The 144179-nt window shown below is 32.9% G+C and overlaps 13 protein-coding genes, 2 long non-coding RNA genes and 3 pseudogenes across 16 annotated transcripts in view; 9 read left to right on the top strand and 9 right to left on the bottom strand.

The window, feature by feature from the left end:
• Positions 1-20851: 20851 nt before the first annotated feature.
• Positions 20852-24289, bottom strand: LOC122588036. The gene is made up of 4 exons (XM_043760183.1): positions 24284-24289; positions 23102-23505; positions 21392-22676; positions 20852-21307 (listed from the first exon to the last, which is right to left on the bottom strand). Exons 1-4 carry the CDS (start codon positions 24287-24289, stop codon positions 20852-20854), a joined length of 2151 nt encoding a protein of 716 aa, XP_043616118.1.
• Positions 24290-33142: 8853 nt separating this feature from the next.
• On the top strand, positions 33143-34722 carry LOC122588038 (annotated as a pseudogene).
• Positions 34723-34823: 101 nt separating this feature from the next.
• On the top strand, positions 34824-36277 carry LOC122589655 (annotated as a pseudogene).
• Positions 36278-37706: 1429 nt separating this feature from the next.
• LOC122590312 lies at positions 37707-39325 on the bottom strand. The gene is made up of 3 exons (XR_006322461.1): positions 39038-39325; positions 38326-38411; positions 37707-38201 (listed from the first exon to the last, which is right to left on the bottom strand). It is a non-coding gene; the product is annotated as an uncharacterized LOC122590312 (long non-coding RNA).
• A 3981-nt stretch (positions 39326-43306) lies between these two features.
• LOC122588557 (ammonium transporter 1 member 1-like) lies at positions 43307-45334 on the top strand. The gene has a single exon (XM_043760693.1). It carries the CDS (start codon positions 43744-43746, stop codon positions 45253-45255), a length of 1512 nt encoding a protein of 503 aa, XP_043616628.1. The 5' UTR covers positions 43307-43743; the 3' UTR covers positions 45256-45334.
• A 460-nt stretch (positions 45335-45794) lies between these two features.
• On the top strand, positions 45795-49758 carry LOC122588039 (annotated as a pseudogene).
• A 9641-nt stretch (positions 49759-59399) lies between these two features.
• On the bottom strand, positions 59400-60848 carry LOC122590135. The gene is made up of 3 exons (XM_043762472.1): positions 60574-60848; positions 59828-59907; positions 59400-59696 (listed from the first exon to the last, which is right to left on the bottom strand). Exons 1-3 carry the CDS (start codon positions 60791-60793, stop codon positions 59631-59633), a joined length of 366 nt encoding a protein of 121 aa, XP_043618407.1. The 5' UTR covers positions 60794-60848; the 3' UTR covers positions 59400-59630.
• Positions 60849-62900: 2052 nt separating this feature from the next.
• LOC122589060 lies at positions 62901-64471 on the top strand. Its single transcript, XM_043761302.1, has one exon. The coding sequence runs from the start codon at positions 62937-62939 to the stop codon at positions 64311-64313; it is 1377 nt and encodes a 458-aa protein (XP_043617237.1). The 5' UTR covers positions 62901-62936; the 3' UTR covers positions 64314-64471.
• A 109-nt stretch (positions 64472-64580) lies between these two features.
• LOC122588040 (leucine-rich repeat receptor protein kinase EMS1-like) lies at positions 64581-68698 on the bottom strand. The gene has a single exon (XM_043760184.1). The coding sequence runs from the start codon at positions 68696-68698 to the stop codon at positions 64772-64774; it is 3927 nt and encodes a 1308-aa protein (XP_043616119.1). The 3' UTR covers positions 64581-64771.
• A 13100-nt stretch (positions 68699-81798) lies between these two features.
• LOC122589367 (protein ROOT PRIMORDIUM DEFECTIVE 1) lies at positions 81799-85473 on the top strand. Its single transcript, XM_043761655.1, has 2 exons — positions 81799-81965; positions 83268-85473. The coding sequence occupies exon 2, from the start codon at positions 83392-83394 to the stop codon at positions 84778-84780; it is 1389 nt and encodes a 462-aa protein (XP_043617590.1). The 5' UTR covers positions 81799-81965; positions 83268-83391; the 3' UTR covers positions 84781-85473.
• Positions 85474-87908: 2435 nt separating this feature from the next.
• Positions 87909-89871, top strand: LOC122588428 (60S ribosomal protein L24-like). Its single transcript, XM_043760538.1, has 5 exons — positions 87909-88018; positions 88257-88332; positions 88663-88764; positions 88858-89006; positions 89566-89871. The coding sequence occupies exons 1-5, from the start codon at positions 88008-88010 to the stop codon at positions 89711-89713; spliced, it is 486 nt and encodes a 161-aa protein (XP_043616473.1). The 5' UTR covers positions 87909-88007; the 3' UTR covers positions 89714-89871.
• Positions 89872-91275: 1404 nt separating this feature from the next.
• On the top strand, positions 91276-93862 carry LOC122588429 (RHOMBOID-like protein 2). The gene is made up of 5 exons (XM_043760539.1): positions 91276-91750; positions 92326-92489; positions 92590-92753; positions 93219-93469; positions 93560-93862. The coding sequence occupies exons 1-5, from the start codon at positions 91452-91454 to the stop codon at positions 93672-93674; spliced, it is 993 nt and encodes a 330-aa protein (XP_043616474.1). The 5' UTR covers positions 91276-91451; the 3' UTR covers positions 93675-93862.
• Positions 93863-95414: 1552 nt separating this feature from the next.
• LOC122589588 (probable (S)-N-methylcoclaurine 3'-hydroxylase isozyme 2) lies at positions 95415-97384 on the bottom strand. The gene is made up of 2 exons (XM_043761896.1): positions 96463-97384; positions 95415-96203 (listed from the first exon to the last, which is right to left on the bottom strand). Exons 1-2 carry the CDS (start codon positions 97363-97365, stop codon positions 95595-95597), a joined length of 1512 nt encoding a protein of 503 aa, XP_043617831.1. The 5' UTR covers positions 97366-97384; the 3' UTR covers positions 95415-95594.
• A 3651-nt stretch (positions 97385-101035) lies between these two features.
• Positions 101036-102975, bottom strand: LOC122589985 (probable (S)-N-methylcoclaurine 3'-hydroxylase isozyme 2). The gene is made up of 2 exons (XM_043762316.1): positions 102015-102975; positions 101036-101734 (listed from the first exon to the last, which is right to left on the bottom strand). The coding sequence occupies exons 1-2, from the start codon at positions 102972-102974 to the stop codon at positions 101126-101128; spliced, it is 1569 nt and encodes a 522-aa protein (XP_043618251.1). The 5' UTR covers position 102975; the 3' UTR covers positions 101036-101125.
• A 4010-nt stretch (positions 102976-106985) lies between these two features.
• LOC122589986 (probable (S)-N-methylcoclaurine 3'-hydroxylase isozyme 2) lies at positions 106986-108948 on the bottom strand. Its single transcript, XM_043762317.1, has 2 exons — positions 108020-108948; positions 106986-107751 (listed from the first exon to the last, which is right to left on the bottom strand). Exons 1-2 carry the CDS (start codon positions 108920-108922, stop codon positions 107143-107145), a joined length of 1512 nt encoding a protein of 503 aa, XP_043618252.1. The 5' UTR covers positions 108923-108948; the 3' UTR covers positions 106986-107142.
• A 7408-nt stretch (positions 108949-116356) lies between these two features.
• On the bottom strand, positions 116357-118436 carry LOC122589987 (probable (S)-N-methylcoclaurine 3'-hydroxylase isozyme 2). Its single transcript, XM_043762318.1, has 2 exons — positions 117519-118436; positions 116357-117180 (listed from the first exon to the last, which is right to left on the bottom strand). The coding sequence occupies exons 1-2, from the start codon at positions 118413-118415 to the stop codon at positions 116572-116574; spliced, it is 1506 nt and encodes a 501-aa protein (XP_043618253.1). The 5' UTR covers positions 118416-118436; the 3' UTR covers positions 116357-116571.
• Positions 118437-121989: 3553 nt separating this feature from the next.
• On the top strand, positions 121990-122850 carry LOC122588041. The gene is made up of 3 exons (XM_043760186.1): positions 121990-122220; positions 122312-122653; positions 122725-122850. Exons 1-3 carry the CDS (start codon positions 122191-122193, stop codon positions 122848-122850), a joined length of 498 nt encoding a protein of 165 aa, XP_043616121.1. The 5' UTR covers positions 121990-122190.
• Positions 122851-138191: 15341 nt separating this feature from the next.
• The window catches only part of LOC122589113, a 7687-nt gene continuing 1699 nt past the window's right edge, over positions 138192-144179 (bottom strand). For both annotated transcript variants that reach the window (XR_006322226.1, XR_006322227.1), the window contains exon 3: positions 138192-138601. This is a non-coding gene — a long non-coding RNA (uncharacterized LOC122589113). The remainder of the gene's footprint in view (positions 138602-144179) is intronic.

The raw sequence follows: 144179 nt of genomic DNA on the forward strand, positions 1-144179 counted from the left end.
TAAAGGCGTCGTCACGCGCAAGTCCTGTATAACCAATAAGTTACCTAAAAATCGAATAGAACGTTTATTAGTTATTATAGCAGAATATGAGTCATTGTATAAACACAAATATCATATAAAGGCCTCTAGTTTCCTCACCATGAGTAAATGTATCCATCTGCTCTTCTATCAAACCATCAGGACGTTTAAATCAACACCCAATCTACGATGCCAACATAAAAATTGTGATGAATAGTTTAACTAAATCAAAATTTCATGCATATCGTCAAATATGACATACTTCCACTTACTTTAATACCAGTGAGCTTTAAGTAGTGATCAACGATCGTAACTTCTCCTGATTCTTCAAATGCTAAAATCTCTTTTTCAGACGTTGCCTTCACTGCCTCTGCAACTAATCTCATTGATTTTCTCAGTCATTTACAACCAATGTGATAAAGAGCAGACTGACTATATGTGTTGCATCCCAAAATGTATCTGTTTTGTATACATAACATACGACTTCAGGAACCCATTAATTATAAACCAACACTGACCTCTTTCAGTTTCCCAGCAATATCATCAAGAAACTCAACATCTCAATGTACAACTTCGACTCCTCGGGTAAGGTTTTCAGAGGTTTATTATGGTGCTACCGTGTATTACATGCAAGATCATTAATTGTCATCATTCTATTAACACTTTGTTCCATCCAGTTCCCATCTGAAACCACAAATTTAATCATTAAAGAAACTTACAAAACATGAAGAATAAGAAAGATTTTTGTCAGAGTAACTATCAGTAACTTTCCTTTAACTATGGGGAAACTGCAAAAAAAAGAACACTTTCCTCTGAACCTTTGGATATATTCTACAAAATTTCAATCGTTTCCTGTAGAATCTTACGTAGATATTAATTCAAATGTCTATGAACTTCAAGAGATATGTAAATGCTAAACTTTTGAATCTTACGTATATATTAGTTAAACTGTTGAATCTTAATTGCATAAGGGTACTATGCATGTAAATGTAATCACACATGTAGATATGTTATGCATAAGACCATATTCATAGAAACGTTAACGCATTTACTAACTTACCCTATAGAGTTTCAAAGCATCCATTTCCTGTCGAACAAAATGAACCAGACTCTGAGTGGCTGGGTTAATCCACTAATCAAGCGAACGAATGTCGCAAGACCTTCCAGCTCAAGCCGTTTTACATTTTGAACAAGAAATCTATACGCGCTGTACCATGTCAAAAATATACCTTTGACCTACATAGTTAATCGAATATCAAATGACCAAAACATGAAAGGCTGAAATATTACAAGAGATATTTTAGTAAATGATTTCGTAACTTCTTATAAGCTAATAAAGATTGCTCACTACACTATATACTCCATCTTTTTCGAAACGTAAAGGTTACAGAAGTAAACATAATTAAGACGATTTCACGTTGAAGAATAAAATCAAAAGTCCTAAATTATACTGATATCAAAACCTAACTTATGCTAGATCTAATGCATACACTCTACATCATATAAATACAAACAGTTACACACGCATATACAGATTGAAAACGAAATCAAAACCTAACTTATGCTAAATTTAGGGAATACACTCTCTAGTCTCTATTGTGTGTGTGTGTGTGTGTATATATACAGAAAACGAAATCAAAACCTAATAATGTATCAATCGAAGAGCATATGAACAGATATTATAAAAAAAAATTATATTCTCAAACAACTATGCGGAACTGGAATCAGAAACAAAAACCTAATTAAATTAATTCAATGTTAATCTAAAATTAAAACAAAATTATTGTATTACCGAAGGAGGAATCAGCGGAGACGGAGGGATCAAAAATCTGACCGGCGACAGCAACGGCGAGAGGTTTCAGTATGTCCGGTGAGGCGACTGAGCAGCCGTGTGTGTGTGTGAGAGAGAGAAAAGGGGGCGGGGTGGGTAATGGTGTGTGAGAGAAAAGATGGCAGAGCGTTTTTGGTTTTTCTATTTTTGATATAATAAGCCTGTGTTCTTGAGTTTTTTTTATGAAGGAAGAGGGAAGAAGAGAAGAGAGATGAATGGAAGAGAAAGAGTAGATTTTCTTTCCTTTCAAATCATCCCAAAATTGGGAAGAAAATATCCTTAACAAAATCTATTGAATTCTCCTTCCATATCTTTTCCTTTCTTTTCTCTTCTTCTTTTAAATAAAACTAAAGAACACAAAAAATTTTAATATTCTTCATAATCCTTTCCTTTCCCTTTTAGAAAAAACTCAAGAACATACCCTAGAGTTGTTTTGGGGGAAATATAAGACATGTAATGTAATTCCTGACTTTTAATGACTGAAGTTAATAACAGTCACATAAACCTTCAGTCACAAAATGTCATTTAGTTTGTATACATTATCTATATCTATATCTATATTAAAAGAGTAAGAATCCTAGCATTTTAAAGTCCTCTTCAAAATTAAACCTATTTTAAAACATTGCCACCTAGGATTACATCATACGTGTCATCTCCATAATTTTTTATAATATTTATCTTATTTATATATGTCATAAAAGAATTTAAATATTAAAATAAAGACTAATATACAAATACAAAATTAAAAATATAATAGTTTAACTTTGGATATACGTAGGATTTCCTACAAGTACATTAAACTAAATAAAAACTTTATATACACATAATTATAAGAAAAAATTACAAAATCAAATCCCATATCAAAATTAAAGCACATACATTAAAAAAAATAACATAATCAAATCCCATACCAAAACTAAAACAGGTATAAACTTAACATATATTTTTAAATTTGGAAAGTATGTATTTATCAAAAACATATAACTTTTTATGAAAACCTATAATTTGTGTTTTTATCCTTTTTGTTATTCCAAGTAATTTTCTTATTCGATGGGTGAGAAACCATTTTCTTTTTATATTTTATACGGGTTTTTAATATTAAAAATATTTACAATCTTTACTTTTTTTTTCAACTTTTTTACCACGCGCATATCGTACGGGTAAAAGACCTAGTTAAACGAATATATGAGGAATACTTGAAGCAGAATTAGAAAAGTAATTAATTTGATTTTCAATTCGTATTTAAATTTGATTACACATACTGGATCTTAGTTCATGGAGTACTTTATTTGAGTATATTTGAGTATATTTTGATTAGATGATATTTTATGAAATCAAATTTAGAAAATCGTTTCACATAAACATAAATGCATAATCATATATGGTTAACTTTATGCTATAGTGGATTTTTTTATACATATCTAGATTTCTATTTTCAATACGTATATCTCATATGCGTTTGGTAACATGTTTTATACGGTATTTATTTTGCTTATAATGTGAATATATACTTGTTAGGATTTGCTAGAAGGTTATACTCGTATGTTTTATGGTAATTATCCTTTTGAATAAAAGAGATTTTGTGTATCTTAATCAATTATGTTTGGCTTGCTAGATAAAATATTCGATAATGATTATGGTTTTATGGTCTGATTTAGTTGATCATTCAAATATTAGAAATCAAAATACAAGTGCCTATATGAAATCGTCGATCACTTTTCTTGATAATTTGGCTTAGATGTTTATGGGCTTGAATGAAGTATAGTCTTAGAAATATTTATTTCAATTTCATAAAAGATGTATGTAAATATATGTGTTATATGTTTTTATCAAATTAAGGATCGGTGTGGCTTATTTATTTCAATAATGTACAGTAACTTGCTCTACAATGACATTATTTATTTAATTATGTCTTTGGTATAAATTAAAGATATTGATATGATCTTAAAATCAATTACTGATTCATCATCAAGATTATTATGGAGAATGTCAAGTTTAATTAGTATATGGGATCAAGTCTTTAAATATATGCTCGTACTATAGTTCTTGTGCTACATGACATTTCAAATTAATATTAAAACTGATATGATCTATGTGAAAGTTAAATTTGCATTTTGATATAACTTAAAAGAAAGGTATGGAGTACAAAATTTGATAATGTCTAAAGCTTATGATAGATAAATATGCGAAGTATCTATATTCTGAATTGGTTAATTTGTTTATATAATTACTTATAAGATGATAAGATGATATTTTGGAAAGTGAATTAACATAATACAGGAGTAGTGACAAAGAATGAAATCATAGAAAGTGCCTCATACATGTACTTATCATGGTTATGATAATTATTGGTGTTATACTTGCAAAATATGATTTATTGATTTTCGTACATTGAAATATTTGATAGATTGTAGAGTACGCTTTATATGTATTTCATTTAGTTAACAAAGATTACATGTGGAGTAGTTTTTATTTGTTTTATGATGTGAAATCTTTGATATATTAAACTATCAGTACGAGAGATGATTGCCATTTGAAATGTAGAATCAATGAATTTTTTTTATGTACACTTTTAAGAATATAAGTTTGTTGCATGTGAGATATTTTCTCACTGAATTGAATATTATATGTAATGAGAAACAAACATAAGAAAGTATTGAGTGCCCTTAGTACATGTGATGATTGTAAACTAGAGGTTTATGTATCAACGTTATCTAGATTAATTTGGCATAACCCGATAGACCATCACGGGTCAATGATGATGTGAAAATATTGAAGAGTGAAAAGATTCTTCAAAGTGATTATTTAAATTGAGGTCATTTGCTCCATAAGAAAGTATAAGGACGGAAGATAAGGATTGAATCCTTTTAATTTAATGGAACCTATGAAAAGGAGATGTAAGTAGGCCTATACATCGTCCATATTAACCATTTAGTGTTTAAAATTGATGCATCGTCTAAATGGGTCACCAAAGTCGCAACATGATGTTTGCGTAATTAATTGCTCATCTTGTAAGATTGGGAGCATGTTTCATATTGTATTGGCAATAATGATTATTGAGAGCAAATGAATGACTATAGATTGGGGCCATGTTATTTAACATGCAATAATATGAACTCGCATCATGCCAATAGTGTTCCTCCCCATTGAAATTGGTTTATGGTCAGAAACCACATATGTCTCACAAGAGTTTTGAATGTGCAATATATGATTAAGTTGCTCCACCACAATGCACAAAAATGAGACTTTGAAAAATGTTGGAAATAATGTTGGGAAAATAGACGTGCCTTGGAAGTGTGTAAGCTTATGCTTTGATTCAGTTCGAAACTGTATGATTACACTAGACATTAGTATGCCTGTTTTGGGTATGAGTTAAAACATGAAAGAGGTGTACGTATTCGATAAAGCCATCATTGGAAGATTTGTATATGGCTTAAGTTTATCATTGATATGATTTAATTTTCCCAACATTAGGGGGAGATGTTTCCAATATTAGGGAAAGTGGAAAGCAGCTAAAGAAGTAAGAATGAATTATCAAAGATCCTCACACCAATGAATATAAGCTTAAAGTTTGTGGGATAATTCATTCTGAATATTTAGTAATTGCCAACAATGCTAACTGACCAAAAAACTGCTTATGCTCCGACGTTAATGAGTGATAGAAAAGTCGATTCCAAATAAAAAGCCTCGAATGAAAAGGAGCATAAAATTAAGATGGTCAAAGTTGAGGTAGAAAGACCCCAAAAGAGATTGATGATGAGAAACTAGACATGGAGGTTTTTTGGGAAACCCGGGTACCTGGAAATAATGAGATCTTAATGAGTTGTGACATGTCTAGAGAATTATGGAATCGAAAATAAAAATGACGTCGAGATTGATTAAATATGATAGCGCTAAGAGTTTGAATAATGTGAGGATCTTGAAAGTGTGAATGCACATAAAGCGATATGATATGAATGATTGGCCAAGATGAAAAACGCTAGTAGTTTGGGACTTGGAGTCCAAGCACTTGAAAGTGCAGGAAGTATATGATGGAAGCAACTAAATTAAAAGTCTGGCAAAAATGAGAAAGTATTGATTCGCGCCTAGAGTATAAAAATAGAGCTCATTTGATATTGAGATTTCATGAGAGATATAAAATGAATGAAGCATGTCTCATGATTTAGAATGCTTGAAACACGTGTGAAAGGTTCTCGAGAATAGAAAATATTATGTTTGAAACTTATAAAGAAATGCGGATATGAATATGATATAAGTTTCATGTATTTTGATGATTTAAATATTAATGGACTCTGAGAGAGTGTCCAATGATAATTGAATAATTAAATGTGAAATAAAAGACAAGGTTTGTCTTGTTTATGAATCTTAGTGATAAATGACGTTTATGCTTATGAGGTCAAATGATACCGTAATGCCCCTTTTTGAATTTGAAGATAATGATCACAATGTTGAGTTGAAAGTGTCACTGAAGCACTGAAATTGAAGCAAAGAAATTTATTATATTCAGACACTTAATATGACAAACATCGAATATGTTTGGGAATGATAAGTATTTTAAGTGATGTGATCATGAGGGGGGGAAGATACGCGTTGCACTCTTTTTCCCTTGAGCAAGGCTTTGTCCCACTGGGTTTTCCTGTCAAGGTTTTTAATGAGGCAACATCCCCAAGCGTATCGAAAGAATTATGTACTCTTTTCTCTTCACTAAATTTTTGTCCCATTAGGTTTTCTCTAGTAAGGTTTTGACGAGGCATAATATCTTTAGTCGATGGACATCCAAGGGGGAGTATTATGAATAAATATTAGATGGATGTCCATATATGGTAACTAGATATTTGTATTATCTTGTGAGATTTGTTTTTTGAAGAAGACTCTTATTTGTATCTATATGAACATTGTATTGGTGATGTTAATGATAGAATTTCCCCATTTTTTTCCATCTCTTGTCTTCTTTATTGTTCTTTATTTTACAGTTTTACAAAAAAAAAAGGTATTGGTGAAAAACCGGAGCTATTCTATCTACTGTTTAACAACACGCTTTGGTACTCTATGAAGGACAATATGGATACTTCTATTATAACTTGTAAGTTTTAAAAAACAAAAAGACTAGATCAAATTGTGTACTTGCACGACTGGATGCATACACACCCATATCATTCGGCTATAAAAGTGACTTAATTTATTCACCATAATCACCAGACTCCAATGTTTCCATCATATTTTGATTGAGAAAATCACAGTCTTTTCATTTTATTTTATTTTTGCAGGTGAGGTTTAGTTTTAGCTGCTTAAAAGATTGGGATGTTATGAAAATTGGGGGCCTGCTGTTTTTGGGGCCCAAAGCACCCGTTTGACCTCACATAGTAGTTGGGCCAACCTTGTGCACATAATATAAGTGCATGATACATGTATTATGTATTGTTGTAGATGGTAAAAATGTGTTTTAGGAATATCATTTCTCAAAACTAATACACCAAATAACTCTACAACTACTCCAACAATGTCAATGATTGAACCTTGGTCTCTACCCCAAGAGGCAAGAGTCTCTACTAAGTGAGTTAACCTCATATTGGCGATCATTTTTTTTCTTTTTTTAGTGCTACACACATCTCATCCAATAATAAACTTAAATTTATAAGAATAAGATTATATTTTAACAATATTAAACTTAAACACGATTATTTGTTATATATCTAACACATTTATCATAAAAACATGTAAGTAAGTTTCAACTTTCGATTTCAGCAATGTACACATGATAATGCATGATGTACTATACATCAATGCCCAATCAACTTTCAACTCTCTCCTCAAATCTCAAACACTCATTTTTTCTCTCTCCTCCATAAATCATTTTATTCCTCTAATTCATTCAAAATCTTTGATCTCATAAACCGCAGATCGATAAGTTATAAATATTTATGTGTCTCTATACTTAAATAATGTGATAAGTAAAGAACATACGTACTAGGAGTGACGTACGTGATAACTTAAGTATTAATTTCCACACATTTATGTCAAATTTTAAATAAAACTATATCATCAAAAGCGTAGATGAACTGTTTATATCTTCTTACTTGTAAGTGTGCATTTTTAAGTCTATAACTATGATAAGTTCTTTTAGGATTTGTTAATAACAACTCTTAATAAAAATTAATATTTTTATTATTAAAGAAGAAACTTTCGAATAGACGAGGACTTAATTGCCCGTGCTACGCACGTCGTATTTGAAATACATTGTTTGCATGTATAATGTTGCCGATTATTTACATGTTGTATAATCATGTTACAGTATCCGCTTAGTTACATAGATAAATACATAGATTGATGCATAGATACTAAAAATCCGATAATAAATAGAGTTAATTACTGAAATGGTACCTCACGTTTGGGTCATATTACTGGTTCATACCTTTCCTTTCGAAATTACGCTGATCATACCCAACGTATGCAAATCTTCACTCGGACCATATTGGAGGCCAACGCCGTCCAATGGCCATTAAAACCTCCCCCACGTGACTTGCACGTGAGGGGTAAAGATGTAATATCACGTTTTAATGTTTCATAATTACTGAAATGGCACCTAACGTTTTCACGATATAGCTAGTTTCATACCTAATGTTTCTTAATTATTTAAATGGTACCTAATGTTTAGTTATTAATTTTTTGTATTTTTTAATTTGTTTTATTTTTCTTTTATAAAAATTAAAAATGCATTTATAATCCACTAAAAAAAAATACCAAATAGATACTTCATAACAAAATATAAGTTTTAAAGTTCACGAATAACCAAAAATAGCAACAAAGTATCATAAAAATAATTTTAAAAAAATTTAAAATTCTCTTTTTTTTTAAAATATCGGAAATACTGCAACGGTAATACCATAATTATCTAAGAATACCAGAAATATCGGCTGGTATTTACAGGATTTAAAATATTGCTTTAAGCTTCTCGTTGCAGATACTGACTTGTATTTCTGGTGGTATATTCCATTGTATTGCCATTGCAGTATTTTCGGTATTTTCAAAAAAAAAATTCCTCGCAAATTTTTTTAAAATTGTTTTTATAATACTTTATTGCTATTTTTGGTTATTCGTGAACTTTAAAACTTATATTTTGTTATGAAATACCTATTTGGAACTTTTTTTTTAGTGGATTATAAGTGCATTTTGACTATTTTCATTAAATTGTAATAAGTTTTGGATAATTTTTATAAAACAAAAATAAAACAAATTAAAAAAATATATATAAAAAAAATAATAACTAAACATTAGGTACCATTTAAGTAATTAAGAAACATTAGGTATGAAACCAGCAATATCGTGCAAACGTTAGGTATCATTTCAGTAATTATGAAACATTAAAACGCGATATTACATCTTTAACCCTCACGTGAAAGTCACATGGGGAAGGTTTTAACGGTCATCTGACGGCGTTGGCCTCCAGTATGATCCGAGTGGAGATTTGTGTACGTTGGGTATGATCAGCGTAATTTTGAAAGGAAAGGTATGAAGCCAGTAATATTGCGCAAACATTAGATATCATTTCAGTAATTAACTCTAATAAATATTATAAGTGCATAGTTACTTTCACTATATAATACTTCTCCACATTAATCTGACAACCTTTAATGCAATTAAGCAACTTACAAATTTAAAAAACAAACACATCAAATTCAATAATATAAATATATCATGAGAAAATGGAGTATGTTGTTATACATCCAAGCTTGGATGTAGAACCCTTCACATACTAATTTTTTAATATATATGTAAATGTTTGACCCCCCATGAAATTTATGGATTAAAAAAAAATGTGAAGAGTTTTACACCCAAACTTGGGTGTATAACAGCCACATATATATACATATTGTAACTCCCAACTCAATAAATGGTATTAACTGAAGACACCTCTATGTCAATGGTGAGTTAACTTTGCAATACATACACTGAATCTGGACGTAACCAGTTGCAGTGTATAGTATACCAAGTTCTGATATATCTATATCTATATCTATATATAATATAAAATATATATCTATATATATAATATAAAAGTTAAGTTTTTGCATCAATGCTAAACCAACATTCATCTTTCTTCTTAATGACTTTTATGTGTGATTTATTAAATTTGAGTATTTGATTGCTAACAATTAACAATTCATCTTGAAGTTTGTGGTGGAACGTATTCATTAATTGAAGCTCACTAGATGGTTCACTAAGGGGGGAGGGGGGGAGTGGTCACCCATCTTCTCCCAACACTAACCAATCAAATTCTTACACCTCAATTTTTCCTAATCTTCCCCAAATCACTGGCGTCACTTTCCCCCATCTCCACCTTATCATTTCTTTTTCATTTATTTTTAATACTATATATTTTTAATAATTATATAGACTAAAACTTATATATATACAATCAAAATTATATAAATTTAAAGTATATATAAATTTAAAGTATAAGGGCGATCTGTAAATAATAATAGTATACAGGGACCGAATTGCAATCAATATAAATAAACTAGTCTACAGGGACTGAAATGTAATTAACAATAAAAATAAAAAAATAAAACAGATCTATATCTGTCCCCTTCAACCTATGTATACATATATTCATACAGTATTCAGGGTAAGGTTCTAATGGTTCTTCCAATTCAAATGGTTCTCATTTGAACCTTTTCCTATTCATACATATATATATATATATATACTCCATTGATGATGATCAAGTTAATAAAAGAAAAAAAAACGTAGCCCAGATTTTTAGCCAATCACCTTCTCCTTCTCTCTTTCATCTTTTCTCTCTCTTCTCTTACCCCCTTCGGGGTTCTTCTCCCCTTTTCTTCTTCTCTCTCCTGCGGTGAACCGCCGGCGGCGGTGTGCCCGCGCAGCCCTACTTCCCCACGACCACTCCCTCCCCCTAATTGAAGTTTGTGGTGGAATGTATTCATTAATTGAAGCTCACTAGATGGTTCACTAATCACAAGTAGTTATGATCGATATCAAAAAAAGGAATGGTCTTGAAATGCTTGATATGCTTCGCTAAAGAGGAATCCGTAATTACATGGTTCATTAATATCAAGTTATAAAAAAAAAACTAATGGTTTTGAAATGCTTAAAATTCTTCATTAATGAAGATACTTATAAGGCATGTTATTTTGCTATCCTTTTGTTGCTTATATATCAGTCGCCTCTTATGCTTTTCGTATTGTATATTTCTCCTTTTCCATGTTTAACATAGATACCGGGGTGAGTTATTTTGAGAACTTATAAATAAAAAAGAACACGTGAACAATTTTGGACCACTCATTTTCTTACATTTTCTCTCTCTTCAATAAAATATGTAAATTCATCCCAATCATTCAAAATGTTTTATCTCACAAACCGTAAATCGTTAGATGAAAAAAAAAAGTATGGGTAGTCTTAAAATTTCGTCCTCTTTCATTAGAGATGCAATTTGATATACTTTTGACGACTTTTTAATTTTCGTTTTCTTTTTTATACCTACAACACATGTGTGAGTTGAACGAAAATTGTGATTCGGAACGGGCTTCGCCCTTAAGTAAATTCATAAACTAACGCTGGTGAGGGTGATAGGTCATTGAGGGTGATAGATCATAGCTAGTGTGATAGGTCATAGAGGGTGTAGATCATAGCTAGTGTGATAGGTCATATGGGTGATTGGTGGTGGGTGATCTATCTAACGGGCTCCGCCCTTAGCCGTTATGGCTCCGCCATGGACTGACGGGCTCCACCCTTGGCCACCATGGCTTCGCAATGGATTGACGGGTTCTGCCCTTAAACTTTATTGATGTGTATATATCATTATTTATTAATTTACATGTGAAAACAAATATTCTACACATGTGTAGGTACACAAGTATAAGGGGGAAAAAACGAAAATTAAGAAGTCATCGAAAGTATATCGAATTGCATCTCTAATGAAAGAGGACGAAATTTTAAGATTACCTATATTTTTTTTTCATCTAACGATTTACGGTTTGTGAGATAAAACATTTTGAATGATTTAGATAAATTTTCTTACTTTATTAAAGAGTGAGAAAGGTAAATAAAATATGTGGTACAAAATTGTTCTTGCGTTCTTTTTTATTTGTGAGTTCCTAAATAACCCTTACTTTATCCCCATAATAGTGAAGAACTTCGACCGGTAAATCCAAGAAAGTTGTGGTTTCCTATTTGGATGAACTTGAAGAAGGTCTCATGGCCCCACAATTGTAATGATAAATGAGATATATAACTGCATCCGAAGGAAGTTTATCAGCATAGTTTCTGATGAAAGGGTAAGCCTACGAGTCTTATTGTTGTTATAGATTTTGTAAGCTCAGATAAATATGCGAAATTTACCGATATGGCAGGTTAATGTGATAGAATTGTGTTACACGTCGGAGCAACATCGCATACTTTTTTATCGAAAAAGGGATGTGTCTATCGAATTTTTCTGTTAGGTAGCTAATGATCACATATTTATCAAAATTCACTCTTGAGAATTGAAGTGATGTCTATAGAAACTTTCGGGACAACATATTGTTTTTAAGAAAATAAAACGAAATTCAGAAACCTATAAGTTCGAAAGCCAAATATATATTATAAAAATATAAAAGTTAAGTTTCGAAATCAATTCTAAAACTACATCATTTGTCTTGATAAATTGTAATTTTAAAAGCTTCTTATGTTAAATGAATTTGAAAAGCCTATTATGTACAAGAAAGTTAATTAGTTCTTGCAATCCAAAAGGGAAATTATATATATATATATATATATTGTTGGTAGATTATAGAGAAAAAATCATTTTAAAAGTAAATCTTGACTATCGAAAATAGCTAACTAATCAATCCTAGCCATTCAAGTTATAAGTCTATAAACAAGATAACTTTTAAATTAGATTAAATACAACAGTTCAACTAACGAAAGGGACACGGCAAAACATTTATAAAGTTTAAAAGTCAAATTACAAATAACGTAAGTCTTAAATTATATTAACAATGCAACTATATAAAGACACGACATTTCTTATTAACCTTTGTCAAAATTCCTAATTAATACTTTCTATCTTAATAAATAAGTGGAAGATTTGTTCCATAACATTATAAATACCAAAAACTTTTTCTTCTCATTTCAAATCATTATATTAATTTTCTAGCAACAACATGAAGATCGAATGTTTATGTATTTTTAAATTCACATTCATCATAAGATATTATTGTATTATATATTTATAAATATGTTGTTATTCATGTATTTTTATAGGACTTTAAAAACATCAAACATTTCAATACTGACAAGAAAAATGAAGTTTCATTTCACTTGAATGACGACATCGACTTGGAGGAGGACCTCACCTTTTCAAGTAATGAGGATTCGAAAAAAGAAAGTGATGATTCATTGACAAGGAAGCGAAAGTGTGAGGCAAACTTGGAAGCAATGAAATCGCACGAGGTTATCAATATTTTAAGATGTTAATTTTATATATATTCCACGTTTCATTTATTTTATACATTTGTTGTTTTGTTTGTAGCCTCATTTAATTACAAGGCCACATTTACAATCGAACCCATGACTTTTGTCTTTAGAGACAAAGGCTCGAGCCACTGATCCAATCAGTTGGTTCATAAGAAAAAAAAAATGATTGATTTTTCTAAACATACAAATTCATACAAGTTGCCTAGAAATACTTCATAGTGGACTTTTCGTTTATTAGTTTGGAGCAGAGCCGGCCCAATAGGCTTGGTGGGCTAGGCAGGGGTTTAAGGACCCCAATTATTAGAGGCCCCAAAAATTTGAAAACAATGTATATTTTTTTCCACATATTGGGCCTTGGCCTTATAAGTTATAACCATAAGAATTACTCTTGTTAAATAAACTAGGGTACAGGTGTGCCTATGACAAATAAAGCCGCTCAACTCCCTTTTAAAACCTGAGAGTAACGAATAACAAATATTTCTACTGGTCTCTTATTACCGATTCCCTCCTCAAGAACCCTTCTATCATATTATATATATATATATATATTATAATGGGTATTAGTATATTTAAAGGTTTTTACTTGTCTTTCAATTATTATTATGTATATACTACTTATTTTTTGCTTTAATGATTTTGTGAATATATACGTTGTGGATAATAAAAGTCTTTTGAGACTATTTAACTCTGTATATTTTGTATGTTTTGATTGTTAAGTATTTCTTATTTCTATTAATTTCTCATGTGGGCTTTGTTTTTATATTCATACACGATTTATATGCATATGTATATATTTGTGTGGTGGGTAGTTCTGTTTTATACTTTATTGATTTGTGATTGGGTTTAGTTTACAATTGCATAAGACACATGAAAGCATCGATAACAAATTGGCTTATTTAGAAACCTGTATACCCTCATGTGCTATGCTAACTCAATTAGTGGTTTTGTTAGTGGCGTGGATCAATATTTTTAATGTAAATTTCAAAATTGGTCTCATAGAGAACCACCAAAATGGTTGTTTGAGACATCAAAGGGAGGCCCCCAAAATAAGTCTCGCTTAGAGCCTCCAAAAACCTTGAGCCGGTACTGGTTTGGAGTATTACGAGAAGACAAACTAATTATCATGTATAAATATTTAAAAAATCACACTTTATTAATCACAATTTGACCACCTGTAATAATCACACGGATTGTTATTACAGATAGTTTATGCTAACTAAAAAAATTTCCATGCTGAAGTTTATAGCTAAATGAGAAAAACAATAAATGTTTAAAAAGAAAATGAGGATAAAAAATGGGTATTCCGGTGAAAGAAAAGAAATAAATAATCAAATGTTCATGCTAATTGGTACTAATAGTCACCTCAATTTATTTGGTGTTAGTGCCTTGCCGTGATACATCTATTATCTCAATAAAAAAAAAATTAACCATAGATCCATGTTAAATTCAATTAAAAAAAAAAATTTCTTTCTGAAAAACTAATACTACATCATTTTATTTTATCCCAAGAATTTCCTCAAATGTCTATATCAATCTTTCAAAATCTTTTATGTTATTTTAAAGATCTTGATTGATATCAAACTTGCATTCAATATTCATATAACATAAATTTTGGATTTTGATAATATAAGTAGGTACAAAATAAAAGATATTAAAATCGGCAATTAACGATAGATTAAATCAATTCCATTTATTAATTGATACTATACTATATAGTAACTGATAATAAAGTCAATAGGTTCGGGTCAGTGGTTTTGGGTTGGCGGATAAAAAATTTCAAAACCTAACCCAACACACTAGAAGTTACTTATGAAAACGGATGAACGTGATAACAGTTCACTTCACCAAATGTCGACTTAAAATTTATAATGCACTGGTAAATAACTTTACATAGAACAACTACTTGAATAAATATATAAATATAACTATAATATCTACGAGCTCGAAATCAAGTTGGCAAGTTAAATAAGTTGGTGGGTTGATTTCAAGTCACATGGGTCGGTGGATTGACAGGTTGGCGGGTTAAATAGTTTGGTGGGTTGATTTAGATAATATGAGTTGGTGGATTAACGGGTTGATTTCACTAAAAATGGGTTGTAGGTTGTGAGATCAAATGAGTTGGTAAGTCAACCTATTAAAACTGGGTTAGGGGTTGATAAATGTCAACTCGACCCAACCCAAAAAACTCAAGTTGACGGGTTAACAGATCGGAATTCAAAACCCTAACCAAATTTTTGGGTCGAATTTCGGATAAGGTCGAGTATTGACAATTTTAATACTTATCAAACCGACTGTATATATTTTACATCAAAAAGTATACAAGATTTAAGATTTTATTTTAACATACACTCGATTTAATACAATTTTGTATTTTGGGGTAAAAGTTTCTAAGGTTTATTTGATAACCCGGTCACCGACCGGGTATAAATCTAGTTATGTGGGTAGGGAATGTTAATGACTTGAAAAAGCTGTTTTGAAAAACCAAGAGTATTAATCATTATTCCTAAATCTTAAAAGTTAATTATGTGTGGAGTGAAGTTAATTACCTATGTGCATGAAAGTTAATTACCTGCGATGCTAAGGGAAATTATGCATGTAAAAAAGTTAATGACTTACAAAAGTTGTTTTAATAATCAAGAGTGTTATTTTTACTTTTTATTTTTAGAACAACATTAATATTTATTATTAGATCCTTCTTTCTAATTACACATATACACCATTAATTTATTAAACAAATTTCGAGAATTAATTGGGGTGTATTAAGAAACAATACATACCAAAACATAAATTAAATCAAATTTATTCAAAGTTATATCATATTAGCATGATATATATATATATGTATAATAGTGTTGTAAATAAAAGTTTTAAATGCCGTTATAAAGACGTTATAATGCTTAAAGGTGGGTTGCCGTTACTTTATGTGTCTTGTATGGTAGATTTAAAAGTTGCAGTCAATAAGGGTCAAAATAACGAACTTAACGAGGTTGGGGCCATGAATAATAGATGGATAGATATATTTAACCTAATGATTTTGTGTTTATTAGGTCAACTTTGGTTTTGAAACCAATACAAATTTCTTAAGAAACAGAAAGATGACCTAGTTTAAATAAAACTATCAACATTATGGGTAGGTACATTATTGTTCTAAATTTTAAATAAATAAAAAAATCATATAAAAATTGAGTATAGGTATTTTATGTTATACTTTTTAGTTTTTTATGGTTATTGACTTATTTTGTATAGATATTGTTAATATATATCTTTAAAAAAAGAAATTCCTTTATAATTTATAGTTTCCGTTATAACACCGATATATCTCCGCGAAATAAGATTTATCCTTAAAGATGGTCGGCCGCCGAGTGACCGCCGACCGTTATTTACAACCTTCGTATATATATATAGTGGCAATCAAATGAGAGCCAAATTAAAATGAGAACACTTAAAACTATATTTTGATGCATTAAAAGTCCATAAAACTGACATAGTGCATAACTAATTATCATTATTTAAGTGTTTAACAATACATTCATCCGTCAAAATTGAAAAAATCACGTTTTTTGTGGTAGAATTCTTTTTTGGAATTCGATAGGTCTTTTTATTTTATACATTATTATTAGATATATCATAATATGTGTGTGCATATTATATTTTAGTTAGTTGAAAATCATTAATAGAGATAGTGTTTGGGTTGCTTAACCATTGGAAGGAATGTGAGTGGGTTGTTGATTATAAAAAATAACTTATAAATGGGAATTGATGATCATGACAGTTTTTGAAATACTTTCATCTATATATCCTAATGTTTGTGTGTTTGATAGAGTCTATAAATAGACCAACGCATCAGAACTTTCCTCACTACGACCTTGCAATTTCTATAGCATTTCAGTCTTAAAAAAGTTAACCTCATCAATGGAAATTGTAGCAAAGTTGCAGGAAAGCATAGTGAACCTTTGTTTTTATAAAAGCTCCTGTTTAGTAGATAAACTAACCATCTACTCGGTATAATTTAACTCTTCATCAAAACCAACCAATTTAATCATGAAAACAACTTCCTTTATCCCCGTCGTCCAACGGACGGGTTTTAAGCCCTCGTTACTTATAAAGGTGACAATGAATTATAAGTAAAAGACAATGCAATAAAATAAATACTGTAAAGTAAATTGGTGAGACAATATGTATTTTTCAAGTGTATTTTTATAAGAATGTAAATATCTTAACAACCTATGAAATACAATTGATCTAATACTTGGAAATTCTCTAAACATACTTTTCTTACTAGTAGTTCAATAACATAAATTGAGCTTATCCTTTTTTTTTCTTTCTTTCTTTACTTCAATTAGTATACGTATTAATGAAGTAGGTCCCCAAATTTGATATTATCTAAGACCACAAAAACTTTAAACCAACCCCGCAGGCAGGAGAACTTCTTAGTTTGACTTTGGTTCCCATGTCGTTAATTTGGTGATATGCTGCATTCAAGTATATATTGAAAATTTATGTGTTTACTAACACTATGGGCATGTTTGGCAAGGAGCTTTTTGAAGCTTTTAGGAGCCTTAAGCTTCAAGCTTTTAAGCAAAAGCTCTTGTCTAATAAAAAGCTTTGTTTGGTTAAAAGCGCTTCAAGCTTTTAGGTAAATGAAAAAGCTTCTAATTCCTAACGCTTGTATCAGTAGCGTTTATGAAAAGCTCCTGACTTTAAGATTTATAGTTACTAAAGTAACCCTCATAATTTAATTAGCAAAGTTCGTTGAACGTATAAGCCTGTAAGGTCACTGCATATGGTCTTACAAGAAACTTTCAGGCTTTTGAATTTATCATCATTATCAACTTTGAAATTATTATCATTATCAACGTACATGCATATAAAAAAATATTTCTCACAAATCACTATGACATGTATTAAAAAATATATACTCTCTCCGTTCCACTAATTGTGTCCTATTTTGAATATTTAAAGTCTTCTTTTATAAACTTTGACCTTTAATATTTTGATTTGTATTATATAATATTTGATGAAAGTTATATGAAAGTATAATATACCATTTCTAAAGTAATTTGAAATATGAAGAACAATATATTACTGACTACTATGATAAAACTTAAATGAAATATACAAGCATATAGGTTTTATTTATGAATAAACAAATATTAATATAAATTAAATAAATACATATATTATTTTAATATTAAGCAACTTATTTTTAATTGTCTATTTTTGTCATTTTATAGATTTTATTCAAAGCTACAGTTACTTTGCCAAACACTTAAATATATCTAAAAAGCTTTCAGCTACAGCTACTGTTAACAGCTATCAGATTCCAGCTACAGCTACCAGCTACCAGCTTCTAGTTATTTTTACCAAACATACCCTATGTACCCTTATTAAATTCCAATATATAATTCATTTTATACTAATTAATAATCATGGTGATTCATTCAAACCATTTCAAACAATTTTTTTGTTGGGATATATATTTTAGTTGATCACGTTGAACGAACAAATATAATACGTAGAACTATCTGGGATCAATTTTTGTTGCTTTGTAAATTATAAAATAAGCTGTTTATATCTGGCTAAAAGAAGGAATTTACTTGACCTCTTTTGAAAACATGAGTAACTAATTTATGGGATAATAATCTACAATTATTAAATTGAAACAAAAATTAAAAAGACAGGGCCGTTAGCATCAATACCTAAATTTTTTTATCTTTTGGAAAAGTAATGAAATCAGATTAACACTCAAGTCGCGAAAATGATGGTTTAATGATAAAATCAAAAGGGAACTTAATTTGAATAGTATATTTGAAATCAAAAGGGAACTTTTGACTAAATTTTTAAATGCATAGTATATTTGAACATAAATTTGGACGTTTATGAATCCGAAAAATGTGATGGAATGTATTATTTTGTTTAATTTAATGAAAGGAAATGATTCTATTAACAAATTATTCTAAAAATCCTTTAAACTATTAGATGATAACATATAGAAAAATAAGGGACAAGATTAGAAAAAAAAAATTAGTAGATACCACATGTCACTTTCTTAAAGTATTAAAAGGATTTTTACACTATTTTGTTAGAAGTATTATTCATTTTCCTTTGTAAAACAATTATAAAACTTCTAGCTCGTGACTAAATACATTGTATCGATTGTTGTTCTTCCCTATAACTAACATTAGTTTATTTAAACACTTTTCACTAGGTTAGAACACGTGATATATAATTCAACAAATTTTTCTTATCTCATAGTCGATAAAAACAACAACAGGACCCAATCCTTGCGCGGGGTATGGGAAGGTAAGCTGTAGACAAAGGTAGAGAGACTGCTTCCATAGGGACCTCCGGCCACAAAGGAGTGCAAGACAAAAAATGAGAAATGTTTAGAAAATCATACCTGTCTGCCGAGAATCTGAAAAGAAGAAATACCTGTCTGCTGGGTCCGGCTACTATGCAGGTCGAACGTTTATCAATCATGCGTCCTACCGATATCTTAGAAACATGTTTGACAATACAAATACAAATACGAAAACAACCATATTGGGCATATTAAACAACATAAAAGTAGCAAACTAATACGTAACTCGAACAAGTAGTGGGAAACAACCAAGACAAACATACATATAAATAAGAAATGACAAAACCTGAAAAGATCCCGATTGAGCCAAGGTAGTAACTACTTCTAAACAACCTATGGAAAAAAAAGGACCTAAGGCCGCCTAGCCATCCTAATCCTAATCCTCTCACCTGCTCTTCCAAACCACTAAACTAGTCCTAAACCCCTAGTCCTCTAGATAAACTCTCATTGGTCATGTCCTCCGACAGCCATTTTGGGGGAAACAAACACAAGAGTAACCTCCGCCCTCGGTTTAAGCCTCTCGAGACTCAAGGCCAAAAACCCCTACGAAAGGTCACAGAGAACCAAAGTCTAAATAAAAAGTCTACTTAATCTAAAACCCATATGCCTTACCCTCGCATTCCACTACCTCTACCTGGAAGCTCCTCTAACGAATTCGGAATTCCGTACTTCCACCTCCATCTACCTACCACTCTTCCTGTCACGTCAAAGTCCTTTGTAGCGTAGCTAAGCCACTTCTCTAGGCCAAACCCTCACAAACCTCTTTTGGCAAGGCAATATGGTAAAAGAAGACTATCCAGGTCGGCTAAAAGTCCTACCCTAACCTAATATTCTACTCTAATCCTAGTTCTCCATGTCGTCCTATCTGACACCATGTCCTCCGACAGGCCAAGTTCTATTAGATCCTTCGCTAATAGATCCTCCCACCTCATCTTTGGTCGCCCCCTTCTTCGTATGCCGTCCACGTGAATAGACTCCGCTCTCCTTAGTGGTGCAGTTTTATCCTTTCTCCTAACATGGCCAAACCATCTCAAGCGCTCTTCCTTTAGCTTGTTAATGATGGTCCCTACTTCAAGTTCTGCTCTAAAAACTCCCGTCGGGATCTTGTCTGCTAAGGTCTTCCCGCAAGTCCACCTTAACATCCTCATCTCAGCCACTTCTACTCAAGCCATTTGGGCTTTCGTCATCGCCCAACATTCTGACCCGTATAGCATAACCGGTCTAATAGCCACTCTATAAAACTTCCCTTTCAGCTTTAGCGGGATCCTCTTGTCGCACATGACTCTAGTAGCTGCTCTCCACTTCATCCATCCGGCTTGAATTCGATGTGTCACGTATTCGTCTATCCCCCCCGATTTGTGTATCACTGATCCCAGGTATCTAAAAGACTCCTTCGGACGCAATATGCGGCCCCCAATGCTAATAACCTCATCCCCATTTTGTCTTATCTCCTGGTTATCGAAGTCACATCTAAGGTATTCTGTCTTCTCTCGGCTCATGCACAAACCATGGTCTTCAAGGGCTTCTCTCCATTTCTCTAGCCTCTGGTTTAGTTCCTCCGTCGATCTCGCTATCAGCGCAATGTCATCGGCAAAAATCATACACCACGGTAGTTCAACCTGTAGGCCCCTGGACAGTTCGTCTAAGATCAACGTAAAAAGGTATGGGTTAAACGCCAAACCCTAGTGTAGGCCCATATCTACCGAGAAAAGTTCTGTGTTCCCCACAGGGGTTCGAACACCGGTCCTCGCCCTATCGTACATATCCATAATAACCCTAATGTATTTCCCAGTAACCCCTTTCGCTTGTAGCGTCCTCCAAATCAGCTGTCGTGGTACACTATCGTATGCCTTTTCCAAATCTAGGAAGGCACAGTGTATCGCTTTTTGTCTTTCCCTATACTTTTCCATAAGGCTTTTGGTGATGTGAATAGCCTCCATTGTCGACCTACCTGGCATAAAACCGAATTGGTTCTCTGCCACCTTTGTAACCCTTCTAAGCCTCATCTGTATCACTCTCTCCCATAACTTCATGGTATGACTTAGGAGTTTAATGCCCCTATAGTTGCTACAACTCTGCACGTCCCCCTTGTTCTTATAGATAGGTATGACCTCGCTAAGTCTCCATTCTTCTGGCATTTTTTCACTTGTCCAAATCTTGTTGAAAAGGCTTGTCAGCAAGCTTATCCCCACATCTCCCAAGCATCTCCATGCCTCGATAGGAATTTGGTCTGGACCTGTTGCTTTGCTTCTCCCCATCTTCTTTAGGGCAAGCCTTACTTCCTCTTGGCTGATCCTCGGAGTATCGTCGTTGTCGCAGCATATGTCTGAGTGAGTACTGTGATCGATTCCTCCTTCACTTCGCCCCGACTCTCTCCTATTAAACAGGTTGGCGAAGTACTCTTCCCATCTTTTCCTAATGTCTTCCACCTTCACAATGCTCCGTCCGCTTTCATCCCTAATATAGATGACGTCTCCTAAATCCCTACGTTTTCTCTCCCTTGCTTTAGCAATTCTGAATATATCGTTTTTGCCTTCCTTGGAGTCTACTTTCTTATACAGTTCTTCGTACGCTCTTTCTTTTGCTATAGCTACAATCTTCTTTGCCTCTTTCTTGGCTTCGTAGTATCTCTGCCTAGCCAAGGACCAGTCCTCATTTGTCCCGTTTTGCTTGCTCTTGATAAGTTCTTTAAAGCAACTAAGTTTTGTCGCAACCTTGGTCTGGACTTCTTCACTGATCCACCAAGATTCCCTACCCTCTTTCCGCTGACTACCTGTCCCTCTTGTTTCCCCTAGTACCGCCTTTTCCATCTCCCTCATACCCTTTGCCAAGTGTGTCCACAACTGATCAGCATCCATATGCTCGCCGTTTTGAATCTCTAATGAGAACCTCGCGCTGGTCGTCGATCTAAACGTCTCTGCTGCTTCACCCATAAGGTTTTTCCAAAGGATTCTTGGCCTTACAGCCTTCTCTGTCTTGGTTGCTCGTCTAATCAAGAATAAATCCAAAACTAGCAGTTTATGTTGGGAGTATCAACCCTCTTTAGGGAGGACCTTGCAATCTTTACAAGCCCTGAAGTCTCCTTTACGCACCAGGAAGTAGTCGATCTGCGTTTCATTGCCGCCGCTCTGGAAGGTAATCAACTGAGATTTCCTCTTTCGGAAGAACGAGTTTGCTATTACCAGGTCATGCGCAGTAGCGAATTCCAATATCATGCGCCCCTCTTCATTCCTCCGACCAAATCCTAAACCCCCGTGTATACCCGGGTAGCCGTCTGACTGTACTCCTATATGCCCATTTAAGTCTCCTCCTAAAACTAGTCATTGGTCATCCGGGCAACTCCTCACGAGCTCATCCAGTGAGTCCCAAAAACTCTTCTTCTCTCCCTCACTCCGGCCCGACTGGGGGCATACGTGCTGATCACGTTTATAGTCTCCTCTTGTATCACTAATCTCACCAACATCAACCTATCCCCGTGTCTTTCCACATGTACTACAAAGTCTTTAAGTCGATCTGTCATGATGATCCCTACTCCATTTATCGACTTAGGCGCTCCAGAATACCAAAGCTTGAATCCATTCCCATCTCTAGTGCTTTTACCTGTCCACTTAGTTTTCTGAAAACACGCAATGTCTGTTTTACACCTAGCCAAAGCGTCTTCTAGCTCTAAAAGCTTTCCCTTAAGTGTACCTACATTCCAGCTCCCTAATCTAAGCCTAAAGGTTCTCTTTACTCTAGCATTAACCCCCCTATGCCTGCCCGTCCCCGAAACAGAAGGACATGACCTCACGTAACCATTTGCAAGAGACAGCTTAAACTAAAAACTCTACAAGTAATTATACTAATCAAGAAAAGAACAACAACAACAAATTAATAATATATCAAGAGAACCTTAAATTAAATTTCCCCTTGAAATCAGGGATCTCTAAGATCTAACAAAAGCTTAAAAAATAATAATATATCAAAAAATTATCCTAAATAATAACAATAATAATCTATCTATATAATAATCTATCTATCTATATAATAACAATAATAATCTATCTATATAACTTGATAGCTATATAATTATCTCAACTAATTGAATATTATCACTACACAGATCAAATGCATCAAAAAAATGTTTTTTAAAAAAAAAAGATACCTTAAGAGATGAAATAGGTGAGAACGATGTGGATCTAAAACTACATACAATTTATATGTAGTTAAGAGTAAATCATTAATTAACTAGGTTAGTCCCGTGCATTACACGTTTAAATCTTATTCATCATTGATTTTCATAAGTTATATATAATTAAAATAATCGTGGAAGTTGAAATGAATGATTATATATAAAATATGTGTTCACGTGGATTCAAGTAAAAATATAATAAATCGAAGGTATTAAACATTATTACGAAGAATTAGTTGTAAAGATCAAAAGAAACCGTCCTATTCTTTTACAGTAAAACTAATTGGAAGATTATATACTTTAGGCGTTTACATACACTTTTATGAATTTTTATAGCTCATCAATCTTTTTTCATATGACACGCAACTTGAATTAAATGGTAGCAAACACGACAAAAAAAAAAAAAAGTAAAATCAACTATCACCTTCATTATCTACATACAATAACATATTTTGTTAAAAATGTAGGAATGAAAGAGACGGGTTATAATCGATGTGTTAAACTTATTTATCTCCTAAGATAAGTTTCAAATCATAAGATCTTTACCAATTGCATCTTTCTTCCAAGTATATTCGAAACTCAAACTCTTACATTTATATTCCGTGTCCTAAATGTTACTGCTTGAATGCATGAATAATAAAAATAAAAAAGTTATAATATACATAAATAGATATACATTAGTTAAAATGCAAAATCTAAACTCCACACCTTATTTTCTTTTGGTCGGAAGAATTAAGAAACAAAAGTTTTGTTTGTGGCTAAAAACTAAGTCATTTTTTAAGAAAAAGTTTTTTCCTACTACTCCCCAACCAAGTAGTAATACTTTGTTTGCTCTCTTTTTGCTCCGACGGCTGGGAATCAAAGGAAACGATGAAATATATTTTAAAATAATCGATAAAAACTTAAATACATAAACTCGAAATAAAAATTATAAAATAACGTAAATAAAAATACATTAATTAAAAGTGCAATAAAAAATCAGTTGTTTTTTCTTTTGTTCGAAACAAATAAAGAATCAAGGTTTTTTTTTTGCTAAAGAAAAACTTTTGTTTTTTTTCTCTTGCTAACCAAGTTGTTCGCAAATACAAAATAATTTTTTTTTTACTACTTTGTTTGCTTTATTTTTATTACAACAGCTAGCAAGCAAAATAAACTATGAATTTAAACGTTATAATCTTTTTTTACGACTGATATTGTAAGAAAGCTATAGAATTTATAAAATGAACTGAAATAACTAAAGGCTTAGAAGACCTCTGTTCTATCCATTAGACAATTAGTACTTTTCATAAAGAAGAGATAATTCGGGAGAGATGGTTGAGTGGTTTAATTAAAATATCTCTTAATTTAACATGTTCGTTAATGTACTCTTTATTTATCTTGGCTCATATTAGAAGATTTTATTGTAATAATCCTTTCTTCATAAGAATGCGTTTACATTCTTTAACTAAATGTAAGTACTAAAAATATGAATTTTAGAATACCAAAATTTTAGTGTTTTGATAAATTTCTACCTATTTTAAGTTCAATATAATTTTTATACATATAAATTTGTTACTTGTTTGCACTAGCTAAAAATGCGAATAATATTGCAAAGTTGTTTTTCGTAGCTATCTGTTAATATTAAAATATATATTATATTATTTTTGGTATTAAGACATATTAATATAGGATGCTTTTATTATATTTTTAATTATATTTATTTATATTTTATTAAAGGATGTTTGAGGTTTTAGGATAGTGAATATTAATATAGCAAAGTAGATTAATGGTCATGCATATCTGGGATCTATACTTTGAGATTTCGATACAAGAGTTTATAGTGGCCGACATTTTTTTCATATGATTTAGCCTTTGGTTTTAAAAAACAAATAACAATTAACTTCTAGATTAAGTGGCAAGTATGACTTGAATGCATATAAATGGTCGACGGTTCGAGTCCCTAATTATATATAGAGATAGATTTAATATAAATGCAATTGCATATGTGGCAGCTTACGTGTCTAACATCTGAGCTACCAACAACATATGAACGCCATATAGGAAAAAGATGACATGGCGTAAATAGAAGCATGCCACATAAGCTCTTGGAGATAGAGAATTCTATATATATAGAGATGAATGAATTGGACTGCTAACAAACAGAACAGATGAGATTAGCAGTAGGGGCGAAATAAACAAATCTCTCAGCGGATTTTGCGTTAGATGACTGGGATCTTACACCTTTTATATAATTATTATTATTATTACAAATAGTAAGTACATATCATCAGTGTAGTATATGTATATAACGAAAAAGGAATTGCAGTCATAAAATATATACTCGTATTAAACTTTAGATATACATATTATACTAGGTTTTTTCTCGTGCGTTGCACGACCTAAGTTAAATTTCTAACAAATAAAAGCTTAACATAAAAGAAAACCTCAAGAGAAGAACGGACATAAATTTTTGTGAAGTTTTCATATCCTTAAACGTATACAACAACAACAACAATAACAACAAGACCCAATCCTTGCGCGGAGTATGGGGGAGGTAAGCTGTAGACAGTCTTACCTCTACACAAAGGTAGAGAGACTGCTTCCATAGGGACCTCCGGCCACAAAGGAGTGCAAGACGGAAAATGAGAAATGTTTAGAAAATCATACCTGTCTGCCGAGAATCTGAAAAGAAGAAATACTTGTCTGCTGGGTCCGGCTACTATGCGGGTCGAACGTTTATCACTCATGCGTCCTACCGATATCTTAGAAACATGTTTGACAATACAAATACAAATACAAATACAAATACGAAAGCAACCATATTGGGCATATTAAACAACATCCTTAAACGTATAAACCACGGCAATCCCGGATACTGTTATTACATCTATTATTAAAAACAGTTATATCTGCAAACCATGTGGTTACAATAGTATTTTCATTCTCAAGTACGACACACCTTATCATGCATATATATAAGAAGATGTATCATGTATTTATCAATCATTAATGTTAAAAAATATGAATCGTAAGGAAAATGTATCATTGGATGATATCTTCCTTAATGTTAATGAAAGTTAAAATATTTAAAGAAAAATAAAAATATATATTTTTAGAATAGAATCTCAGCTAAAAGTAAATATTATTGTTATGGACTTATAAGAAGAACATATCTTATCATCATATGTATATAAGAAGATATCTTTTAATATACTAAAAAAGCTCAGTTGTTCTAATAATTTATTAACCAATCACAGCTCTCGATTTCCTCCGGTTGATAAGTTTAACCATCTCACTCTTTATATAGTAAAGTTGTTTTGAAGGTCACACATTCTATGCATTTACATACTCTCTAATAACTTTTTTTAGATAAACAATCTTTTTTTATATAAAATGTAATAATTTGAATAAAACGGTAATAAAGACAACCACTATAGAAAGAAAAATAAAAAGAGCATCAATAACTATAACCTTTATTATCAACACATAATAACATGTTTTGCTAAAAAATGTTGAAATGGAAGAGGCGATATGTAATCAGGGATTCCAGGCGCGCTCTCTATATGTGGACCTGGTTAAGAAAACATATTCATCGAATTTGCTCACTCATTATTAAGAATTTTATGATACTTATTAAATTAATGAAGTTTTTATAAACAACTCATGTTGATACACGTGGATTAAATATAGTTATAAGAAGAGAATATAATCACTTATTCATTATAAACTTAGTAATAAAAGTATAGTATGTGAACCTATTAAGGAAATCATTTAAAATTTTTAATCATTTAATTAATTTAAAAAAACCTAATAATTATTATTTAGATATATTTTTATATTAGTATTTGTAGAAAAAATCTCATTAGTTATACACTTTTTTGTATTAAAAGCACGATTTACAACAAATGGTTACTTGAATACTAAATCCAAATCAATATGAACTCCATTTAAGATTCATTCTATCTTTCAATACAAAAAATACAAAAATTTTTCTCCCTTTTTATATATTAGCTTTGCGTATGAATGTTTAAAGTTACAATTGTCACTCAAATTAACAGTCTTAATTGCTATCAATAAATATGAAAACAATCCTAATTGTTATCTAATTAGTAATTATTATATGACAGGTGATTGAAAATAAACTTATTTGTGTTGTGGGTCTGCATCATGATCAAATACATATACTTGAATGTTAAGTATGATCACAAGTATATATATACTTTAATTTTTAATTATCTTTTAAATTAATATCAAATTATGAGTACAATTAGTTTTAAAAATTTTATAATAGAGGAATTATTGTAGTATGTGTCTTGTGAAATGACCACGACAAACAATTCCATCAGTATGACTCAGCAAATAATGACAGTGACGAACTTTTGATTATTGTACTACAACTTGCAAAGTATAACACTTGGAGTCGTATATTTTTAAAATTATAAGCTTTTATTACTTACATGTATGAAGATATAATAATGATAATATCGTAAATCTCGTGTCTAGTGTTGAACACGGGTCTAAAATCTAGTATGATTACATGGTATTACCACCAATTTAATTCAAAATAACAATTCAATTACTTACATGCTCTACATCGAATGAATAGGTATAACCTAGCTGATAGATATTAATATATGTAATATAATGAGATTGTATGGAAAATTAGAAGTTACATAAAATAATACTTATTAGTTAAATATAGTAATAAAATTAAATAAGTAAACTTGAAAGTTGAGAGAATAAAAAAATACTTATATAAAAACAAGTATATCTATTGTAAAAGCAAAACTTTAACATAAAACACTTTGATAGTCTAATGGTTTGGCCATTTAATATTCCTTTTCGCGTCGTCGGTTCGAGACCATTTTGGTTGTTCGCTCTTGAACTTTTAGTATTTTTAATTCATAAGCTATATATGTATACGTGGCCAATGTGGTGTCCGCTTACGTGTCGACATCTAGAGACAATTAACGTGGAAACGTCACGTAGGAAAAAGATGATGTGACGATACCAGAGGTATGCCACATCATCACTTTGAGATAGAGAATTATATATATACAAGGTTTTTTACCCGCACGATGTGCGGATATTAAATTTATTTTTTAAAAGTTTTAATATTGACATTGAAATCAATAATATATATAATGTTCAACATTTAAATATCAAAAAAAAAATTAAACTTAGTTGAACATATTTAGAAACTTAATGGTGTTGTGCTACTTGCATGCTGAAAATTATTTTAAATGAGATTGACAATATCTTGTGGCTGCATACTTGCATAGTGAAAATTGTTTTTTACCAACCCATGTTTTTATTAAAACAATTGCTACCCATGAAAGAAATGAACCCGCATAACCCGTAAGTTCAATGAATCAAATTTTGATATCATTATCTAGTTAAAAATATTTAAATTCCTATAATGAAACGATTTTGATAATATACGATTTGATTAAATGAATCTAAGATCAAAAAAGTTAGATAAAGAATATTGCCTTTACAGGGAAAAAAAAAGATATATAGAAAATTTAAACTCATATTTAAGTTTATACGGTTTTAGTTTTCTTTTTTTGCATATGGGATTTGTTTTTTAAATATAAGGGATTTGGTTTCTTAAGTTTGTGTATAAATATCTTTTTTATTTAATATTTAATGGATAAATATTGTCAAAAAAATGTGATAATGACACATAGGATAAAAACCTATGTGGCAAATTTTAAAAATAGCTTTATATTGAGGAGGGCTTTAAAAGGTTAAGATTCCTATTGTTTTAATAAATATATAGATATGTCTTTTACCCGCATGATGTGCGGCTATTTAAAATAACCTACGTAAAAAGAATAAAAATGAACATGAACTAATATATAATAATACATTAAAGCATATAAATTTTTTGAGAAATATAATGATGTATAAAGCACATAAAAATTAACAACCCAATTACTTTTCATATTAAAAGTCGAAAAGTTTTTGAAGATGAAATCAAAAACCAACTCTAAAAAAAAATATATGACAATAGTGTGATGTGTCGACACAATTATGTAATCTATATATGAAACTAATGTTGGTTTTTAGGAAACAAAATCAATTTTATTAATTTCATAATTTTATTTTTTACATACCAATATATATTTAATATTTTTTATTGCATAAATAAATAAATAAATATTGTGGAAAATTATAGAGATGACACATAAAATAAAATCCTATATGGCAAATTTTAAAAATAGTTTTAAATTAAAAAGGATTTTAAAAAGCTAGGATTCCAACTGTTTTAATATTTATATAGATATATATAAATTGAATAATACTAATAAAACTTACAGATTGAAGTCTGAGATTATGATGATAGGGGAAAAATCAAGAAACAAAAATCAGAAATTGTGAAAGAAAATGAGATTTATTAATTGAATTAAGAAATAAGGAAAGATCGGAGATTTAATTTTTCTAATTATATTTAAGTAAAATATTGTTGTTTTGATATTGAGAAGGACCTAGAGAAAAGGAGGAAAACTATCTATTTAAGTAAGATAGTCGATAAAGTATGTTACTCCGGGAAACTTAACGTTAAAATAAACAGATCGGAAGATTGAAAAACTGAATCCACGTATTAATGAATTTTACTTTAGTTCGAGTTCAAGTTATCATATCTGTGGGTTCGGAAGTCCGAGTTTCATTCCAAGGTCATCAAACATAAAAGTAGAAATGACCAAATAAAAAATAGAAAAAACATACAATCATACGACATAGCATACAACAACATGTGTTGGTCTTTTAAGCACGCACGCTATTTATATATAAAGTATTTTTTTACCCAAGTTTTGTCCTGATAAACATAACGTTGCATAATACATAAATAATTATAAATATACATTAAAGAACGTATCATAAAAAAATCATATATAATAATTCATGACACGTATGAGCAAACAAATTTGACATGAATTATACAATAATATTAGAAAAAGTTTGATATAAATGATTTTTATTTTTATTTTTTTGAAATACATAAATGATTATAGCATTTACAATGGTTGACATGTATTAGCATTTACAGATTATAACATATATAGGACTTCTTCATTATGATAAAATGAGCATATAATACAGTAACTAATTAGGTCGTAAATATTGAATGACAAATATATGGGTTAAAAGGGGATGAAAAAAAAAGGTAGTCCAAAGAGGGGCACATGGTGAATATTAAGTCACAGTAATATATATAATTCTAAATGTCATGCGCATTACATTAATGTTTGTCATTTGTTGTCATCAAAGATAATAGTAGAAATCACCGGTTCGATAACAAAAACATTTGGTCTATTTGCTTTTCGTTGCTCCACCAGTTGCGAAATTACTACGTGTATTAACAAAGTTCCGAATTTTTGGCAACTAAACGAAAGTAGTTATGAAGTTTTGGCAATTTTTATTAGAGTTTATTATTGAAATGACACCTAACATATACGTCATATTATATTACTTGTTTCATATATTTTCTTTAGAAATATCCACTCGGACCATACTGGAGGCTAACGCCGTCACGTGACCGTTAACCACGCCCCCCCCCCCCCAACACCCCACACGTGACTTGCACGTGAGGGGTAAAGATGTAATATCGCGTTTCTTAATTACTTAAATGACACCTAACGTTTTGCACGATATTGCTTGTTTCATACCTAATGTTTCTTAATTACTTAAATGGTACCTAATGTTTAATTATTAATTTTTTTAATTTTTTTATTTTCAAAGGTAAATTACGCTTTAAGCCAATGTGTTAAAAACTGGTATTTTAGTCATACTAGTGTGAAAAAATTTCTGGTATTATAGGTATTACCGGAAATACCGGCTGGTCCGACTATTTTTAATCTGTTTTATTTTTCTTTCATAAAAGTTTTCCAAAACTTTTTACAATTTAACGAAAATAGTCAAAATGTACTTATAATCCACTCAAAAATAATATTAAATAAGTTATCATAGCAAAATATAAGTTTAAAGTTCACAAATAACCAAAAATAGCAACAAAGTATCATAAAAACAATTTTAAAAAATTTCAAATTTTCTTTTTCAAAAATACCGGAAATACCGCAATGGTAATACCGGAATATTCCAGGAATACCAAAAGTACCGGTCAGTATTTACTGCGAAACGAGTTTAAAGCAATGTTTTAAATACTGGTAAATACCGGCCGATATTTCTGGTATTCCTGGATATTTCTGGTATTATCATTGCGGTATTCCCAATATTTCAAAAAGAAAACTTGAGTTTTTTATAAAATTATTTTTATGATACTTTATTGCTATTTTTGGTTATTTGTAAACTTTAAACTTATTTTTTTGTTATGAAAAACCTATTTGGTATTATTGCACGATATAAAGTATTTTTTGACCCAAGCTTTGTCCTGGGAAACCAGACCGTCCGTACAGGCTGTTTTTGGGAGGTGTTTGTAAACTGCTTGCGGCACATGTGATACAGATTCTGGTCATATTCGGGATCGTGAGTGCCACAATGGGTCCCTTGTTTCTGATCCTACGCAAGCTGAAGCCGCTGAGGATATCCACAGAAGATGAGACAGCGGATATGGATATGGCAAGACACGGTGGGTTCGCATACGTGTATCACGACGAAGGATCGGACGATCCCAAATTAGTTGGAGGTGGCCTCCCTATGAGGAAGATTGAACCAGCTTCCTCTGCAACATTACCATAATAATCGACTTCAATTCATGCTTGTCTTAGTTCTTTATAAGTTTTTGTTTCTATTAAAGGTACTTTTGTTATTTGCTTCAGGATGATTTCCATAACGGATAGAACACCTACTGGTCGGAAATCAAGAAATTTAACTACTTTTACCGATAAAATCCAATTTATTACTGTTCCTATTCCGATCTGACCGGACGGTTCACGCGGTTCAGATACAGGAATTAGACGGGGGCTATTGGATCGGAAATCTTGATAATACCGGTCCGGCCACGGTCTGATCAGTTGGGTCGCCCGGTTTAAAAACCTTTCGGAAGTGACGTAGTGGAGCGGGTGAAGAACGAAAATGAGAAAGACGTGAAGAAAATAAGTCTGATGTAGAAAGAGTCAAATACGTTGCGGTTTCCTTGATTTTCTCCGAGCTTTTATACTTTCACATTTTCCTTTTTTTTTTTTGGGGGGGGGGGGGGGGGGGGGAGGAGTCAGTATATATAGAAAGATATAGATACATCTGTTCATGTATTGCTGTTGTGATCTGTCACATTGTTATTAAGAGAACCCACCTAGCTCCTAAAATTAGCGTGGGGAGGAATTAATTAATAATAGGGGGAATGTCGATGGCGGTGACATGTTCCGTCGATGCACTGGCAACCATGTTTGGAGCCAACACAACAAACGCGATGAGGGCAGCGTCATTGATATGCGATCAGCTGAACAGCGTGTCAATGAGGTTTACTGACACCACCTACGTCGTGGAATCCACATACCTCCTGTTTTTAGCATACCATGTGTTTTCTATGCAGCTTGGGTCTGCCATGCTTTGTGCAGGCTCTGTTCGTGCCAAGAACACCATGAACATCATGCCTACCAATGTCCTCGACGCCGCTGCCGGCGGCTTGTTCTATTACCTCTTTGGCTTCTCTTTCGGCACCCCCTCCAACGGCTTCATTGGCAAACACAACTTCGCCTAGAAAGACATACCTTCCTCTGATTTCTATTACAGCTACCACCTCTACCAGTGGGCCTTTGCCATCGCTGCTGCCGGCATCACCTCGGGATCCATCGCCGAGAAGACCCAGTTCGTCGCCTACTTGATTTATTCCGCTTTGTTGACCGGCTTTGTGTACCTGGTCGTTCCCCACTGGTTTTGGTCTGTTGACGGGTCGGCCAGCGCCCCAAACTTGGATGACTTGTTCCTAGGATTTGGTGTGATCGATTTTGCCGGATCGATTTGGTATGGTTCATATGGTTTGTGGTATTGCTGGCTTGTATGTGCTCGGAATGAGGGCCCGAGGATCGGTCGCTTTGACCACACGGGTCTCTCTATGGCCTTACGAGGCCATAGCGCCTCTCTGGTGGTGCTTGGTACCTTTTTGCTATGGTTTGGATGGTACGGCTTCAACTCGGGTTCTTTTACCAAAATCTTGAGCCCTTACGAGTCTGGCAACTATTATGGGCAATGGAACACAGTAGGCAGGACCACGGTGACCACCACTTTGGTCGGGTGCACTGTTGCCCTGACTACCTTGTTTGGTAAACAGATGATATCAGAACATTGGAATGTAACAAATGCATGCAACGGGCTGTTGAGAGGATTTGCTGCGATCACCGCAGGGTGTTCCGTGGTGGATCCATAGACGGCGATCATCTTTGGGTTCGTGGCTGCCTGTATGTTAACTAGATGTAACATGCTGGCTGAAAAGTTTAAATATGACGATCCTTTAGAAGCTACCCAGTTACATGGTGGGTGCGGGGCATGGGGGATTATATTCACGCCTTTGTTTGCTAGAAAGAAGTACGTAAAGGAGGTCTATCCTGGGAAACCAGACGGTCCATACGGGTTATTTATGGTAGGTGGGGGTAAATTGATGGCGGCACATCCGATACGGATTCTAGTCATATTCGGGTTTGTGAGTGCCACAATGGTCCCCTGTTTCTGATCCTACGCAAGCTGAAGCTGCTGAGGATATCGGGGGAGGATGAGACAGAGGGTATGGATATGACAAGACACGGTGGTTCAAATCCCGGTCCGATTCACCCGGTTCAGTTTTACTTTCAGATCGGGTTCAATCATTTCACAAAATATCCGGTAAAATGTGAACGTTTGAATAGAAAGAGTCAAATACGTAGCATGTTCCTTGATCTCCTCCGAGCTTTTATACTTGGATTGGGTCAATATATATATATATAGAGAGAGAGAGATCTGTCACATTGTTATTAAGAAAGAAAACCCACCTATAGGTAGCTCCTAAAATTAATTAATAATATAATAGGGGGAATGGCGGCGGCGGTGACACAACAAACGCGATGGGGGCGGCACCTTTGATATGCGATCAGCTGAACAGCGTGGCAATGAGGTTTAGCGACACCACCTACGCCGTGGATTCCACATACCTGCTGTTTTCAGCGTACCTTGTGTTTTTTATGCAGCTTGGGTTCGCCATGCTTTGTGCAGGCTCTGTTTGGGCCAAGAACACCATGAACATCATGCTTACCAACGTCCTCGACGCCGCTGCCGGCGGCTTGTTCTATTACCTCTTTGGCTTCGCTTTCGCCTTCGGCACCCCCTCAAACGGCTTCATTGGCAAACACAACTTCGCCTTGAAAGACATCCCTTCCTCTGATTTCGATTACAGCTACTTCCTCTACTAGTGGGCCTTTGCCATCGCCGCTGCCGGCATCACCTCCGGATTCATCGCCGAAAGGACCCAGTTCGTCGCATACTTGATTTATCCCGCTTTCTTGACCGGCTTTGTGTACCCGGTCATTTCCCACTGGTTTTGGTCTGTTGACGGCTGGGCCAGCGCCTCAAACTTGGATGACCTGTTCCTGGGATCTGGTGTGATCGATTTTGCAGGATCTGGTGTGGTTCATATGGTTGGTGGTATTGCTGGCTTGTACGGTGCTCTGATTGAGGGCCCCAGGATTGGTCGCTTTGACCACACGGGTCGCTCCGTGGCCTTACGAGTCCATAACGCCTCTCTGGTGGTGCTTGGTACCTTTTTGCTATGGTTTGGATGGTACGGCTTCAACCCCGTTTCTTTTACCAAAATCTTGATCCCTTATGAATTTGGCAACTACTACGGGCAATGGAGCGCGGTAGGCAGGACCGCGGTGACCACCACTTTGGCCGAGTGCACTGCTGCCCTGACTACCTTGTTTGGTAAACGGATGATATCAGTACATTGGAATGTAACAGATGTATGCAACGGCCTGCTGGGGGGATTTGCTGCCATCACCGCGGGGTGTTCCGTGGTAGATCCGTAGGCGGCAATCATCTGTGGGTTTGTGGTCGCCTGTGTGTTGACAGGATGTAACATGCTGGCTGAAAAGTTCAAATATGACGATCCTTTAGAAGCTGCCCAGTTACATGGTGGGTGCGGGGCATGGGGGATTATATTCACGGCCTTGTTTGCTAGAAAGAAGAACGTAAACGAGGTCTATCTTGGGAAACCAGACGGTCCGTACGAGTTGTTTATGGTAGGTGGGGGTAAACTGATGGCGGCACATGTGATGCAGATTCTGGTCATATTCGGGTTTGTGAGTGCCACAATGGTCCCTTGTTTCTGATCCTACGCAAGCTGAAGCTGCTGAGGATATCGGGGGAAGATGAGACTGCGGGTATGGATATGACAAGACACGGTGGATTCGCATACGTGTATCACGACGAAGGATCGGATGATCCCAAATTAGTTTGAGGCGACCTCCCTATGAGGAAGATTAAACCAGCTTCATCTGCAACATAACCATGATAATCGACTTCAATTCATGTTTGTCTTAGTTCTTTATAATTTTTAAGGGGTTGTTTGGTTGATTGGAATTCAAAGGAAGTCAATGGAATTGGAATTCAAATTCCATACCTTACCTTGTTTGGGTTGCTTATGGAAGGAAAGTGAATTTAAAACAATCCTCTAAATTCCATGAGATGTAGAATTTAGAATTCCTTCACATATGTGATGTAAAGTTTTAAATTCCTTCGGAATTCACAGTGTAGACCAAAACACCCTTTCTTTCATCACCATCAGTCACCACTAGCCCTTGCTTCCTCATCTTTATCGTCACACTTCCATCACCACCACACCCTCTGGCGACCTCACACCATCGTTACCATTACTTTACATTTAACCGAGACACTACTCCCAACAACTCTCATGGAACAACATAAGCAAATCGCATCAGATCTATAAAACGATGGTTACCTAAAAGAGAGAAATTTGTTGACCAACTACCTCCTGCGACCCTTGCTTGGGATTTCCGGCTACCGCCGTCGCCGTCACTGCTTAATATTTCTGGCAGCCTATACAAACTCCATGAGGGTTTTTTTGTGTTATACAAATAAACAATATTATGCTTGTTTGGATTAGAAAATGAGATCTGTGTATAGATCCATTAAATAATGAGAATTTGAAAGGGAAAATAAATTCAAGAAAGGAGTTTGGAGAATGGAGATATGCGAGGAAGTAATGACAGTATCTAGAATTTGGATTGACTTTTTCCTATTAATTGTACTGTGCATACACATATATTAATCGGTGCAAGTAGAATGTTGTATTACTAGCTAATCAACCCGGGTGATTACCCGGACATGAGTATCAAAATATAAAGGGATTAGTACCCCATAATGTAAACAACTTTACACAAATTGTTATAGTGTGTATCAAACTTTAATTTTGTGTATTGTATGTAATGAACTTTCAAATCCTGTGCATTGTATGTATTCAACCAATCAAAACTTGACAAGTGGCAGCTTATATGGTTGCCACATATACTCGGATACACACAATGCACAAGATTTGAAAGTTTATTACATACAATACATGTGATTGAAGTTCGATACACATTATAACTATTCGTGTAAAGTTGTTTACATTCTAAAATGCTAATCCCAAATATAAAAAACTTTTTTTTATTATTTGAATAGTCTTAAGCCAATTACAACTTCTATGTTCCACATCTTCATACTCAAGCTAATCTAACTTGATAATAAATAGTCGCCCCCATTAATGTTATTATCGCATAATGTAAATAACCCACAAGTGCTTTTGTTCGACCAACCATAGCATTTATTCAATTCAATAATCATGAAGAAACAATAGGACACATCTTGAAGATCCATAAATACTCTGAAAAGTAATACATGCAGTAGCCAAACAATCTAACGAAACAATATAAAAGTTAAAACAGATCTCGATCATCATATTTAACCACTTTTGATGAACCTGAAGGCAGTGTTTTCATTGCTTAAATCACTACTTGTAAATGTAGTTATATAAAAAAAATTGTGTTAATATGTGCTTTGAACAGCCTGCCCACCACCACAATCTACCCCAAAACTTCTTAGATGGAATAAAATTGCACCAACTAAACTTAACATTATCACCTTGAGATGTGTTGTTAACTCCATACCAACCACCATTATCTAACCCTTGGAAACATTGATACACCTTTATCATATGGTCCAGTTTGTAACATTGCTGAAGAAACAGAAAACCACCTCTTCTCGGTCATTATTCTGTGGTTGCTGCCATCTAGAATCTAATTAAAAAATGGTGGACAGTCTCTGACCAACCTGAAGGGAATGCTCTTGATTATTACGTAGGCTGACTTTGCAGACCATCACCTTCAAAATCTTATGCATCTGATGTACTAACCCAAACATCAATTTGGATGCTACAAAAATACCATAATGAAATCTGTTAGCTACCAAGTTAGAGACTCTGCTTGGCAATATCATCCCACTTTCATATAATTGGGTCTATATATGAAAAACTTTTAAAAAATTAAAAACAAAAACCTTAAGACCAGATTGTATAAAAGACTAAAATTTAACGCCGCCAACCCATTCTTTACATATCCAACGATGGTTCAGCCTCCCTAAATCTGTAAAGTAGGAAAAAAAAAAGATCCTCAAACAAGTTTATTAAGTAAAAAACATGGATGCCATCTATTATCATAATCATTGTTAATGAAGTTTGTGCAATAAGTTGTAAATGGGAAAGATGTCGTATTAGCATTATCACTTTTTTTTTTAATTTTTTTTCTTGTTAATGAAATTTTGTTTTGGAAAGACTCATTGTTAATGAAGTGAATTAACTTCTTTTTGTTAGTCAAAGAATGAAAGACAATAACATTGCCAAATCCATAGGCTTCATTAGTCATATTGAGGCGAGTGTAATCGATAATGAGATTTATATCCAACATACATAATAGAATACGACGTACCTATGCAACTCTATGTTGTATTTGCTTACTTTTAGTCGTTAGTAATTATAAAGTATATTTAGTACAATTATGCAAATAAAGATGCTACTCAACGGAAAAGCAAAATTGTCAAGTAAGCATATTGTAGAGTTCAATGTATTCTTCCTTCAATATTTTTGAAAAAAAAGTTGACAACAGAAACCATATAGATCCTGTATTCATGCCTTATCTACCATTATATTATATTAAAGGTATAAATGAATATTACATATACCCCTACTTAGCAAACTCATAAAGAAGCATACCATTATCAGTCCCAACATCAATTACGCTCCAAGCTGCTTAATGTTTTTCCTCTAGTCTGACATGCTCAGATGCATCATAATCATTGTGACTATGAAAATGTCTTTGATCAATGTCTGTGCATAATCCTTTTGTCTAGGAAGCAACCATTTCTATGACATATGCACCAAACTTGCAAATAAATATAACTTTTTTTGCAATAGACTAAACAAATACAACATCATCCGTACGTCTGCAAGACAAAATTCCCTTTAAGAAGCTCGAACTACAGTCAACAAATAAAACATAGAAGATTAAATATGAAGGCAATAGGAAGGACTAATTAAGGAGCCTATATATCATTATGTCCTTATGATCATATTTCTCATACATTGTAAGTAACATGTAAACCTAAGTAGACTATAGTAAGCAAACAGATCATCTATAATCAATTAATATATAAAAATAAGTGACTTTTTGAACCATACATGATGTTCAATTTCATAACATTTTATCAAACACCTTGTGTGTGTCCAACAAAACTCATACAACTTAATAGCAATAAATCTATAGTTGCTTTATTTTCTCATTTTGATTGTGAAAATTTTAGACAAATGCTTAAAGTGGTGATAAGATGTCTTAAAAAAGTTAATATATTTAAGAAACACAATACAATATTAAATATAAACATACCTCGGAATAAACTCGGGTTGAAATTGTATATCTTAGATTCCATCGATTTTTTCTATAGAAAAACTTCATCAAATTTTGAAATAAAAGAAAAACAAAATTGAGAGAGAAAACGCATTTGGATTACAATTTAATTTAAACTTTTGATTTTTTTGTTGTTTTAATGCAGCCTCATTATCGAGTTCTGACTATACCTAGATTGAAATAAAAGTATTTCAATACAGATTATATACATGATACCTTTGAATATATGTGGAAGTAATACAATGGATTAAAACTTGTATTATGTATTTAGGTATAAAGGTAGATTAATGAAGGAAAAAAAAAAAGAAAAAGAAAGAAGAACCGTAGATGAGAACTTTTTGGTGGGTAATTTTGAAAACACATAGTTCAGCTGTCACGTGGCACTTTGTGAAGGTATCTGTTATTGGGATTATCTTTTATTAGAAAAGAAGATTTTATTTTTTTTACTATAATTAATTGTATACATAAAAAGTTGTAAATATTTAATAAAAGGGTAATCTTGTCATTTGCTATATTTACAATCAACTGAATTCCATTGAATTCTGTCAACCAAATATACAACATATTTTAAAACTTTCAGATTTCAATTTCCTCAACTTCAAATTCCTTTCACAAATTCCAATTCCTTTAAAAACATTATGTAAACCAAACGCCTCCTAAGTGTTTGTTTGTTGGTATTTGCTGCCCCTTTTAATTAATTATTGGATTGTATTCATGTTTAGTCTTTTTTTACAAAGTTTTTTTTGTTTCTATTAAACGTACTTTTGTTATTTGCTTCAGGATGATTTCCATAAGTTAGGTTGCTATTTGTTGCTAGTTTTAATTATTAGATTCATGTTTAGGCTTGTTCGTACAGAGTTCTACTGGCCGGGTTTTCAAGTCATTATATATATATATATATATTGTCACCGATGAGTTGAGTTTCTATTTGATATTGGTCATTGGATTGAAATTTGTTTTGATCCTAACCGTATAAATTGTTCCATTTAAAAAGGAGTGTTTGTTATATGGATAATTTAAACGTGGGTTAATGTATTTACGGCCATCACCATACATTAAATAACTAAATTCCTTTTCTTCAGCAAAAGTTTTATTTTGAAATGGATAGATATGATAATGAATAGAAGTGATTCAAGCATGTGCACTGGTGACCAAGTCTTCTGCTTCCACTAAAATACGACTTAGCAGCTAAGTTATGTTGATAGAGTCTTAGTTTGTTGGGGTTATTTACGTTCTTTCGGCCTTAATTCCGGTCTGTATTTTTATTGTATTTCAAAATGTGTGTGTATATAACAATAGATATATATAAACTTGAAAGTGTGTTCATTTCACTTTGCATTATTCATAACAAAATTAACAAATGACATCTTAATCCAACACGAGTTTGTGGAACAAAAATATGAAGACGACGAGTATAATTCGTGGCCAAAACGGCCATCACCATCATGTCGTAATTTCTCTTCTTCTTCTTTTTCCAACAATAAACACTTCGTTGCAGGTGATTGAGCATACTGTCGTGTATATGTTATTGTTTTACATGTTGATCATTTATTGGATGTGGGTTTTGACGGTTTATCGTTGGAGTGGATGAAAAATCATTAACTGAAGTACAGATGCATTATCTTCATTTGCCAAGGTATCCGAAGGTAAATGCATTAAAATGGTGAAATCTTGAAGTATATTTTGTTCGTTTTGGTTCGCCATGTGTGAGATGAAAATTTTCGGTGACAAACCACACATAGAAACAACAGGATTTAGAGTAAATAATTATAGGCTAGGGGTGATTTGGGCTAATGGGTAACCGTAGCTAGTAGGTTAGGTTCAATACCATTTACATTGGGTGTTACGTACATTACGGTACATATTGTATGCTCTTTAATAAGATAGACATTTTGTTGATTTATGTATTTTAACTAACGTGTTTCAACTTGCAAAATTATGATCTTTTTCTTTCAATTGGATTGATTATCTGCTTATTTGATTTTACTCTTTTGTTTATTTTGTACATTTCTTATGATCAGGGGTCTTGTCGTATTGATTTTGGGATGTTTTGATATTTACAGGCACATGTTTTTAAAACAACATCGGTTTCAATCATACAATAGATCTTCGTATGCTCGCCTACCGTATTTGTAGCATGTACTATATTTGTAGCATGTGTTCTTGAAAGTAGAAACAACTAAAAGACGTCATTACGTCCATGCATACGTACGTTTGGCGAACCAAACAGATATCCCAACTGATTTCATGTTATATGCTTGCAATACTCAATTCCGGAGACTGATTACACGACTAGCTATCATTTTTGTTTCTTTAACGTTCATTTTTTATTCTCCATGATTCGACCAGCAGTGCAAGGAGTACATGCTGATTGCTGATCACTAATCATTTTTGTGCATTCTTATCGATTTTGCAATAATGACCATATTACTATTGTACTCGTAATATTTAATCATATGTAAGTAGTAAATGTTTTAGTTACGAAACATATTGCATGCACTTCATGAATGTAGTACGAAGGAAATGATCAAATAGATGAAAATATTAAGAATGCATTTGTGACTAATTTTGTATATTTGAATTATTCATGGAGGCAAATTAAGTAGACTGGACTGGGTCAATTTAATAAGTTATAATTAGTTTGAAAAAATTAATAGTATGATCATGTAATATTGTTTTTAATTGCATTGCTGAAAGCTTTTAGTAGATACAAAGTATTTTACTAGGATTTGATAAGAACGTACGGACCGGGAAATTTTTCTCGTATTAATTTAATGGTATAGTCATAGGTTTTTTTTTTTTAAATATGAATTATTCGCAGTGAATGGTGTTGATAAATATAAAGGATTACATTCCAACGGTATGAACCTCTTCAAAGTGACACAGTTACACAACTACTTCTTTTCATACGTAATACCTCAAGCTATTGCATTAAACATTAATGATTTCATACACAATTTTATATATTAGCCGTTTATTTTAATCATTAGAATTTTTTATTTTATTTTTTGGATAATCTACATATTTATATATATATTTTTTAACTATGTTTAGATCAATATTAACTTTTCACTTTTGTTCCTTGACTATTATGATTTATTTCATGTTTTTTCTGTTTGGTTTTTTTTAATTTGTTGTTTAATGAGATATATAGATTTATTTTAATAATCGTTACCTGAGTTAAGCACTGATATTTTACCGGTTGTTATTTGCTTCACAAGTCTGTTTTGCAAAAAACTAAATTTTTTATGATTTCCGTTACTTTTCGATCATCAATATGTCTGACCACATATATTATTTGCTTTTTAACTTTATCCATGAGCTCAAAGTTTCACATAATTATTTTGGGAATTGATGCTAACTATCTCCATTCTCCAAGAGTTTTTTTAATTTATTTAAATAATTGTAGATTCTTATCCCATAAATTAGTTACTCAAGTTTTCAAAACGAGGTCAAATGAATTTATTTTTTTTAACCAAATATAAACAACTCATTTTATAATTTACAAAGCAACGCCCATTTTATATTTACAATACAATAGCCAATTTGCCATCTTGATGAAGCTTGTTTACACTAAAAACCAACAACTCTCAATTTCAAGGTAAAGGCACCGTCCATTTCACAGTGTTGTTGATGCAATTGTTCGCAATAACAAGCACTCATCAGATAAAAAGCAGCCTCCTCCAGCGATACAGCCACCTCCGGTGGCATATCCTACTCCGGCCACCCTTCAGATCAACTTTTCATCGGTTCAAATCCGGGTCCGATTCACCCGGTTCAGTTTTACTTTCAGACCGGGTTCAATCATTTCACAAAATATCCGTTAAAATGTGAACGTTTGAATTGAAAGAGTCAAATACTTATCGGTTTCCTTGATTTCCTCCGAGCTTTTATACTTAGACTTTTTTTTTTTTGGGTCAATATATATAGAGATAGAGAGAGATCTGTCACATTGTTTTGTTATTAAGAAAGAAAACCCACCTACCTAAAATTAATTAATAATATAATAGGGGGAATGGCGGCGGCGACGTGTTCTGCCGATGCACTGGCAACCATGTTTGGAGGCAACACAACAAACGCGATGGGGGCGGCATCTTTGATATGTGATCAGCTGAACAGCGTGGCAACGAGGTTCACCGACACCACCTATGCCGTGGATTCCACATACCTGCTGTTTTCAGCGTACCTTGTGTTTTCTATGCAGCTTGGGTTCGCCATGCTTTGTGCAGGCTCTGTTCGGGCCAAGAACACCATGAACATCATGCTTACCAACGTCCTCGACGCCGCTGCCGGCGGCTTGTTCTATTACCTCTTTGGCTTCGCTTTCGCCTTCGGCACCCCCTCCAACGGCTTCATTGGCAAACACAACTTCGCCTTGAAAGACATCCCTTCCTCTGATTTCGATTACAGCTACTTCCTCTACCAGTGGGCCTTTGCCATCGCCGCTGCCGGCATCACCTCCGGATCCATCGCCGAAAGGACCCAGTTCGTCGCCTACTTGATTTATTCCGCTTTCTTGACCGGCTTTGTGTACCCGGTCGTTTCCCACTGGTTCTGGTCTGTTGACGGCTGGGCCAGCGCCTCAAACTTGGATGACCTGTTCCTGGGATCTGGTGTGATCGATTTTGCGGGATCTGGTGTGGTTCATATGGTTGGTGGCATTGCTGGCTTGTACGGTGCTCTGATTGAGGGCCCCAGGATTGGTCGGTTTGACCACACGGGTCGCTCCGTGGCCTTACGAGGCCATAGCGCCTCTCTGGTGGTGCTTGGTACCTTTTTGCTATGGTTTGGATGGTACGGCTTCAACCCCGGTTCTTTTACCAAAATCTTGAGCCCTTACGAGTCTGGCAACTACTACGGGCAATGGAGCGCCGTAGGTAGGACCGCGGTGACCACCACTTTGGCCGGGTGCACTGCTGCCCTGACTACCTTGTTTGGTAAACGGATGATATCAGGACATTGGAATGTAACAGATGTATGCAACGGCCTGCTGGGGGGATTTGCTGCCATCACCGCTGGGTGTTCCGTGGTGGATCCGTGGGCGGCGATCATCTGTGGGTTTGTGGCCGCCTGTGTGTTGACAGGATGTAACATGTTGGCTGAAAAGTTCAAATATGACGATCCTTTAGAAGCTGCCCAGTTACATGGTGGGTGCGGGGCATGGGGGATTATATTCACGGCCTTGTTTGCTAGAAAGAAGTACGTAAACGAGGTCTATCCTGGGAAACCAGACCGTCCGTACGGGCTGTTTATGGGAGGTGGGGGTAAACTGCTGGCGGCACATGTGATACAGATTCTGGTCATATTTGGGTTCGTGAGTGCCACAATGGGTCCCCTGTTTCTGATCCTACGCAAGCTGAAGCTGCTGAGGATATCGGCGGAAGATGAGACAGCGGGTATGGATATGACAAGACACGGTGGATTCGCATACGTGTATCACGACGAAGGATCGGACGATCCCAAATTAGTTGGAGGTGGCCTCCCTATGAGGAAGATTGAACCAGCTTCATCTGCAACATTACCATAATAATCGGCTTCAATTCATGCTTGTTATAGTTCTTTATAAGTTTTTGTTTCTATTAAACGTACTTTTGTTATTTGCTTCAGGATGATTTCCATAAGTTAGGTTGCTATTTGTTGCTAGTTTTAATTATTGGATTCATGTTTAGGCTTGTTCGTACAAAGTTCTACTGGCCGGGTTTTCAAGTCATTGTTATTTGCTTCACAAGTCTGTATTGCAAAAACTAAAATTATTATGATTTCCATAACTATTCGATCATCAACATGTCTGACCACATATAATACATATATTATATTTGCTACTTCGATGCTGAGTTACATATATTTACTTCTTTTGTAAATGTGAATTCTTGTGTTTTTTAACTTTATCCATGAGCTCAAAGTTTCACATAATTTTTTTGGGAATTGATGCTAACTATATTTACTGAGTTACATGTATTTACTTCTTTTGTAAATGTATTTACTTCTTTTGTATATTTACTTCTTTTGTATATGTGAATTCTCGGCTACTTGCAACTCTTAGGTTTCAGGTGAACTAGAGTAGACATGGGGTATTATTCCGACCACCAATGCTTTAAAGTGAATGTCCTTAAAGTTTTGTTATCATCTTTTCTTGTATTGAAGTTTTTGTAGTCTTTGTTTTCGCTTGAAGATTTTTTTTGATGATCATTTGATTCATATCATCTGAATATCTGATATACATACGATACATGCTACAATGCCATCAAATTGGTAGGTTTATTCGATATGACATCAGAAATGAATAACTATCTGGACGCGGATCCTTTCTTGTTGCAAGGCCAACCTATTTATAATTGCCCTTAACCCTTTATACACAATCTTAGTTGGGCTCATTTTCAGGCTAGGCAACTAATTATAGACTTTTATAATATCGAATCCCCGTGGTTTGCCTATGTTTGTATGTCTATAATGTATATACATAGTTGTGCAACTTAATTTTGTCACCTTAGTCAATCTGTTTAATATTCTTGATAGTTGACCTTTGTGAATGTATAAATTATATAGTTATTTCTATTGATATGATTTGGATCTTTGTGTGATCAATTCTTTGAAGCAGTGGGAAGGTGTGAAATGGGACGAGGCAAATTTGGGGAAAATTGAAGCAAATAAACCTGTAAGGCAGAAAAAAGACTCCATATCATCCAATGGTTGATGTTGATGGTAAGTTAATATTTACTTTCTGCAGTTGAAATTTATGCTCATTACATGTATTTTTTTTTGGGCTTTTCTGTAGGCCAGAGGTTGGTTGTGCCTTTTATTTTATTGAAAATTTTTCTTTCTAATGTTGATCAGTAGACAGCCTAATGGTTAAAGATATGCTTAACTGTTTAAGAGTTATCTCCTAAGTTCATTATTTCTAAATATTTGATATGGCAACTTGGGTGGTGAGTCGGGTTGGTAACGGGTTAAAGTCGGTCATTTAACTGGAGTTTGGTTGGCCCGCTAATTGTGAATAATCATGACCATATGCTTATAACTAATTAGAATTTGGGTCGGATTTGGTGGTCGGGTTTGGTGAAGGGTCGAAACTTATTTGACACTAGCTGGATTGGTCTACTAATTGTGAGTAATCACAACCATGTCCTTGTAACTAGTTAGCATTCGCAAATATTTATAGATGAAATAAACATACAATTAGGTGCCACGATAAATATGAAATATCTATCCATGACAACAATTTCAGAAACCCATAATGCAATTTCTATAGCAGCATATACATAATTTATCAGTCACTAACCCTTTTAATACGAAGAACACCATGTCATATCAATTTTAGCAGATCTTGATCACGCCCGTAAATCTGATTTCCCAATTTGTCGGAAAAATAGTGAGAATTTAAGCATTTGTTACCTCTGAAATAAGTAATAACCCGACCTCAAATTGAGGGAATAATAACGAATCGATTATTAGATTACTAGCAGCAAATTGTCATGATACCTGATTACCAGATGAGCCGATTTTAGCACGGATGATCTGATTAAAGGAGAGATGAGAGTGCAGAAGGAAATGCTGAAACGGTGTATGACGAGAGCATTTGAGTAATGGAAGAAGAATATGATATTACACAATGAAAACAATAGGAATTTCTATATTAGGGGGTTGGGCGAAACAAGTTTGAAATTGACCCGTATCACCCGTTCTCACGTATGAATATCTTCCGTGGCCCATTTCAACGTGTTGACAAACATACACGAGGCCCAAATAGCCTCATAAAGTATTTAGGGAGTAAATTGTCCCAATTTTGATAAATTGGGTACATATTATCGGGTCTGCTCAACTGCATAAGATGTGCAAGTTTTCACTATTATGTTGGAGCGGCTGGAGTAAGGACAGTTATCTATTGTAGTGTAGAATGTTGATACGATCTTCTTTCCGTTCGTTTGTCCTAAACGTCTGTCCTAAACGTTCACATAGACGTTATAATTTTACTATATATATAATTGTAAATGTGTAACAGCCGGCTTTATGTATCCTTTTATCAATTTCCATACCATCTATACTCTAAAAAAGAAAAACTATGGAGAAATCTAGATCAAAAAATCTCTATGCTTCTGCAATATATGGGGAATCCAATCTTCATTTAATGTTGACAAAGTAATAGACCTTGGTTCTACCTACCTTAATGTGATCTTATATCTAAGATTAAAAGAATGAATAAACTGTTGTGATTATCTTCACGCACGTTTTTCACGTTCCCTGTAAAGCTAACTCTATGACGTGATTTCCATGCTACAATTTAATAGAAACCTCACATACAACCAACTTGACCATCACCTGACCAATATTTGCAGGATCTCTCGATTTTGTTGACTGTTTAACCCTCTTTTTGCAGGATCTCTGTCTCTAATACAGGATTCTAGATTGCAGGAAGTGGATGACGCTATTGTGCATGCTGAAGCAATGCGCTCTGCACTGAATGCTATGGGATCTTCTGGTAGTAGTAATCACTTGCGACGTTCTGGTTGGACATCATCAGAAGATGAAGCAGATTATATGGATCAAGAAGATGATGAAGGTTTGTTCGTTATCTTCTACCACGTTTCTTTTAGTGGAAATTTCGACCCATTTACTTATGAATCAGTCGTGTTATGTTATTATCTAATTATCTCTAATGAGTCAAAGTGGTAAGATAAAAAGAAGAAAGGTTAGACAGTAAACACGTCGAAAGTCACCCAAAGTGTATTCTTATATAAAATCTTGTAGATCTTTTCTAGAGCAAATTGCATAGAATGGCAATGCATTTACGCAAATCCATATTTTAGGTATTAAATTTTGCTTTCACCCATATAGTCAAAATGATTGGAAAATGTAATGTTGTAGCCGGATTTGACAAACTGGGCATTTATGTCAAGAATTTTTAAAGTATGTTACTGAGAAATACACGGGCTATAACTTCTTTAAACCCGTTACTCTTAGAACTTCTTTAACGGATATATATCTCTTCTTTTATATCAAGGACGATTGTGTAGCAGATCTCTTAATCTTTTTTATTAGAAAATTCTGAAATATATTCTAGAAATCTAGGCACCATGTAGATCGTTTTTTGTATTCGTTCTAATCACAATCTGATTGATAATTTTCAGATTTGTGTTTTGTATAAAAACCATTTTTTATATGATTGATTAACATTTAATTTTCTTGTTCTTGATTCTCACTAGTAATTCTTCACAGTCTGTTCTTGATTAGCAAAGTCTATTTATATTGGTTTTCTCTTCAGTTACTTGCTTAGTTTTTGCATCGCTCTTTCAAAAACAAAAAAGAGTATTATTGAAGAAGAAAATGTTGTTTACATATTTGACATACTTGGTTTTTTTATTAAAAAAAAAAAGTTAAATTAGTGGAACAAGACGTGTTTCTAGTCAACTCTACTGGGCCTGTATTGACCCGTAGAGAAAAGTTAATCGTTAATCTAGCTCACAAACTAGTCGAATGAATATTGTCTACAGCCTATCGTAACATGTGTGAAATACTCAGCAGGCTCTAAAACAGGAGGAACATATGTTTTAGAGAGCACAGACGAGCACATTATGATGAGTTCCGTAAAGTAGAAGAACTGCAAAATAGGCGGAAAGGATTCTTGGATGAAGAATCGTCTGACGAAGATGGAGAAAACGGAAAGAAAACGAATGGGAAATGTGTCTTGACTTCATCTTCATCATCATCATTTGCAAGTGGATTGAAAGACAGACACATGATAGATGCTGTAGATGTACCACCTCCTGCATAAGTGCTCTTAATTATAGACATTCACAAATGACCATCATTCAGGGCTGGATTCACCAGTAAACTCTTTTTTGGGTATGTTTGGCGAAAATATATAGCTGGTAGCGTTTGGTTGGAAGCTGATAGTTGTACTGCTAGATACCCTTATATTTTGGAGGCATATGTGAATGACACTGATATATCATTTTTAGATACAAATTCTCTTGTTAATACGAAAAATTTAATGTACAGAAGTTGATTATATTTATGAGAATGACGAAGGAAAGGATGCTGCGCGATCGTTTTCATTGTGCTCGTCAAATATGTGTTTTGAGCAGGCAACTAGAAGAATACCAAAGAATATGTTTAGCATTGCATCGAATATCAATTAGCATCAGGTCTGAAGTCATGCTACTAAGCGATTAAGAAAATTACGAGTATATCAACTTAAGGTCTTAACAAAAATATGCTGCTGAATTGTTTGCTAATGCCTACTGCAAGGTTGATATATCTTGGTTCATTTGAAAACTAGTTTAGAGATGTAATGAAGATCCGTGAAATACAGAGTTTATATTATTGTCTTCAATGTCTTCCGAATCTCATCTCTTTTGCTTAGTTCCTCTTGTCAACAAAAAAATGTCACTAATAGTTACAACTACAACAAAAATGATAGACTCTAATCGATACATTATTTCTCTTACAAACATAGTGTTCTAGATCTAATGAGACTTTTTACAACCATTGCTAAAAACGATATATCAGTGTTTTAATTCCAAACGAGCACTCAAATGAGTTGTGTTTACATATTTGACCATGCGAAAACTTAAATCCACAATCCGTCTAATCGATTACTAGATCATCTTATATACTGTTGGATCGGTAAAAAAAATTTCGATGGTAATCAGTCTTGTGTTAACTTAATTCAAATTGTCATAAATTAAAGTAAGTAGAGGCTTCTTTTTATTTTTTAGAAAAAGGTGTAGCATACATTGTCTGGATAGGCTTCTTACTCTTGTTTAAAACATTAGGTTACCAGAAAGAATGTGACAAAGTTTAATACGCCAAACCAAACAAATTAATTGAGGTTGTTGTAGTAAAATATCTAAGAATTCAGTGATTTCCGTTGAATTAATGCTACTACTAAATTAAATATCCTTAACCTTAAACCATGCCTTATCCAAACATCAAAAGTCATCCCATCAAAAGTCATCGCTCTTTTCTCATAAGAATAAAGCATAAGTAATAAATGGCTATTGGTCCAGTTGGCAAGGAGGTTTTCCGTAAGGGTTTCCCGGTTGTGGCGTTTAGTGTAGACCCGAGTTCGAGTCATAGAAGCATGACTGGGTGAATTTGATTGAGTAATCGGGTTTGACAAACATGGGCGGGGTTAGGGTTAATTGGTTAAAAAAACCTTAAGTTTTTAATTTGATGATTGATAATGATATATAGGTTTTAGATTGATGGGATAAAACATGTCTAATGTATTTTTAGGCTATATTTTAATCAAGATTATAGACTATAACTAGATCTCATTTTTAGGCATTTAAGTATGTAACATATGGTTTTGACATATGTATCATTTTTCCACTAATATACATTTACAAATAGTATGTTTAACAATTATATAAAGCTTAGACAAGAGTACAAGACAAAGAACACAACCATACCATGCCCTCGAATAGAAAGAAAGGACCTGGGCCAGAGCAACTTGGCTATGGGTATTGGAATATGACCGTTGAAGTGATGCTTTACGAAGGAATGGCTAATGGTTGTTGCTAAGCCTTTTGATTTTATTGTCGTGGTGATGCGCCTATAACATGTTATGGTAATACGAGAGAAAGGTACTCGCACGTTGCGTCGGCGATGGAGGTGGCGGCAGTGGTGGTTTAGTTTTTTTTATGTAGTGATTTATGTGATAATGTGAAGGTGGCAACAAGTGTTTTTTTTAATTGAATTCTTATGTTTTTAATTGAAGGTGGCAGAATATATTAGGTGTATATTAGGAATGAGAAAACAAGATGAACAACTTAAAAAAACTTAGAGATAAATACAGTTTATATAGTAAAAAAAGTGGCGGCAGATTAGATAAATAGGAGGCAAAGATTAGAGGAAAAAATTAGGAGAGAATAATTAAAGGGTAATTTTAGTAGAAAGTAAAAGACTAAATGAGTTATTGTAGAGTGATAGTTCCAATAAGATACATGTGCTTGGGTTTGTATATATTAGAAAAGCCCTTAGTTTTCTAGTAATCTCTTGACATTATCAGGTTTGTATAGCTTGGGTTATTGTTCATTTAGCAATTTAGTACGAGAAATGTAAAAATGTGTTAATTATTGATGATACCGGCTAATCTTTTGTAAGATTATCTTAACAATGAAGCCTCTATAAATTTTTATATAAACCAAGAGAGCCATTGTAGCTTTATCGATATTAACCTCAGCTATACTAACATCCATTTACAAATACTCCGGTGATGATTCATACACTTTTCCAACAAAGCTATCTAGTCAACTTATTAAGGGGATGTTTGGTTTATAAGTATGGAAATGAAAGAATGAGTTTGATTACTAGTTAAAAATATTTGGTTCATATACTAATATACAAAACCCGTCTCCATAAGGACCATAATGGGTTTAGAAAATTCATTCCCATTACAACAAATACTAAAACTCATAGTGATTTTTACTTTTAAACCAAACATCCCCTTAAATACATTATAAGCTTTGGCACATGTGATAGTGTGATAATCCATAAATGTATAATGCGTGGCTCCATATTCCATCGTCGACATCTTACAAAATATTTTTCGATTTGTTTAATAAATTTTTTAATTAAAAAATAAAAAGTCAACTTGTTAAAATATTGCGGATCCCGTATTTTATAAGACTATCTCCAATGGGGATATTTTTGGGCTCCCTTAGGTGCCCTTGAATATCCTTTGCGGTTGAAGTTTGTCCAAACCTAAAGATTTTTTGATGCATGCCCTTATCCAAGGGCATGCCCTTAGGTGCCATAACTTATATATATTTTTTTTAGTAGAGTTAAAGGATATGTAAGGATGTTTGTATGGTTGGAGATAAAATTATAGGATTTTAAGGATTTATAAAGATGTGTAAGGATTTGTAAGGATATGATGTGGCATCTCAAGGACGTCTTTAGCATTGGCGATAGCCTAAGAGAACCTTTGGGCACTTTATTATTGGTTTTTTTTTTCCACGTTAGACAATGCCATTGCCACCTATTAAAAAAAAGCCACGCGCTTGTATTAAAGAGGTGTATGTTATATACAAATTTACATATATATGTATATGTATTTACTTATATACCCCTAAACCCTAATATATATTTTTTTGAAAGGTAAAACTTTTTATTGACCCTCACCCTTGCAAATCATCGGCGGTGTATATATACAAACCAACAATACTTACAGCAACTTGAAATTACACCAATCATGCCACGTAAGGCTACTATGACTAGATCTATATTTGAACTATAAGTAACCAACCGACTTAATACTTTGTATAATCCCTGTAACATTTACAGTAGCATTATTGAATTTGATATCATTTCTCGCCTTCCAAATGCTCCAACAGCTTGTAATAATAATACTTTTAATTGCCTCTTTCTCCCATCTACACCTGACCGACTGCTCAGACATTTTCAGAAGATCTTTAATAGAGAAGACATAGAACAGTGTCGTATTACACCAGTCTCGAATCACCTGCCAAACTCTAGCTGCCACCCCACACTCACAAAAAAGGTGATCAACTGAATATGTACTTTCACCACACAGCACGCAAGTTGGATCGCCAAAGAAACAGTTTTGAGCTTGCATTGCAATATAGGTCTAGGATGGTTGATAGATGTACACAAGACAATATACATTGCAAAAATATCTTTCTCTCGGCTCCTTTTCTTGCCGTCATTTCCATCTTCAATATTTCCTTGATTACATTATTCAATACTATCATTCTTGTTGATTGAAGATCGATCATAGTTTTCTAACACATTATCAGCGCAAACTATTCTTGATTCAACAACCGGTTTCTATCATCCAGGTAGAATGCCTGAACTTTATTTTCTATTTTAATATATGAACCAGGGGTGACGGTCTTTACCGGGAAAAAAAAACCGACAATCTATTTCCTATTTCGTTATGTCTCGAAAATAGATGTCGATGCATGTATATATACCTGTTTTCTACCATATATATGAAAATACAAATCAGTTTTTCATATGCATGACTTTCGCAAATCTATTATTTTTGTATATATAAATAATAATAACCAGTGGTTTTTTTTATGAGTATATGAAATACTAAGATTTGATACAGATGATTATAACTATTTTTTTCTGGTGACGAACTCACGATTACATAACGAAAATATCAAGTTATTTCTTACCCATATCCACCAAGCAGCAAAGTTTATTATTAACATGAATTTGCAATATGCGGGGTACAACTTGATCATTATTCCATGTTTACATTAATAATGCATATAACAGTTGTTTATTACATGTTTATTTTAGGCGCCTGGTAACCCGATCACTTTTTTGGTAACCCGACCAGATTTTTTGCAGCGACCCTGACAGGGGGCCCGCTTTTATTCTGCCATATTTATCATTATAGACATGGGGACCCGCATTTTTTTCACTTTTTGCAGCGAGGGTCGCTGCAAAAAGTGGTAGTGGTCTAGATACTAAAAAATAATTGTTGGGATATGAGGAAGTTATTTTATTACTCCGTTTGATGTTACCGGGCATGTGCATTCAATTTGTTCATTTTGGTGCATATTTCAGAAAATTATTTTGGAAGTGTACGTATATTTACATTTCTCTTGTTGATCAGAAGTGTTTATGATGCAGGCCCAACTGATGAAGAGAAGGCTTTATTATATTTAGAGGTTTAAGATCGAGTTTCTAAAGGTGCTTCATTAAAATGGGCATAACTTTTGCTACATGGCTCCGTTTTCGACATGCGACCTGTCAAAACGACCGTTGGAACGAGAAGCATCAAGCTACAAACCGCCAAAGGGTGAGCTTTCGGGCCCAAAAATGTCGTTTTCTATGAGTTATGGACCTTTTTGTATGTTTTTCGGGTTTTTTTGGATTTTCTTTTTGTTATAACTTTCGGCCCATTTGTTTGTTTAGGCCCGTTCAATTTTTGCTGCATTATTTATGTTCATGTAAACCTTGAATTTAAGCTGCTTTTATGATATTACAAATTTGATTTTCTCTCTATCATTGTGTGAGAGTTTGATTAAACCCTAATTTTCGGTATTCTTTCGAATCAACAAATATTAGAAGAACTGTTCCTGACATTCTTTTGAATCAACTGGTTCGATTAACTATCTTAAATTTCCGTCTGCGGCAATATATATGACTAAAGATATCACTCGCATGCTAAATAACTCTCATTATATTAAGAATTAGTTTGAACATTTAACTTAAGTACACTACTATACTATCCCATTTTTTGTCGGCCGTCAATTTCTTACTGTAAAAAAAAAAATCGATGGTGTAAGCTTTTCTTTATATTATAGAGGGCTCTGAAAAAGCCCATATTACCCTATCTTTGGGTACTCAATTAATTATAAATGAAGCATTATATCCTAGTAAATCCAGAAGGAATTTACTATGCTTCAAAGATATTCGAAAAAATGGTTACCATTTAAAAACCATAGATATAAATAATATCGAATATCTTCAAATTATCTCAACCAAACATGGCAAAGAAATTGTCCATGAACAGCTAAAAGTTTTATCCTCTGGATTACATTGTGTAAATATCAATCCTATCGAATCATATATGGTGCATAATAAAAAGATTTTCGATAAGGATACATTTCATACATGGCATGACCGTTTAGGTCATCCTGGTAGCATAATGATGAGACGGATTATGAATAGCTCAAATGGACACCCTCTTAAAAACTTAAAAGTTTTGCTACCTCAACAATTATCACGTGCAGCATGTTCTCTGGGAAAATTAATTACCCAGCCCTCACAAAATAAAATAATACAAGAAAACCCCTCCTTTTTAGAAAGGATTCAAGGGGATATTTGTGGACCTATAAATCCTCCTTGTGGACCATTTCGTTATTTTTTAGTATAATTGATGCGTCATCGAGATGGTCACATGTGAGTCTTTTGGCCACACGAAATGTTGCATTTGCCCCACTTTTGGCGCAAATCATACAATTGAGGGCAAATTTCCCAGAAAACCAAATAAAAAATATTCGAATGGATAATGCAACAGAATTTACATCTCAAGCTTTTAACGATTACTGTATGTCGATTGGAATAAAAGTAGAACATTTTGTACCACATGTCCATACACAAAATGGTCTAGCTGAATCCCTTATAAAAAGATTACAATTAATCGCTAGACCTTTATTAATGGGATGTAAACTAACTTCTTCTGCATGGGGACATGCTATTTTGCATGCAACTGCACTGATTAGATTACGTCCATCTGCTGATCATATATATTCTCCCTTACAATTGGTCTCTGGTAGAGAACCAAATTTGTCCCACCTTAAAATTTTTGGTTGAGCGGTATATGTACGAATACCACAACCACAACGCACCAAAATGGGACCACAAAGAAGACTGAGCATATACATTGGATTCAATTCCCCATCTATTATTAAATACTTAGAACCGTCAACTGGCGATATGTTCATAGTACATTATGTTGACTGTTAGTTTTATGAAAAAGTATTCCCAGTCTTAGAGGGAGAGAAGGATAAACAAAGATTGATAACACAAGAATTAACCTGGAATGCATCATCAATATCAAATATTGACCCTTGAAATGGTCAATGTGAATATGAAGTCCAAAAGATTATAAATTTGCAAAGAACAGCAAATGAACTACCAGATGCATTCACAGATACATATAGATAGACAAAGTCACACATATCAGCATCAAATGCACCTGCTCAAATTAAAGTAACCCCAGAAGAGGTTACCATACAAAGAAAACATGGGAGGCCAATCGGTTCCAAAGATAAAAACCCACGAAAAAGAAAAGAGCAAAATAACATAGTTGGTGAAATTTCCCAACATAATACAAAGGAAACCTCTACGGAGGCAAATATCCCATCAGGGTCAAACACAATACCAGAGGAAAATGAAATCCCTGATGAAATTTTGGTTCCAAATGAAGATGAGATCTCAATAAATTATGTACATGAATACATGATAGTACACTTTGGAATCAAAATACAACATGTGTTAATAAAATATTCGCATATGCTATAGCAACAGACGTAATAAATGAAAATGATTACTTACCTAAAACTCTGGAAGAATGCATGCACATAGATGATTGACCAAAATGGCAAGAAGCCATAAATGCTTAATTAAGTTCGCTCCAGAAGCGACATGTTTTCGGACCTATAATCGTATACCCATAGACGTCGAACCAGTTGGTTATAAATGGGTATTTGTAATAAAAAGAAATGAAAAGAATGAAATTGTGTGATATAAGGCACGATTTGTTGCACAAGGTTTCTCTCAAATCCCGGGAATAGATTTTGAGGAAACATATTCTTCCGTAATAGATGCAATAACACTTAGATTATTGATCGACCTTACAATCTCTGAAGGACTTCATATGAGATTAATGGATGTCGTCACTTCATATTTATACGGGAATCTAAAAAATGACATCTAAATGAAAATCCCTAAAGGCTTGACATTGCCTGAAGCATTTAAATTAACGCGACGAGAAATGTGTGCTATAAAGCTTTAGAGATCATTATATGGTCTTAAACAATCTGGTCGAATGTGATACAATCGACTCAGTGAATATCTTATAAAAGAGGGATACAAAGCTGATGTAATCAGCCCATGTGTTTTTATAAAAAGATCAAACCTAAAATTTCTTATAATAGCAGTATATGTTGATGATATCAACATCATTGGATCTCTTTAAGAGATAGAAAAAGCTGCTCATTTATTGAAAAATGAATTTGAAATGGAAGATTTGGGTATGACAAAATTATGTCTAGGTCTATAATTTGAGCATCTACGCAATGGGACGTTTGTCCATCAATAAAATTACATCCAAAAGATGTTAGTGCGTTTTAATATGGATAAAGCACATCCATATAATGTACCAATGGTAGTCCAATCATTAGATCCTCTTAAGGACCCTTATCACGCACAAGAAAAAGGTGAAGAAGTGCTTGGTCCTGAAATACCATATTTAAGTGCAATAGGTACTCTCATGTATCTTGCAAATAACACGAGACCCGACATTGCTTTCCCGGTACACGTACTTGCTAGATATAGCTCAAACCCTACACGTAGACACTGGAATGGAATAAAACACGTATTTCAATATCTTTGTGGGACGCAAGACTTAGGTCTATTCTATCAGAAAAATAATACGTCCCGGGTACGCTAATGTTGGATACTTATCGGACCCACACAAAGCACCTTCACAAACAGGTTATGTTTTCACTTATGGCGGCACAACAATTTCGTGGAAGTCAACAAAGCAAACTCTCACAGCAACATTATCAAATCATGCTGAGTTGATTGCATTGTACGATGCCGGTCGAAAGTGTGTGTGGTATTGTGGTTACGATCAATGATAAATCATATACAAGAAGCATGTGGATTAGATTCAATCAAGAAGACCCCGACAACAATATATGAAGACAACGCTGTTTTATTGCAATGTATATTGTCTTGTGTACATGTATATAATATATAATTACATATGTTTATATATATATATATATAATATAGCATAATGAGGGTTTAATTGTAAAATTACATATGTTTCTCTATTCTTTTCCTATTCATTCTATTTAACTCAAGAATGCATTTTGTAAATAGAAACTTTATGTTTTTCTTTTCTTATCTGTTATTTTCTTTTCTTATTTATTAAACTTGAGAATTAAATGTTAATGTTGTTTTCATTGAGCTAATGTTGCTTAGAAAACCTTTAAAATTTTAAAAGCGCGTATAGTTGCAAATTTGTAAAATGCAGTTTTCATTTTTGAAGTGAAAATTATCTAGAAAATAATAAAAAATGATTGTTTTAAGTGGGAGTTATATTTTGAAAAACTCTCATTCTTGAATATATTTTCTGTTTCCATAATTCTCAATCTTTTTTAGAAAATTACAATTACACGCGTTTTGTTTAATTTGTATTTACAGTATGAACCCGACGGCATCTCTTCGTTGTAAAATTATTTTATCATGGAGTCATAAAATATCTAGATTGTTTTTGGTATCTATTACCAGAGTTTTGTTAATGACAACCCTTAGGGCTGTTAGTATTAATTAATTTGATGAATTAAAATTTGTACTTTGTTTTGCGAAAATTCAAGGGGGCGGTTATTGACATATAAAATACCACTTTTTATGCATGTAATAAACTCTTAATGGTTGTCATTATCATTTTCCCTATTATTATCATGTGTAATAATTGTTATTTGTAATAATTTTCTTAATCGCTTTCATTTGGATGTCTTTATATATCTCGAGTGGGAATCCTTTCATGTCGAAAATAACTTGAGGGGTCAAGTTAAATCATTCTCAACCCTTAGATTAAAATCAAAGCTCAAAATTTCTCAACTTGACGAGTAAAGTTGAACAACTTAAGGGAATCCCTACCCATATATCTATTGTACCATCTACCCATATATCTATTGTACCATCAATAGCCACCAATTAAGAAATTGAACAAAAAAGAAGTTTTAGAGAACAATGCCAGATTTTTCTTTCGTGATTTCCTCGTAAATATTGAAAGTTTCATATGTTTAACTGATTCTGCGATTAAAAAAAAACCCTCTTGGGCAAATTTCTTTATTTAAGCTTCTTACTTTTCAAAGAGGAAATCTTTGTCAAGACTTAAATTCAAAATTTTGGGTAAAACGACAGAAACTTGCATTAGAACATGAAAAATGCAAACCGAGAACTTTGATATTAAAGCTAGGTGGTTGTAGTAAATTATCAAAAGATCTAAGAAGTTTGGTTCTATAAATTCTTAGACGCCAATAAATCGATAGTAAAACAGGCATATATCCCGTAGCTAATATATGTTAAAACCATACATAGCCTCTTAAAAATAATTAGCATCATTTCCTCTAATTCTCTATATCTAAAATGCATGCGTAGATCATAAACATCTTTTGTTCATGGCGAACTTGTCCAATTCTGATCATCATCTTCGGTTTTAAGGTGTTTAATCTGCGGAACTACCTACAAATTAATTCAACACGCACGTAATTATCAGCAACAAAATAAAGGGAAAAAATTGCACAGAGGAACTCCCGAACATTAATTTGTCAGATAACAATAATGATAACGATAACAAAATTAAAATTAAATACCTGATCATCATGAGAGGATGGGTGGAATTCGCTTAATCTTCTTACTTTTCGGTCAATGCTTATGCTGGCCTCCAAAGTATCTAAAATTAATCAAAATTATCATTTAATTAATATATTGGAAAATATCTAACCAACCATTCTATGAAAGTCATTAAAAAGAGACCAACAAATTAATACATAAAATATCGTACCAACATGAAGCTTACAAAATATCTACTTCCAAAAGCATCTAATATATCTGGTATGATCATCAACTTGTTCTTTGTTATTATCATCATCACAATTTCATTTTTTCTTTTACTTACTTTTAAATAATATCGTTAACTTATTACTTCATCCGTCTTATTTCATATTGTTAATTAAATTTATGAGGTTCAAAACTATAAATATAGTATATATAATCCATAATAAGTAAAATTAGTATCACAACAATTAAAAACTAAACAATTATATCCAGAATGAATAAAACTAAAATTTGTTAATTGTTATGAAGATTATTATAAAATTGATAAAAATTAAACATGTCATTCTCGAGTAGTTACATTTCTCTTAAACTATGTTTATTGTCTTAAGATAAAATAATCGCCTAATAAGAATTACTTAACAAAAGAGCTTATTTCATTCTAATAATATACTTATACAAATAAAATATATAATATGAATTTACATAACATTTGTCAGAGTAAATTCAAGTCTTATACGTGACAAATAAAATATCAAAGAAAAACATTATCATACGCGCGTACCCGTCGAAAAATGCCTTTTACGTCTCTTAGTACTAGTCATTTCCTTCGCGTCCAACGTCGATTCACAACTATCGGGCACGTCTCGATCCATAGGAAGATTACGACTATCACCATTCGCCATCATTGTTTTTACGAACGAAGCCTCGACGGATTTCAAAAACCGAAGGTGCTTATCGTTCGTCCATCGATACCCATTTCGAGCTGTTTTATTAACATCCATTTTAGTTATAAATATTTCCAGGGAAATGGAGTGTTTTTTTTTTTTTAAAGTTGTGTTGTTTGTATTTATAAAAGTCGTGAGTCGGATATTTATAAGGGAGCGGCTTGCACTTTAATATTTGACCTTTTTTTCCCCGCTACGCAATGTATTGTTTTTAAGTATCACGCGCGTGAGGGTGTTGTGTAATATACGTGGAGATTAGATTTGGTTTTTTATTGAGTTCTTATTGGTGGAGACGCGCGTGTAAAATAGTGTTTGTACTTGAGAGAATAGTGTTATTAAACCTTCACCGAAAATATCAGAGAGATATTTATTTTTGGAGGAAAAGATCTTGCCAACCCATTCAAAAACATGTCAATGTACTTTTGCTATTTTTATACATTTACACACTAAAAAAATATTAAATACTTCTTTTAGCATAATTAAATTAATCTTGTTGCTTTAGGGAAAAATACATATATAAAGAGGAAAAATATAACTACGGTAAGGTTTCATCGTACCCACTGTCCCACTAAATTATAGAATAGAATCATGTCGATTAATTAGAATATTTCAGGGTATGATCATAATATTTCGTTTATAACTGCATTTTTTTTATATACATAAACTAGATTTACGTTAAAGGTATGGTTAATGAAAATGAAATCCTAATTTTTTAGATTTTGAAGTAATAATTATATAAGTTACTTCGATATATACACTAATGATGATAAATTAATGACAATGATAGGCATTCTTTTATCTAGTTATATGTTACAGGTTTAATCTCTTTCATAAGTAAAAACATAAATATGAGTTGACAAAATTGGATAAAAACTTTTACGATAAAGTTAACACTTTTTTTTTTTTTTTAAGTTTTCATTTTGCTATATATTCTTGTTATTTAACAAATAGTACGAATCAGTTTATATGGTATCAAAAAATTACACACATTTCATAATGCATATAGATGATTAAAATAAAATATCTGGCCGACCATCATGCGTCGATGAAACCTCTTGATTTTGGGAATATTAAAAATAGTCAAAAATGAACAACCTTTCCACCTCACCATTTATAAACTTTTTTGTTTTGTAAAATGGAAATAATAAAATATATTTGGGTAAAGTGATTTACCACAATTAGAATATATAATAATGAAGTATACTTATAGTTATTCAATTAGCTTAGATTGTAACAGGTGTTTAAAGTGAATACAAGTAATAACTACTTTATGATATATCAAACCAATGTTAATTTGAAGTTTAAGTTTATAAAAGTTTGTGACTTATTATTCTTAATGTGAATATATATAGTAATTTATCAAATTAATATGTTCTTTCTATTTTCTGGTTGAAAAATTAAACCTATCATTTGTTTTTATCGGGTTGTGAACTATTGATATTGATCGAGTTATTTGAAATCACTATGGAAGTAAAAATTTAGAATCCAAACTAAGTTCCTTAGAAATATCTTTGATATAGATGCTCCACAAAAGAAATATCTTTGATATCGACGTTTGAAAGCTTATTGACACGTCTCAAGTAATCTTTTTGATATTAATATATAAATTCATTGGCTTCTACTAAAGCTGAAAGTTGAAAGACTCATGCTACATAATTCGAAAGTTGAATGAATATCTTCGTACCTAAAATCGAAAGGTCATGGATAAAAGTGGAGTTATCATTTTATCAAGTTATCCTATACAGTCGACCACTTTTGTATATAACATTCAATTCAATGCCCATCATTGAACACTTCTAAAAATACAATACCAACAATACAACAATATTCAGTTCTGTCAAAAACGTGATATAGCGGACGTGAGATGTAGACGGTCATATGTCTATCCAAGATAAAGAGATTGCTTCCATAAAGACCTCTTATTAATGTTTGTGTTAAATTAAGTTAAGCTTAAATCCAAATAAATTAAATACAAACCTATACGAAAGATTTTTATATGGACAACATTCTTGTGGGCCAAAATGAGAGTAAGTAATATACAAGTTTTTGGGCTTGGAACCTTTTTAGTTTTAACTTTTAATCAAAATAGCAGCCCAAATTTGAACCAAAAAGAAATCATCACTATCAAAATTTTCTTCTTCTTCATATAAGCTGCAAAAACAAAAGAAAAAAAAAACACACACACATACTGACACACACAATGTCATTAATCTTAACATCATCAAACACTAATCTCATTATCCAAACATCATTATCACTAATCCTAACACTAATCTTCACATTCATCAAGATCTCATCTTTCTTTCTTCATGGTCTTCACACATACATCCACCCTGATGACGTCACTCCCCCAAACCCAAATTCAAATGGTATCAAAGCTGCAATAAGAAGACCCGGTGACCCACCCGAATTAAGACCCAGAAAGAAAAACCATAACAAATTTGAATTTGATGAAAATAAAGCTCAGATCTTTAGGCTTAAACTGACCCATAATCAATTACAATCAAGGCTTTATTTTGATCAGTTTAATGGGCTTTTTAATTTCATTATTGTTGCTTGTTTTTCATTGTTGATACATATATATTTGCCTGTTGTATCTATAGGTGGGTCTAAATCATCATCTGGGGTTCTGTTAAATGGGACTTTGATTCCAATTTTGTTAGGATTTTTTGGAATTTGTAGGATTGCTTTTGTAAGTGTTAAAGTTTCTTTAGAAAGATCTGCTTCTAAGAATCTTGATAAGAATTTGAGTGTTTTAGTTGGATTTTTAGGGACCCTTTTTGGGTTTTTGATTGTTTCTGAAGTTATTCCGAATTGGGTATTTGATTTTGGGATAAAGTTTGAATCTTTAGATGGTTTTGCTAAGTTTTGTGTTTCGGTGTTGATGGGGTTTTTAGCTGGGATTTTGTATGTTCCTGCCACGAAAAGTGCTCGTTCTTATTGGCTTGGAACAGATCAGATTCGTTGTAATTTGTCGATGATTTATTGTGGATGGTTTGGGAGAATGTTGCTTTATGTTAGCTACTTATTGACTGTGTTTTCTTCACTGCTTTGGATTGGTCCTTTTGCTGATCTTTTGGTTAACAAGAACATTAAGATGAAGAACGTTAAGCATACGAATAATTTAGTTGGCAATGTGGGTATGTCAAGATCGGATTTTGAGAACTTTAGGCTGTGTTGTTTGTTAGCTACTGGAATTTTGCAAATGTTAAGTTTGCGGGCAAATTTGCAAATGTTTTTAAATGAAGCAGTTTTGTCATGGTACCAGAGATTGCATGCTAGCAAGGTTCCGGATTTGGATTACAGTAGAGCGAAAGTGTTCTTGCATAATCATTACTTATGCCTTGCTGGGATACAGTTCTTCTCACCTCCTGCATTGGTACTACTCTTTCTTGGATTATCTAGAATAAATGATAATGTCCTTGATCATTTTCCAGCTTTGTGTAATCTGGTCCCGTGCTCTGCTTTGGTTAAAGAAATGGGTGTGTTTATGGGCTGGTGGGTGGTTTTGGTTTCGGGTGTATTTGTTTCAGTGAACCTTGCGTTATATCGACAGGGGATTATGTATGTTTCTTGATGGTTTTTTTGTGTCTACGGTTGTTGTAGATTACACAAATTAAGTTTTGTTAGAGTCGATTGTAGAGTTTTGTGTTGGTAACAAAATTGTGATGTTTATTTTTTCTTTTCTGATCAGTTATATACAAGTTCTATGACACATTTTTGGCTTCTGCTTCACATGTTCTTTGGGTGATTGATGGTTAATGATAATGATATGTTATTGGCATCGGTTTATTTTCTAAATTATATACTGTTATGGCTTCGGGTGCGTTTGCAGTGACTGTTAATTGTTACGAGTATATAAGTACACCTTACAAACACAAGTTACATGTTTAACGTTCTACTATAAGACAATTAGTGAAACATTAATCTCATTAATCTTCTGGGTAAGCTTAAAAAAAAAACATACAACTTAATGGCATAGCCTAATTATACAACTCTTTACTCTTCTTTACATTGTTACTCCTAAGAAGAGCATCACAAGAATTCGTTTTTTATTGCTTTCAAGAACTTAAGAACATGAAGCATGGTAGGCCGACTTGCAGGGTTTTCTGAGAGGCAAATGGCAGCAATCTGAACAGTTTTTATCATTGCCTGTTTTGAATCCGCATTCACGATCGTTGGATCCAGCACGTCAACAATCCGACCTTTCTTAATCTTTTGACAAACCCAACCTGCTAGATTCCCACCTTCAATGTCTTTAAACTCAGGCCCTGTTGGCTCTTTTCCAGTCGCTAACTCAAGAAGGATGACACCATAGCTGTAAACATCGCCCCTCGTTGTTGATCGCCAGCTTTGACTATATTCGGGTGGAATGTAACCAAAGGTCCCGGCTAAATCAGTGCTCACATGTGTCTCGCATGCACTTATTAACCGGGCAAGCCCAAAGTCAGCTACCTTTGGTTCAAAATCTTCATCAAGTAGGATATTACTCGCCTTAATATCTCTGTGAATAATATGTGGAATGAACCCATGGTGAAGAAAGGCTAACCCACGAGCTGCACCCACTGCTATCTTGAACCGTTTGGTCCAACCCAAGATTCCCAAACCTGTGGTCTCTGTTCGGTTTCTTAACCAAAGATCCAAACTCCCATTGACCATATACTCATAAACAAGCAGTTTCTCATCACCAAACGAGCAATAACCAAGTAAGGATACAAGATTTGGATGTTTAACTTTGCCCAGTGTCTCCATTTCTGCCAAGAACTCTCGTGGACCCTGTGTTTTTGTTTTGTTCAACTTCTTGACTGCCACAATCTTGCCATCTGGCAATTGAGCTTTGTAAACGGTTCCAAATCCACCATCTCCAACGATGTTGGATTTACAGAAATTATTTGTGGCTTCTAGAATGTCAACTAGAGTCAACTTCAAAAGGGGTTGTTCAAACATGGCAATGTTGATGCTTAATGGTTCTTTTGACCTGCTGCTATTCAGTAAATACAGATTTTGATCTAGTGAGCTGTTGTTTAACTTGCTATCGGCGTTATCTTCACATTCGTTTTTTTTCTTGATTCTGTTGAGCCATATTTTTGAAATAGCAAAGAGCGTGACTAATAGAGACACAATCACGATTGAAGCCAGTACCCAAATGTTCATTATCGATCTGTTTTCAAATCTTTGAACAGGGCATTCCATCCCAAGGATCCCGCCACACAAATCTTTATTCCCAGATAAAGCAATTCTTGACATGTTGCTGCAGATTCCGTTCTTCGGAACTGGGCCTTCTAGCCCATTTCCCTCCAAATTTACATAGTTTAAACTCAAAATGCTGCATAATTTGGAGGGTATCCGTCCTGAGAGCTTGTTTTTTGAAAAATCCAAGTACTCAAGCTCCATTAGATTCCCGAGTTCAGAAGGAATCTCCCCTGTAAACTCATTCCCATGGATATCCAACGAAGTCAGGAATGACATATTGCCTAATGATCGAGGCAATGCACCAGTAAACGAGTTAGTACTCAGATTCAATATCTCAATCCGCCATGCTACTGAATCTGTAAACAACTCATTTATTTGACCCGAAATCTTGTTTTGCTGAATGAAAAACCCAACTAGACTTGCCATCTTTCGAAGGGTAGACGGTAGTTCGCCATCCAGCTGGTTATTGCTCAAGTCCAAATGGGTCAACCCGTTTAAACCCCCAAATGTGCCAGGTATGGAGCCTGAAAGCTTATTCCCAGTCAGATTAAGCTTGACTAAACCATTGAGGTCACCAAGCTTGTCTGGCATGGCACCAGTGAGGTTGTTATTCCCCATATACAATCCTTGAAGCTTCAAAGAACTGCCTAATTCCGCTGGTATACTGCCTGAGAACAGATTTTCCGATAAATCCAAAGTGGTAAGGTTGGTTAACCTAGCCAAAGATTTCGGGATATCCCCGTAAAGCATGTTTCCATTGAGCAAAAGATCCACCACAACCAAACAATTTCCTAGCTCGTCGGGAATCAAACCCGTCAACTGATTATTGGAAAGATCATACAGCCCATGGTGCTGAACATAACTTGAATCTGGAATGCTAGCTTGCTGGAAATACTTTGACTTTCTTGATGACGGAATCGACCCGGATAACTCATTATTAGAAAGAACCAAGCATTGCAGTTGGGGTAAACCAGATATTTCCTCAGGAATGGACCCATTAAACCTGTTATTACCAAGGTCTAATGTGGTGAGTGAAATGCAGCTGCCAAGTTCAACAGGAATGGAACCACTGAATTGATTAGAATTCAAGTCGAGAACTTTAAGTGACCCGAGTTTTCCAATCTCTTTCGGGATTTCTCCAGTTAATAGATTGTTGCTAAGCATCAAGCTTTCCAACATTACAGACTTTCCAATGTCTGAAACCAGATTACCCTCTAACATGTTATTTGAAGCAGAGAATTCCATCAGGTTCATTGAACTCCATAGGCTAACCGGAATGGAACCAGTCAAGTTATTAGAATCAAGGTCAAGAACCATCAAAGGGAGCCCGGATAAATAACCCGGTATGGGCCCAACAATCCGGTTATCTGACAATATTAACTGAGAAACATTGCCACAACCCATAAACGTATCACCAATCGAACCCGAAAGCATATTACTCTTGAGGTCAATATCAGTCAAGGAAACAGCATTGCATATTTCTTTAGGGATAGACCCTGTTAACAAATTATTCCTTAAACCAACAGCAGTAAGCAATGAACAATTCCCAAACTCTTTAGGTATCCGACCCGTAAACCTATTACCCGACAACAATACCGAATTAACCTGATCCCACTTTCCAACCCAGGTCGGCAACGGGCCTGAAAGCTCGTTATTATTAGCCGAAAACGACACCATTGGGAGCCAGGAAAGCTCTTCTGGCAACGACCCAGATAACGAATTAAACGAAAGAAACAATGTCTTTAAATTCAAACAATTCCCAACCTCTTTCGGAATTGGCCCATTTAGCCCACAATTCTCAAGGTTCAAAAGTGTTAAACTTTTCAACATTCCAATTTCTTTTGGAATTTGACAATTTAACGGATTATAAGAAAGATCAAGTCTTGTTAAAGATTTTAGCTTTGAAATACTTTTTGGTAATGGGCCTTTAATATAACACCAAGCAGCATAAAAATTTCCCAACTTTTCAAGATCCCCAATTTCCGACGGAATTTCACCAGAAAACTTGTTATGAGAAATGTAAAGGTCACTAAGATTTGACAACATTCCGATCTCCGGCGGAAGTTCGCCGGAAAGGGTATTATTAGAAACATCTAAAAACACTAAATTTACAAGCTTTTTAAAAATGCTATTTGGTAAAGACCCAGAAAGAATATTATTACTTAGCCCAAGTGACCGGAGCTTTTCAAGATTTCCGATCTCCGGCGGAATTTTCCCGGAGAGCAAGTTTGTAGATAAATCCAGAGACTCAAGGTTTAACAAATCACCAATATTTTCTGGAATATGCCCATTAAAAAAATTTGGTCCAAGATTAAGTGACCGGAGCTCCAGCAAGTTACCAATTTCCGGCGGTATTTCGCCGGAAAACTGGTTTTGGCCCAAGTTTAGTACATGGAGTTGACGAAGATGGAATATTTCCCGGGGAAGCTTGCCGGAAAATTGGTTGAAAGAAAGATCAAGAACAATGAGGTTAGAAAGTGAGAATATGGAGTCATGAAGTGTGCCTTTTAGTAAATAATGTGAAAGATTTATTTCAAAAACAAGATTATTTTTGTCACAAAAAACACCTTCAAACTGACAATGTGAAGTGATAACATTTGTGTTGTGCCATGTTGGTAAAATGTTGTTTTTGTTTGAATTTAGAAGTGAGTTTCTGAAGGAAAGTAAAGATTTTTGCTCTTGGTTTTGTTCAAAATTATCGTTGGAATTTGCAATGAAGAAGAATGTGGTGAAGATTAAGCATGGAATATACAAAATCTTGATATCCATAGTTGTGTTTTTTTGGATTCAAGTGAAATTTTTTAAGATATTTTTATGAGATTATATCATATGGGGTTTTGGGGAATATGAAATAGTTGATCAAGTACAATAAGAAACAGAGAATTGATTCCAAATGAAAGGATACATTGTTTCTTTTGTTTTGTGTGTGTTTTGAATTGAATTCTTGTGGAACATGTGACATGGAACGGCGTCGTTTAAGATCAGAAGGGCCCCTACTTTCTTTTTCCTTTATTTGTTCTGGTACAACTTATTCTCATAAAGTTCCAAATAGTTATGTGATAGAGCATGTCATTTCATCATAAGTTCATAACATTATTTGAGTAAACCAGTATAAAAAAAATCAGGTTTATTCAAAAGGGAAAATCTAATTACAACTTATTGGAATTTTAATATAAGGTTTTATAAATAGTACAACTATCCTTTAAACATAGAAAACGATTGATAGAGGGTAATATCAATACGTTCAACATCTTACACAGTTACACGGTTGAATTACAAAAATGAAATATTTCTACAAAGTATTGTAAAAAAATTGATACTTAGATCAAAAGTGTAGTATTCAAATGTGTACTTGGTGGTGGTGGGTGGTGCCAGAAATTGGAAAAGGCTATGGTCAACAATAACTTTTATGTTGGTTTTAATGTATGTACATTATTGACGATAATAGACGTAGTAGGGGCCAATAAGCTATGGGTAGTTGGCTTGAAACATAAGGGTGATTAAGTCATTTTGATATGTAAGGGTTTAAGGGTTTAGACCGAACACAAAAGTCATTCAAGTGTACCCCTTCGGCCATTCATAGTTCTAAAGCTAAAATTATAAGGATTTCTAGACTTATGAATTGGGATTCGTATATGTACTACAACTTTTTATTAATCTACAATATCTACTATATTAATCCTAATACTCGCACGATCTACGGTAGTTATATCGATTGTATTATAAAGAAATTCAAATAGGTCTCATACATGATTCGTGAGTATGAAATAAATTGCGATTAAAGTAAATCGATTATCGTAGCTAAATTATAATAAACAGTAATGATAAATATAATATATATTTAGTTAAAGTTTTAGATTTAACTTAAATTTTTAGAATCACATCAAAATCAAAAATTGTAAACATAGTAGATGACGACAAATAGCCTTGTGATTTCGGATGGTAAACTCAAAATTTTGAAGTCTCCATGTTAATAACTTATTATAAGTAATAAAAGTAATAAGAGTTGAATAATTGAGGGAAAAAACAATTTATTAATGAGAAAACGATATCAAAATAAGAAAATAAGGTTATAATGTCTTTTGTGTTAATAAGACAAGAGTTAAAGTTTAATTATAAGTCTAGTAAGAAAATTGAATATATATATATATATAGGGGAACAATCAAATAAGAACAATTTTAAAATAAGAACGGTGAGAACACTTAAAAAACATCATTTTGATGCATTAAAAGTCCATAAAACTAACATAGTGCTTAACTAATTATCATTATTTAAGTGTTAACAACACATTGATCCGTCAAAATCAAAAAAATCACGTTTTTTGTGGATGCATTATTTTGAAGAATATGCATCCAAGATGGATGCACAAAACAAAAATCATGATTTTCTTGATTTTGACAGGCCAATGTGTTGTTATATACTTAAATAACGATAATTAGTTAAGCACTATGTTAGTTTTATGGACTTTTAATGCATCAAAATGATGTTTTTTAAGTGTTCTCACCGTTCTTATTTTAAGACTGTTCTCACTTGAGTGTTTATATATATATATATAAAAGCTAATTAAATAAAATAAATTAATTAAAAGAATGCGTCTATCAAAGATTACGTCATGTGTCGTTTCAAGAATATCTCAACTCTGTGTTAGTTTATTGGTAGATTATTAAATTTACATACAATATAAATATATAATGCATAATAGTAATGAAATTTATTTTTATTTTTTATTTTAAAGTGACATTTTAATCTACTCCTAATTCTAAATTATACGCATGTCTGGGACGAAACTTAGGACTCTCGAAAAATCCCTATTAATCCACCCCATAAATGTAAGAAGTGGAACTCGAACCCAGGTGGATCCCTTATAATGATTTTTTAATAGTTATGGTATAATTCTCTTATGAATTTAAAGGATTGGAACTCGAACTCAGGTGGATCCCTAGTAATAATTTTTTGATAGTTATGGTATAATTCTCTTATGAATTTAGAGGATTAGTTTTATTTTTTTTAAAAATAATCTATTATAAACTATTATAGGTAGTAAAGCTGTAAAGGTAGCCATTGTACATTTGTACAACACCATTTCATCGTGAATAAAGTTTCAAAACAATAATTGAGTGCACAGAAGACTGACACTTGTTACGTGTTAGTATGTTACACTCCAATTAATAATATTTTTGTTTATTATTTAATAGATTAAATCCGCATGTTATTTTGAGGCTTACTGGGAATATAAATAAAAATATACAATAATTGATAATTACATTTATAATCTATAATAATATAAAAAAATTTGTCAAGTTATGACTTATGCAAACAATAAAATTAGAATTTATGAATATATGATATACGTCGAATATGTTAAAGCATGACTAATGAAATATAAATATTTTTAAATCATAAAATATTTTTAATGATATATATTTGTTAAATGTAATATAATAAATATTCTAAAAAAACTAATTATCATAATATAATAAACAATCTCATTTGAAAAAAAAATTATCATTTAACTAATAAAAAAATAGTATAATGTATAAAAACGTCTTTGTACACATATAAATAAAATATAAAAATTAATATTAATGTTTAGGATTATAATTGATAATTAGGATTAAATTTGATGATTAAGATAATAAATGACAACAAAAATATAAAAATTTGATGATTAAGACCATTAAAGTTCCAATGTGACAAAAAACTAAAGATATCACCTAGGGAAAAAAACATGTCATCTCTTAATTATATGAAGATAATAATAAATAAATATAAATATAATTTATATATATAATTATATAATTTAAAAAAAGTAATGTTATGTGTAAAGATAAATATATAATTAATTATACATCAAAAATAAAATATCTTTATTTTGCTTAGTATATCTATAAGAATGGATAGAAATAGATATATCAACCGAGTATTTAAAAACTTCATTAGATCACGTTTTTAACATTAAATATTAATTACAAATTATTAATTCTAAGTATTAAATTAAGTATTAGATATCAAACTAAATTAATTTTTTTTAAATAACCAACAATAAAACAAAAATTTTATCGTTGTGACAATTAAGCAAAAATCTCATTTGTCATCTAAAAGAAGGTGTCACATAGGATATTTTATATCCTCTCTTAATTATATAGAGAGATATCCATCTACATTTTTTGCCAATAATATTAAGGAATCAATCGAAGCTACATGAAAAGTTGTTAATAAAATAAAAAATATAAAAAAAAATTAATAAATTTGTAATTCATGTAGATTAAGATTAATAAATGGTAATGTAATAAAAATAAAATTACGAGACTATTTGGCTTGAAATACAATGCAAACAAAATCGGTTTATAGAAATTATAGGAAAGTTTTCATATTGTTATGAGACTATCTAGGATGTACCCTCTCATCTATAAAAGGAGGAGAAAGGAGGCTGATTTGGAATACCTCATGTTTCCATTGTAAACCAAAAATCACTTTAATAAATAAGGCTAGTTTCTAAAGATCATTTTGTTTTTGGTTTCCTTTATAGTTCGGTTAGCTTCAAGGTTTGTTTGTTTTATGGGGTTAACAATATTTTTGTTTTTCCCTTGTTTTATTCAACACAATAAGATAAAAGCATTTCCGTTTATGATCTAAGCAATGCTTATTTTTTTCCACAATTATTTTTATTTCCTAATACTAGTTAATTAATCTGGGTTCAACTCGGGTTAACTGATAAATGTTTTGCAAATAAACCGAATAACACCCGGGTAGCTTTAAAATATGTTGTCATATTAAAATGTATAATAACAGCGTTAAATAAGTTGAAAAGTTATGATAAATTATTATGTAAAAAGCAAAATTAAACGGAAACAATAGTTCTGTAGTTGTGGACACACGTTAAAGCACATTCGGTGTCAAAAAACAAAAACAAAAAAGTTATCTGAGAAAAAAAAACACCATAGTTTTTGGCCTATTATAACGAAAAATAAGGTGATTAAAATCTTACATAATAATGTGGACATTTAATAAAAATTCATATTAATGATATATATTAAAAAAAAGGATGTTTTGAATTTTAAATAAAAACATATGATGATGTCATAATTAAATTAAAATTATGCGTGATAATATAATTTTTAAAAAATCTTATATCATCACATTATTAAAATCTATATTAATGATATATATTCAAAAAAGGATGTTTTGAATTTTAAATAAAAAAGTATGATAATGTCATAATTAAATAAAATAATGCGTCATCACAATCTTTATTTATTAATACTAGCATGGTACCCGCGTGTTGCAGCGGATACCATTGACAATGCGTTCGATGTCGTGATTATCAAAAACAGTATTAGTGAAAAATTAATTAAGCGAGATACCATGATGATACCGTAGCTTCAATATCAACCAACATTAACAAAAAATACACGTATTAACAATATAAGTGGATATTCAATTGAAGTGAAGTTGTGAAAATAGTTTAAATAGGAATGCATTTTAATTGAAATAAAGGAATGACATTATTGTACATTCGCATGGTTATATTTCAACATTTGATGAGAGAGAGTGTTATTTTCTTTTATATGACTAGCACGGTACCCGCGCTATGCGGCGGTGGTCGTGGCGGCGACGGTGTGATGGTTGGACGGCTGTTGGTGGTGGAGCGATGGTGAGTTGTGTATATAATTGATGTAAAAGGCTAATGGACATATTTTAAATGATAAAGGACTGACAGTGTAATTTAATCATTAATGTTAAGAGGATAGTGTATATGAAAGTATTTTAAGGGGTGTTAAGTAAAAATATTACATATTTTCAACATTACTAAAAATAAAAAGGACTATTCTTTTTATAATATGGTATAGATAGTATAAAAGTATAGATAATAATAGATGAACACTTTTCGTGAGGATTGAAGCGTGCTGCTTGATACTGTAGTAAAGTTCTAGTTTTTTTAAATCCCCCCATCCACTCCTTTTTTTTTCTTCATTTGAAGATCAATCACGTTTTACCATGAACTAATTATATGTGAATTTTGACATTTAACTTAATAATGACACCAAAGTTTATCGTACAATCTAATTTGGAGTATTACTCCTCTACCGGCTTATCATATTTTCGAGGACTCAAAATCTTTAAATTTGAACTTAAGACCATAATATTTTTCATTAAACAATATTTTATACGAACAATACTTGTAATAAACTTCTGCAAGACACTAAAGGAAACAATTACATCAAAGGACATTACTAGCTTCCATAAAGGCCAAGAAAAATCAACTTTTGATATGGACTAGAAATCCATAAATAGAATAATGAAACAAAAATGAAATACGAGACTTGTCGGCTGTCTCGCTTTTCCTCAACCCTTGTCATCAAGATATTCCGTGCTATTGGGCTTCTTATGCCGCAACATTGAAATTGATCAATAAAAATATCAAAATCATTATTTAAATAAAAATCGATATAAAATAAATAAGAAGAACAGTATTTTAAAAAATCACAAGAAAAAAGAATGGAGAAAAAAACTAAACTTAAATCCTTGGCTTTGGACCATTTAGAAGATTAGAAAGGAATGCATTATCAACAACAAGCTAGACCACGTCTCAAGCTATATTACTGTGGCAAAATTGGTGCAACTTTTAACATATGGGAATTAATGCCCGTATCACATAACAAATCATAAGTCTATTACATATACGCATTACTGATTTATACTGTGTGTTGTAAAATATTTACATTGTGGTAAATTAATTAAAGATATTGATCGATACTATTATCATTTCTCTTTAAGACATAGTCTCTCCTTACAAAACCTTGCCTATGTTTTTGTTTCTGTGTTTTCGTTTATTTTTTGGGTGCATATGTTCAATATTTGTGGTGACTGGACAAAAAGAAATTGTTAAAAAAATAAAATCTTTATATAAGTTTACGTTATAAGAAAAAAATTGGTATTTATATGCTTTGTTTTTCCAATAATAAAATAATATACAATAATGTTTAATTATATGTATGCTCCAATATTTCTTTCTTAAATGAGCTAAAGTTTAGCCATAGTAATTTTATTTTATATTGTTGCATCATTCACTATTTGATATATTAGTCATATCTCTTATTCATAAACATACTACGTCTATAAACAATTTTTGTTTTGTTTTGATATGATTTTCTAAGGTGTAAACGAGCATGCATGAAACTTACATAGCGGTGGATTAAACTATTAAAGATTTAAAGTGGTATCACAAATTGTCTTATTTAATTTAAATTATTAATATATGAAGCTTGTTTTGCTTATTGCATTCGATTTGTTAATTAGCTTATTGTATCTGAGATTTATCAATACAAAGAAGATGAATGGTCGGTAATAATTTTGTTACTGGAGTTATTGTTTCTATGAATTTATAGCATGTGATAGCTTCCATCTATACATATAAGTTAATTTATTTGACTGTCATAATTAAATACGTTGGTAAAGGTTAATTATTGATATAATAGAACTTTTGTAAATAACGTGATAGACCAAGAATATATTTTGCGGTTGTCTCCACCGAGGTAAAACTTATCAATTTTCATAGTTATTCGGTATAAAAAGATTTAATAAATTTTATATATTATATATGGACATTAGATCATGTCAGCACAAACTTTTATTTGATTATATTGCACTGATGGTGTGTTCTCATAAATTGAGTAAAATGTCTTATATGGATTTGGTTGTGATATAGCAAAGATTGTCTCTAGATTATTCATTTGGTTTTATAACGAGATACTTGATCAATTATAAGATACGTGCAACTTTAATAGCGTAAGATATATATATATATTTTTAACACAAGGTGTTATATTATACATACTAAAAAGTGTTTGGAAAATAAATATTCAAAGTGTGATGATACATGAATTTCTTATGTACTATGTGGCTTATATCAAAGCAAATGTGCATCAAAAACAATAGTTTATAGACATATATTATTCGATTAATTGATTGGTATGACCGGTTGGACTATTCCGGGTCAATAATGATGTGAAATATATTGAAAAGTGAAGATATACTTCAAAGTAATTATTTAAATTGAGGTCATTTACTCCATAAAAAAATATATGCCAAGAGAGCTGAGGATTAAATCCTTTTAATTTAATGGAACTTATGCAACGGAGATGTAAGTAGGCCTATACATCGTCCAAAAGACCATTTAGTATTTTAAATCGATACATCGTCTAAATTGGTCACTAAAGTCGCAACATGATGTTTGCGTAATTAATTGCTCCTCTTGTAAGATTGAGAGCATGTTCCATATTGTATTGGCAGATAAAGATTAATTTGGTAATGATTATTTAGAGCAAAATGAATATGATTTGGGACCATGTTATTTAACATGTAATAATATGAACTCGCATCATGCCAATAATGTTCCTCCCCATTGAAGTTGGTTTATGGTCAGAAACCGCATATGTCTCATAAGAGTTTTGAATGTGCAATATATGATTAAGTTGCTCCACCACAATGCACAAAGATGAGACTTCAAAGAATGTTGGAAATAATGTTGGGAAAATAGACGTACCTTGGAAGTGTGTAGGCTTATGCTTTGATTCAGTTCAAAACTTTCTGATTAGACTAGACACTAGTATGGCTGTTTTGGGTATAAGTTAAAACATGGAAGAGGTGTACGTATTCAATAAAGTCATCATTGGAAGATTTGTTTATGGCTTAAGTTTCTCATTGACATGTAGTTTTTCCAACATTAGGGGGAGATGTTCTCAATATTAGGGAAAGTAGAAAGCAGCTAAAGAAAGTAAGAATGAATTATCAAAGATTCTCACACTAATGAATATAAGATTAAAATTTGTGGGATAATTCATTCAGAATATTTTGTAAATGCCAACAATGATGACTGACCAAGAAGTTGCTTATGCTCCGATTGATAATGAGTGATAGGAAAGTCGATTCCAAATTAGGAAGCCTCGAAAGAAAATGAGCATAAAATTAGATGGTCAAAGTCGAGGTATAAAGACCCCATAAGAGATTGATGATGTGAAACTAGACATGAAGTTTTTTGAGAAACCCCAGGTACCTGAAAATAATGAGATCTCAATGAGTTGTGGCATGTCTAGAGAATTGTGGAATCGAAAAATAAATAAAAGCGACGTTGAGATTGATTGGATATGATAGGGCTAAGAGTATGAATAATGTGAGAATCTGTAACACCCCGACAGCGGCGGAAAACTCGGGATGTAAGATAAAGCACACGCGCACATGGATGTTACATAGGAATACTAAATGAGTGCTTAGAATAAACATAAATAGTCAATTTCACAACCAAACAAGCATAGTAGTAGTTATTACACACAAGTTCAACAAAGATGATCAAATCAAGTATGAAAAGTCCCACGCAGGGGATACGATTGGGCATATTGCCACCAACCACAAATTACAAGCATGCAAACTCCAACCCTAAATCCTGAAGTCTGCTAATAGTCCCATGCTACCACACCTAGCCACAATTAGCCTGATTACCTGAAAGGAATACTTAAAAGAGTCAACACAAAGTTTGGTGAGTTCGTAGGTTTGAGTATAAACAAGTAGTATAAAAGCATTTTATGCCGTCAATAGATCTCAAGTGTAAAGTAGTATGTAGTGGCTAGTGACCAACTTGTACATAAGTAAGCGAGCACACACAATCCTCGATAGGACCGGCTAATAGTACCAGTAGAGCACACACAATCCTTAATAGGACCGGCTAATAGTATCAATAGAGCACACACAATCCTTAATAGGACCGGCTAATAGTATCAATAGAGCACACACAATCCCTAATAGGACCGGCTAATAGTATCAATAGAGCACACACAATCCTTAATAGGACCGGCTAATAGTATCAATAGAGCACACACAATCCTTAATAGGACCGGCTAATATGTAACAAGTAGTCAAAAAGCCAGAGAGTAGTAAAAGTAGTTACGGCATGTATAAAAGCTTAAGTAATATTCCTTTCACCCCGAAATAAGTAAAGAAAAAGGGGCTACGAAGACTCACAGTGATCTGCTACAAGCGTAGTTCTACAAGCACAGGGTATAAGCACAGATATAGTAAAATATATCTACTCGAATCCAAGTATGTCTTGATGTCAACCTAATCACAAACCATTGAGCATAGATGGATACATGTATTAGTTCTCGTAAGTATTTATTTACTAAGTGTCCTTGATGTACTGATGATTTGGTTCACTAAAGATCCTTAAACGTTTGACTCAACAGTGTTTTTCATACACTAGACTCGTAATGAACGTCTTTAAACTCGCACTTTGATAAACAAGATCGAATATGTCTTGATTATACCTTAATTAGGGTTTCCTTGTACATGATAGACTTGGATTACAACTAAGTATAAAATCTGATTTCTACAACTAACGAAGATAGACCTTAAATTCGTTAGGTGTATCTGAACGAAGATAAACCTTAAATTCGTTAGGTGTATCTGAACGAAGATAAACCTTAAATTCGTTAGGTGTATCTGAACGAAGATAAACCTTAAATTCGTTAGGTGTATCTGAACGAAGATAAACCTTAAATTCGTTAGGTGTATCTGAACGAAGATAAACCTTAAATTCGTTAGGTGTATCTGAACGAAGATAAACCTTAAATTCGTTTGAGGACTTAAGTTTGTTTGGAGCTTAAGTTCGTTTTGAAGCTTAACTTCGTTTTGGAAGACTTAAATTCGTTTCTAGGATACTAAATTCGTTTTAAGTGTTTTTAGGACGAATTTGGGACTGTTCTAACAAAAACGAGGGTTTTGAAGATTAAAACATGTTTACGACCCAAATTTGATCACGAAAAGGTTACTAAACACTTTTAGACACAAACCCACTAACTTTTAACACGATTTTTACACCAAAAATGGACCAAATCATCAAGAACATACACTTGAAAAGTAAACTTTTATTTTGATGAAAATCTCAAAATTTGCTGTCATTACCTGAAAATCGATACTAGAAATATGTTTTGATTATCACAAGGAAGCTAAAAATGCAAGAAATCTTGGTTTAACAACTCAAAATCAAATGATGAATTTTTGTGGGTGAAGATGGTGAATGTATGTGTGTGTTTTTAGAGAGAGAGAGAGGTGAGATGGAAGGAAAAATGGTGAAGAAGTAGAGAAAATGGGGTTTTCTAACCCTTTTATAGTTTTCCCTTAATTAATGTTTCTAATAATTGTAGGGTCTAAATAAAACATTTTTGGACTAGAATTTCTTGAATACAATCGCTTACGTCTTGAAACATAACATTCTTATCATAATAGACCATAGACGCGTCTTATAATTTAAGATTTAAGAGTGAATAGACCTTCATGTGAGCACATATTCGAAACTAGAACATATCATGGATTTATTCAAATTATTTCTAAGGCGGTTGTTACAGAATCTTAAAAGCATGCATGCACATAAACTGATAAGATATGAATGATTGGCCAAGATTAAAAGACCATAGTAGTTTGGGACTAGAAGTCCATGCACTTGAAGGTGCATAAATTATATCGTGGAGGCAACTATTGATAAATTAAAAGTCTGACAATATGAGAAATTTTGATTTGCGTCTAAAAGAATGAGAATAGAGATCATTTGATATTGAGATTCCATAAGGGATATAAAATGAATGAAGCATGTCTCGTGATTTAGAATGCTTGAAACACGCGTGAAACGTTCTCGAGAATAGAAAATATTATGTTTGAAACTTATAAAAAATCCGGATATGAATATGATATAAGTTTCATGTACTTTGATGATTTGAATATTAATGGACTCTGAGAGAGTGTCCAATGATGATTGAATAATTAAATGTGAAATAAAAGACAATGTTTGTCTTGTTTATGATCTTAGTGATAAATGACGTTCATGCTTATGAGGTCAAATGATATTGTAATGCCCCTTTTTGACTTTCAAGATAATGATCACAATGTTGAGTTGAAAGTGTCATTGAAGCAATGAAATTGAAGTAAAGAGATTTATTATATTCATACACTTAATATGCCAAACATCGATATGTTTGGGAATGATAAGTATTTTAAGTGATGTGATCCTGAGGGGAGAAGATACGCATTGCACTCTTTTTCCTTTGAGTAAGACTTTGTCCCACTGGGTTTTCCTGTCAAGGTTTTTAATGAGCCAACATCCCCAAGCGTATTAAAAGAATTATGTATTCTTTTCCCTTCACTAGATTTTGTTCCATTGAGTTTTCTCTGGTAAGGTTTTAACGAGGCATAAAGTCTTTAATAGATGGACATCCAAAGGGAAATATTATGAATAAATATTAGATGGATATCCATATATGGTAACAATATCCTTGTATTATGTTAGATTTATTTCTTGGAGAAGACTCGATCTTGTATATATATAAACAAATGAATTGATAAGATTAATGATATACTATATAGATATCCCTCTCCATATCTCTTGTGTTCTTTATTCTCTGGCTTATTTAGTTTTACAATAAATGTTTTTGTTTAAAAAAAAACACCCTTGACCTCCTTGAGGCCTTGACTCTACACTTAAATTTAGAGGCGTTGAAAATAACCAAACCCAAATAACCCGATCCAACCCAAATGGCTTTGGGTGAAACAGGTTGGGTTATTCGGTTTATGGGTCGTTATTTGGGTTAACCCGAATAACCCAAAGCTTAAATAATGTGAGTTACGGGTGAAAAATTTATAAATTGGGTCAACCCAAATGACCCGAATAAGTTATTCATTTGTTTTATATATGCTAATATAAAATGTCGAATTTGTTTAAAGTATATATTAGTTATTAAATTTTCATTTATAGACAAAATATATAGACAAAATACAAGGCTATATAATTGTAAATGTCAAAATATATACAAATGTATCAATTGCTAAAAATATGAATATAAGAAAGTTATATGTTGTCAAAAATTGCATATTTAATATCAATAGTTTTCCTTATTTCTATATAGTTTGAAATTTATTTAACCATCTTTTCATGTAAGAATAAAAAAAACACATAATTAAAAGTGTTTTAACACTTCTGGAAACATAAATATCACTATTATTCTTAAGTTTTTGAAAGTGAAATTATATAGTTTGCGTAACAACAAAATTTCTCACAATGCGTAACTTAAATCATATTTTTCTTGGGTCACCCAAAACCAAACTCAGAAAACTCAAACCCGAACAACCCAAACCCATATAACCCAAATCTTATTCGGTTTGGGTTACGGGTTAACTTATAAATCTTCAAAACCCGAATAAACCGAACCGAATAAACCGAAACCCATTTAACCCGACCGATCAACATCCCTACTTAAATTCAGCCCAAATGTATCCGTTTGGATTATTTAAGAGGCCCAACCAAACCCAAAATTTCTACAATTTCTCTCTGTACTTCTGTAGACTGTAGTCAGTAGTCAGGGACTACTCAGGATACTAGGGGTTGTTTGGTAGGAGTGAATCAAGAAAAATGGAAATATAATAGAGAATAAATATAGTGAGAAAGAGAATGAGTATTTGGAAAGAGAATCGATTCCGTCGTTTGGTACAAGCAGAGAATGAATATATAAAAAATACTAAATTTTAAATAATAATCAAATTTAATACATATAACATCACTAAAACAAAAAAAAAATTTAAAAATTTCCATTCCTATCAATTCTCTACATTTCATAGAGAATTAAGGGAATTGAATCGATTCCCTATTTTCGATTCTCTTTCCCATTTTCTATTACAACCAAACATGAGAAGTATTTCTCATTCCATTTTCACCATTTCTATTCCATTGTACCAAAAACCCCCCTAGGTTTCATTTTCATGAGTCTTTTATTAACCTCTGAACCAAACACACGGTTTATACTCATGTTCTGGTGTATGTGTTTGATAGGCTTGCAAAAGGGAATGAAATAATTGATTCCCAGGTAGAGTTGCAATAATAAAAAACAACCCCACAAACAAACAAACAAATAAATGAATAAAACATAAACCCTAAACCCATTCCTCTGTTGTGTTCTGTTTTATTTACATTCCACCCGACTTGTGGTTTTGCAGGTAATAACTACAAATCCCTTAACTTCTTTTTTTTTAGTTATCATTTGTTATAATAGTCTTAGTGTTGTAGTGGTGTGATTGTGTTTAGGGGGGAGTGAAATAAGATGTGAAAAAAATATATGTTATAAACTTATTATACAGCATTAGGAAGCCTGCAAAGAAATTGTGGTAGGGTTAGCTCTTCATTTTCAGGTTTTTCGAGATTGAACAAATTTTATGGGAATCATGTGTAAATATTAATGTATAATATCACATTGATTAAAGGCCGTGTTTCGGTTAGCTTATATGTTTGAGCTCATGCTTTAGGTATACGTAGCGTATGACTTATTTTTGGTAAGTAAGGAAGTTGTTTTTTAGAGTTTGGAGTTCGGAGGAGCTTATGTAATTTTATATATGAATTTTCTAATAAGCTAAGTAAATGGGGATTATGAAAATGGGCTTAAAATAAGCTTACCCAAACACTGAAAATGAGTTTATCTTACCTTCGTAAGCACATGAGCCTATCAAATAAGCCAACCCATACATCCCCTAAGGCAAGCTTTCTTGCTTATGAGCTGTAGTCTTTTAAAATAAAGAGCTTCTGAACAAAAGCAAGGATTTGGGTATCCGTTCTGCTAAAATGCTAACCTTCAAAAGTTCTTCATTTACAGGCTAAGTTGCTATATGTTACTGCATTATGCGATTAAATTTTGATTGAGGTATCATATGTGATGCCAATGATATTGATTGTTGGATTTTGTTAGTACTGAAATGTGTTATGTGTCTGAATTGAGAAATCGATGAAAAAGTTTGAATTCACTGTTATAAGTCAACAAGATTAGCTACATTTTTGCTGTGAAGTGGTGAACACTTTGGACTGAATGAGTGCTTCGTTAAAGTTCCATTTTACCTGTGTCAATTTCTGCTGTTTTATTTTACTATTTTTTTTGGAACATCTTGAGAGGTTTTTTGGATGAATTGGTGCATAATATCTTGATCGTTTTTCTTGCCAAGAGTCACCTAAGAGTACTTTTTCATTTTTTAATGTGACTGCCAAGTTGTGTGCTTGTGATTGTGGTTATGTTTGATTAGAAATGAAAGGTAATTTGTTTTATATTTCTATTATTAGAGTAAGAACTAAGATTTGAATAATGTTTTCAAAACGTCCATGGCTTTTTTCTTTGTCACATTAGTTTTGTTTTGGAATGCTATATGGTTTCCTTTTAGGACTAGCTCATTATATAATGCATCTAATTTTGTTGCTGCTCACTAGTGCTACTTGAGAGGTCATCCTAATCTGACTTTTACCTTGTTCGTTTATAGGATGGGCTCTGCATTTTAGTGGCTAGATGATAGAAAGTTAACATCCATTCTAGCTCTCATGTGTTAATTTGAGGATATACTTACGCTCCTTAAATCCCAAATCCCCCAAAATCTGTTCATCAAAATGCATATGATCTTCCCACATTTAATCCTACGATCAACCTCAAAATCTCTTAACTCTTCAAAATCGATCCCCTCCATTTTTCGTGAGTTTTCACAATCAACCTCAATACCCAAAAAGCAACAACGTGTTCGAGATCATGGCTATGATAACTACATGGAAATCGAGAAAAAAATGCGTAAAGTTCTTAAAGTTCAAGAACTCATCCTCTCTCAGCCTAATTCCATGGTCTCATCTGCTCGTCTAGACAACCTTTCTCGCCGACTTGGGTTCAAGCAATTCGAAGCGGGCCGTTTTATACTCAAGTTTCCACACATATTTGATGTTTTTGAACACCCTGTTCAAAGAATCCTCTATTGCAGACTTACCCGAAAAGCCCTTTTACAAATTCAACAAGAAAATGAAGCTGTCAAGGCCCAAATCGATGCAGCTGTAACTCGGTTGAGGAAGCTCCTGATGCTGTCCAACACTGGATGGGTTGGGCTTGAGCATGTTCGGATTGCGAGGAGGGAGTTCGGGTTCCCTGAGGACTTCGAGTATTCGGTAATTCTAAAACACCCACAATATTTTAGATTATTTGAAGATAAAGAAAGTAAAAGCAAGTACATAGAGATAGTAGAGAGAGACCCAGAACTTGGTGTTTGTGCTATAGAGAAAGCCAGGGAAAAAGAATATAGAGAAAATGGTGGAGATGCTGAAAACATACGATTTTCGTTTATTATCAATTTTCCACCTGGGTTTAAAACTGGGAAATATTATAAAATTGCTGTTTGGAAATGGCAAAGGCTCCCTTATTGGTCGCCATATGAAGATGTGTCGGGTTATGATATGAGATCACTTGAGGCCCAAAAGAGAATGGAAAAACGTGCTATTGGGATGATTCATGAAATTTTATCATTAACTATCGAGAAAAAGATCAGTTTGGAGAGAATTGCTCATTTTAGGATTACTATGAATTTACCGAAAAAGCTAAAGGATTTTCTTCTTCAGCATCAGGGTATATTCTATATTTCTACTCGAGGGAATTATGGGAAGCTTCATACGATTTTTCTTAGAGAGTCTTATACTAAGGGTGAGTTGATCGAGCCAAATGAGTTGTATTTGGCTAGAAGGCAATTGGCTAAGTTGATTACTTTAAGGAGACCAAATATGGAGCAGGAGCTTGTGTATCATAGGAGGGATAACTTGAGTAATCATTTGGATCAACTTGATGCAGACCATGCCAAAATTATATCTGAAGAGTTCGGGACAGATGATGATGTCAGCAATAATGGCCAGGAGAGTGACGGTTCCAATCTTGATGCGGAAAGTGATGGTGAGTCTTGTGACACTAACAGAGAAGATGATTGTCATGGAGGTGTAGAGACGGAAGAAAATAAACTGATTGATTGATAATTCATGAGTGGTTTCGTTAATTATGTCAAGTCTGTTGTAAACGACCAACTGCATGAAAAGATGACCAACTTTGGCCGAATTGATTTATGAGTCAAATCAACCCTCTTTTTGGCCAAAAAACACTGTCAATGCTGTAATTGTTGATCTAAGGTAATCTGATGTTGCAACTGGTCATCTTAGGGAATTACCTTCAATCAAGCCTCTGTGAAACTTTGACGGTTTTTCTCACCTAAAATAACCTGGTCACCTGAAGCAGAATCTAAGCGACAGTTGAGTCCCTATTATGCAATCAGTCCAATAGTAATGGTGCATTTTGTGAGTAAAAGCTTCATAAATCTTTCTCCTAGTTTATTCACAAAACCATAGTCAGGCATACGGTGGTGGAGTTTGTCCCCAGGTGTTACAGAAGCCAGGTCATTAACAGACAAGATTTTGCTGCAGGAGCCTTCTTTTTCTTTCTTAAAAAAACAAAGGCTGATAAGTTGATTACAGATACAGTACTTGTTTTTCGGTATACGAATTTACTATAATCTTTAGCATATTTAGAGAATCAAGTATGCATGAATTTGTACCTCGCATAACACATTCTCTCCCAAGTGTTAAAGTTACATTACATTTTGCTACACCCTGAGTAAATTTTATTTGTTTCAAAGTTATATGAATGAATCATGTTTGTTCATTAACGTATAACAAGGGCTGTATTGATTGCTTATTATGCTGGTACTTGTACATTATACTTTGCAAATCAGTTGAATATTCCTGTCATGCATGAAGGAAACATTGTGCATACTATTTGTTACTCGAATAATGTAAACTCTATAGAGTGAAATGTGGTTTCTTTCTTTTAAATTTTTTTTTTTGAAAGGGCATCTGCACTTGAACGGTGGTTATCTTGATTAAATGGTAGATGCCCAATGGCCGGTAGTTACTTGGGAGTCCGAGTGGTATCTGTGTGATGCAGGTGATGTTAGGCTTTTGGATATGATATGGATCATGGGTTGGTAATGCTGTGAATTCTCGTAGGTTAAAGCTGGATGCTGCTTTTAGGGAACTGGTAATTAGGACTGGATTCGGCAGGTCAGACTACACACTACACAGTAGTGTCGGTAGAGCTAGATGTAACATGTCATAAAGCCACTCAAAATTGGAAAACTACGCTAATGTGAATAGACCATAGCAGTTGGTAAAGATGTTGAAAAGGATATAACTCGAGGAACGCCGAATTGTTAACGATATGTCGAGTGGAATCACAAGGTCTTGTACATTGATAGTGTGTTTGAAGCTACTTGAAAGTTGAATAGTTTACAATCGAATAAAAATTCATAATGTTAAGGTTTTATACATAGGTACCCAGTATATCTCGTCTAGTATTCAACAACTTCCATGCTATTTGTTTTCTGAACTGGTAGGTATTTCTCTGATATCGAGATTGCTCTTTTCCGCTTCCGTATGTTATAGGTTCTGATTCAGGGCCTATGGCTTCAGACCATATATCACCTCATTATAATCTTTTAGATGCATTTCAAAGACATTTTTCATATTGGATGCTATGAGAGATGTGTAGTTGTTTCGGGTCTTTGATGTCTGTAAAATATGCATTCTAAATGTTGATGAGCTTCGAGTCTGACTTATGACTCCATACCATACATTAGATTGTGAATGGTGTATGTATGATTAGCTACTTCCCAAATCGTTGAAGAAGGTTTGCAAGAAAAACATGTTATTAGCTACACAAAATAAATAATGAGGGTCTAAAAAATTTGCATAACATAGCTAATAGCTTATTTTGATACTCTTAGTCTAAAATGCTACAAGCAATCATAAGCGTAGTAAAACTACATCTTTTTTTATCTTTTGTTTTTTAAAAGACAGTCTACTTCATAATAGCTTTGCATCTGTTAAACAGATACAAATTGAAATACTCTAAAACATTCCAGATAAAAAGTTAGTAATTGTACACGCCGCACGCCATAACGTGCGTACATAAAACTAAATGACTGTTAGGTTAAAAATATCATAGACTAATAAGGATAATAAAAAAAAAAATAAAACACATAAGACTATCCGGAGTGGGGCATATTCAGAAGATGGGGATATCTGCCATGTAGCGCTATGTCATCATCAAGAATATGTTAAAAAAAGAGAGGGTGGTGTAGTGGGCGAAATGGGGGCAAATCTAGCCTTTTGATTGGCCACACGGAAAACAAGGCACACCCATAAGAAATTTTTGGGCGAAATATATTTTCCGCCTGGAGGAGGCAAGGGGCGCAATCGGATGAGGGGGGGTGGTGTTCCAGGCAAGTTTTTGGGCGAAATGGGGGGAGATCCGCCCCACTCCGTATAGCCTAACAACATAATAAGTATAGTTACAATACCGAAGAAAGACGTAAGAACCATGAAAATTACATATAATAAAACAAACCATAGAGAGAATCATAAAGCTATATATTTCGGGGGATATAAAAGCAAACAAACGAAGGAAGTAAAAATTATCAGAGATGAAAATGTAATGTGTGAAAGTTATTTCACTAAAGTAACACGTAACAGTGATAACTATTACATATAACAAATAGGGGAAGATAATCAAAACAAATGTTAAAAAAAGGCAACGGTGAAAATCGCAAAGTCATACCATTCGGGGTTAAAAAGTAAAGGAAAAAGGCAATGATAAAAATCGTAAAGTTATACACTCCGGGGTTAAAAAAAGAAAGAGACAAACAAAGGAAAAATCATTAGGGTTAAACCGTAGATGTGTTATAGTTATGTTGTAGAAATATAATAAAAAAAATGATATTAAAAACTTGAATAAGGTTAAAAGTTAATAAGTAAAAACTTTAGGGGTATTACAAAACAAAAAATAAAAGTTGTATATAATGCTTGGAAGGTCGTACTATTAAAATTGTACCTTATGCTTTAGATACTTGTATTATATAACATTTGTGCCTGTCCCACTTAATATTCAGTATCACATTACGGTATCGAGATCAAAACGATACTAGGATAGAGTCAAAACTTGAGAAATTTTGCTCTCACAATATATAAAGTAACAAACTATTCTGCCAAGCCGGTCAAACAGAAATTATTAAGGGGTTAAAAGTGACAATATTGATTCTAAAAGCGTATGTTTGAGAAAATAAAAAGTTATAAAATACAGGAAGGGAAAATATTTTTAGGGTTTTATCTTTTCAGAAAACAAAAAACAGAAGGAAGCTGCGGCCGTCAATATGGTTCTCAAGTACCATCTCTATCTCTATCAATCCTTCCTTAATTTTATAATAATCTTTATATATATAATCTGTATGTATATATTACTGAGTTTCTAATGCCATACATCACTAGTTATAGTATATCCTTACATATACAAGATCTGTTTTGTATTATATTAATATTTTATTGAAATGCTATACAGTATATATATATATACATATAAGTATTGGTATTGATATTAGTGTTTTATGATGTTTGTTATATAGGACTGAGCTATGCAGATTCAGTGGCCAGAAAATTTACCCTGGAAGGGGTATTCGGTTCATTCGATCCGATTCACAGGTATATATATATATTATATATATATATTATATACACACAATATATATTATGTTTGGTTGATGAAATTTCTAGCATGACTAATAGATGCACACAACATAGACCTAAAAGTATCTAAAGTGTTTGATTTAGCTTATTTTACGAGCTTTTGGGCTTATCGACATATTAAAAAATCCGCTTTGCTTGTGTTAAACAGCTTATTATGATTAGGTTAAACAGATGGTTATGCATTTGTGGTTTTGAAATTAGTATACTTTTAGGTCTTTATTGTGTGCATTTTTTATTTGATGTTAGAGATTATAGACTGTATATACTTATGCGTGACGAATGTAGGTTTTCTTGTTTGCGAACTCGAAGTGTAAGAGGTACTTCCATAATAAGTTGAAGCCTTCAAAGCTCACATGGACTGCTATGTACCGGAAGCAGCATAAGAAGGTGGGGACATTTGCTAAGCTGCGTTGTTATATGATTTATTAGGAAATGCTTTTGGTTAGTTTGTTAATGACTTTTGTGATGGTTTTTGAACAGGATATTGCTCAAGAGACTGCCAAGAAGAGGCGCCGTGCAACCAAGAAGCCTTATTCCAGGGCTATTGTTGGAGCCACCTTGGAAGTTATTCAGAAGAAGAGAAGTGAGAAGCCTGAAGTTCGTGATGCAGCTAGGGAGGCAGCTCTGCGGTATGATCACTCTCTGTTGTTTTAGTTGTAGTGATGATCATTAAGGTGGCATATCGATTACTTTTTGTTTTAACTATAGCAAATTGCAACGGTTGGTAAGGTTCAAAATGGTTTGGGCAGGTCTGGGTATTTGGTCAAAGTGGGTTGGGCAGGTCAGGTAATGGGTCAAAATGGGTAGGGAAAAAGGTTAATCTTTAAGTATGGGTTGAAATGTTTGGACTAAAAAATAGCTAATTTATTTTGTTTTATAACTACATATAATTGACGTGTTATATATTGTTGAGCAAAACTGTGTATCACATTACTTAGTTTCATTGGGAGGTTCTATGCGTTATAGATTTAAAGTTAGAAACACATGGCATGTTCAATCTGTTTTAATTTAGCTAGTACCTAATTTTACCCGTTTATCTTTTTAAGACACAAACTTAGCCATTATCTACCCAAAGAGCATAGTTGTTTTGTAGTTGTCGAATCCACTAGTTATCACTTGAGACATATTAAGTATTGTGATTATTTTGTCAACTTTGGAGTGAAATTTTTTATTTTGTCAAAATTGCAGTGAAATCAAGGAAAGAATTAAGAAAACCAAGGATGAAAAGAAAGCAAAGAAGGCAGAGGTTGCATCGAAACAAAAGACCCAAGGCAAGGCTGGAAATGCGCCTAAAGCTAAGGGACCTAAGCTTGGAGGTGGTGGTGGGAAGCGTTGAAGTTCCATAACTGTACTACTTCCTTACTAGATACCATATGTTAGCCGAGATTTCGAATATTTTGCTTTTGTTGATTTTGGTTTCGTTGAAGCTAGCCTGTGTTTCAGTTGTTTCTGACCATTTACGTTATTTGTTTAATGAAATTGGAGTTATATGAATTTCTGTTTGTCTTGGGTGCTGGGTAATAAGTTGCATAGATAATTAGTGTGGTAGGTTCCGTCCTGAACTCCTGATTGAAGACTGGCCTGCCTTTTCAATATTTGATCCTCTTGAATAATGAGTAAGAGGTTTATACAGATTTTAGGTTGCCATATTTTTATTTGTGCATAGCCATGGTCTTGTAACTTGTTGTCAAAGGCAGATTTATCATTCATGTATATAAATCAACTGTTTTCAATTCGAAGAGAATTGGAATGATAGTTTCTTGATGTCACACCATGGGGACAAGATAGTTTAGGCTGGACGGAGTGGGTAGGAGAGGGAACTGGTACCGGTTGGCACACCGCGCCGACCCCTCGGTACCGGTTGGGTGGGGAGGAAGATGGGGAGGGTGGTGCTGGTTTTGCTGTCTATGTTGTGACTGTTATATCTGATCATTGGATCTGTGTTTTTTTTTTTTATATATAAATATACACATAGTTATATCTATATTTTGCAGGGGAGAAGAATGTATCCATCTATATCTATAATATTAATATTAATTAATTAAATTCATATTTACAATTTATACCTTGAAGTTTAAACTATTTATAATATTGATACAAAAGTCTTTTTTTTTTTAGTTTTCTATAAATTATATAATAATATTATTATTATTTAAAATTAGTTTTAGTTATTATTTAAAACAAAAATAAATTAAATAGAAAAGGGTGAGGAGGGGAAGGGTGGCGAGGTGTTCCTAGCATTAGGGGAGGGGAGGAGAAGAAAAATCGGGGAGGGGAGGAGTGGGGAAGCTCTCCCCCACCTTATTTACAGAAAGACCAAATTATGCCGAACTTAAGTAGTTTCTGAAAGTGTTATTATATTTGTCTATTTAAAAATCCAACAATAAACAGATAAGCAGTTCCAAAATCCCCCAAAGCTTGATGATATTTGACATGATTACGATGATTGAATATAGAGCACCCTAGAAGATACATGAAAGTGTGACTTTGTTTATGTTTGTGAGTATTATTACGATGGCGTCGTTTTCTTTCTTTTAGTCGATTAAATTAAATTTGGAAAACAGGCATTTGTCCCTTCGTCATACTTCACTACTTGATGTAATTAGATCTTAAAAATAGGTTCGTATCTCTTTTTCTAGGTGTGTCATCTTTTATTTAATCAACAAATAAGGCTTTTCTTTTATAATATTTTAAGGGTTTAAGAAATTTTTGAAGTTATATGTTTTTTTATTTTTTATTGTAGCATATCCAACCAAAAGTCAACCGTTCACTACTGTCACCACCTATGGTGGTAAATATCATAATTACCGGGCCAAAGGGGAAGTTAAATTAAAATTCCCTGTTTCACATCATCCTAACAAACTCCAACTCCACCACCACATCAACACCAACGTGGCACACGTTCACCAAAATAAAACACACAGATAAACTCAATACGTTGTCGTTTCAACGACTCCCCTTCACACGATCATTTCTCCCCCACTAATCCCATATATCTTTCCATTAAACTCTACACACAAAATTAAAATAAAAAGAAAAGAATTTTTACTACTAACTCCATAAACGAAAAAACGATGATGTCAAGAGACGATGACGTGGAACGCACAAGACCCAAAACCAGTTTCAATCAAACAACACAAAATTACTCATCATCTTCAGGAGCAGCAGTAAATACAGAAAGTTACTGGACATCATGGTTGATCCCAGTATTTGTTGTCGCCAATATTGGTGTTTTTGTTGTACTTATGTACATCAACAACTGTCCTAAACATAACCGGTCAAGATTTTATGGAAAGTGTGTTGCTAAGTTTCTTGGCAGGTTTTCTTTTCAACCATTTAAAGAAAATCCTCTCCTTGGTGCTTCTTCTAACACGTATGTTGTTTTTTTACTCTGTTTTGATATATATAGAAATTCAGAAATTGATTTGATTTATATGAGATTTTGGTGTTGAAAGTTTATTATTACAACTTGTTATTTATTATGTTCATTTGACATAGGGGTATGAATTATGATTATAATCGTAGGGAGTTCATCGGTTCGGTTTTTGGGTTGTTTGGTTTTTTCTGTTTTTGTTTTTTATTGCAAAACCGAAACTTAAAAAATCCTAGAAGAATATAACTTATGATTAATTTAGTGCAAAAAAGTAAGGGCCGTTTCTTTTTTAAGTCATTAAGTGCTGAATCCTGAGTATATTAAGTGACTGAATGTATAAATAATGTCTATATGTATTAAGTAAAAAAATAGGTAATTGACATGCATTAAGTTCTTGATTATTACAGTGTATTAAGTAAAAAAGAAATGATGTGAAACAATTTTCTGTGTGTTAACCATTGTCTTTAGAATTTTTTTTGGTTGGTTTATGGAAAGATTTGTATACAACATATATAAGTTATATGATATGATTAACAAGTTATTGACCGCAAATGTTATGTTTGTTAAACGTAAAGATTAGAGAAATTAGGGGCACTTCAATGGTGGAAAATAGTTCATGGACATCAAGGATGGAGGCTTGTTACTGCAAATTGGTTACATGCTGGTTTGATACATCTTGTTGCCAATATGCTAAGTCTCGTTCTTATTGGGATTCGTCTTGAGCAGCAGTTTGGATTTCGTATGTTCCTCTGTCTTTTCTATGTTGGATCATGACATTAAATTGTGTTTTTTGTCTAAAGAATATTGGGTTTTATTATAATACTTGTTGAACTTTGCAGTGCGTGTAGGGTTGATCTATTTGTTGTCTGGATTTGGAGGAAGTATTCTTTCTTCTTTATTTATTCAACAGAATATCTCTGTTGGCGCCTCTGGAGCTCTTTTCGGGCTACTTGGGACAATGCTTGCCGAGCTCATCACAAACTGGACTATCTATTCAAATAAGGTGAGCAGTAGATTTGTTGAATTTTTAACTTGATTTTATAGATATAGAAACAGTATTATATGAAAGCTGTAATATCTTATTTTGAATAAAATTGTGTTAGGATGTTTCCTCTAATTTAGGAGGGTCTTATACATCGCTGGTCCCTTTTAAGTTATTTTCTTTCAATTTGTTATGCTTATATTTAGCCATTTGTGTATTGTTATCTGTTATTTTATGTTTGAGCCATTTGGGGATAATTTCAATGCAATTACTATTAGATTTTCCTTGAAAATTTTGATTATTTAAGTACACTTTTGATAGCACATTTAGCAGCAGTACTCTTGCATCATTTAAGTTAATCTTCTTTTAAGTTAGTCGACCCATTCATGAGGTATTTGAGCTGGTTTTGGCCAAATTTCTTAAAAGCCTGTCCTTAATCATTCGTGTTCACTTTTGACGGTAAAGAATGATCTCTTTATTTTGTAGGCAGCGGCGCTCTTAACACTTGTAGTTATCGTTGTGGTGAACCTAGCTGTGGGAATTCTGCCATTTGTTGACAATTTTGCCCACATTGGCGGATTCTTGACTGGTTTCCTCCTTGGTTTTGTTTTACTTCCTAAACCCCAATTTGGTTGGGTAGAAAGACACAATCTTCCAGCTGATGTTCGTGTGAGATCCAAATACAAGGTTTATCAGTATGTCTTGGGTTTGGTTGCATTAGCTCTTCTTGTTGCAGGGTAAGCTAGTGTACACAACATCTATTTGAAAACTATATTCTCTGTATTTTTTAAGCTGATGTAAGTTCATTCTTGGGATTTAAAATGCAGATTTACGGTTGGTTTAGTGATGTTGTTTCATGGAGAAAATGGATATAAACATTGCCATTGGTGTCGCTACTTGAACTGTGTCCCGACGTCAAAATGGGAATGCAATAGCAGTTAGTATTTCTTTTAATGTGTAATATCTGTGGATATCTGGCTATTTGCATAGTTTTTTTTTAAAAGTTTGGTTGGTTTTCATGTCATATCGAGTTAGTGGTATTTGTGTTTTTGGCTGTGAAATATTTATTTGTTGATTGTTGAGGTTACTTGCTATATAATTATTTCTTTAGCAACTCTGCCATTATCCCATTCAGTTTTTGTGGTTATAGCTTATCTAATTTTTGTAAATATGTACTTACTGTATTATAAAATAAATCTACTTTTTAACTTTTCAACATTCTAACTTAACAATATATCAATATAACCTACATTATACTTGCCGCCACCACCGCCGCCTCTACCAATCGCCACCACCACCACCGTCACCACCCATGACCACCGCCGCCGTCCCCACTACCACCATTGTCATTACACTGCCTCCGCCACTACCTGTCGCTGCTGCATCACGCGGGCTCATTTTTCTAAATTGTTTTTACACAAATTCTCAACTGGTCAACTGGATGGGGCTTTGGGTCGTGGTAATAAAGCAAAGACTTCTAAGGTCTAAAATTCATAGGCCTATAAAATGTGAGTCAGGCGTAATCTTTAAGGCCCAACAGGTTAGGCCGGGCTAAACTACAAAAGAATAATTAAGATTCAGGATGTGAAATTTGAATCAAACTTGAAACTATCAAAGTTGGCAAAGTATACTAATCAAAAGACTTCAAACATAGATATGGATGACTCCAGAACAAATACAGATAACGGTACGTTATTTTGCTCCTCCATTTTTAACTTGAAAGAACTAGAATTCCGACATTAGATAATGAAATACTTAAAAGAACACATTTTAATCTTTTACTAGATTTAGACCCGTGTCTAAAACACGTTTATAACATATTAAAGATAATATAAAAATATGTAATCCACATAAATTGTGAAAAAACAAACCAGTTAATTAAAATATAAAGAATGCAATTAAAACTATGAAAGAACAAATTGATAAATTTAAGTATAAATAATGTAATGAAAATCAAAGTAACAAAATATAATACTGGAACATTAACGAAAGTGTTTAACTTGTTCATCTATCAATACTATGTTAATGCTTGCTATTGTAACAATTTTTTAACAATACAATTAAAGAAACTTCTTGTAGTTTTTGTTGTGGTATTTGTTTTATATAAACTTTTTTGGATTATATAGTTGTTATTGTTATTTGTCAGATATATTATTTTTATATATATAATCATTGATAATTTGATAGGTTATAATTATAAATAACTTTAATAAGTTACATTTATAGTTAGATGAAGAATGATTGTAAGTTTTAAAGATATTTTTTTCTTTATTTAAATAGTTAGATATTTGGGATAAACATTATTATTATTATTATTAATATTATTATTATTATTATTGTTATTATTATTGAAAGACAACTGATCTCATTTATTAACTAATTACAATTTTTTAATCTTCAAAATTGAACATTGATGATGTAATTATTAATCAAATTAATAGTTCAAAGTTTTAATAATCATTATCCAAATATGTTAATTAATATTAGTAATTCTAAAAAAACTTTTACTAGTTTACACTTTTTTGTTTTTCATCAATAATTTACACCTTTTACCCTAAGTACGTACTTGATTTATAATTACTATATTCTATAGAATTTTTTAAAATTTTTCATCACTTTATTAATTAAATTTTTTTCAACATATTACTTATAACATTTTTTCTTTCATTAACATTAAAAATCTAAACAAATTTATACTCTTTATATAAGCTCAGAAAAAACAAAATAATAAAAATACAATGCTTAACTATGAAAATTACATAATGAATTAATCAAATTATAATTAAAAAAATGAATAAATTAAATTATATTTATGCTAGACTTGAAAGACTTAAATATGAATCATGTTAATTGAGCCATTCATTACTCTTTGCATTTGAAGATAAGCTCAAGAGGCTTCTCTTTTTGCAAAGTCAATCCAAAAGTTTCATTCATGTCAAGTTTCGTTGGATCCTCGTTATTTGGAAGAACCCAATCGAATCCTAGAATCAAAGTCGCCAATGTTGTTTGCAAACTCTTAATCCCGGAAGGCATACCAGGACACATCCTCCTCCCACCACCAAAAGGTGTAAACTCGAAATCATGGCCTGTATAATTGACGTTTGACTCAAGAAACCTTTCGGGTTTAAAAGCATTAGGGTCCTCCCAAACATTTGGGTCCCGGCTAATTGCCCAGATGTTGACCCATATTGAAGAGTTTTGTGGGATTGTATAATTCATAACCTCACAAGTTTCGACAGCATTTCGTGGAAGTAGGAGAGGGACAACCGGGTGCAATCTTAGTGTTTCTTTGATACAAGCGTTGAAATAAGTCAATTTGTTAAGATCGGATTTCATGATCATAGAGCTGGACTTGATTTCACTTTTGAGCTCTTCTCTTACTTTTTTCAAGATTTCGTTGTTCTTTATCAAGTCAGCCATTGCCCATATAGTAGTTGATGTTACGCTATCTGTTCCCGCAATGAATAGTTCCTGCATAATGGATTAAATTTAGTTAACTTTTATATATCATGAAATGTTTAATATATCAACTAATATATCAAAGGTTATTTGTCTTTATATGTTAAAAGGAACTATCATCATTAAAGAAAAGTTGATATGCTGGGACCATAAAAGTCTCATGAACAGGATTAAAAGTTGTAAATTTTAATTTGTAAAAAAATCACCTACACTGGAAATGCGAAATTGAATATAGTGTATAAAACAGTAAGGATGGCTTCATAAGACTTACCAGAATCAAGATGTTAATTTGGGCATTTGGAAAATTATTTTCAAGCATTCGGTCCAGAAAATCTTTTTCCTCCGTCACCTTTGAAGAAGCCATTTGATGCCTCCTTTGATTGATTATAGGGTCGATAAAGCTAGAGACGACTTGAAGATATTTCAAGTTTTCTTTTCTTAACCCTTGAAGATCTAATCCCCCGATTACGGGGAAAAAATCAGTAACATTTGGTGCCATTGTATTCTCTAGTATCTTTTGGATAGCCCATTTTAACCCATGAGCAGTTCCGTGTTCGTTGTTCAAATCAAGAAGATCCGTACTAAACAAAATGTTGCTTAAAGTGTTGAACATAGTGGTGAAAACAACATCTTCAATTTGCACAACTTTTCCTTGCTTGGTATTCAAGAAATCCACCATTTGAGCCAGCTTTTCGTTTCTTATATCAGCTTGAGCTTCTATTGCTTTAGGCGAAAACAGGTCAGCCCGGTAAAGGGTTCTTAATGATCTCCAATTTTGGTTGCAATCATAAGCCCAGATAACATTGTGGTCATTGGGATTTAGTACAATTGCATCTGGTGTGGCTCGACCAGAAAGATGTCGGTCTTGTGCCTTTAGAATTTGCTTGGCAGCTTCGGGGGATGTAGCCACAACAAGGAGTCGAGAACCTAAGCGAAGGGAGATGAGGGGGCCATATTTTTTAGCGAGCATGGCGGTCGAGATATGCGGGTTCTTGCCTAGTTGATGTATATTGCCAATGATCGGCAAGGATCGTGGTCCTGGTGGGAGGTTTTTGATAGACGACTTGTAGTAATATTTTTGTGTAATGAAAACCAAGAAAAGAGGTGTTAAGAAAAGAAAAAAATAACTTAATAAACTGAGTTGCATGAAAGAGGCTAGGTTTAGGATCTCCATGATAAGTATATATGTTTTTTTTTTTGGGTGAATTATTATATTTTGCATGCATGCATGAGTGGTATATATATAGCCTCAACTATTGAGCTAGCCATATGCAGTGAAGTTTCCAAATATATAGTCAAAGTTGTGTTTTAAGATAGAATTTCAAAGAAACGGATATCCAAATTTGAATTTTGGCGCAAGATAATAGATATAGCAAAAGTACGTGTGGTCCATAATATTTGAAGAATAGTCAAACCTGTTAAGCTAGCTAGACGGTAACATTAACTTTATGTGTTTTGTAGCATATGAAGTCTGGCCCGCCTTCAAATAACAGATTTATGAGTTGAACAGTTCAAGCCGTACTATTGATATAAGGTCAGAAATCTAACCAAAATATATATAGGATAAGGTTTTGGGTAAGTACTTTAGAATGTATTCAATTTTGATCATAGGTTTATACGAAATTGTGAAAGTCTCAAATTTACATTGATGAAGTAATTAAACAACTAATGTAAATTATTCTAAGAACAATAGACAAGAAAGTAAAGAAGTTTAATCAAATATTTTATTAATTAAACAGTCATGAATGCATGGTCGGTTTTACAAAGAAAGAAAAGAGAAAATATTATTAAGTTTTTTGACACACCAAAAACTTAACAATGATACAAAGAAAGTAAAACACACTAACTGTTGTTGTAGACTAAAACCAACAAAAGTTGCGTCTAGGTCAAATGATTCTTTATATAGGCAGAGAAGAGGAATCACATAACAACCCAATAGATTTTGACACATAAAGTTTGTCAACCATTTATTGGTGGATAAGTCAGATCTGAAGAGTTCTCAGCTCTTTTCTTCATCTTGTTTCTTTCCCAAAACGGCATCAAAGAGAAATACCTTAGTACTAAAATGGTACAAGGTCACATGTCTTCATTCCGATCAATCAACACGTGTCCTTGGGGACCGGTCTTCTTATCTTCATCTTCCCATCCATATTTGACTTACAAAGTATGACGGTGAGTCATTGAATTTATCCTTTAACTCGAAGATAGTTGATGGTCGCTGAGAGCTCGCTGACAAAATAGCTCGCCGAGTCTCTCAGCGAATCCATGACTCAATAAAATGAGGCCAGTTCATTGTGTATATAAGTTGTTAAAATTACAAATGATGTTGCCAACCTGCTATAACAAGTAAGACGCGACGACGCAAAGTTGGATACGCATAACAAATATTTAGCCTACACTTGGATAACTATAAGAATTTTGACATATAGTTTGATTACTTAACTGGCAAATGCCTAAACGAGTTTCACGCTATTATGAAATATTATACACATATGCAATAAAGCGATTTAAAAGTCGATACACGATAGAGATTTTTAGTCATAGTCGAACACATTATACTTTTCTTACGTTTTCCTTAAAGTTTTTGTTAATTTAATACTCTATCAGTCCTAAATTAAATGAATGATACGTTACTATATTAGTTTTTTTCTAAAACAATTGTCTCTTAAAATTACTTATCTTTAAACTATTTTTGTGATGGAATAACTAATTTTCATTTTATCATCATATATATATATTGCATTGCAATATCAGTAATTATGAACCTTATGAGCAGTATCACCGTTACGTGTCACTGTTTTATTAGATTAATTTAATTTATATCCCATATTATTATTTGGATTTTGCTATATCACATTTTTTTTGGATTTTTTTTTTTTTTGGTTTTTCTTAGTATTTTTCACATATTTTTGTGAATAGCAACTTGTATGCGTGGCGAGTCGTTATTCTTTTTGATGTAACACACGCTACCACTATTCAGATTTTGTCACATCGTATCTTATTCAGATTTTTTTTACAGGTTACTTTTTTCACATTTTTTTTCATTTGAGTCATACAACCTTTTTATGGCACACCCCATATCACTACTTGCATTTTACTACATTGAATTCGTTTAAATTATGAACTAACATATTGATATATTTGCCAGATCACACCCCGTTTGGAATTTCACTGTTGATTACTTCTTGTTTTCCTGTTCAAACAAACATATTAATGACATAATGATTTAATTGAGCGGATGAATTGAAGGTTCAACACAATTATATATACTAAAATAACATAACCGTTTCAATAGAAAAATTGAGGCTTCGAGGCTTCGCAACGAGGGTCCAAATTTTACCGATTCATAATATTTGTGGAATGAGATAATCAAGGCGTTTGGTTTTAGCCACTCTCTAATTCTTTAGATGAACTCATGAAAGTCCATAAATTAAATATTGATCAAACGTTTCAATATTTCATGCACACCAATATTGACTTTTATTAAATAGTCAAAAACTTTAGAAATATACAAATAGATATATGTATTGCATTTCAGTATACAGATTGACAAAAATGCATCAATCCATATTGAATTCTAAGAGGGAGAAGTGGCAATTTCTTCAAAAACCTAAGAGGAAGTTTTTTTTTTCCCCTAAAAAATTTAAAAACTCATTGGTTAGAAACTTAAAAAATCAGGTTTGAAATAATTTAGTTCGTTCCTGAAAATTGAAAGACTCGGGTTTGAAAAAAATGTGTGTATACGTATACTTTGTTCTTAGATTCGTACTTGTGAACATGAACAGTCAACATGCATTTGGGTTCTATTTACACAGCATGCATAGAACAAGAAAGATAAAAGCACCTTAATTAATTAGATTGGCTAAAACCCGAATTTTACGCATATATACTTTACATGAATAGGAGATCGATAAGAAGATGCACAAACTTGATTACTCAACACAAGGATTAATCACGCCCCGACCTTCGTATTTGGGTACGAATCTAGTCTAGCTAATTTATGAACTAGTTGGCCGGTTGATCGACATATCTTCATAAGTAACAGTGAAAAACTAATTAGAAAAATAAATAATATTATTCATTTCATTAATTAAGTTAATCAATGATTGGTAAACAATTAATTTATTAAAAAGAAGATTGTGTTTATGGTACGTCAAATAATATAATTATTGTTTCTTTTTCTTGTTTGTTTGTGCTCATGAAGTTAGGGTATATTTCACAGCAAACTATTAAGATCTTTAAGTTTTTAGCTTTTGATAGAAAGCTCCTATTTGATAGAGCTTTGTTTAATTTGGTTAATAAGGCTTCAAGCTTTTGAATTGGAACAAAAAGCTCCTTAATCTAATGCTTTTTCACCATAAAATTACTATAAGTAACCTGATGGAGAAAACAAATTGATGTAATTATCCGTTCACATGATGGAAATGGATTTTTGGGGTTAGGTTGTATAGTTATCTATAGGTGTGAATGGAACAAAACATTTTGTGCTATTACTTAAAAATTTTGTGGGTTGATATGACTAATTAAAGGAGGAGGGTATGACACATGAGACATAACTATCAAAAATAAATATTTTATATTTATCTGTTTCATAACTCACAAGTCATAACTAAAAATATGTATATCATAATGTAATGTGACAAATTAACGACAGAGGTTAAAACGGGTTGAAATTTATACATATGTTTAGGTCAAGTATTCTTTTATATATTTAGCAGTGTTCAGACTCGTTTATTGGACAAGTAGTCTCAATATATATAAATCTTATACTAATTGTGAAATAAAAAATGTGAGACCAATATCACAACTTAATAAATATGAAAGCTAAAGAATAAACATATAAATTAATCAAACGCTAATACAAAAAAATGAATAAACTAAATTACATGTATGCTAAACTTAAAAACTTAGGTATGAAAACGTTGAGCCATTCATTACTCTTTGCATTTGAAGATAAGCTCAAGAGGCTTCTCTTTTTGCAAAGTCAATCCAAAATTTTCATTCATGTCGAGTTTCGTTGGATCCTCGTTATTTGGAAGAACCCAATCGAATCCTAGAATCAAAGTCGCCAATGTTGTTTGCAAACTCTTAATCCCGGAAGGCATACCAGGACACATCCTCCTCCCACCACCAAAAGGTGTAAACTCGAAATCATGGCCTGTATAGTTGACGTTTGAGCCAAGAAACCTCTCGGGTTTAAAAGTGTTAGGGTCCTCCCACACGTTTGGGTCTCGACTAATCGCCCAAATGTTGACCCATATTGAAGAGTTTTCAGGAATTGTGTAGTTCATAACTTCACAAGTTTCGACAGCATTTCGTGGAAGTAGGAGAGGAACAACCGGGTGTAATCTTAGTGTTTCTTTGATACAAGCATTGAAATAAGTCAATTTGTTAAGATCGGATTTCATGATCATAGAGCTGGACTTGATTTCTCTTTTGAGCTCTTCAGTTGCTTTTTCCAAGATTCCTTTGTTCTTTATCAAGTCAGCCATTGCCCATATAGTAGTTGATGTTACGCTATCTGTTCCCGCAATGAATAATTCCTACATAATAAGAGATTGTCATCATTAAAAGACAAAAAGTTGATAAGTTGGGACCATATATTATAAGAAGTCCCATAAATAGAATTAAAAAGTTGTATTATTATTTGTCAAAAAATCACCTATAAAGATATTTGAATCCTGTTTTTATTACATAGCTTTTTTTAAAAAAAAGTATATAGTGTATGAAGTAATACAACAAAAAGTATATAGTGTATAAATGCGAATAATGAATATAGTGTATGAAGTAATACAACAAAAAGTATAGCTGCAAAAGACTTACCAGAATCAAGATATTGATTTGGGCATTTGGAAAATTATTTTCAAGCATTCGGTCCAGAAAATCTTTTTCCTCTGTCACCCCGGTCACCTTCGAAGAAGCCATTCGATCTCTCCTTTGATTGATTATAGGGTCGATAAAGCTAGAGACGACTTGAAGATATTTCAAGTTTTCTTTTCTTAACCCTTGAAGATCTAAGCCCCCGATTACGGGGAAAAAATCAGTAACATTTGGTGCCATTGTATTCTCTAGTATCTTTTGGATAGCCCATTTTAACCCATGAGCAGTTCCGTGTTCGTTGTTCAAATTAAGAAGATCTGTACTAAACAAAATGTTGCTTAGAGTGTTGAACATAGTAGTGAAAACAACATCTTCAATTTGCACAACTTTTCCTTGCTTGGTATTCAAGAAATCCACCATTTGAGCCAGCTTTTCGTTTCTTATATCAGCTTGAGCTTCTATTGCTTTAGGCGAAAACAGGTCAGCCCGGTAAAGGGTTCTTAATGATCTCCAATTTTGGTTGCAATCATAAGCCCAGATAACGTTGTGGTCATTGGGATTTAGTACAATTGCATCTGGTGTGGCTCGACCAGAAAGATGTCGGTCTTGTGCCTTTAGAATTTGCTTGGCAGCTTCGGGGGATGTAGCCACAACAAGGAGTCGAGAACCTAAGCGAAGGGAGATGAGGGGGCCATATTTTTTAGCGAGCATGGCGGTCGAGATATGCGGGTTCTTGCCTAGTTGATGTATATTGCCAATGATCGGCAATGGTCGTGGTCCTGGTGGGAGGTTTTTGATAGACGACTTGTAGTAATATTTTTGTGTAATGAAAACCAAGAAAAGAGGTGTTAGGAAAAGAAAGAGATAAGTTAATGAACTGAGTTGCATGAAAGAGGCTAGGTTTAGGATCTCCATAATTGGGATGCTTTTGTTTTTGGGTGAATTATTATATTTTGCATGCATGCATGAGTGGTATATAGCCTCAACTATTGAGCTAGCCATCTGCAGTGAAGTTTCCAATATATAGTCAAAGTTGTGTTTTAAGATAGAATTTCTAAGAAACGGATATCCAAATTTGAATTTTGGCGCAAGATAATAGATATGGCAAAAGTACGTACGGTCCAAAATATTTGAAGAATAGTCAAACCTGTTAAGCTAGCTAGCGAGACAGTAACATTAACTTTATTTGTTTTGTAGTTTGTACGTAGCATATGAAGTTAGGCAAGCTTTCAAATAATTGATTATGAGTTCAAGAGTACTTCAAGTCGGTCGATCGTACTATACATTGATATAGAATTTTGTTCAGATAACTGTCATTTAAGCATTAATGAAAATTTATAAGAGTTCAAGTAAGAGGTGACTAATTTGGATACACACTACAAATATTTGGCCTGTACACTTAATGGTTAACCGGCAAATATCTTGACCAATTTCACTCTATATCATTAGCTAGTTATAACAAGTTTTTCCCACGTTTTTTAAGCAAATTAAATAGCTTTCTACTAGCTAGTGATCAGCTACAACAGCAGGGGTAGTCAAGTTTTTTGGTAATTTTATACTCCATCCATCAGTCCTACAATGAATGATACTATACATTACTATATTAGGTTTGTTTAAAAACAATTGTCTCTTAAAATTAATATCAATCTTATCTTGTAGCTAGCTTATTTTGTGATGGAATAATTGTTTTTCATTTTATCATCATATTAATATTTGAGGAATGAGATAATTAAGGTAGTTGGTTTCAGCCACACAATCTAATTCTTTAGATGAACTCATGGAAGTCCACAAATATTAAATAGTCAAATATTTCATGCACAACAACATTGACTCCTATTAAATATTCAAACATTTAAGAAATATACAAATGAATTCATGTGCTGTGTTTCAGACTTTCAGTAAACAGATTTATATAGACAAAAACCTAGCCGAAGTTTTTTTTTTTCCTAACAATTCGAAAAACTCACTGGTCAGAGACTTAAAGCTGTAGGTTAATTTGAAAAAAATTTAGTAATTCATATCTAGAAACTGAATTGAAATTTTCATTTTTTTAGTGGTATATATCTCATGTGGAATGTGTGTACGTGGAGTATAGTTCGTATAAGAGAAATAAATAAGTTTATTCATTTCATTAATTAAGTTCATTTATCAATGAGATTTATTAAACAAATAGTTTCTTAAAAGATTATGTTTGTGGTATGTCTGATAAAAGAATTTTGTTTTCATTTTTTTTCTTTTATCTTATGCTCATGAACTTAATATCAGTTAATTCCAAAAAAAAAAACACATGCAACTGAAGATAAATTCGATCTAGGTATAAATGAGTATAGACACCTAGCTTTATCCTACTTAGAAATTTAGGATTATGCTAGGTCATACTAGCTAATCCTATGTGACAAACAATATCTTGCTTAATTGTTGAAAGTCATATGATTCATTTTTCTTCTTTTAATAATTAACCCTATAATTTTGAATTATTCAAATATATACACATTTGAATTTGAATCTTTGAACACAATATGATATGTGGTGAGTCCACGAGTTGCTTAGCTTATAATTAATAATCTAGAAAAGAAAATAAATAAGATTAAGTAATGAACAAGAGCAAGTGTAAAGTTCAAATACACAAATCTATGCTAGTCTAGTCATATGTATCGTTGTTGAGTCATCAAAGATTCGTTGACCAGACTTGGTCACTGATGTGTGTCATCGGTGAGCCATCAGCGAATCCAGTGACTCTTCATCAGCGGACGGATTCCTTCCAAATTGTAAGTCAAGGCGAGAAGAATTCAAATCAAAAGAAGACAAGAGTCACATGGTGGTTATTCCAACTGTATTTTACGTTGTATGACAAAGGTACAGTTCGGACCAAAGGAAAGGGTTCTCTCTCTCTTACCCGATTTGATAAAGAAGACAAAGACTCCTGAATTCAAGTACCTTGAGCCAATGAGATCTAGACAACCACCATCCCATCACTATCAAGCAAGGCTGTGTTGTCATAATTCCTCCCCTATATTAGGCAACACAGCTACAACATAAACACTTGGTGTTAGTCACCACAAGTGTGCCTTCTTATTCCTTCTTGTAATTGTATAAGTTTAGTGGCCAAAACTTAACAACTTGTATGTTCTTTTGTTCTTGTAAGTCAGGTTGTAATATCGGTCATGTATTTACTGTTTAATCAATGATACATATGATTAGACTTGCATAGATTATTGTAATAGAACTTCACACTTGTTATTGTTCTTTACTTTTTATTCTTTACTTCCTTGTCTAGTTAATTAAATATAAGTATTGCAAATTGTGGACTGTCAAGTGGTATCAGAGCCACAGTTTCTAATCTAATGAAACAAGATCTGTTCGCATACTTGTATTCTTCTTAAATTCCATTCTTTTCTGTTCTTTTCTTTCCTTATCTAAATTTTCTTATTTCTTTTCTTAAAACTAAAGTATGATTGCTGTACCCATTCTTGTGAATACACGTGACTTTGGTTATGTGTCTAATCCTCCAAGGTTCGAGCCTGATTACTTTGGATCTTGGAAGGAAAGAATGCTACTACATATTGTGGGTGTAGAACCATACCTTTTGATCATTCTGACCTAAGGTCCATATGTATCCACTCTGGTTCGTGGAACACCAAGAGCTACTGCTGATGCTCTTGAGATAGTGACTGAATGGTCAAACCAGAGGTTAAATGGACCGATGATGAGCGGAGTCTGGTAAATCTTGACTCGAGACTCAAAAACATGATTGTCACCACTTTCCCTACTGACATCATAAAGCTCATCATCAAATATCCCACTTCTAATCAAGTTGGGGATAACTTGTGCAACATGTATGAAGGCTCTGATGACACAATCATTACTAAAAAGATTGACCTAAAACGTGCGTATGAAAATTTCTTCACTCTTCCTGATGAACGTCTTGACAACACCTATACCCGTTTCAAAGGGTTGCTGAATGATATGACAAATGTTGGTATCACCCATGATAACTTTGAGGTGTGCCACAAGTTTATTGATAGTCTTCCCATCAAGTGGCAATGATTAAGACAAATCCTTCGTACCACCAAGCAAATTCAGCAGCTTGACCTTGAGTCTCTCTTTGGAATGATTCAATTTGAAGAAAGAGCCTTGGCTCAAAACCTTAGAGCTGCTGCTAAAGCTCGTAGAAGTGCTGGCTCTTCTTCCCCCTCTATTAGTACTTCTGCTTATAATGTTAGTGATCCCCTTGCTCTTGTCTCTACTGAGCCCAATAATCTAAATATTGGTGTCAACACTTCTAATCTTCCACCCTTTATTCAATCCCTTGTTGATGATCTTGATGTTAAAGAAAAACAAGGGATGTTCAGCGACTTCATGGATTTTGCCCTAATCGCTGGAAAGAGGTACTCCATAAGGTGGAACATCCGCAAGTCGGTTGCTACCTACAAGCCTCTTATTGACAAATCTCAAGAGGAGTGCTGGAGATGTGGTAGAAAGGGAAACTACCAAAAGGAGTGCAGAGTTGCTATTCCAACTCCTGCTGCTCCTAAAACTAACCCTTCTAAACCTGCTGGTTTATAATTATTACTTCATCCGTTCCACAAAATTTGTCCACTTTTATATTTTCAAAGTCAAATTTTACGAAATTTGACCATAAATATTTTTATTTGTGTTACATATTAGTCGATAAAAGTTATACCAATGAAACGCACATCAAAACACAATCAATTCATATAACTTTCATCAAATATTATATAACACATACAAAAATATTTATGGTCAAAGTTCGTAAAGACTGACTTTGGAAATATAAAAGTGGACAAGTTTAGTGTAACGGCGGGAGTATATCCTAAAGAATTTTTTAAAGTTTTTCATAATTTTATTAATTATAACTTTTTCAACATATTACTTATAATATTTTTTCTTTCATCATTATTAAAAATATATAAACTCAAAAAATATTAAAACTTTTTTTCTTGTAACAATAAATATCGAAACAAATTTATCTTTATATAAGCTCAAAAAAAATGCTTAACTATGAAAATTACATAAAGAATGAATCAAATGCTAATACAAAAAATTCAATAAATTAAACTATATTTATGCTAAACTTAAAAACTTATATATGAATAAATTTAGCCATTCATTACTCTTTGCATTTGAAGATAAGCTCAAGAGGCTTCTCTTTTTGCAAAGTCAATCCAAATGTTTCGGTCATGTCGAGTTTCGTTGGATCCTTGTTATTTGGAAGAACCCAATCGAATCCTAGAATCAAAGTCGCCAATGTTGTTTGCAAACTCTTAATCCCGAAAGGCATACCAGGACACATCCTCCTTCCACCACCAAAAGGTGTGAACTCAAAATCATGGCCTGTATAATTGACGTTTGACTCAAGAAACCTTTCGGGTTTAAAAGCATTAGGGTCCTCCCAAACATTTGGGTCCCGGCTAATTGCCCAGATGTTGACCCATATTGAAGAGTTTTGTGGGATTGTATAATTCATAACCTCACAAGTTTCGACAGCATTTCGTGGAAGTAGGAGAGGAACAACCGGGTGCAATCTTAGTGTTTCTTTGATACAAGCGTTGAAATAAGTCAATTTGTTAAGATCGGATTTCATGATCATAGAGATGGACTTGATTTCTCTTTTGAGCTCTTCTGTTACTTTTTCCAAGATTCCTTCGTTCTTTATCAAGTCAGCCATTGCCCATATAGTAGTTGATGTTACGCTATCTGTTCCCGCAATGAATAATTCCTGCATGCATAATGGATTAAATTTAGTCAAAGTTTTATATATCATGAAATGTTTAATATATCAACTAATTAATATATCAAGGGTTATTTGTCTTTATATGTTAAAAGGAACTATCATCATTAAAGAAAAGTTGATATGCTGGGACCATAAAAGTCTCATGAACAGGATTAAAAGTTGTAAATTTTAATTTGTAAAAAAATCACCTACACTGGAAATGCGAAATTAAATATAGTGTATAAACCAGTAAGGATGGCTTCATAAGACTTACCAGAATCAAGATGTTAATTTGGGCATTTGGAAAATTATTTTCAAGCATTCGGTCCAGAAAATCTTTTTCCTCCGTCACCTTTGAAGAAGCCATTTGATCCCTCCTTTGATTGATTATAGGGTCGATAAAGCTAGAGACGACTTGAAGATATTTCAAGTTTTCTTTTCTTAACCCTTGAAGATCTAATCCCCCGATTACGGGGAAAAAATCAGTAACATTTGGTGCCATTGTATTCTCTAGTATCTTTTGGATAGCCCATTTTAACCCATGAGCAGTTCCGTGTTCGTTGTTCAAATCAAGAAGATCCGTACTAAACAAAATGTTGCTTAGAGTGTTGAACATAGTAGTGAAAACAACATCTTCAATTTGCACAACTTTTCCTTGCTTGGTATTCAAGAAATCAACCATTTGAGCCAACTTTTCGTTTCTTATATCAGCTTGAGCTTCTATTGCTTTAGGGGAAAACAGGTCAGCCCGGTAAAGGGTTCTTAATGATCTCCAATTTTGGTTGCAATCATAAGCCCAGATAACGTTGTGGTCATTGGGATTTAGTACTATTGCATCTGGTGTGGCTCGACCAGAAAGATGTCGGTCTTGTGCCTTTAGAATTTGCTTGGCAGCTTCTGGGGATGAAGCCACAACAAGAAGTCGAGAACCTAAGCGAAGGGAGATGAGGGGGCCATATTTTTTAGCGAGCATGGCGGTCGAGATATGTGGGTTCTTGCCTAGTTGATGTATATTGCCAATGATCGGCAAGGATCGTGGTCCTGGTGGGAGGTTTTTGATAGACGACTTGTAGTAATATTTTTGTGTAATGAAAACCAAGAAAAGAGGTGTTAAGAAAAGAAGGAGATAACTTAATGAACTGATTTGCATGAAAGAGGCTAGGTTTAGGATCTCCATAATAAGTATGTTTTTTTTGTTTTTGTTTTTGGGTGAATTATTATATTTTGCATGCATGCATGAGTGGTATATATATAGCCTCAACTATTTAGCTAGCCATATGCAGTGAAGTTTCAAAATATATAGTCAAAGTTGTGTTTTAAGATAGAATTTCTAAGAAACGGATATCCAAATTTGAATTTTGGAGCATGGTATATATACGATTAATAGATAGCAAAAGTACGTCCATATTGTTTGAAGAATAGTCAAACCTGTTACGCTAGACAGTAATATTGACTTTATGTGTTTTGTAGTAGTATACGAAGTCTGGCCCGCCTTCAAATAACTGATTTATGAGTTGAAGCCGTACTATTTATATATGTGTGAATTTTGTTCGGATAATTGTCATTTTAAGCATAAATGAAAGTCCATAAATTAACTACTCAAACATTTCATGCATACCAATATTGACTTGAAATTAAATAGTCAAACATTAATTTTAGAAATATATACAAAATTATGTGTATTGCATTCAGATTGACAAATTGCATCAATCCATATTATATTCTAGGAGGGAGAAGTGGCAATCTCTTCAAAAACCTAGCACGAAGTTTTTTTTTTTCCCCTAAAAATCATAAAAATAATTAATCGTATAACTTAAAAAGCGGGTTTCAAAAAATTTAGTTCGTTCCTGGAAACTGAAAGACTCGGGTTTGAATTTTTTTTTTGTGTGTACGTATACTTTGTTCTTAGATTCGTACTTGTGAACATGAACAGTAGTCAACATTTGGTTAAAACTCGAATTTTTCGCATGCTTTACATGAATAGGATATTGATAAGAAGACGCACAAGCTTGATTACTCAACACATGGATTAATCACGCCCGGCCTGGCCTTCGTATTTGTGTACGAATCTAGTCTAGCTAATTTATGAACTAGTTGGTTGATCGACATATCTTCATAAGTAATAGCAAAAAACTTAGAAAAATAAATAATATTATTCATTTCATTAATCAAGTTAATTAATGATTGATAAACAGTTTTATTAAAAAGATTGTGTTTGTGGTACGTCCCATAAAAAAAAAAAAATTTGTTTGTTTGTTTGTTTATGCTCATGAACTTAGGGTATGTTTCACAGCATGCTATTAAGAGATTTAAGTTTTTAGCTTTTGATAAAAACTCCTATTTTAAGGCTTCAAATTCAAGCTTTTGGATTGGAACAAAAAGCTCCTTAAGCTAAAGCTTCTTAATTTACCTAACGTTCAAGGAGAAGTAAAAGCTTTTCACAATGAAATTGAGAAAACAAATTGATGTAATTATTCATTCGCATGATGGAAATGGATTTTTGGGTTAGTTTGTATTATCTGTGCGTAGGTGTGATTGCCTGATTGGAATTAGACATTTTGTGCCAGTACTTAAAAATTTCGTGGGTTGATATGACTAAATTAAGGAGGTGTGACACAGACATAACTATCAAAAATAAATATATTTTATTTATCCCGTTTTATAACTCAGGCTATATCCAATGTTACAAACAACCTTAGGCGTCTTGAACTGTCACATCATATCTCTATAAATCCTTATACATCCTTACAAATCTTTCAAATCTTATAACTTTATCTCTAACCATACAAACATCCTTACATATATATCCTTTTACCTCCACTAAAAACAAAAATATATCAAGTAAGGACAAGTAAGGGCGTAACCTTAAGTAAGGGCATCCTTCAAAAAATCATTAGTTTTAGACAAGCTTCAACGATAAAGGATATTTAAGGGCACATAAGGGCACCCCATTGGTGATAGCCTCACAAGTCATAACTAAAATATGTATATCATAATATAAATTGACATATCAACGTCGATCGACAAAAGTTAAAACGGACTGATATTTCTCCTCCCTCTCATTTTTGAACAAATGAACTTATATAGAGAGGACTGACATTTTTATTTTTGGAAAACTTAATTGTAGCTAGGTAGTTTTTCTTTTCCATAGAATATACAAATCCAATGGGTTAATTTGAAAAACTCATTTGGAAAAACTTTAGTTCGTACCTTGAAACTAAAAAGATCGACTTGGGTTTGAAAAGTTTGGGTGTCAACTTTTACGAGGGTTAATTTGTTTGTTATATCTAGATTGGGACATGTACGCGTGGAATCGTGGATATGACTAGCTACTTAACTTTCGAAATCTCTATGAAACATTTCATGTAAGGTTCCATGAACATTCCATTTAAAGTTAATTGTAAGATTGGTCCCTATGGTTTGTTCGTTTTAGCAAGGAGGTCCCTATTTGAGAATCGTTGCACTGGGGTCCCTATTTTCAGAACTTTTTGCAAAATTGGTCCAAATTTGACGTATCCGTTAAAGGTGGCCGTCAAGTGTACACGTGTGGGGGTATTTATGTACGTTCCACCTCACAGGGACCCCATTGCTAAAATGAAAAAACCATAGGGACCAATCTTGCAACTAACACTTTAAATTTTTTTTTTGATTTAATTCAAAAGATTGTTACATACAATTATCTGCCCGTTAGGTCTCTAATACTAAATTTATGTGCACTTTAAAATTTTAACAATAGAGATATACCTTATATGAATACTTTTATTTTACAAAACTGATTTATATATAAACTTTTGTTATATATAAGCTTAAATAAATAAAAAATTGTATGTTAGGAATTTGAAATTTATTAAAAAGAAATGAAGCAAATGTATTCGAATAATATAAATGTCATATATGGTATTTTAGTTATCTATTCTCGAGTCAAATACACAGAAAGTCAACAACACTTTTTGAAATAAAATAAATAATTAAATAAATGAAAATAAAAAAACTATAAATTCTAATTTACAAATATAAGAAAAATCAAACTAGTAATTTGATATTTGTCTTAAAAAACAAAATCTCTGATATATTATTAGAAAGTAGATATAAGTTATTATGAGAAATGGAGTTTAATCATAAACTGAAGTGACAGTCCACGAATGTACAATTTATGTTATAATTAAGTCAGACAAGAAAGTAGATAAGAAGGTAATCAACAAGAACAATGACAAGTTCAAATGTAATAAATCTATGCAAGTATAATCATATGTATCATTGATTAAACGATGAATACATGGTCGATATTACAAACTTGACTTACAAGAATACAAATGAACAAAGTAATTGCTAAGTCTAGACACACTACAAACTTAAACAATTACAAGTGATACACAATTTTTAGGTGACAAACACACTTAATGTGTTGCGGCTGTGTTGCTATATATAGAGGAGGAATTAGGGAAACACAACCTTCCTTTGATGGTGATAGATGGTGGTTGTCGTCGTCCCATTGACTCCTTGTACTTCCATGCAAGAGCCCTTGTCTTCTTTACCAAAACGGGTACGTATGAGAGAGAAAACCCTTGTTTTGGTCCCAACTTGTACCTTTGCCATATAAGGTATTTTACATTTGGAAAACCACCATGTGACTCTTGTCTTCATCTGGTTTGAAATCTTTCCGCCTTGACCAACAATTTGGGCAGCATACAACCCGCTGAAGAGAGTTACTGGATTCTCTGAACACTCGCTGACGACACACGTCAGCGAGCAAGTCTTATCAGCGAATCCAAGACTCAACATAAAGTATTTATAAGTTTTAAATTTTTAGTGGAAATATGGTTTTTTGTAATTTAACAATAATAATCATGAAAAACTAAAATAATGTTAAAAACTATATTCAAGTTAATTATTTAATAAGATTTTTTCTTTTATGAATAAGTAAAAAAGACTTATTTAGTGATGGATTTTTAAAAGTTGTAAGTTTATAAAGCTTTTTAAATAACTATTAATATAATTAATAATTAAAAGTTTTTTAGTTCCATAATTTTTTATTTATAATTTTAATTATGATACATGTAAATTTAAATTTTTAGTTAAATAAAATTTTTAAATGGTTGAGAAGTGGTTAGGCTAATAATCTTTTATTATATATAAAGAAGAGTTAGTTACAAGATTAGTCCTTTTGGTTTTCCTAATTTAGCAATGGGGGTCCTTGTGGAGTGGAAAGTACAGAAATACCTCCACATGTGCTAAACACGTGCACACTTGACGACCACATTTAACAGATCCGTCAAATTTGGACCAATAATTTTGCAAAAATTTTTCAAAATTAGGACCCCTTTGCTAAAACGTACAAACCACAGGGACCAATCTTGCAATTAACTCTTCTATTTATTTACAATTCATGCCTGTGACATAAACTTGGCCCCAACCATCGTTCTTAATCAAAATTGACGTTAAAATGGTTAACGATCATGGATTCAAATCTCACGTCGCCTATCATACCCAATAAAATAAGAGCATTAAAAATATTGTATTGATGGTTGTAAAATTACTTGTTAGCTTCAAGTTTGAATGCTATGTCTAAATAAACGTTTTGGTTATTGGGGTACCAATTCGACCAGCCGATTCACTCTAGAAATATTAGTCAATTTTTAAAGGTACATTTGATTGACTTGTTATTTAGTTTGCATATTTTTTTTACAAAATGGTAAAGATCTCACATATGTTGTCTTTGTGGTTTTATGTTTGATTTACAATGTCCACACTTTTAGTGAGTATGAACAAATTAAAAATTTTGTTACTTTTTTTGTTTGTAAAAATATATAAAAATAAAAGTGTGTATAAATTTTTCCATACTAAAAAGTGTGTAGAATTAAAAGTTCACACCTTTTAGTGTGGACTTTCATAATTATTTTGTAACACCTCATTTGTCCACGGTAACTAAAAAGTTAGTGTAGACAAATGAGGCATTACAAAATAGTTATATATGAAAGGTCACACTGAAAAGTGTGAATTTTAGTTCTACACACTTTTATTGCGGAGAAATTTGTACACACTTTTAATTCTATATATTTTTACACACAAAAAAACATGACAAAAATTTTAATTTGTTCACACTCACTAAAAATGTAGATAAATGCAATATTGTTTGTAGCTTTTTTATAAGGGTAAAACTACCATTTCACGAAAGCTATATTATTTCACAATTATTTGGGGAATGAAGATGTGGCATTCGTTTCGACATTGTTGTTTTTCCTTGGTACATCGAAAGATTTCTATACAATGTATATATGTTATATGATTAACTTGTATGTTGGTCTCGTTCTTCTTGGGATTCATCTTAAGCAGCAGTTTGGATTTAGTATATTTTCCCTCTGTTTTTTATATGTTGAATCATGACATTATATTTTGTTTTTCACTTTTTGGTCTCAAAAATATCATTGTTTTTTTCCTATAATGATGACTACCAGTCTACCACTAAAAGTAGGGTTGATTTATTAATTTGTTGTCTAGATTTGGCCTATCTAGGCTTGTTTCAGACTATTTAAGTAAGATCTAGCTAATGATAGTTGATGAAAAACTTATTTTGAAAGAAAAAGTCTTAATAATATATAGTTGATGAAAGACTTATTTTGAAAGAAAAAGTCTTTATAAATGATTGACACCATTAGGTAATAAGGTTTATCTGATTAATAGGTTAAGAACCTCAACCTTTTGAACAAAAGCTTTTCTCAATATAGTCTTATAAAAAACTTAAAAAAAAGCTTTTCTATTAGAATAATAACTTGAACATAATAAATTACATGTGGCAAAAAAAAGCTTTTAACCATTTAATTTTTTCCGTTGTGAATACTCTTAACTCAATGCTTATTGAGCTCGTCACAAACTAGAATATCTACTCAAACAAGATCAGCAGTGGATTTGTCAAATATTTACTTGATTATATAAATATAGTTACGGAATCTTATGATAGTTCTAATTTTTTGAATAAATAGTGTTACGATGTTTCTTTTAACCTTTATTGTTTGACAAACTTGATGTTTCAAATGAGAGTACAGATCATGGAACAACCCAAAAATAACGAGCAATGTTTTAATACAAAGGTCACGTAATCAATTTTGATGATGCGGCGGTATTGGCGTGACATTTAATGGAGGGCTGACGTTAAAAATTAACGACGTTATCTTTGTTGTGAAATTTTTAAAATGAGACCTTTTAAATAGAAGAAAACTAAATAGGTCATTTTAATAAGAAATTTGTGTAAAATGATTATTTTTTATAGATTTTTTTATTTTCTTTATTAAATGGGCAGTTTGTGTATTGCTTTGTCTATTTCTTTTTAATTTCTCGTTTAATTGAGCCATTTGTGGCTTAATTCAATGCCATTACCATTATAATTTCACTTAAAAGGTTTTGGTTTTTTAAACTCACTTTAGATATATGGCACATTTGGCAGCAGTAATCTTGTTCCTTTGAAATAAATCCTCTTTTAAGCTAGTCGACCCAATTATATATGAAGAATTTGAACTGGCTTTGGCCAATATTTTGCCCACATTGGCGGATTCTTGACGGGTCTCCTTCCTTGGTTTTATTTTTATTACTAACCCAGCCCAATTTGGTTGGGTAGAAAGACACAATCTTCCAGCCGATGTATGTTTGAGATCCAAATATACACAAACTGACAAACACGACACCAATTTGAAAACTATTCTCTCAGATTTAATTTACTGTCGGATTAGTAGCATTGTTTCATGGAGAAAATGAATATAACGTTGTCATTGGTGTCACTAGTTAGGCCTCTCCTTATCAGGAACTACTTCTAATTCACTTCTAAAACTATTCATCACTTCTAAACACACCAAGAACACTCCCTCCTTATAATCCCCACTTCTAACCTGCTTCTTACACTATTTAAACAACCTTTACATTCATTCGGGCCCACATGTCTACCACTTTCGTGCGTCTACAAACAGAAGTAAGCACCAAGACGCAGCCAAGAAGCGGACGGTGCTTATAGTGTCTGCTGCTTCTTGTGCGTCGGACGCGGCCAAGACGCGGGCTAGAAGCCCTATAAGGAACGGCCTTATACTATGTCCTGCGTCAAAATGGCAATGCAATAGTCTCTGCCTTTTGATGTACGTACATTAATCTACACACTCTTAACTATCGGATATATATATGTTCAGACTACAATTAACCGCCTAACATACTTATTCACAATACGAACCCTATACTTCTATATTGACATAATGAACCTTGCAATCTACATATGTTCTACAATAATCATGTACAGATTTCATTTTTGATATAAATTAAAAGTTATAAATCATCGTACGATAATCTGTACGTCGTATTAAAAATAGTATATAGCGTATATACTGAGGGTCAACCAATTTTTATTATGCAAGTTCTTATTATTCTTGAAGACTTTCTATTTTAATTTAATTAATTTGTTGAAGACTTTACATCACATAAATCAACAAGTTTAAATTAATATATATTTAAATCTATTTAATGTTTCATAAATTAAATTAATAGAAATACATATAATTAAATATACTAAATTAACTAACACGTTACCCGCACAATGCGCCGGTGGTTGTAGCTATAGTTCCTTAACATAAAATTTTCAAAAAAAAAACTCTTAATAAACTCAAAATATACAAAAATACAACGTATGACTAGGATATTACATAGTGAACAAATTATTATTTTTTTAACGGAGTGACCGAATTATTAATAAAATAAATGAATAAAAATACATCATACATGTATGTTATTCAAGACATACATATTAAGGCTAAACTTAAAAACTTATAAATAAATAAATTGAGCCATTCATTACTCTTTGCATTTGAAGATAAGCTCAAGAGGCTTCTCTTTTTGCAAAGTCAATCCAAAAGTTTCATTCATGTCAAGTTTCGTTGGATCCTCGTTATTTGGAAGAACCCAATCGAATCCTAGAATCAAAGTCGCCAATGTTGTTTGCAAACTCTTAATCCCGGAAGGCATACCAGGACACATCCTCCTCCCACCACCAAAAGGTGTAAACTCGAAATCATGGCCTGTATAATTGACGTTTGACTCAAGAAACCTTTCGGGTTTAAAAGCATTAGGGTCCTCCCAAACATTTGGGTCCCGGCTAATTGCCCAGATGTTGACCCATATTGAAGAGTTTTGTGGGATTGTATAATTCATAACCTCACAAGTTTCGACAGCATTTCGTGGAAGTAGGAGAGGAACAACCGGGTGCAATCTTAGTGTTTCTTTGATACAAGCGTTGAAATAAGTCAATTTGTTAAGATCGGATTTCATGATCATAGAGATGGACTTGATTTCTCTTTTGAGCTCTTCTGTTACTTTTTCCAAGATTCCTTCGTTCTTTATCAAGTCAGCCATTGCCCATATAGTAGTTGATGTTACGCTATCTGTTCCCGCAATGAATAGTTCCTGCATATAGAGTATATTTAGTTAAGAAGATATGATGCATGAAAAATTTAATTTTTTTATTAAGTTATATTATTAGGGGTTATCTTCAAATATTTCTTTGTTTATAATTTGTGTTAGAAAACATATTACCGTTTAATAATGCTTTTTTTTTTTAATTTAGAAATTATGTTTTTATACAAAGAAAAGGACAATGTCGTAAAGTTAAAATTAGTGAAAGTCCACTAACTGGATTAAATGTTTAACAAGAAGTTCTACGATTTGTAAAACATCTTATTATACAATTAAAATGTGGATACAGAGTGTGAATACTACAATAAGGATGGCTATATAAAACTTACCAGAATTAAGATGTTAATTTGCGCATTTGGAAAATTATTTTCAAGCATTCGGTCCAAAAAATCTTTTTCCTCTGTCACCTTTGAAGAAGCCATTCGATCCCTCCTTTGATTGATTATAGGGTCGATAAAGCTAGAGACGACTTGAAGATATTTCAAGTTTTCTTTTCTTAATCCTTGAAGATCTAATCCCCCAATTACAGGGAAAAAATCAGTAACGTTTGGTGCCATTGTATTCTCTAGTATCTTTTGGATTGCCCATTTTAATCCATGGGCAGTTTCGTTTTCTTTGTTCAAATCAAGAAGATCCGTACTAAATAAAATGTTACTAAGAGTATTGAACATAGTAGTAAAAACAACTTCTTCAATATGCACAACTTTTCCTTGCTTGGTATTCAAGAAATCCACCATTTGAGCCAACTTTTCGTTTCTTATATTAGATTGTGCTTCTATTGCTTTAGGCGAAAACAAATCAGCCCGATAAAGGGTTCTTAATGATCTCCAATTTTGGTTGCAATCATAAGCCCAAATAACGTTGTGGTCATTAGGATTTAGTACAATTGCATCTGGTGTGGCTCGACCAGAAAGATGTCGGTCTTGTGTCTTTAGAATTTGCATGGCTGCTTCTGGGGATGAAGCCACAACAAGAAGTCGTGAACCTAAGCGAAGGGAGATAAGGGGGCCATATTTTTTGGCAAGCATGGCGGTTGAGATATGTGGGTTATTCCCTAGCTGATGTATATTGCCAATGATCGGCAATGGTCGTGGTCCTGGTGGGAGGTTTTTAATAGACGTATAATATTTTTTCATAATGAAAATTAAGATAAGAGGTGTTAAGAAAAGAAATAGAGAACTTAGTAAGTTGTTTTCCATGAAAAAGGCTAAGCTTAGAATCTCCATTGATATGTTTTTTGTTTTTGTTTTTGTTTTTGAGTGAATTATATTTTTCTTGCATGATGCGATATATATAGCCTCAAGTGTTGAGCTAGCCATCTGCAACGAAGCTTCAAAATATATAGTCAAGTTTGTGTTATATTTGAAATGGCTTCACATTCTTAATATAGAATATCTAATCTAAATAAGGGATAAACTCGATTTGAATTTTGGCGCAAGATAATACGATGAGCCCATGATAATTAAAGAATAGTCAAGCCTGTTAAGCTAGATAGTTAAATTAACTTTATTCGTTAATTAATTGGTTCATATATAATTACATTACACATATGTGTATATATCTATATACTTGTGAATTGAATCAACCCAAGCATGCATGTTAATTATAATTTTAAAATCATAAAAATAAAAAAATATATATAAATAATGTTTGTTATTGATATATTATACTTAATAAAAACTAATAATTTAACTAACACAATAATAATAAAGTTAATAAATCAATAAACACAATAATAATTAATAAGATTAACTATCAATAAATAAAAAAAAGTCATTTTATTTGTAATACTATATAAGATAGATTTTTTTTTCTTTTAAATAAATAATTAATATTTTTATTAAACATGTAAGGGGTTATTTCTATTTTACTTTTTTAATATAACATCATAATTGAATAAAAAAACTTTTTAAGGTAAAATTTGAGTTTGTCATATCAAAAACATCTAGAAATACTTGTGGAAAACAATCTTGTTTTATTTATTATGGATATGGATATATATATATATATACATGTATTGATTTAAGTAATCAATTAACTATCAAAACACATAAAATACTTATAATCATTTTTATTAACTGAAAATCATTATATGTTAAATGATAAATCACAAAATTTTATATTAATTGGTACTATCTATGATGCATTAGTTTTATATATATGTTTATCACTTCGTGTTTTGTTAATTTTCGTGCACCAGTTTTATTTATTTATTAATATTTTATTATATTTTGTTTTATTTTCAAACTTGTTTTATTATACATATCATATTATATTTTGATTTTAAACATATTTTAGTTAGTGGAATATTTTAGTTATTTTCAAACATATTTTAAACATATTGTAGTTACTAGTATTTGTATAAACATTTTGTAGGTTCATTTTGTGATATGAATGCTTATAAAACTATCTAGGAGCTAAAACTAACACTAATATAATGATGAACGTAATAAAAATTCTTCTTATACCTCTAAGAGAACGTTCATATTCAAATGGAATAAAATTTCTTTATTTTTAGACAATTAAATAGTTTAGAAAGTAAAAATTGAATTTTAATTCCATTAAATTCCATTAGAATTTGTAAATCATATGTGATCTTATGTTCGAGTATAGTAGTGAGAAATCAAAACCCATTGTTTTAAATGTCGAACTAAGAATTCTCAAAGCCGAATAACTAGATCAGTTGCACATCCCCCATTTTTCAATTAGAAAATGTTAAAATCTTAAAGATTAGCTTTAAAAATTTCCTAAAACTATAAGAAGGTGACATGTGTTATTCATTAATTCTCTTTTTTAATTTTGACTCTTGAGTTCACTAATTTCCTTTTTTAATCTTGACTCTTGAGTTTTTTTCATTTCATAGTTAGGAGGATAGGATGTTAATTTTTATCATCTAAATGATGCTATTTAGTTAAAAGAATTAATATATTTTTTTTCAATTGCAGCAAAAGTTTTGGTTTTTGGTTGACTTTTGACTTACCAATCATACACGCACACCAAATGGGGGCGGTTCCAATTTTTTTTCAGGCCACATACCCCGACCACGGAATATTCTGTAACCCGACCACCCCTCTTTAGGAGCGACTGTCGCTCCTAAAGGGTAGACCCATTAATTGCTCGCGGATACCTATGCATATACCCGCTGACCCGTCAACCCCCTCTTTAGGAGCGACGGTCGCTCCTAAAGGGGTGCATTAAACCCCCTCTTTAGGAGCGACGGTCGCTCCTAACGGGTGCCTCGAATAAATAAAAACCGATCGATCCCCCCTTCTTCTTCATCAGTTTCTCCATACTCCTACTCCATATTTTCCGACCCCCGCTTTTCTCTTCTCCTTTCCAACCGATCCAACCCCTCTCTCCCCCATATTTTCCGGCCAAGATATTCCGGTGAGGCTTTAGGAGCGACCCGTCGTTACCTCTTTCGTAAACCCCAACCGATCCAACCCCCCTCTCCCCCATATTTTCCGGCCAAGGTATTCCGGTGAGGCTTTAGGAGCGACCCACTTTTTCAGTGAGGCTTTAGGAGCGACCCGTCGTTATCCCTTTCCGAACGTCGAAGTAAGTTTTAATTTTTTTTTTTATTTTGTATCTATTAATTTGCTATATAGTATATGTATTAGTTTGATGTTATTCTTGTTATGCATAAATGTATTAGGATCGATCTTATATGCCCATAGATTTAACGTATTGTTGTTGTTGTGTTGTTGTTGTTGTTCTTGTTGTTGTTGTTGTTTTTGTTATGTAAAAATGTTTGTAAAAAAGTGTAAATAATATAAAATGTAAAAAAAGTGTATTACATAGTATATAAAAATTATATTTAAAAAAAAGTTTATAAAAGTTTGTACTAGAAAATGTTTGTATTAGAAAATATAAAAATGTATAAATAAAAAAGGTATTAAAACATAAGTATAAAAAGATATTAAAACATATATTGAAAAAGTAGTAGTACAAAAGACATATAAAAAATTAAGTTAAAAAAAAGTTGTTAAAAAAGTTGATATAAAAAGTATTATAATACGTGTATTATTTATGTAGATATAAGAAAAATGCTAGGAAAATGTATAAGTAAAAAAGGTATTAAAACATAAGTATAAAAAGATATTAAAACATATATTGAAAAAGTAGTAGTACAAAAGTCATATAAAAAATTAAGTTAAAAAAAAGTTGTTAAAAAAGTTGATATAAAAAGTATTATAATACGTGTATTATTTATGTAGATATAAGAAAAATGCTAGGAAAATGTATAAGTAAAAAAAGTATTAAAACATAAGTATAAAAAGATATTATAACATATATTGAAAAAGTAGTAGTACAAAAGTCATATAAAAAATTAAGTTAAAAAAAAGTTGTTAAAAAAGTTGATGTAAAAAGTATTATAATACGTGTATTATTTATGTAGATATAAGAAAAATGCTAGGAAAATGTATAAGTAAAAAAAGTATTAAAACATAAGTATAAAAAGATATTATAACATATATTGAAAAAGTAGTAGTACAAAAGTCATATAAAAATTAAGTTAAAAAAAGTTGTTTAAAAAGTTGATATAAAAAGTATTATAATACGTGTATTATTTATGTAGATATAAGAAAAATGCTAGGAGCTCACGGCGGCGACGGCGATGGGAGGGATCCGCACCGATCGTGGTGGAAGAAAATATCAGGCTGCAAAAACAGCGGTAAGAAAATTGACTTTACATTAAATTTAGTTATGCATTGAAATAATTTTATTCTTATCGTTTAAAGTAACTTATTTATGTTATTGTTACTTATTGGTTTTGTAGGCTCGAAGAAAACACCACCACCACCAAGAGGGGCAGCCAAAAATCTAAAACTTGAGGCTGCCTTGAAGAAAAATGGAGGCCCGTTACCCATGTACTTCGACTACAAATCAAAGACCTTTCAGTCGATCGGGGACTACGGGGCTATGTACAAATCTTTGTTAGGCTCGTTGATCGGAGATGTCCCCTAGTACTACGAGTCATGGGACGATGTGCCTGAGTCTATGAGGGACCATATCTTGGAGGAAGTACAGGTTAGAATATGTTTCTTTTTATATTTTTTTACTTAATATGTTTTTCAATGATAACCCTGAAAATGCTAACTTGTATTTGTAAACAACGTAGCGCTATTTTGCGATGGACCAGTACTTAGAGCTTGATGAGGACGACCCCACCCGGAAGGCAGCAAAACTGGCTTTCCGTGCTGATGCAGCTAGCATATATAGGCAGAGAAAGTCAAAATTCAAATCTCAGCATTTTACAGCACGGGGGGGTGTAGGCTCAGCAGATACCCTGCAGACAGCACCGCCAACTGGTATGGACCCGGAAGAGTGGGGAAAACTATTGAGTTTCTATACGAGGGATGACCGGGTGAAGCGGGCCGAGACAAACAAGACAAACCGGTCCAAACAGGCGGTGGGGACTCAGGGTCGGCGATCTATTTCTCTTGCCCACGATCGGGCGTTGGTACGTTTGGTTTTAACAAAAGTATACAATTGTTGTGTTTTTTAAATGCTAATTATTTGACTTGTTTGCAGGCCAAGCACCATAACGAAAAGAAGGAGGGGCCACCCCCACGTGGGAGTCGACTTGGGCGGCAACCCACAGACTACAACCTCCGGAAGTTGCGGTATATACATAACTTTAAGTTAAATTACTTTTAATTACTGCTCCATTTATTAAACTTACCTTACTATTTATATGCAGTCCCGTCTGGAAGCTGTGCAGCAGAGACATTCACAGGATCCTGCACCGACACCTCCAACGCAGTTGTTCCCGGAAGCGTTTGGATCGCGATCCGGACATCAGCGCGGACTAGGGAGGATTCTCAGGGGTTTCGGATCCCATGATTTCCCTGGTGAGTTGCCGCAACCACATTATGGACCTCCGGAAGGATCCTCCTCCGGCCCCTCTGCATCCTATTCTGGCCCCTCTGCATCCCAACCTTCCGGCTACCATGTTGACTTGAACCACCCTGGTGATGACTATTTCGACCCCCGCCAGTTATGGGGTGGGAGATCGGCGCATTTTGGACCTCCATCAGGGGATTTTGGTAGCTTCTCGGATATGAGTGGATTTTTTAGTGGGACAGGCTCTGTATCCGGACCAGGTGTGGGTGATGATAATGCCGGTGAGGACGACGACGATTCCGATGATTAGACTTTTTTTGTTTGTACGAAATAGGGACATTTTTATAAATACAGTTTGTTATGTACATTTTTATTATTTGTGTTTGATATGGACTTTTTTATTATTTGTGTACTTTTTGTTTATAATGATGCTGGACTATCCGGTTTGCAAAAATTTAACACCCCAAATTTCGTAGTATTAATATATTATTATAAGAAATATACCAAGTAAAAACATGATAAAGTTATGAAGTAACACCCCAAGTTTCCTTTAATAAAAAAAAAGGAGAAAAAAACGGGTAAAACAAAAAACAAATAACTTTATTACAATCCTAATCAGATGAGTCCACTGTTCCCATATAGATGGGAGGAGGTTTAGTTGCATCTATATATCTATTGTAGGCTAACTGGCGGTGTCCGTACAAATCTTTCCATTTGCTCACGGGAGGCCTTACACGATCCTGTACCCAATATGCGATCTCCGGGGCCATCGGGTAGTCACCTTCCAACTGCACCATGATATAGTGACCGTGACCCTGTACTAATGCTATTGATATGGGCTCTGTCCTAGGCATCTCATCAGGACCATAGGTAAATGGGAACGAAGTCCAACTGGCGGCAGTAGATAAACAGTTAATTACTATACCCATCCTGTTGGACAACAACATAGTCCCCATAGTCATGTGCATCCAGTAGGCAGTTGGTCTAAACACCCCTACATAAGACCGCGATAACCCCTCAAAAAAGCTCGCTTCAACCTGTCCCCATCTTGTTAGTTCATCGTAGAATTGTTTGTTATTTTCATACTCGGCCAACATATGTAGTCGGATCCACTCGTAACCTTCGTTTTCATCGTATCCCAATGCAACAGCAAGTGCCCTGAATCCACAGTTGCCATCACCCCTGACATTAATAATCCCCTTGACGTATGGTCTAAATACATTCGGTATGTCGTCAAGGTAACTCTTTATACCCGTCGTCTGCAGTGGGCTAGTGTTAGGTGGTGGTACTGGTAGAGCAGCCAATTGCTGCTCAGCTGATATGGGAGATATTGGTGATGGTGCTGGTGCTGCTGGCATCGGAGGTGATGGTGCTGCTGGCATCGAAGGTTGTGTGGGCGTATTGAAAAAATCAAAGTACGATGATGGTGCAGCTGGCATCGTAGTGCTAGGACCTGCAGGAAAATAAGTATCGGCACTGAAGAACTGATCCATTAAGCCTGTTGGTGCTGTTGGTGGCACAGGATAGTACGCGGGTTCGGCTGCGCCGAACAACTGATCTAAGAATGGGGTTTCGGTTGTAGGCTCATTACTCGGCCCTGCTGTTGAATATTGTGACGATCGGATCAAGTCATCAATATATCCACGGGTGTCCTCCCGTAAATCGGTGTCAGGCTCCGCGAAACGTGACTGCGTGGGCACATGCTCACTGTGTCTCGCCGGATGAAAGTCTCTGTAGCATGAGCCTGAGTCTGGTGCGGTATCCGGATTTTTAGGTGTGGTCACGTGCACGGACCTTGACTTTTTCAACTTTGGTGGTGGTGGCATCGGAGGTGATACGTTCAAGTCTGGCATCTGCAATGAATGAATGAATAATTAAGTTAGATGATAGTATTTAACAAGTAATAATTTGCTAGACTATAATAATATACCTTTTTCTTTGACCCAACAGGTCTACCACGTGTTTTCTTTTGGACCTCTGGATCCTTGATTTTGGACCGACCCGGATAGATGAGGTCCTTTATTTTGGACATCAAGCTTTTCCTTTGTTTTATGGGTTGTCGTTCCAAGACAGCAGTAACCTCGCCACAAAAGGCCTCAACAGGCTCGTCATCATCCGAGTCTTTGTTCACATTTCCAGGCAGGCAGGTGGACTGGGTTATATCGAGCCTGCACCAAAATGCATCTATCTCATATTCTTGTACACGCCTTCCTGCAGGAATAAAAATATTACATTAAGTATTTTTAAGTAAAATGGACCATTTGTATCTGAATGAACTGTACTTACGTTCCTGCATGTATGTTAGAAGTCGACAACTACATGGCAAGCCACAACTAGCCCATACCGTACACCCGCACTTTGACACGTCCCCTTTTATTGTATTTTTCAATCGATCAATTTCGTCAACCATAATTTGCAAGGCTACATGGGAGGCTTTACCGAGCAAATCCTTTAAACAGGGATAGTTGTGTTTATTTTGATTGTACTGCCTGCAATGTTCCAGTGACCCCTTTATTTTGGTGTATTGCCCGCTGACAACAGAGTTAACACATTCAACGATTCTGTGGAACGTAAGCCGCTTTTGATGCATAACTGACTTCAGCAAAGAATGCTCGCTTTCAACCCTGTTGGTAGTGTAGTTACGATAGTTGCGGTGTTGGTCGACCCAACATGACACAAATAACTCCTTGTACGAGGCAAGCCACTGTATTTGTAGATACTTATAAAGATCTGCAGGAAAATAAAAAGTGATTTAGCTACATGGTTACATCGTAAGCGTTATCATAAAAACAGTATGGGGACGGGATGTATATACTTGGTTTATCTGCCAAGAATACTTTTAGCCGCTGCTCATTCTCTGCGTATTCTTTAACCGTGATTGAGTTTACGAGTTGATCCCACCGGTGTCTAAACAAACCATAATCTTTTTTTGACCTAAACGATGGGTTGGCATGTAACTCAATATTCCTCCAAATGTGTATTCTACACAGTATCAGCTTCGTTTCCGGCATCACATCCTTAACCGCTTTCATGAGGGCCAGATCCCGATCAGTGAGTGCCACACGCACGACGAGGCCTTTTTCGAGCGTCGACCTCAAGCACTGTAACACCCATGTGTATGTCGCATGTTGCTCATTTTCAATAAGTGCGTGCGCAATGCTGAATGTCTTGCCAGTTGGAGTGACACCCACAATCTCAACAAGCGGCATGTTGTAAACGTTGGTTTTATACGTGGCGTCTATTTCAATGATCCAAGGAAATGCACGCCATATGTCAAGTGATGTAGGATGTACGAAAAAGAGATTGGTCAAACATCCGGTTTTGCTATCCGTCGTGTACTGATACGTGTACTGATGGTCAGATAGTAATTGGAGCACGATCTGCAACGGGTAAACAACCAAAGTATAAGGAATTCGTATTTTTTTAAAAAATAAACATATAGTTATATGATCCACATGCAGGTATGTTTCTTATTTCACCTGCATTCGAGTTTCCCCTCGTTGTTGGGCGTGCTTTAGCCGGTGTTGCCGCAGGTAGTTAGAAATGTCTTGTGAACGGGTCAAGATACCGGGAAATGCATCCTTCAATTGGTCCCTTATGCTATTTGGCCCTAAACCTAGCAACGCCTTTTCGTCCACAAATTCTTTTTGAACATCGGTTAGTCGTCTTGCGTACGCAATACCTTCCAAATTACAAGCTGATGGATGGTTATGTCGGTGATCTATAACTTCAACCCACCAACTATGGTCCTTTGTCAGACGGCCTACCAATTTGAATGGACAGTCAATTTTGGTACTCCCTTTGGGTGCCCCGGTTGACCGCTTATCTTTTTTTCCACCACGGTTGCAAATAAGGACCACCTTTTTAACTTCTCCGCCTTTTGTGACATTTGATCTTCGTGTTACTAACACATAACCAAGCTCCTTTGCCGTTCTTTGAGCCCAGTCTACCAAATCTATGTGTGTGTCAAACACCTGAAATATTTTATACACTTTTTTTTAATACACTTTTTATGCACTTTTTTATAATACATTTTTTTTAATACACTATTTTATATACTTTTTATAATCCACTTTCTTATACACTTTTTTATAATACACTTTTTATACACTTTTTTATAATACACTTTTTTGTACACCTTTTTTTTAACAATCTTTTAATAGCTTTTGTTAATCTACATTTTTATGTACATTTTTTAATATGTTTTTATAAACAATTTTTTATCCGTAGTTTTAATAATTAGTTTTCTTACATACTTTTATAGCAATATTTTATACACTTTTTCTTAATACACTTTTTATGCACTTTTTTATAATACATTTTTTTTTAATACACTATTTTATATACTTTTTTATAATCCACTTTCTTATACACTTTTTTATAATACAAAAATGAAAAGGTTGGATTATATACATACCTCCTTGGTATAAAAAACATCGTGATCGTAATCAAATTCATCACGGACATCTGGGGATTCAAATTCGTCATCGGGCTCTTCGTACACAAACTCTGCATTTACACCTTCCGGCGCATTTGGATTTAAGAAAATTTCCTCCAAGCAATCCATCTAAAATAATAAAAACACTTAACAGTAATAAATGAAAACGAATAAATCAAAATGAATGAATATAAAACCAATCGAATATCAAAACGATTGAATATCAAAATGGAAATGTTGCTCCAAGAATGAATATGAAACGAGATGTTATAAAGGATGAATGTTCACGGGGAAACAGAAACATTACTGTACGATTCGTACCCACCCACCCTTTTGGAGCGACTGTCGCTCCTAAAGGGTGGGTGGGTACGAATCGTACAGTAATGTTATCGTATGCTATCGCCCGTTGTCGTATCCTACTACCCCTTTAGGAGCGACTGTCGCTCCAAAAGGGGTGGTCGGGTTACATGAGGGGTGGTCGGCCTACACGTCCCCCTTTTTTTTTCATTCTATTGTTTTATTTGGGCCATGAATCACCAGCCCACCCTCGTTTATTTTTGCTGGGCCGAAAAAAAACACCCCAAACCACCCACTTTCCAACACTGATTTTTATTTAAAAGTGTTTTGAAGACTTTTGTGTTATTTTCTTAGCGAGCCGACGAAAAGACAAAATTTCATTTTACTGCATGGGATTGTAAGGAGACTTTTTTGGGTTTTACTTTACCAATATATTTTAGGTTCAAATTCTTGAACTGATAAATTTCTAGTGTTTCTTTCAAGAATTTTTTTGTATATAAAATCCATTATTTTTATCTTAGAATTAAAATTACATCATTTCTATCATCATTATTCTTGTTTTCAATTGAGCATCATAATGTTAATTAGAGTAATGAGATAACCAAGGCATGTAATTTTAACCATTTAATCTATATTCTGAAAGTCCAAATATTAGATAGTCAAACTTTTCAGGCACGCCAACGTCGACTTTTCTTAAATAGTCAAACATTTTTGAGAATAAACAAATAATATATATATGTTGTATTTCAACATTTTGAAAAACTAACAAGAAGTTTTTTTTTAACATAAACATTGCAAAACCCATTTGCTAGAGACTTAGCAAAAGGTTTGGTAAAACTTTAGTCCATATCTAGAAACCAAAATAATCGGGTTTGGAAATTTTAGGTTGCGTTTGGTTGCTGGAAAACCCTCCCTATTTTTCATTTTTGTTTTCCATGAAAATATAGAAAACAGAAAACGTGTTCTGATCATAGTTTTCTAAGAATATTTTCTAAGAAAACAAAAAAGAATGATTTATACTTTTCTATGAAAAACTTGAAAACATCTTTTACTTGTTCCCCATTTTCATTTTTCATTCTTCTTTTCTCTCCTCATATCTCTAACTTGTTTTCTAGTTTTTTAATTAGAACGTGTTTTCAAAATTTGTATTTGTTTTCTAGAAAATATAAACCCCTTTTTATTTTCTTAAAAAATAGAAATGAAATTTTAAAAAAACATTTTCCACAACCAAACGGACCCTTAACTATTAATTTTGAGGGTTTTGTTAAACACACAACCTTTAAAACTGTAGTTAAAATATATTAAATAGTTATACATGTATTATAAAATTTAAAAATTAAGTTTTGATATGAAAGTTATAATTTTTTTAAACACGTTAACATTTTCTTAAGTTTTATGTATGTTTGTTCTTTATTCCTTAGATTTGACATGTGGACATGACTAACCGATTTTATTTACACAACGTGCATTATATATAGCACGAGAAATAGATATCAACTTTGACTGGTAAACACCTGCATGCATTTTCCACATACGTAGTCAAGTCACATGAACAGAGAGACGTACAAGAAGATATATATACAAGTTACTCAACTTTTTATACCTAGATTCGTACATGTGACATGGCTAGTCAATAGTCGGGTTCTATTTAAACAAGATGAATAGTGCGAGAATAATATATACAACCTTGCACTGGACACCTGCATTTTTTCCAATATGGTAATTACTTGGACAGAACTCTGATCGAGTCTCTGAGGCTATCCAGAACCTGGCCTTCGTATTTTGTAATGAATCGGGTTTGATGTATAATATAATAATCTAATGGGATGGTCGACATATCTATCTATAATCTACTATAATATACTTGCTAAAATAATTTACAACATAAACCTCTCAATCCTTAAATTAACTACAATATGTCCTTTAACATCAATTAATTTTACATTCACCACCATTTCCACCCCCACCACCCGTCACCGCCGCCACCCGTCGCCGCCGCCACTACCCTGCGTCAATACCATTATCGTCGTCGCATTGCGCGGTCATATGACTCGTACATAATAAAGACGCAACCCTTTTTTAAAAATCTCATTTAAAAAATTGAAGTACCTAAATACCCATCACCTTAATTCATTAATTTAAACATCTCTACTGTTTAATAAAATAATTTACAACATAAATCCCTTAATTCTTAAATAACTACACTACCTTCTTTAACATCAATTACTTTTACATTCACCACCATTGCCGCCACCACCACCCGTTGCTGCCATCACCATCCTGCGCCACTACCACCATCCTGCCGCATTGCGCGAGCATATAACTCCTACATAATAAATCAACAACCCCTTTTTGTAAAATCTCAATTAAGGAATTGAAGTATCTAAAATCCTCCTCCTTTAATCTAAACATATCTACTAAATATATCTATAATACCCTTAATGAAATAATTTACAACATAAATCTCTCAATCTCTAAAATAATTACACTACCTCTTTCTAACATCAATTAATTTAACATTCACCACCATCCGTCACCACCGCTGTCACCCCACTCCACTACCACTACCACTATCGCCGCTGTATTCTGCGGACATAAGAATTTTCTAACAAAATAAAAGGAAAACTATTGATTCTTTTTTTTTCCCTTTCAATTCATAAAGCAACGTATATCTAGTCCCATGTGAAATGTGTGTGGAGTATAGTCCGTAAACAAACTAAGAGAAAATGAGAATTATAAAAAGTTCTTCATTTCATTTGTTAAATTAATTGATGATTTACAAACAAATAGTTTATTAAAAAATTATGTTTGTGGTTCATTATAAAAAAAGTACTTTTCCATTATATTTGTCTTCATGAACAAAACATAAAATATACCAAAACACACAACAGATTAAAGATAAAACCTTATAACTTTGTAAGGATACATGTATATATATTACGTAGAAACAGTTATATGTCATGTCATACTAATTCTACGTAGCAAGTAAAGTCTTGCATAATTGTAAAGCTCATGTAAGTCTTCTTTTCTGTATTTTTTAATTCAAATGATATGAATTTAAATGTTGTTGGATATATATATATATACGAGAGCAAGTACCCGTGCGTTGCGGCGGTAAAATGATGAGGGTGATAGGTCATAGGAGATGATATGTCATAGAGTGTCACAGTCAAATGCCTTAGCCGTACGGGTTCCGTCCTTGGATTTAAAAGTTCGTCAAAAGTATTCGATATCTCTATAATGAAAGAGCATGAAATTTTAATTAAGAACACGTATATAATTTTTATAATTTATCGATGTACGGTTATTGAGATAAAAGATTTTGAAAGAATTAGATGAATAAAATAATTTATGGAAGAAAGAGAAAATTGTATGTATTGATGTATGGTATATCATGCATTATCATGTGTACATTGTTGAAATTGAATATTAAAAGTTAAAAAAGTAGATTTGCTTTATAATATAGTATAATATATATATATATATATATGTAAGAACATTCTAAAGGAATTTAAATTTGAAATTGCAAAGAAGCTTCCATTTTTTGAATTCTACAAGAGTTTAACAGTGGTGTATACTTGTGTCATTCTACACAATGAAATCTATTAAAACTCATGATGTATACTTGTGTCATTCTACACAATGAAATCCGTTAAAAGCAACGGTTAAACAATTTTCAACCTTGAGGATAACTATCTGAACAATCAAGGAAAGACTCCAACACATTCGAGGGATGAAAGAAGTGCAAATTTGCAACACAACTTCGAATGTACAAAGAGTTAAGCGATTAAAAGACACACCATCATCTATGCAATGTTCTGGTGAAACTTGAACAGTTCCAATTTCTGGCCTTGCACCGACCATCCAATGGACCATGGACTAAGGCGGAAGCAGGATTTAAAGTCGCCCGTAACACAAATTTTTCTATCGCCAGTTAAAGTAACAATAACGAATGTATTGTCACCACTTTTAGCAATTTTTAAGGATTTGACACTTTTTGTAGTTTTTATTTCTCATTCAATTGCTCTAGTCTTTATAAGTTTTTTTAAGGCAAATCTATCAAATGTTTAGAGTAAGATACATTGACGGGTATCCCATTTTCAGTTGACTGATAGCACTAATAAAAATACATCATTTTTCAAAAAAATTAAACCACATAATTCTTACGGACCCGTAGCCTGAGTTACTCCTAACTCCAATGTACTTTTACCTATGTTTGGAACCTTGCATAAATCAACTGTGTTTTAGTATAATAAAAGATTATTATGTGTCATTAATAAAAAATTTATGTTTTCGGTAAATATGAAAAATGTAATGTGGGTTGAGGTGCAATATGTGGGTTGAGGTGCAATATGGTTAATTAGCAATGACAATAAAATTAAAGAATGTGTGTTGAAAAAGGTATAATTGATATGGCATAATAGGGTTGGTTGAAACTTGAAAATATGGGTTAAAAGTTAAACCATCCACAATAAGGATGTCCATAGGAAATTTGTGGTGACATGGAGGGTGTTTGTAGTAAGACTATTGATGTGGGTGGTGACATGGAGGATGTCCATCCATGGTTGTTTGTAAAGAATGATTGTGAAGGATGAAAAGAGATAAAGGTAAAAGACAAAAGTTATTTTGGAATTTATATGGTTGTTTGTAAAAAGGATGAATATATTATTGTTGTGGGTAAAAAGTGTTTGTGGGAAGGATGGATGAAAAGCTGACGTAGCATGTTGATTAGGATGTTTGTTAAAGGATATCCTGAACTGATGTGGATAGTCTTATGATCTGGGTTGAGTTGCCATAGCCCAAAATAGTGAAATTTAAGGGTTGACGTATATGATAACGATTGATATCAATTCAGTAAAAAAGTCTATTGCTCAAATAGCTTAGGAGCAAGGGTGTAGTGCCAAAAGATTGATAAATTGGCTAAATTCGCAAGTTATCAACGAATCACAAACCGCCACGTGTCGTTGCCAAAACTAGCCAAAAGTGGTGGTGTAGTGATAAAAAAAAAACTTTTCAATTTAGCCAATTTGATAATATAGCAAAGGTAACCGGATTATAATCAAACTTGTCGGAGAACTAAAAAAGTGACATTTTTTGGGCTCAGAATTTAGGGGTCGGGAACTTCGTAAGTCAGAGACGCCATGACTGCTAACCCGAAGGTTTACCCTGCCAAGATACACCCCAGATCATCCGAGTTCTATTTTTACGAACATTTGTATCATCATCGCCCATTTAACAGGCAACCTAAAAAAGTGTTCAACGATATCATCATCGACTAAAAACTACTTTTTCCGGCTACCTATTTCTTTAATGGAACAAAATTCGGCAACGCTATCGTTAACACTACCAAGCTAATCACAAACAAGCAATTAACGACAATGTAAAAAGATAAATATACATAAATATACAGCAGCAGCAGTACCGGAAAACCCAAGAAAAGGGTTGCCAAAAAACTAACCGCCGTAAAAAGAGCAGCAGGAGCAGCAGCAGTTAACGGAAAACCCAAAAAAGGGTTCGCCGGAAAACCACAGCTACCGTAGCAGCAGCAGCAGTCTCACCGGAAAACCCAAGAAAGGGCTCGCCGGAAAACCGAACCAACCAACAAAGCAATAGTATATCGATTAAACCGGAAACCCCAAAAAAGGGTCGCCGGAAAACCGAGTTTCAAGTAGTCAATAGCCAACTACACCCTTGCACAAGCCAAAATAAGTTTTGGTCGTGATGAAAGTGAACGTTTTTGGCCGGCAACGATCGGAAACCCCAAAAGGGGTTTCGAATCTCATCAGAAAAGGGTGCTATATAACGTTAGGAGCATCGGCAAGTTTTATCGGCACGTATTCCGGCAATAGAAGATAAGAAAAACGTAGATCAAGCCTCAAAATCGAAAACCCCAAAAAAAAAATTAGGTTTCCGGCGAGGGTCGAAGAGATTGGCACAAGAACAAAAAAAACAGTCACAAGTACACGCTCTCAACGTTCACAAGGATCGGCCAAAACATGCCGATATATATACCCACAACTAGCCGATTAAACTTGCCAATACATGCCGATACAAGTGTTATAGTATAGCCGATTAGCCGATACTTGCCGATGATTTTTGCCGATAAAACAAGCTGACTACACCCTTGTCCTTTACAAACTTAAATAACATAAGGGACTTACACAGTTACACCTTTCCATGAAGTTTTTTTAAAAACAGCTGAATTTATTTAAAATGCAGATTAAACAGGATGTTGGAAGCTATTACCCTTCCATATATGAATTAAACTAAAAAATAATATAAATCTGACTACAAACTTCAAGAATGTATTGAAATTTATAAAGAATATCATACTCTTATATTGCACGTTTAAAGTCATTTAACATATTTGTGTGTAACTGTGAATGCTAAACTCGATATAGAAAGTACTGTAAAGTTTATAAATAGTAATCTCTGTTTTCTTCATACATTTTACCTGATGTGAAACAACACACATCTTTCCTTAAATTTAATGCAACTAACTAGCCGAGTTATACTATTGACCAATTTGGTGACGATTGATATCAATAAAAAACAAATGGAATCTTTGCAACACTAAATATATTATATAAAAATAAAAATATTTTCAGACATCTATATATATGTATGTTCACTCCATGCAAAAAACCATACATTATATTTTAATTTTCTAGTTATATCCAATAATCATTCACATCCATCTTAATTCTTAATTAATAATCATGTCCATCGACCTTCGAAAAATAGCTAGAGAAAATCCTCCTTTCATTGCACTAAATTCAAATGGCATAATATACTATACACTCGATCGATATATGATATTTCTAAGCTCCCCTGCCACACCAAATCTTGATTCTGACACTCTTGTGCTAAGCAAATTAAAGATGTGCCCATTAACAAAATTAAAAAAACCACCGGGGCTCGAAATTATTTACCGAAAAATATCGCTATTAGTACAAGTGTCACAAAGCTCCCTGTGATAGTTTTCTATCCTGGGGGTGGTTTTGTTGTGTATAGTCCAGTCAACCTCATGATTTTTGTAACTATCGTTTAGCACCTACATATCGTCTTCCTGCAGCTTATGACGGTGTGGAGGTTTTGCATTGGCTAAATCTTCTCAAGATTTATGGTTAACTAAATTTTGTGACTTGTCTAAATGTTACATTACGGGAAATAGTGCGGGTGCAAATTTGGCATATAATGTAGGATTACGAGTATCTAAAGATATTCAAGAAAATTTTCCTTTGAAAATTAAAGGGTTAGTTTTGCATCATCTTTTTCTTGGAGGGGTAGATCGAACGGACAGGGTCCGAAATAATTCGTTTGGCAAAGGCTGGAGTGTTGACTGATGCCGCATGTGATCGATGGGATATGGGCTTTATTGCAAGTCGTGATCATGAGTATTGTAACCCGCTCGTTGGTAGGAATGTACGTGGACGATATGGTTTGGTTTAAGGATGTGGGTTGGCCCGTTTTGGTGGCATGTGGTTATAATGATTTGATGATCGATTGTCAAATGGGGTTTGTGTGACATCCGTCATCAAAACTGGTAGTTTATAATAGTTTCTAACTTGAGTCAAGTTAGGAAATTAGGAAGCTTTCTAATTTCTTGACTAGTCAATGTGCTTATATAGTATAACAAGCGTAGAGATGTTGTGATCATTCCAATATGTGACTCTTATTACTTGGATTCCAATAGCTTAGGATTTAGTCATTTGATCTTTCTAAACATAGATGGCTATAACTATTCTCGTAATCTTTAGACGTGTAGTTGTTAGTCATATTCATCTCTTAACAGTAACACTACTCGTTGGCTATTCAGAGTTATAAACTAACAAGTTGAACCATGATAGTTTATCAGTTAGTTAAGATTTAATGAGAGCCTTTAACACATCTCTATCTCTATATATAATAAAACAAGATTGTTTCCTATAAGTATTTTTAGAAAAATTTTGATGTGGCAAAATCATATTTCACCTTAAAAATTATTTTATTTAATTATGATGTCATATATAAATAAAATATAAAAAGCCTTTTACATCTTTAATAAAAGTATTAATCATTTAATTAAAGAAAAAAAAATTCTTTATTATATAATATTACAAATAAAATGTCTTTTTTTATTTACTTAATGTAATAGTCATTTTAATTTTTAAAATTATTATTGTGTTAGTTGATTTATTAATTATATAATTATTGTGTTAATTAGTTGAATTATTAGATTTGTATCAAGTTATAATGTTTTAAATACAAACATTATATATATTATTTAATATACTTTATAATTTTAAAAGTTTTAATTAACATGTCCGGATTGAACCCGGGTTAATTAACTAGTTACAAATATAAAATGATCTACCTTTTATTCACTAGTTCGGTGGGATAGAAAAATCCCATTTTAATGCATGTTACAATAATAATGATAATAATAACTTCATTAAATAATAATGATAATAATAACTTCATTAAGCAAATTTACGGAAGAGCCAAATTTCCTTATGTAACAAACATTAAATTAAATATAAGAAGGATATAACAAGTGAGAATGCAAATGAAATATCGGAGAGGATTTCTAGTTCCATTAGAATTCTTGATTAATGTTAATAATGTATCCTAAGTATAAACAAACTCAAACATTTATTGGGTATAAGCCTTATTAGTTGTCAAAATAAAAACTTTAAAACAAATTAGTCTATGATTTCGTGCTTCTCTGATGTCGAACAAAACTCCATCACAAAACACAAAAATTTAATCACTCAATTGTCAAAGCCATCATCCTAGAGAATTCTTGGATTTTGGTGAGTCTAAATTAAGTTTTTTATATATATATATATATATTTTTAAAAGATCTTTCATATAACAATCTATGGTTAAAATCCTTATAGAATTTATATTCTATTTTGTTAAGGTATCTAAAGAGTGATCATTAATTTTGGGGTAAATTACTTATCTTTTCTTTTCATATATATAAATATATCTCTATAATTATTGATCTTTTTGTTATAAGTAACCTATTTTATGAATATATATTATGGCAAAATTTACAAGAACTTATAAAAGACTTTTTAAGGTTAAATCAAAAGCTTGAAGTATAGATCACATTAATCATAAAAGTTTACGTATTAATTTTAGTGTAGTAATTAAATTAATCTAAGAAATCTACTTATGAATACATGTACGTCATAATAACAGATTTAAATAAGTGTTGGAAAGATTGGAAAATCTAGATAATTATTCAGTTATAGTAGTCTTTAAAACAGTAAGTTAGAATTATTTCAGAAACTGGACATATCCAGTTAGTTAAGTTTGAAAGATCGTATCTTGGTCATGGCAGATGGTTAAGTCACGTTTTTGGTGTGTAAATTTAAGTTCAAGAGGTGTAGTTTCTGTTCGAATTGGTTTCGTGTCAAAATATGAAGTTTAAGTTCGTCAAACGAAATTTATACCAAAACTGCTCAAAGCTGAGTTTTCCAAACAGATTTGAGTTGATTTCAAATAATCATAACTTGGTATATTTTAAGATCTGGAAGATGTTTCTTCCATCTGGAACATATTTAAGGTGTTAGAAGTTGCTAGCAAAAAGAATGGATTTTTTTTGAAGCTTTAAAGGTCTTTAACGTTTATAAAACTTTTTAGTCGTTAAACAGTAACTTTTCTGACTAGTTTGTAATTATCGAATTTTTAAAAATAGTTAACCTACAAAAGAAATTCTGTAAAAATTCATGTACGTAACTAACACTATAAAGTTACAGTGGTAAATATTTGGAATCTTGGCTAGTTCGTTTCACCCTAATTAAAAATAGATAAAGTAACAAAAAATTTCAGTGAATATGAGCTTGTAGAAACCGAGATAAAACATCAAAACAAATACTCTATTTTTAAGTTATGTGATTTGTAACTTAATAAAATATGACAAATCATGTTTTGAATATTTTGAAAGGAGACGTGTGTGTATTTCACCAAATACGGGGGGTTACAATAGACAGTTATTGACCATGTCCATAATTGTAACTTGTGCTTACATATGTTGTGTAAAATCTAGTGATCTTTTTGGACTTTGCACAACTACTTGCTTGTTGAGGTGAATTTCATGGCCCCTTTTTATATTATTTCTTTGGGAGAAAATGATACTCAAAACACTTCTCATTTCTTTTACTATTTGTGATAAAAACTAGTTTGTTTTATTGAAAGGACAAGACTCGATAAACCGAAAATACAATTTTTTTTTTTTTACATCCCCACTGCGCCGCAGTGGGTCGAGAACTCCCCACTGCGCCGCATTGGGTTCAACACATCTCCCACTGCACCGCAGTGGGAGGAACCAGATTTATTTCCGTGGCATTCCACTGCGCCGCAGTGGACAAAATCACCCCCACTGCGCCGCAGTGGGCTACCTGATCAGCAAACCAAACCATTTTAACACTTGAGCCAACTTGCAACCTTATCATATCACGATGAACTTCACAATCTACATTCCAGAAGTTACTAACAACATTATAGACACATTTCGAACACAATTACAACATAACTTGTTTCAAATCCCATGGAGACCATCAAATGGGTCGTTTTACCCATTTTGACATAATTCTCGCCCAAAAGTCAATTTACAACCTTCCCAAAAACTTTTACTTGACCATTTGCACAATTATAACAGAAACAAGACCATCAAGACAAAATGTATCAAGAGCCAAAAGGAGAGGGATTTCTAAGCCTCTAAACCGAAGTAGCCATTCATCCAAGAATGACCTAATACTTTCAAGTCTTGCAAAAGTCAACTTCAAGCTCTAACAAATCTTTCAACTCAATCACACTAATTTCTTCTTCCGGAACTACCTATAAAAGAGTAAACATCTAAAATATAAGCATAGGTTTAGTGAATATACTTGCATACATTTACGAATACGAAGGGGGGAAAAGTACAAGGACTTTCACTTGTAACCTATGGCATCGTCATGTCACATTTACATATTCACCTTGTACACTAACAACACACATATATGGATCTATATAAGCTAAACAATCATATCTATCGGGATTCTTAGGTCCCGGAGGTTCTTAGGCCTCATATCATATCAACTATCGGGATTCTTAGGCCCCGGAGGTTATTAGGCCTCAAATCACAATGCCCCACATGGGCTTATGCCACATCAATTACCACACATGGATTTACAAACTTCAACATGAAATGGTCAAAACCACCATGGACAAAAGGCTTCAACATGATGTGGTCAATTGATCTAACATAAACATAAAGGTATGCAAATATACTCACCTCCTCCGCAAAAAGGACAACAATGCTAAAACGAATAAGCACAAGCAAGCTTCAACCTATAATCATATCATAAAATGCATAAGCTTAGATTCACAACTTGACTAGTTCAACCTAGCCATTCTCAACCACTAGCCTTTTCTAAACCGAAAAACCAACCCGTTTGTCATTGAGTTACTTTCATCTTTAACTATAACCTCAGGTAGTTCAACCTACCATTTTCATCCACATCTCAATAACTAGTAAAAATTCATTTTTTCTCATTACTAAAAATTTTTACATGAACTTGTCAATTTCATAATCATATACATCACATAACTCAATGACAGCTAGGTTAACTAAAAAATTGGGGAAAAATTAATCATAAATCATTTTCTAGCAAAAATTCCTAAATTGGTTCACTCCATGAACCCTAATTTCACAAGAACGATATAACTAAAGTAGGGGAAATCAATACCTCAACAAAGGAAGACTATACATTAGGGTTTTCAATTCACAATTCTTTCCCTTTTTCCTCTCAATTTTCGGCCACCACCACCAAGACCCACAAACCCTAACTTTTGAATTCTTGAATGAAGATTATTTGATGGTGATGATATTATGGATGTTCTTATCCTTGAATTTGAAGGATTTTAGCTTGATTTTGAAAAGAACAAGAGGAATTTCATGAAAGAAATGATGAAAAAAGAAAGAAATAGAGTTGAAGCATGAGTCATAATCAAAAGGGTTGGCTGGCACTTCCTGAAGATGCCACGACCCAACTCTCCCAATGTGGGTATTTTACCCGCTATCCGCTAAAGTTCCAACTAAATTAACCCCATAACTAAAAACAAAATACTAGGAAATTAATTTAATGTCAAAACTATGAAAATGGGTCAATTTCTTTTACCTTAAAATCTTGGGGTGTTACATTTATTGGACAATTACGTGTAATTATGAAATGTGTACTTTAGCTTTGCTTATGTTGATTACAAGCAATGATGCAATACATGTATGTCGATATCTATTGAATACAATTGATTACAATGGATAACAATGATAACAATTAGTCAACTATTATACTCCAACTGCTAGTTTGTTGGTAAACAATGTGTGATTGTGCAAGATCCTAAATTTTTTTAAGTCAATGAAAATTAAACTATATTATACTTTTAACATTAAAATAATTTCCTAGTATTTTATTTTTAGATATGGAGTTAATTTAGTTAGAACTTTAGCGGATAGCGGATATAATACCCACTTACAAGTTAGGGAGGCGTGGCATAAGGAAAACATGCCAGCCATTTTACTCCTTTGTGAAATCATATTTCACTTCACCAATTTTCTTCTTCTTTTTCTTTCAAATCATTTTCCTCTAAATTCTTCCTTTAACAATTTATGTGATTCTTCTCCACCTAACTTAAAGAAATCCATAATAATAATAATATAATCTTTCTACCTATCTTCTTATCAATTAAATTTGAGGTTTAATACTGAGTGAATATCATAATAATAACATCCAATAATTCTATCAAGTTAAAATTGGGAGATGGTATCATGCATATGTGTGTATATGTTGAAAATTACAAGAAAGGGGAAGAAGGAGATTTGTAATTCTTACATTCTAGTTGTTATTGCCCAAAGGTATAGTTTTTATTTATTATAATTAAATTAGGGTTCTTACAAGTAATTAATTTGTGGTTTTGATGAAATGGGTCATTTAGATTAATTTCAATTTAGGGATCTTGAATTCATAATAATTGGGGGTTTTTCTTAAAATGGGTTTTTTACTTAAAATCAAGCTAGGGTTCATAAAATTGTTAAATTGGGGACTTTTAAGTGAGATGGCTATATTGTAATGCTTTTCCAAATTCTTGCTTTTAATAGAGCATATTGATATGTGGTTGCATGAATATTTTGATAAAAGTGTTTTTAGTGATTTTTATGACCAAAGTAAGAAAATGAAGATTTTGAGTAATAATGTAATATGACTATATAGAAGTGATTATGAGAAGATGAAAATAATGATTTTTGAGTAAAATGTGTATGGTCATATTGATGAGACAATGAACTGGTGATTTTTATATTAAAATGAGTTATGGCCATGATGTTGTGAAGTAAAATGAGATTTTAAAAGAAGCCAACTTTAAAGAATGATGAGAATGTGAATTATGTAAAATTAGGGTTGGGCATTGAGATGCTAGAAAAGATTGTAATGTATGACTTGTTAGCCTTGTGTATGAGATAATTGAGCTTGATGACCTTATATGTGTAAATTGTGAATTATTGCTAGGTGGAAAGCAATATGATTAATTGTTAGATAGTCATCATAGATTTGGTTGTCGCGAAGGAGATGAGTACTCTTGCATACGGTTATATGTACATTGGTTCGATTACCATATGATGGTGGATTCCGTGTGAGGTAATCGATTTGGCGTTAGGGCCTAATTTGAGGCCTAAGAACCCATAGTTGAATTGAGATGAGGCCTAAAAACCTCTTGAGATAAGGCCCAAGAACCTTTAAGGCCTAAGAACCTCTTGAGTATATTGTTAGTTTATATGGATCCATGTATGTGTTGTTAGCGCAAAGGTGAGTAGGTGAGTATGCAAGTGATGGTATGACGATGCCATTGGCTACATGTGATAGTCCTTTGTGTGTTTTGCCCTCCTTCGTGTGTATAAGCGTATGCAATAGTATTCACTAAGCTTTGCTTACTTTTTAGTTGTTTACCCTTTTTATAGGTTGTCTTGGAAGTGGAAACAAGAGTAAGTGCTTTGAAGATTTATGTTGATTTGGAAATGTGAAAATGTTGACTTTTGCGGTAAAAGTTGGTTTGTGGTTAGATCCCATAGTGACTCCTTTGAACTAATGGCTCTTGGTACATTTGAAGTGTTTTTGGTAAAGTTTTGCCATGTATATTTTTGCATAAAGATGATTTGGAGTCATGGTTCTTTGTACCTTGAAGTATTGAAAAACCCTAGTTGATGTCAACTTGGGTAATGTGACCCATTTGGTTGTAAAATGAACGCTTGATTAAATGGATACGTTTGTTATGTTTATTTCCATGTTTAAAACTTGTTTGAACTTACAAATGATGTAATATGAAGTTTGGTTTCGAGAATGGTGAGTTGCAAGTTGATTTTAAGTGTCAAAATAGGGTTTTGGTTTTGTCAGGTCGATATATGCACCGCACAAATGTGTGTTTTAGTTTTACAGACCTTCTGATCAAAATTTTCTGATTTATGTTGCGCACAAAATCTGTCCCCCGCATACAAAAAAAATCCCTAAATCGAGTCATGTCGTTTCAGATTGAGTTGTTGCGAAACAGTGATGTGATTGAGTTGTTGAAAAACAGTGATGATTTTGTGTTGTTGGAAAGCTATGATGGCATTGAGTATTTGGTATGCATACATGCTACTACATGTTTATAGTTACACTATTGTCCAAACTTCTTATATCATGCACAGCAAATTCAGATGTATTACTTTAAACCTACGAACTCACCAACATTATGTTAACATTTTCGAGCATTCATTTTTAGGTAATGACAATGCTTAAGGAGAGTGAGAGACTGAGCGTAAGGACTTTATGAAGACTAATAAAGAGATCATTCATAGACTCCTAGTTGTATTTGAACATTGAATTCTATTTGCTACATTATTTGCTATTTGTTGGGTTTGTTATCTAGACTTATCCCGCTTGTGGAAATTACATTTATGGATTTCATATAGTATAACTATTATAAAGTTCATGTGCTATGCTATGTCTTTCCATAATATCTTACGATTCCGCCTAAAGTGGGGTGTGAGAGTTTGCTTTGGAGTTGTATGTGTGTTATTTTGGGGAAGGGAATTGATATCCGTACCAAACATTTTGATAAATTTACCAAATTGTACAAACTTTATAACATACAGTACAAGTAATTTATGCTTAACTTTGGTAGATTAATAAAAACAAATGGTACAAATGTCATGGGGAAGGTGGTCATGCGGAAGATTTAGAAGACTTCTTTAAAGCCAAAAAGTAGATAGATATGATTTCGAATTTCATGGCCTCGACAACTTTCTTATGTTCACAAATACTCCCACGCATCTTTTAAAATTCATAAAAGTTTGTACTCGTGTATAATTTTTTAATTATTTAATTATTTGTGATTTGTCAAGATTAAGTCAATTGTTTTTTAATATAAACTAAATAACTTTAATCCGGTGTCAAATGCATAAGTTATTTATGATATTTCAAGATAAGATGAATAATTAAATATGTAAATTTAAATGTAAAAAATATAAGTAAAATCAAATTAAAAAATATAATTATAAACATTGAACATATATTGTATTCTATCTTTTCTGATATTTTTATAGACAATATTTTTTTATATTATTTTTTTCTGAAGTTTGTTAGAAAAGTATAATACTTTATGAAAAAGAAAAGTTATAAATAAACTATTAAAATTGTTGTTCCCAATATAATATATATATATATATGTTTAAACTGTTTTAATTAATGAGATGATAAGTTTTTAGAAAATTCTTAAAGTTTTAATTAATCGAATGTTGAAAAATAAAATAAGCATTTAATGAGGTTAAAAAGTGTAAATTATTGATGAAAAACAAAAATTATAAATTAGTAAGACTTCTTTAACAAATACTATTATAAATATAATATATGAATCTATTTGGATGATGATAGTTATGATTTTGATTTAAAATTAGATTAACAGTGAGATCATTAATATTCTGTTTTAAGGATTATATAGCTGTGATTGGTCAATAAATAGTTAGGTCAACTATTTTTTAGTATATATAAAGATAAAGATGTGGATTGAATTATCATCATCCATTAAAACATATATAAGTTTTGGACTTTTAGATTTATATTTATAATAGCAAAGATCAAAGTTGAAAATATAAGTCAATTTGAGAAAATCAAAACCTATGATTAGTCAATAAGTAATTTAAACAACTGTCTTTTGTTATTTAAGAAGATTAAGATTATTGGACAAGTCCCGTAAATTTACACTTTCTAATTTTATATCCATAATTTACACTTTTAGTCTAGAAAAACCTAACTAAATACTTAAGTTATAATTATTATGATTTCTACCCATCCACTAGAGAAAACCTTTTTTAACTTTCACCATTTGATTGATTAAAAAAAAT

This window comes from Erigeron canadensis, chromosome 2 (genome assembly GCF_010389155.1).
Source record: "Erigeron canadensis isolate Cc75 chromosome 2, C_canadensis_v1, whole genome shotgun sequence".
In the NCBI taxonomy this organism is placed as follows: Eukaryota; Viridiplantae; Streptophyta; class Magnoliopsida; order Asterales; family Asteraceae; genus Erigeron; species Erigeron canadensis.

Bases quoted from the DNA above. Each gene is read 5' to 3' on its own strand.
- LOC122588036 (XM_043760183.1), bottom strand. The intron at 22,677-23,101 runs GTATGCCCCCAG...ATTCTTGATTAG, and splicing joins ACTATAAACGTGATCAGCAC to ACGAGCAACCAAGACAGAGA. The intron at 21,308-21,391 runs GTAGATATGGGC...AGGGGCCTACAG, and splicing joins GGAACACAGAACTTTTCTCG to GTTGAACTACCGTGGTGTAT.
- LOC122588557 (XM_043760693.1), top strand. From the start codon at position 43,744: ATGGCGGCGGCGACGTGTTCTGCCGATGCACTGGCAACCATGTTTGGA.
- LOC122590135 (XM_043762472.1), bottom strand. From the start codon at position 60,793: ATGGATGTTAATAAAACAGCTCGAAATGGGTATCGATGGACGAACGAT. The intron at 59,908-60,573 runs GTACGCGCGTAT...GATTAATTTTAG, and splicing joins TAAAAGGCATTTTTCGACGG to ATACTTTGGAGGCCAGCATA. The intron at 59,697-59,827 runs GTATTTAATTTT...ATTAATTTGTAG, and splicing joins CATCCTCTCATGATGATCAG to GTAGTTCCGCAGATTAAACA.
- LOC122589060 (XM_043761302.1), top strand. From the start codon at position 62,937: ATGTCATTAATCTTAACATCATCAAACACTAATCTCATTATCCAAACA.
- LOC122588040 (XM_043760184.1), bottom strand. From the start codon at position 68,698: ATGGATATCAAGATTTTGTATATTCCATGCTTAATCTTCACCACATTC.
- LOC122589367 (XM_043761655.1), top strand. From the start codon at position 83,392: ATGCATATGATCTTCCCACATTTAATCCTACGATCAACCTCAAAATCT.
- LOC122588428 (XM_043760538.1), top strand. The intron at 88,765-88,857 runs GTGGGGACATTT...GTTTTTGAACAG, and splicing joins ACCGGAAGCAGCATAAGAAG to GATATTGCTCAAGAGACTGC. The intron at 89,007-89,565 runs GTATGATCACTC...TCAAAATTGCAG, and splicing joins GCTAGGGAGGCAGCTCTGCG to TGAAATCAAGGAAAGAATTA.
- LOC122588429 (XM_043760539.1), top strand. From the start codon at position 91,452: ATGATGTCAAGAGACGATGACGTGGAACGCACAAGACCCAAAACCAGT. The intron at 91,751-92,325 runs GTATGTTGTTTT...TTAAACGTAAAG, and splicing joins CTTGGTGCTTCTTCTAACAC to ATTAGAGAAATTAGGGGCAC. The intron at 92,754-93,218 runs GTGAGCAGTAGA...TTTATTTTGTAG, and splicing joins GGACTATCTATTCAAATAAG to GCAGCGGCGCTCTTAACACT.
- LOC122589588 (XM_043761896.1), bottom strand. From the start codon at position 97,365: ATGGAGATCCTAAACCTAGCCTCTTTCATGCAACTCAGTTTATTAAGT. The intron at 96,204-96,462 runs GTAAGTCTTATG...TCCATTATGCAG, and splicing joins AAATTAACATCTTGATTCTG to GAACTATTCATTGCGGGAAC.
- LOC122589985 (XM_043762316.1), bottom strand. From the start codon at position 102,974: ATGCATGCAAAATATAATAATTCACCCAAAAACAAAAGCATCCCAATT. The intron at 101,735-102,014 runs GTAAGTCTTTTG...CTTATTATGTAG, and splicing joins AAATCAATATCTTGATTCTG to GAATTATTCATTGCGGGAAC.
- LOC122589986 (XM_043762317.1), bottom strand. From the start codon at position 108,922: ATGGAGATCCTAAACCTAGCCTCTTTCATGCAAATCAGTTCATTAAGT. The intron at 107,752-108,019 runs GTAAGTCTTATG...TTATGCATGCAG, and splicing joins AAATTAACATCTTGATTCTG to GAATTATTCATTGCGGGAAC.
- LOC122589987 (XM_043762318.1), bottom strand. From the start codon at position 118,415: ATGGAGATTCTAAGCTTAGCCTTTTTCATGGAAAACAACTTACTAAGT. The intron at 117,181-117,518 runs GTAAGTTTTATA...CTCTATATGCAG, and splicing joins AAATTAACATCTTAATTCTG to GAACTATTCATTGCGGGAAC.
- LOC122588041 (XM_043760186.1), top strand. From the start codon at position 122,191: ATGAGGGACCATATCTTGGAGGAAGTACAG. The intron at 122,221-122,311 runs GTTAGAATATGT...TAAACAACGTAG, and splicing joins ATATCTTGGAGGAAGTACAG to CGCTATTTTGCGATGGACCA. The intron at 122,654-122,724 runs GTACGTTTGGTT...ACTTGTTTGCAG, and splicing joins TTGCCCACGATCGGGCGTTG to GCCAAGCACCATAACGAAAA.